The sequence below is a fragment of the Quercus robur genome, chromosome 4 (assembly GCF_932294415.1).
Source record: "Quercus robur chromosome 4, dhQueRobu3.1, whole genome shotgun sequence".
Classification (NCBI taxonomy): domain Eukaryota; kingdom Viridiplantae; phylum Streptophyta; class Magnoliopsida; order Fagales; family Fagaceae; genus Quercus; species Quercus robur.
The window spans coordinates 49,053,822-49,198,000 of record NC_065537.1 but is presented as its reverse complement, the minus strand read 5'-3'; the positions used below and the strand labels follow the sequence as shown (position 1 = coordinate 49,198,000).

Sequence of the window (144,179 nt, the reverse complement as noted above, 5' to 3'; positions counted from 1 at the left end):
CAAGAAATTGTTCTCGAACCTCAGTGCTCCAATGGTTTGATTGGCTTCATCAACCTTTGTGGATAGTCCTCTCGTTCCAGCCCCACGTCATTAAACTTCTTAGTAGAAAGCCTATACAACTTCTCATACTTTTCAAATACCTTGTATAAATTTGCATAGGCTGTATGGATGTCATCCTGTTTATCCATCTTCTCAAACTTAGATTCCACCAAGTCCTCTTCTTCGTCCACTGCTTCTACGATCCCCATAGTAGGATCCATGTGGCAATGAAAGCACTCAAGATTCCCCCATCATCACTGTCATCTAACTCAGTCTCAGGCTCGATATCACTTAAGGTAGCAGCAAGAACCTTACTTTTCCAAATCAACTTGAGATATGTTGGACATTCTTGTTTCATGTGTCCAAAACCTTGACATTCGAAGCACTTTGGTCCGGAGGGAATAGTATACTGACCGCCATCCTTGGCATCCTTCTTCCATCTGTCTTGAGCTTTGAATTGAGAAGAACTGGATTGCTTACTGTCCTTGTTAAAACCTTTTACAATGACATTCTTCATGAACTTTTTGAACTGCCTAGTGATGTAGGACTTCATCTTAGAATCTTCATCATCTGAAGACTCATCAGTCTCGTTACTTTTGGCCTTCAGTGCCATATTCTTACTTTTGGTTTCTTTCCCAAGTCCAGTCAAACCCAATTCATAGGTTTGCAAGTTGCCAATCAGCTCCGTCAACGGAATGATGTCAATGTCCTTTGATTCTTCAATTGCTGTTATCTTGGCATGAAATCTCTCAGGGAGAGATCTGAGCACCTTTCTCACAATCTTGGGTTCAGGAATATGATCACCAAGATTAAATGCTGAGTTCACTATGTCCTTCAGCTTGGCATAGAACTCATCGAACGTCTCATCCTCCTTCATCTTTATCTCCTCAAACCAAGTCGTGAGCCTTTGGAGCTTTGAATCCTTAATACCCTTAGTCCCTTCATAGGTTGTCTGGAGGATGGTCTATGCTTCCTTTGCAATTTCAGTTGAGAATATTTTCTTGAACTCCTCATTGTTCACTGCACTAAATAATACATTCAATGCTCTACTGTTGAAATTTTCCACTTTGATCTTGGCCTCATCCTAATTAGCCACGCTTCCTTTGGCTTCACCTAGCCAATTTCCACAGCTTGCTAGATCTTCTCATCTAAAGACTACAAGAAAGCTCTCATGCGTACTTTCTAGTATGCATAGTTAGTGCCATCAAATAAAGGAAGTATGATAAGAAACTGTCCTCTATCCATGATAAATAGGGGTCACAACAAAGATTAAACCTAATTAGAGTGTGTCCGCTCTGATACCACTTGTTAGGGCAAAATGAATTGACTCTTTGCAAATTAATTAATTACCCAAGTTAATTAATTAGATTCAATTACATGCAATAGCGTGATAGCACAAACAAATCACCAACTAAAGTAAATGCAGCGGAAATTAAATTTGATACGATGATTTGTTTACGAATGGGAAAAACCACCAAGGCAAAAACCTCACCGGGTGATTTTAAGGTCACCACTCCTAAGAATCCACTATTATCAATTACAAGCTATTACAAGTATAATGAATCTTACCAAACCCTTTGCCCTATCCCGAAATACCAACCTACAATTGAACCCTTACCCTAATACCCAATTTGACTTGTATTGTAGTGGCAATCTTTCTGTTCAATGCATGAATCCCAATACGTGACTAACCAATGATGCACAGATCCCAGTACGTGACTAACTCCTTTGCATGAATCCCAGTACGTGACTAACCAATGATGTACAAATCCCAGTACATGACTAACTCCAGCAACTTAAAGAAGGTTGTTGGCTGCAAAGTTCTTCACTTCATGCACAATGAAGATCAAGAAGCTCTTTGGTTACAAAACCCTTAGCGTAAAGACACAAGAGCTTCTTTCAGAGAGAACAAGACACTAGGTCACTTTCTACATATGTTCTCCATGTATGAAGGCCTTTAAAATAAGTCTTATATATGCCTAGGGTTGTGAGAAAGAAACCCAACACATACACATCAGTCTGGGCCGAAAATCAGATCTGAAAATTCTAATTCTGTAAGTCTCAACAGAAACAGCTTTTGTTGAGCTTCTACTATAAACCTCGATAGAAGTCTTTCTATCGAGATTGCTGTTGGGTTTTAATGAACAACTCTTCTTCACTTATTTCTTGGTCAAATCTTCATGGCTTTAACCTTTAACTTGAACAACATGTTTCTTGAAGTGGTAAACCCATCCTAGATCTACCCAATAACAAGTAAAGTGCATTTTGTCAAAAGATTTGCCAATTACATAAAATATGTCCCTAACACAAGTAATCCCCTTTCCCCTTTACTTTATTGCACTTATATATATATATATATATATAGACACCTAAACTCCAACTATCTCCCCATTAGGTAGGATTTTATTGGCCTAAGCACTTATTTGTTGAGGAGAAACTGATCCAATTCAGAGTTGTTGATGTTTATACCGATCAATCATAGAAGAAAAATTCAGATTCATTCCGATGAGCTTTACAACCCCTTTGGCATAAAGGAAGGGAAGCATAAAGCGAAGGCCCTAGTTGTGATGGTATGAGCTTTACTGATAACTTTTCTCATTAAGATTATTATGTTCTTATCTCATTAAGCAGATCAAATCCCGAATCCATTTATTTTTCTAGTATACAATCAAATTGTAATATCTTAATAATGGTAGAAATGGAGTCTAAAATAAAAAATATTTTCTATTTCCTCACTCTTAAATGGTTTTTAAACCTCTATTAAAGTATAATATGGGTATGTCTCATAAAAATGGTTGATGGCATAGAACTCCCTTTTCTTTATGATGAAGCACCCATTAGGCTTGAAAGAGATTAATATTTATTTAAGAGAGACATAAAATCTTTTCAATCAACCTTTACAATATTTCAGCACTTTACTTTTATGCCATTTAAATTAGGAATGGCATAGGTTGGGTTTGGGGCGAGTTTCTTTAAACCCGAACCCGACCCACCCCCCGAAACCTGAACCTACCCCGTTTACTAAAGGGTTTTTTTACCTCAAACCTGTGCCGTTGGGCCCCGCAAGCCCTGCCCCGTCAGGGCACTTCAGGGCCCAATCTTTAAAAATAAAAAATAAAAATTCAGCCTTGGATTATCCCTTATAGACAACTAATATCAATTTGAGAAGTTTCTACATTCTTAAGAATAGCTAATATTTTCTACATCCCTTCCACTTAATAATTTTTTCCCTAAAAAGAAATAAAAAAAGATTCTAAGTATGACACCTTCCAACAAGTAAACCTCGTATCCTTAGAAAATAACATGAAGAACAATTCTGGTCATGAATATGAGTGGTAAATTCTTTCATAAACAGCCTCCAACCAACATACATAGATGTTTCTTACAAAGATTAAAGAAAAGATTATGTTTCTTACAATGGCAGGATTCGAGTTCGGAGCGGGTATTCCTAATACCTGTACCCGACCCGAACTTGCTACGGGTTGGATTATAAAAACCCAAACCCAACCCTAATGTTTCACAGGTTGGGTAAAACCTAACCCACTAGGGTCGGGTCAGGTACCTGCAAGTCAAATTCATTTTGCCATCCCTAATTTAAGTTCTAGCTCTTTACTTTAATGTCATTTTAATTTCAGCCCTTTACTTTCCTTGCAATTTATTTTTTTGCACTTTATTATTGTTGTCCCTTTACTTTCTTCACCAATAATGTTGCCATAAAATAAATACGCTTGGGTAAAACAACTTCTTTACACAACTATTCTAAGGAAGTGCTTTTCAAAATCCTTTTCATCCCTCTCATAAATTTTGAAAATAAAAATAATAGCAGAGGTTTTTGTAATTGTTTATCAATAAAAACTTTTCTAAAAAAAATATGCTTCTTCAAAACATAAAAAGTAACATTGTAAATGTTTTCTTCATACAATTAATTATAAGCCTTTCTTAGAATAGTTTTAGTTAAAAGGATTCGTGTTCATGGATCATTCCCTTGAATCCTTGAACACCCTTTAAGCATACATTGTCCCTATCATTTTCTTTGGCACTAATGAATTTTATTTGTCATCTTTTTTACATGATAAAATTGAGGATAACAACAAGGTGCTACTCTTCCAACTCCTTTTTTTTTTTTTTTTTTTTTACAATAGCTAGTATTCACATGCTACCTATATACTATACATATTAAATATTTTGCTCAAATGTTTATCTTTGAATATCCTCTCACATGCAACCTATGTATATACCTCATGATGGTGGACTAAAAATCGGACTATCTCCAGTTCGTTCATAGAGTCGTCTAAGACCAGAAGGGTCGTCTAAGACCAGAAAGGTCGTCCAAGATCAGAAGGGTCGTCCAAGACCCGGAAGGTCGTTCGGGTCATCCAAGACTCGGAAGGTCATCCAAGACCAGAAAGGTCATCCAAGACCAGAGAGGTCGTCCATGACCAGAGAGGTCATCTAAGACCAAAAGGGTCGTCCAAGACCACAAGGGTCGTCCAAGACCAAAAAGGTCGTCCAAGACCAGAAGGGTCGTCCAAGACCCGGAAGGTCGTTCGGGTCATCCAAGACCCGGAAGATCATCCAAGACCAGAAGAGTCGTCCAAGACCATAAGGGTCGTCCATGACCAGAAAGGTCATCCAAGACCAGAGAGGTCGTCCATGACCAGAGAGGTCGTCTAAGACCAAAAGGGTCGTCCAAGACCACAGGGGTCGTCCAAGACTAGAAAGGTCGTCCATGACCAGAGAGGTCGTCCAAGACCAGAAGGGTCTTCCACGACCAGAAGGGTCGTCCAGGACCGGAAACGTCATCCAAGACCATAAGGGTTATCTAGCTCACGAAGTGACCTAGACGATCTCCCAACACTTAGGAAAAATTCCGAAGATGGATTTGTCTACACCAGCTTGTAATTCAGACCACGCATTACTATTTTATCTTCTTCATCGCTATGGCAGTTATAGAAGATAAGACTTCTTATTCTAATTGCTATAGCGGTTGTGGGAGTTAAGTCTGAATCTTCGGAATCTCCATGAATATTGGGGCGGTTACTAAACAAGTAACCGCTATAAGGCCTACTATATAAAGACTCATCCATGCAAAATAATAGGGAGTTTTTTTTCACTATTACATAAAAGTTGGGAATTCCTGAGTTTCCAAAACACAAAGACTAACTTAAGCATCGGAGGGTTCTTGGCCGGTTCACCCCAGTCACCTTTGATCTTGTGTTTCTTTCTTTTCAGGCCTTCCAAGCAACCATTAGCCCATTGAAGCCCGGAGCATTCAGCCTACTGATTTTCTGTGCATCTTCACCTCATATGTTTTATTTGTAAATATTCATTGGAGTTAATATTCAAATGCTGATTATATGGTAAATAATTACTCACGTGTGTGTATATATATATATATATATATATATTGCAAAACCTTTAAAAAAAACATCAAAATGCCAACTATCATATTTTTACACTAAAAAGATAAAGTTTGAATTAAATGAAAATGAGGTGCTATTTTCGAATAGGCACTGTGGGGTGCCTAACACCTTCCCCACACGTAATCAAACTTCCAAGTCCATAATCATTGGTTCAAGACCTTTTGATTTGCCTTAATTAATAAACCCTTAAAATTTGGTTTAGCTAATTAGGCAAACTTAAAATGAATTAGACCCCTAGGTGACCAATCACACCAAACACAAAACCAAAGATTGGTGGCTACTCCTAAAATAAAAATTAGAAAGAGGCACTCACATACACACACCCTACCTTAGAATCAAAAGCACACAAGAGTCACGTCGCCGAGGATCCAATGTGTTACCAAACACTCTCTCTCTCTCTCTCTCTACACACACACACTAATGTAAATTTATGGCTAGAGTCACATACCACTATATAAAAATTAAAATCCTAAATTAAATTAATTGTAAAACTATTTGTATTTCAGTGGTCAAGTCATCCATGAATTTTAATTCAATTAAGAAACTTAATATTACGCCTAAAAAATTAAGAGATTAAATTCTATAAGGATGTGGTGTAAAACTTATACTTTACTCTTCTAATCCCAACATGCCACATCATTTTATTTTGTATTTAAGAATAAGCACAATCACACTAGATCAATTTTAATACCCATAAATGAATCTAACCAAAATTAGGAGTTTATTGAGATGTTATTAGGTATAGTAGGATGTATTAAATTTTAAGTACAATACTGATGTGATAATCTCTCATTGGATGGTGTAAAACATAAGTTTTACACCCCATCAATACCAAATTCGGACTCACAAATTAAATATTAAAATTGTCATGAAGGTGTTATGAGATTTTATTTTGTTCACATGAGAATTCTAACTTTTAACTCAAATTAAAAACCTACAAAAAAAGAAAAAAAAATAGAAGCTATAATAGTTTCTAGGGTAGCCAATAATGGCAGTGAACAAAGTAAAAAAATCCACTCCAAGCACGGAGAAAGTGATCGCTAGGTTTGGTTCTACTTAGCCCTTCAATACAAAGTTCAGCCTTTGATCTCCAAGTACTCCATTAGGTACTCCCATTACATTCTTCAACTATTCAACATGCTGATTTTTATGCGAGTCATGGCCTGTTTGATAATGTTGTTCCAATAATATTGTTTAAATATTGTGAAAATACATATGAGTAAAAAAGTATTATAAAAGTATGTATTATATATGTTGTTTAAATAACGAAAATTGTTATTCAAACAATATTAGCAAACATGCGTTCAATATTTTAAAAATGACTTGTTTTAGGGTTTATTAAATTTACTAGAGAATTAGATATGAAGAAAATAAGTAGGGGCTTTTTTTATACTTGAATTTGCTGTGATCTATAATTAAATGAGACAAAATCTTGCACTTTGTTGATTAGTCATAATGATAATGACCATTACCGAAGACAAATAATTGTGGTGTCTTGCTCAAAAAAAAAAAAAATTGTGGTGTCCCTCTCACAGTCCCATCTTCGTGATAGTGACAGGATTAGATGAAGGCCACGCGTCAAGATCTTGTCTTTAACTGTTGGGATCTTGACTGAATTGCTTTTGTTCCTTTCGAACAGGACATTGAGTTAAATGCCGAGGGATCCACCCATAAACTAATCTTGTGCTTCTTTCATTGACACCATTTTTGTTGTAAAAATATATGTGGTACCTAACCTAATTGCAATATGTGGTACCAAACCCAATTGCAATATGCCCTGATCATAATCTATTTATATTGTGGATTTTGAATGTTCTACCATGGGAGGTCCAAGCAGGGGCGGAGCCAAGGGGGGGCGAGGGGGTCAAGTGCCCCCCCTGACTCCTCTTTAAAAAGTTTATGAGTACTGGGCATGTAGAAGTCAGTAGAACTCCATCTTAAATGCTTTGCTAGTTTGCCCGTTCTGATTTAAGAAAAAAAAAGCAGAAAACAGTCTCTAAAATAGCTTTGATGCCGAATAGAAAGGATAACAGTTTCACAGCATTGAGAGATTTACGGTACTATTTAACCAACTACTTCACTTTTGTTTAAAACATAAACTTTTATCATTTTCATTTAAAAAAAAAAAAAAAAACTTTATCATTTCCCAGATTTTAGCGTGTCACTATTCACGGAATTTTGATTGTTTATCCTCTTTTTTTTTTTAATTTTTTTTTTAATTTCATTGAATTTCAATTGGTGGTGGGGGTTTTATATTTTATGCAAAAAAAAAAAAAAATATATATATATATATATATATTAAAGCCTAACTAATTAATGTCCTTGTACCGTACTCAAATTCAAACTCTGGGTCTAGGTTTCTACTATAAAGTATAAACCCAATTTAAATACTTTGAAGAATTAATATAAAGCAAAAAGACAGAATTCTATATATATTTTTAAAGTAATCAAGACAATATACGTATATTGTATACAACTTTAAAGGTATTAACACTTTTACATTGATTATTTTTTCAATTTACTACAAGGAACTAAATTAGATATCTAAATTTATGTATTTAGATTAATATATCTTGCTTTGATTGTTACTAACTACTGTATAAATTAGTTATTTTTGTTTTGATATAAAATATATATTTGTAGTTAATTGAAATTATGGAGAATACATAGTATAATAATAAATCTTGCCCCCCTTGAATTGAAATTCTGACTCCGCCACTGGGTCCAAGATATCTTAATCAATAATGTGGTAGAACTTTTTTTCCTTTATCCAAAGTCCAAAATATATTTTTGTTGTAAAAATATGTCCCGTTAGCAGATTTTTTTTTAATATATTATTTAAAAAAAAATTATATTACTTTTATAAAAAATATAAAAAATTATCAAAAGAAAATTATTAATTTTTTAAAAAAATATTCCATAAATTAATGTCTTAAGTCATTTGTTAAATCATTATTTTATATATATATATATATATATAACAAAACTTAGATATAGTATCTTAGTATCTTAAGTGCTATTCTTTATATATTTTTTTTAAAATTCAACTATATGGGTTAACTAAAACAAACACTTCCATCTCATGGAAAAAAAATCCACCTAACAAAATCTTAAAAGAAAATTTTAAAAAACAGCACCTAAATATAATTCTTAATTCTTGCTTTCATATATATATATATATATATATATATACTCTGCTGATTGTTTCTCCTGCCACAATGGCCAAAATGCTATAAGGATGATGTTTACCCCTGCTTAAAAGTTCCGACTATTATTCTGCCTGCTCCCCCACAAGGGACTGTTGGTGCTTTCGGCACAAAATGCCAAACTGCTTTCGGTACAAAACGCCAAACCGTTAAAGACCGGCTCTTTTGATAAAACTCTGAATTTTGCTCCTGTTATCCTTCACGGACCTGTTATGAATAGTGAAAAAGTCACTGTTTATTGTTACTATTCACAGTATATATATAGAGGACTATTTTTTTAAAAAATTAATATATAGAGGACCTTGACTTCACGAGAAATGCATGCCTAGCGTCACATCATTTCCACATGACAGGTGGCAATGTGAATAAATGTGTCATACCATATCTGGACTAAGCTGATTATATATATATATAGAGGACACTTTTTTTTTTTTTTGATTAATTTATAGAGGACCTTGACTTCACGATGCATGCCTAGCGTCACTTCATTTCCACATGACAGGTGGCAATGTGAATAAATGTGTGTCATACCATATCTGGACTAAGCTGATTATATATATATATATATATATATATATATTTGGATTTTATTAATATGTGTCTTTAAGGTACATATTAATTTTTATTTTAAAATTTTTTTTTTTCGAAAATTGAAAAAGTAATAACAGTTTTTTCAATTTTTGAAAAATTTTTACTAAAAATAAAAAGTTTAATATGTGCCCTAAGGACACACATTAACCGAACCCTCTATATATATATATATATATATGATCAGACATTAACCGAACCCATAAAAAAAACAGTGTGGTTCTGCATTGGGTTTACAAAAAGGAAATAACATGTTTCACAGTTTCACTATAATAGTGGATTGGGCATAGGCCATCATTGATCGTCTTCCCCATACACACCAACACACCCGAAATATTAATAGAAAAAACATTGGCTTCCGTGTGATTCCACATTAGGTTTCCAAAAAGGAAAGAACGTGTTTCACATATAGTCATATAGACACGATGATAATTGTATCAAAATATTTTTCTTTTCTTTCGTCTCCATGAAAAATGGCGTCCATTTTCATTGCATTTGTTGACTCATGCTGAGACCCATAACACGCTTTCTCACTGACCATTCAGTCAAGCAAGCCATTTTGGACTAAAACATAGTCCGTTGTGTTTTGAGAAACGCCGTTCTCTAAATGATACATCGCACTAGGTGGAATGGGAATGAAGTTATTTTATTGGATGTCTTGATCGCGGACAAAATATGAATTGCCACTTGGCTATTAATTTGGCCCAAGTCGTCGTCAACTGAAATTTGTTAATTAATCGGTGATTATTATGAATATAAGAAAATTCTAATATAATGAGATCTATAAATAGTACTAAAAAATGTAATGAGACACATAAATAGTAGTAAAAATAAACTAAATAATAAAATAAACTAGCTTTATAATCTATTTCCAAAAGCAACCCTAGTATTAAATAAGCAAGTTGCTATAATTTTTGTATCTTCTCCTTTGGTTCAATAATATTTCGGGTGGTCATAAAAAGTGTCATAAAAATGTTGTGAACGTAACACTTCTAAAAAATTTCCCAAACAAATACAATTTAGCCCAAAAGCCCAAATCAAATGTTTAAGTGTGTGTTTGGCTCCAAATTAAAAAAATTAGTTTATTTTACTATTCAGCTTATTTTTGCTACTGTTCATAAGTCCCATTGCACTTTTTGGTACTATTCATAGGCCTCACTATACTATTTCAGCTAACTTTTATCTTTTTCTACAGTAATTTCAGCAAAAGGTTTTCAATTTCAGAAAAATAAGCAGATCCCAAACAAACCCTTAGTATCATTTTCGTTTTTTGTGGTTATTTTAAGAAAATGTTTTGGATCCATTTGACAAAGTAACGCTTTTAATATCTATGCAGAGCATAATAATTGAAAGAAGGAAAATGTTTTAAGAATTCCAATTTGTCCCTGTTGTTCAAATAATGCTAATAAGCTGTTGACAATGTATCAATAATTGTAGTACAAACTACAAAAAACTTGTAATCAGTATCACATCAAGTGACCAAAAAATTAATTTTATTTTTTATTTTTTTTTGAAGTGAATCTATGAGGTTTTTAATACTTTTATATCAAAATTTTTAATACAAATTGAAAAAATAATACTCCCTTCGTCCCACTTTTTTTGTCCTCTATTCCATTTTGAGATGTCCTAAAATATTGTCCTGTTTTTAAAAATAAAAATTATTAATTTACTAATGTTCCTATTATACCTCTATTAATTTACTAATTCAATTTTTTGATAAATTTTTTTAAGGGTAGTTTTGGAAACTTATACATTTTTAAAAGATAGACAAGACAATAAATGATGTTCCCCTAAAAAGTTTGACTTTTCAAACATAACAAAAAAAAAAGTGGGAAGGAGGAAGTAATAAAATTGGTTTTTCAAGAGGACAAACTTCGTCCATGCTTGAACCATGCATTAGAGTATCCACAGCAGTTGTGGCATAATTTATGTCATTTTGCCACACCAAATGCCTACTTTATTATTTTACCACATCATTTTACAATATCCCATTTATCAGATGTTTTATCATTCAATTCTATACATTAAAATAATATTTACTACACATTAAAATAATATTTGCAACTCATCAAACAAAATCAACAACCACCACACTGCTGCCAACAACCAACAGCCACCACCACACAACCACCACATCCTCCATAACCAAAAACACAACTCAAAGAAAACCCAAACAAATCTAGCCAAATTTCACAACAAACAACCATAACCCCAACCCAAACAACCCATCAAATCCCAGCCAAATCCTTCACGATCCAAAAAAATCCCAGCCAAACCCCAACCCAAACAAATCCAGCCAAACCCTAGCCAAATCCTCCGCGACCCATCAACTGCCTCAACCAATCACCGACCCAAAACCCCAACCCAACCAACCCATCAACAAACAAACTCAAGTAACCACCGGACCAAAACCCACAACACTGTCGCAACCAACCTCGACCCAAAACCTTGACCCACAACCCACAAAAGCTTCAACAACCAACACAACAGACCTATACCCACCCACTGCTGACCCATACATCGGAACCCATAGCCTAGCCTATCCGAACCCACCCACCTCCATCGGAACCGAACCTAGCTAATAAGCTCAAAGGAAAGATACCCACTAAAGAATGTGTCTTTAGCATCCAACTCGTTGTCAGGTTCGATCCCAGACTCGATCGTTGGCGTCGGCGTGGAAGAGCAGTGAGGGTTGGGGTTTGAGAGGAGAGGATTAGGGTGAGAGAGAGGAGAGGATTGGGGTTTGAGGGTGGGATTGATGGAGAGATGAGAGAGGAAGAGGAATAAAAAAATAATAAAAGCATATGCCACACCTGTCCGTACCGTAGCAAATTTGTGAGGATATTGTAGTATGTTGCATAATTCATGAGATTTGGAACATCTGATAAATATGGTTTTTGGTGTTTGATGTGCCAAATGTGCCAAATGCCAAATATGCCAAATATTTGGCATTTGACACATTTACCACATCTAGTGTGGATGCTTTTATGGATGGATGTGCTTTGTGTCTTATGCCAAAATAAAATCAAGTCAAGTGATAAAGTCCAATTCATTTCATTATCTATCCCAACAACCCCCTGCCTTTACCATTACCCATCAATTTTACATTGAAAATATTTATAATGCTACTATTTTTAATCTTGCTGACTTGCTTTCTCTATTTGCGAGAGAAGAGATGATGGATGTGCTTTGTGCCTTGTGCCAAAATAAAATCAAGTCAAGTGATAAATTCCAATTCATTTCATTATCTATCCCAACCACTCAATGACTTTACCATCACCCATCAATTTTACATTGAAAATATTTATAATGCTACTGTTTCTAGTCTTGCTGACTTGCTTGCTCTCCTATTTGCGAGGGAAGAGATTTCATCTAAGTGTGCGTTTGGCTTTAAATTTTAAAGCTAGCTTATTTTACTATTCAGTTTATTTTTACTACTATTTATAGGCTCCATTGCACTTTTTGGTACTATTCATAAGTCTCACTATACTATTTCAGCTAACTTTTCCTTTTATGTACCGTACTTTTAACAAAAAAATTTCAGTTTCAGCAAAATAAGCGGATCTTAAACAAACCCTAATTGTGATTTTTAAATTGTTCTCAAAAGACACCTTTTTAAATGGCTAGTCTATTAGTGTTTATTTTAATCTTTAGCTGAATTTGTTGGATTTATGTGATATATTTTGTACATACGCATATGCACTAAATTAAGTAATGCCTGAATATTTTACTGAATATGATTAATATAACAGTTGAATGCCTAAATTGAATATATTGAATGAACTTATAGTTTTCCCTTTATTATTTTGCACCATGAATAAATTTCTTATATAGAAATCACTTGTTTTGCATGATTAAAATATTCAAAGCAAAACTGTGTTGACTTTAATAATTTTCTTGCAAATCATAGACGATGAGTAAATGTCTCATTTTTTCATCCTAATGATCAGGTTAGAATAAGGAGAGCATATTTATAAAGAGGTTTTTGTCAACTTCTTGGCCATGATTTCCCTAAAAAAGAAATTAATGGAGCATTGTGTTGATTTAATACTAATTAGTTTAAAGAATACAAAAATTGGTTGGAATAGATAATAAAAAAAGATGATGTATTTTGTTTATATTGTTACTTATTAGGCAAGATGTTTGTAATTGGATGAGATATTAGTAGTTTAATGATTGTTTAGTTGTATACATTGAAAATGATGTAGTTGATAGAATTGATAACGAAACTATCATATATCAATTTGAAAATATGAAAACTCGTATAATAAAATTTTAAAGATTTATGTATTTGCGATTTTTTGTGATATCAATATATTCAAATTTTATTTTATTAAATTTTGTTAAATTTAAGTATTTTAATGACTACATTGAGAAAAATTCCTTAAGCCATCACTGGCTGCAACATCAAGATCATTATGGAAATAATTTAGGTACTCCTAGAGTATGAGGGCGTTTGCGTCTCAGCGTCTGCGTTTTCCCTTTTTTTTTTTTTTTTTTTTTTTTTTCACGCGTTTTTGAGCTTTTAGAGGGCTGCGGTTACTGTTCATGTACTGTTCAATGAACAATAACCGCAAATTTTGACTTTTTCCATTTGTTTCAGCCAATCATAGCACATCGTGTACTGTTCACGAACCCACAAATTTCACTTTTCAGCAACTTTTTCATTAAAAATGGGTCCCACGATACTATTCACACATTTAAAAATTATTTTGCTACAGTGTTTTTCAGTTTCAGTTTTCAGTTTTCAGCTGTATCCAAACGGACCCTATAGCAAAATAGTGCTTCCTCCTTTTACATTCACGGTATATTTCACCATGAATTTAACGAGTAAACCTCACTATAAATGTGAGATGATTTAGCACTATTTTTGATACTCTGGAGTACCTAAAAATTGCTCAGGTCTTATAAATAGACGGTGTGGCTTTGTAATCATTTCTTAAAAAGACACAGGAACCTTAAGAGTCTCACAGAGGGACTTACAGGTAGCTGTTTTCGAAAATAGAACCATCGAATCCTATATATAAGTAATTAATTTGTTTTTGGATCAAATTTGTCGTTCATGTCAAAGTGGTGAAATTGAATTCTTAATTTGATAATTTTGTTTCAAGTAAAATGCTATTTTTCACTACTGTTTTTGTACACCCGGGATGAAAACGATAGTGGCGGTGAGATCTCAGTATCTTACTACGAATATAAGGTTTGTAAATTTATTTGGAGAGAATGAAGAAACAAATTAGAATCCACCATTTTAATGGTTCCTATTAAAGAAGTTAAGACTACAAAAATTTGAATCACTTTTTTTTTATTAACCCCAATCAAACTACTGGAGTGGTGTTAATGTATCAGAGAGCTAATCAACGCCTTCTAGGAGAGCATACTCAGGGATAGATAAAGCTTCAGAATATCTACAAAGATTCCTTCTTTTTCTTTTTTCTTTTTTCTTTTTTAAGTTGTTTAGGATATTAGTTGGACTACTCTAACGATGCTATACAAACACACACACAAATGACCTATATATTGTGCTTCATACAAAACTCACAGGACTGGAGCCATCATGAAAGAACCCCAGATGCCAGATTATACCATATGGAAATTATACATAAATAGCTTATGGAAGTCAATCAAGCAGCTACATATCAAACGATAGAAAATATTAAAGTTCTAACTTTTATCAATGTTGTTCAACAATATATATATATATATATATATATATATATGCCCCTGACAGCGTGTGGATATATATCTAAACAGATTAAACACGGAAACAAGGTCTGCTGTCGCTGAAGTTCTTGACATAGACAATTATTTGGATTGGAGTGGTCAAGTTAAAACCTATTTGACGGCTCAAGATCTTTGGGACATTGTGGATCCTAACATCGGTAAATGCGGAAATTATTTTCTAGAAATCAATTTCCTTCAAACTAAACATAGCCATGGCGGAAATCGGTTTACATTTTCATTTTCTGCAAACCATTTTTTGCTTCACCCAAAACTCATGAACCTAATTAACCTATACTGTCCGCTGCCAGTTCCCAATCACTATTTTATTGATCTAAAATTTTCTTTTTTTATTATATATTGGCTTGGGAGATAAGAAAATGTAGGAAAGTAGTGAAAATTTTGTTTTCCATAACATTTTCAAAAACGTAACCAAACACTTGAAAATATTTTCTGGAATATTTTCAGAGACGCAATTAAACACTTAAATCTTTTTTTTTTTTAGAAAATATTTTTACCTAAAAATATTTTATGGTTGAAATTTTTTTTACGTCAAACTAAACACAACCTAAGTAACCTTTTGTTGCTAGCTCATAAAGAAAAGACAATGTATTCCTAAGTTATTCTAGAATCATAACTATTTTTACGCCCATTTTTACAATTATTTATATGATAAATTGTGACTAGTTGCCTATTAATTTCATATGAAAATAACATTTTTTTTTTTCACTACTCACACTAAACTACATATCATATAAATGTAAAAATGAGCGTAAAATTAGTTATGGTAATAGAATTTTTCAATATATCCCTTTTCTCTCACTTAAAAATACCATGAGTACTCCCTCACCATGAACTTGCTCATAAATGCGCCAGATCAAATTGATAATAACAATTTAACAGCATAAAATAGTAAGCCTATTCATTAATGACTTAATTAATAAAAAAAAATTAACTAACTAGTTAAACAACACAATCCACCAGATTTATCCCCCAAAAAAAAAAAAAAAAAAAAAATCTACCAGATAATAGATTATGCAAATGTGTATTGTGTACCATATTACGATGTAAAGATCGATCATAACATCACAACGGTACAGTAATGCTAGTATCGTGGGTTGGCTAAAATAGTACTGTGGAGTAACACGAAAGAGGGAACTATAATTAATTTGAGCACAAAGAAAAAATTGTTGGAAGTAATTCGTAGAGAAAAAACAGTGGATTTGATTGATGTGAAAATTAATGTGTAAGTTTATTTTTTACTGTGAAAGAAATTTTTTATTTTTTCTTAAGTCATAATTTTATACTATACTGTACACGCGGTTTCTATCATGGGAAACAGCCGTAGAAGCATCGATCACGTACTTTCATATGAGAAATAGCTGTAAAAGCGTCACCAACTTCTTTTTTTTTTTTTAATAAACACATCACCTACTTCCCACCGGGATATTACGATAGATTTTCTCCTTCCCACGTCACCTACTTCCCACCGGGGTATTACGATAGATTTTCTCCTTCCCACGTCTTAGAGTATTAGCATTGAAGAATACTAATGTCATATCTAAGGTCTTTTTGGCATTTCATAACTAGAAAATATTTGCATCAAAAAATGGTATACCTTATTATTGCAAAATTTTTTGCAATAGTGCTATAGTACAATTCTAAATTTAGAATTGTACTGTAACACTATGCTAAAAAAAATATATATATTTTATTCCATCCCTTAGTTGAAAAAAGTGATAATGTGAAAGAAATAATAAAGAAAGATTAAAAATAATAATATTTTAATGGAAAAGTAAAATAATAGAGTTTTTGGATGTATGGTGTATTGTAAAATGGTATGGTATAATTGATAAAGTAGCTTTTTGGGATTGTAAAATAGGATAGAGTAGTATTCTTCAATGCTGATGCTCTTAAAAGGAATTAAATAATCCCATGCAATAATTCAAAAAAAAAAAAAAAAACACGCATAGACAGACAAGTATGGAAGAAAAAAAATATCAACCATACAAGAACATATAAAATTTACCACTCATTTGTTTTGAAGTAGAATATTTTTAAAAAAATAATTTTTCATTTTTAATTATTTGTTTGTATGTAAAATATGGTCAAAATTGTAAAATACTTTTTCTTGACCATAAAATCATTTATAAAAAGTTGTAAAATCTTTTACCTTTAAAAACTTAGTAAACAATTACAAAAACACACAATAACTCCCTCTCCTCTCATTTGGTGGCTAGGGTGTTGGTTCGGTGGCTAGAGACACTATCCTAGTGGTAGTCATCGGAGCTATTGTTTTAGCTATCGATTTCTGAAGTTTGGTCATCGAATAAATCCTCCTCTATCTATTGCGGGTCGAGGACTCCTTCTCGTTCCCCTTCTTCTTCAAACTCCAATTTGTATTGTTCATAGAGAAATCTCTAATCAACGATAGAACAAGATCTAGTTTGCATCATATTTAAGGGATTCCTTGGTTCGAGGCCGAAGAAGCAATGTCATTCGATCGTTATCAAACTGAATGCAATCTTTGCATTAGCGGCTTCGATGGCTTAACCATCGGTTTTGATGGTTATTTAAAAAAACTTATATGTCACACGAAACACCTAAAAAAATTTTACATATAAATTATATTACATTTTGAATATATTTTACTTCAAAACATACGGAATGCATGAATCCAAAACTTAAGTTCACATTTAATAGAGAAAATACAAGAACACATCTCACGCACCAATCTCCTTTCTTCTTCTTCAATTAAAATTTTCCAATAGAACCCATAAATCTCTTTCTAAGAACCAACTTAAGAGCATTCAAATGGCGCTGTTGAACCACCTACAATGAGCATTTTTTTTCTTCTTCCTTTTTTAGGATTAACAAAATTTAAGGCATAGAGTGGGAGGCTCAACACGTGTTCTGCCACTTTGATTGCTTACGCCAAAGCAACGGGTTACCAATTTTCATTGTACATGTTAATGAATAAAAATTATGGGCACGTTTGAAGGGACGGAACTAGGGGATGCCTAAAAGGACCGTGGCCCCCCTAGCATTTCAAAAATCCCATTAACATTAGGCTTATTTTGGAATTTGACCTAAGAAAATTGAACTTGGCTCCCTTATCAACATCCTTGGCCTCATGAAACAAGGAAAGGTACTCAAATAACAACAAAAATTAAACAACCGGCACATGTAGGCTCAAACATTTTGTTAGGATCATGTGTTTTGGTATTGTCAACTATGTCAAATTATGTGTCTTCTATTGAGTTTTGATTTCTCTTGAAGTTGTAATGAAAGACTAAGTTGAAAACACAAAGTTTGCTAAAAAAAAACACATTTTCAACATGTACCTCAATAGCAGCTCGATACCTTTTGATAGAAGCTCAAAACTTACTGTCTCATCAAAAGAAGCTTGATAGTAGCTCAATCTATCGAGATTTTGTTCTCGGTAGTAGCTGGATTGATTAAGCTTCGCGGATCAGCAATGCGAAAAAGCCCATAACTTATTCATTTGAAACTCGAATTGAGATCCGTTTGAACCAGTATTTAAAGGACATCATAAGCCATCTTTTTTTTTTTTTTTGCTAAAAACAAATAGATGGTTTATGATGTCCTTTAAATACCGGTTCAAACGGATCTCAATTCGTTAGCCATCTATTAGAAGGTTTTTTTAGAAAGAGAAACACTCTGTTTATGTGGCTAGGGTTTTGTAACTAAGTTTCTCTATCTCACCAAACCAAAGAGTTTCAAAACAGATCTATAGATTCCATTGGTGAAGAAGCTGAAGTTGATAAGCCAAGAATGTATTGACTCCTTGTGATGAATTAACAAATTAATTAGCCAAGTTAATTAATTAATTCAATTAGCATGCAATAAGCGTGGTAGCACAAACAAATCACCAATAACTAGATGCAACGGAAATTAAATTGACACGGTGATTTGTTTACTAATGGGGAAAACTTATATGGCAAAAACCCCAACGGATGATTTTAAGGTCACCACTCTCGAAAATTCACAATTATCACAACAAGTAGTTACAAGTAAAGGAATCCCAGTACCTTATACTAATCTACAATTGAACCTTTACCCCAATACCCAATTGGACTTATTCTGTAGTGACAATCTCTCCTTTCAATGCATGGCTCCCAATACGTGACTAACCAATTCGATGCGCTGATCCCAGTACGCGACTTACTCACCAACTTGAGAAAGATGTTAGCTGCAAAGTTCTTCAGTTCATCACACGATGAAGATCACGAAACTCCTTGGTCACAAAACCCTACGGTGTACAAACACAGTAGCTTCTTTAAGAGAAAGATGAACTAGGGCAAATTCTGTCTCCAGTCACAATTTGCATGAACACAACTTTGCTTCACACTCGTGCAACCTTTGACGGCCCTTAAAATAATCCTTATATATGTTTAGGGTTGTGAGAAAAGAAAGTCCAAACATATACACACGGATTGGATGAAAATCAGAAATGAAAATCTGTTTTTCATAAACCTCGATAGATAGCATATCTGTCGAGCTAGCTATCGAGCATCGGGCTTCAGCAGTTTTTCAAACCTCAATAAATACTAGCTGTCGAGTTTTAAAATCAAGCACTTCTTCACTTGATTCTTGGATAGACTTGCATGGATTTAACACTTATTCTTGAAACGTTGTTCCTTGAAGCATTGAACACATCTTAGATCTACCCAATTACAAGTAAAGTACATTTTGTCAAAAGATTAGTCAATTCTAATTTGACATTTGTTCTTAACATTAAATCACATATGTCCTAACAAAAGTCATAGCAACCACCATAAACTTGCTACTATGAGGAAAACCTTCAAGAGGTTCTTAAAGTCAGTTGAAGGTTCCAATTGTGATTATGGGTGGAGCATTCATATATTGAAGAGTTCAGAGGTTCGGAAACGGTAGAAGGTTTTTATTGTAAGTTCATCTATTGGGATTGTAGAGTCTAAGGATATAGGTTTTGTACTAGATCTAAAACTTCTCTTTATTATAGTGGATAGTTTTTTGGGAAGGTTTCCCCTCAGGTTTTTTTACTATGAAACTAGTTTGTTTCATTAGTTTTCCTGCATTATCTTATCTTGTCTTATTTATTATTCCGTTGTGCATGATATTGACATGATATTGATATTTGTTTGTTTGAATAAGGATTATTCATAATAGATCTAATTAATAACTTGGGTTTAAAACTTGTTAATTCTATCAACTGGAGTCTAAATTTCCCAACACATTTACAAAAAATTTCAACAAAAAATCCCTAAATTAGAGCTTGTTTGGTTACTTAAGAGAGTAAATAAAGTAATTAGAGTAGATACTAAAATAATTAAAAGTTGGTTAGTTACTTGATACGTACATGTATTTGAAATTATGGGTCCCTTAGAGTAATTGTAGGAGTGTGGTTTTCTATGAAGGGGGCGTGTGTTTGTGTAGTTGGGGTCCATACGGGTAACACTAGAAGAGTTGAGATGATGAGAAATAATAGGACCCAACAACTAAGTGATGTGAGAAATAATAGGTGTCATTAGTAATTTAGTTTATTTACTAATGTTTTATTAACGTTAGGATTTGGTACTTGCTATTGTTGTTATTAACTTTTATTTATTGTAACGTTGTAATTTGTTTTCAGTTGTTAAAGTCCTACTCCTAATAGGTTGGGTAGTTGAGTCATTGTAGCTCACGTTGTAGGCAGTTCTTTGTTTTAAGATTGTAAAAGTTGTGGAGTCCTTATTTTTCGATTGTTAAGTTGTAGCAACTGGTATAAAACTAGTCAAGTTTTATTGAATAAAGATATCTAAGAAGTTTAATCAAATTGGATCTTATTGGTTTTTAGAGGTCAAGATTTCCTCAATCAAATCCAAAAAGTTCCCAGAGATCAAAATTTGCTCCGTCAACTCCAAACTTTATCCATTTGTCATCTTTTATTCTTATTATGTATCAAGTATTTCGTTAGAAACAACCAAAAAAATTTCTCCTTTTCTCTAAATATTTATATTTCCCTCCCAAAATTTGTGTACGTATCATTACTAGTTCCTAATGGTTGCTTAAGCATTCGATTTTCAGCATCTTTAATGATTACTGGCTTGTTGAATATTTGATAAATTTTATATGAGCATTTATCTTTAGTTTAGCATTTTATATTAAAGAGACAAAGAACATTGTTAGACATACATAATTAACTTAGCAATAATGATCAATCTTAACAACAGTCTTTAATCTTAGCAAAAATTGACTTTGGATTTTTTTTTCTTGCATTCTTTTTATACCTAGCAACTATAATTCATTTCAGCAACAATAAATCTTGTATTAAGGAATAAATCTTTCGTGTCTTTTTGTTTGTTCATAGTTTGTTAATATTAAATGAATGTTATTTTGGCTTTTCCTAAATTTTTCTTGTTACTACTTTAGCTCCTCTCAATTGAAATCCTGCCTTCGTCTCTGACGTTTGATACACTATGATAAACCCTATAATGTAACAATATTCAGCTATTTGGTTTTTCTTTTATTACAAGGAGTAACTATTACTTTGGAACAGTTATTCTTTTACAATGAAGAATAGCCATTTATTATCAAAATGTACTATAATAACTATTCATTTACCTACGCGATGCTATAAAAATTAAAGGTCCTTAATAGCTCTCGCAGAATTGTTGCTATCCTCTTGCCTGTTAGGCTCTCTCTCACAAGAGTTTTTTTTTTTTTTCGTAGCTTCATTATTCTCTCTTGTTAATAGTCACAATAGCTTGACAGACGAACTCTCTAAAATTTCCATGTCTTAGTTCATGACAAATGTGAATGTGCAAAATGACAGAGAGTTGAAAGAAGCTGGAACTTTCTTTTAACTGAACTGATCTTACAAAATTGAATGAATGAAACTGTACAAGTAAAATGGAGACTAAATACAAAAACAGAGTAAGCCTAAAATATCCCAAACTACACGGGATTAGTTACAGTACATATGCCAGCTCTAATTAACTCACGTGTGAACACATTTCTTCTCCTCTTTCTTCTTTTTCTTCGTTCCTTTTCTTCCTTTCTGATCTGATTCACAACTTTCTTCAACAGAATGTTTATGTTAAAATCTCTCCTTTACTTACTCATTAACAAGTACTCTAAGATAAAATGGAATTGTATTGATGAGAACTACTATATGTGTCCTAATTTTAAAAAGGCAAAAATGCAAAATTAATCCTTTAACTTTCACATTCTTTCATTTCAGTCCTCTAACTTTTAGTTTTGTCATTTCAGTCCTCTAACTTTCAATTTTTGTCAATGTAGGATTCCGTTACAACTCAGTTAATGGCTGTCGTTAAAACTCTGAAACGATGCCATTTTGCATTTTTTTTTAAATTCGAAATTAAAAGAAAATAAGAAAAATCTAAAAAAAAAAAAAAAACATTAATCTGCGTAATGTTTTCTTCTTCGGACGATACACCTCTTCGTCTTCTTTCCCGAAAATCTCTTCGATCAAAGCCAAGGTTATATCACTTCGGATAATTAATCTACATAATTAATTAAACAAACCCAAGCATGCCTGTCTATTTAAAAAGAAGAATAGAAGGTAAAGAAGTTCACATCACTGTATACTACTGAGTTTGAGAATGGAGGAAGAAAGCTTTGATTCTATCCACGGCTTCCATGATCGATACGAGTATGACTCTGACAGATCCTATGGCTATGACCCTGATGAATACTATGACCGTTACGGACACTATGTCCCGACCAATAATTCTGACAAAGAAGAAGAAGAACAACAACAAGAATCAAGCCATAATCATCGAACCAAACGCCGCAAACACGCACCAACCTTAGAAGATCGAATCAATACCTTGCCGGAGTCGATTCTCATCAGCATCCTCTCCCTCTTGACCACAAAACAAGCCATCAAAACCAACGTTTTATCCAAAAGATGGACCCATCTTTGGACCTCCGTTCCTTCTCTCGATTTCGATTCATACTGATTTAAAAACGCTGCTGATTTCACCACTGCTGTGAGCGATGCCCTGCTCCTACACAAGGCTCCCATGCACACAAATTTCTCCATTACCTTCGTTCAACTCGAGTACGAGCCATACCTACGGCCTCACGTTGATTGCCGAGTTCATTAGCAGTTTGGTTAGGGATTTGGGTGTTCCCTATTTCTTGTTCTTTTTTTTTTTTTTTCAAAATTTTTTTCTTTTAATTCCGAATTAAAAAAAAAAATACAAAACAGCGTCGTTTCAGGAGTTCTAACGGTAGCCACTAACTAAGTTGTAACAGAGTCCTGCATTAACAAAAATTGAAAGTTAGAGGATTGAAATGACAAAACAAAAAGTTAGAGGACTGAAATGAAAAAATGTGAAAGTTAGAGTGTCAGTTTTGTATTTTTGCCTTTTAAAAACCAATACGGTCAAGAACTATTTTAGGTTTTGAATTCCGATTTTTTCCAGTTTTTACTAGTTTTTGACTAGTTCTTACCGGTTTTATACTGATCTTTTACCGGACGGAATTGGTGCCCAATTCTTGGATGAACCAGCCGGTTCGGTCTTTAAGACTTTGAAATGTATAGTTAATTACAATTTGTACCTTTTTAGACCCCTTAAAACACAACCAGATTAACCTAGTTAATTAGCCAAGTGATTACTTAGTCAAATTATCAGATTTAGGTTAACACAAATATATCATATCATTGTAAAGTGTGGAAAATAAAGAACACAACGATATGATAACCCAGGAAAACCAAACCGGTAAAAAACCTGGGGTGGATTTAACCTAGCTATCCTCAAGGTAAAACAAATCCACTATGAAAGAATTGAAGTTTACACAATTGCGACTTTGACCACTAACATCTTATTGCTACCTCGAGTAGGAAACTTATTACCATGACCCCATGATAGCTCCGAGTTCACGGACTACTTCTTTCTTGGATTCACAGCAAGTATAAGCACTCCTGCTTGTGTATCTTTAAGCTTTTGAAACAGCAACTAAATTGATCATCAAGTTCTTGACATAAATCTAGTTCTTGATAACCCTAAGTGTATGTGAAGGCAAACACCTCTAAATCTCACAAGAGATTCAAACACATAGCATAAAGAGTAACTTTAGAGAGGTTTTGGGTACAAAACCCTAAATCTACAAAGGAGACACAAGATACACTCTAATCTCTTTAAAAAAACTTATAAAAACATGCTTAGGGTTTCCTTTATATATTGTGAGAAGTAGATCTGAAATCCTAATCCTTAATGGGCTTAAACTGTTGTTTAGGCCGACTTAAAATTCTGTAGATACAATTCTCGATCGATTGAGCCTGTTCTTCGATCGATTGAACTAAGTAGATTATGAAATCTTATTCCTGCAGCTTGTATGTTCTTGAATCACCTTGAGCATTGTCTAATAATACCTATAGACTCTAAGATTTATATCTAGACATGCTTATGTTCATGATTTGCCAATTGTTCTAAACATTTAGAACCTAACAATCTCCCCCTTTGGCAATTTGTGACAAAACTTACATACAAAATGAAATGCTCAAATACAAGAACAACCCAATACAATAAATTCCCAATTACACATTGTTGCCCAAATTACAATTCAAACTAACTACTAACTATTAGTTGCAAGAATAGACAGCAGTTTCAAATGAATTAACCTGTATATTCCTGAAACACTCAACAAACGCATAAACGCATGTGTGGAAAATACAAGTAAAATAAAATAAACAAACTAAAGCAAATAACAATATGCAAACTAACTCTCCCCCTAAGTTAGATACATAAAAAAAAAAATAAATAAAAAAAAAAATTTCTCCCCCTTTCATAAACAATTTCAACTCCCCCTAAGTAGCAACTAACATTTCATCTATTTCTCCTCCTTTTTGTCACGTATTGACAAAGATAACTCAAACAAAGAGTAAAACATACGCAATAAAAGTCAAGAGAAAATAGAGAATCAAGGGAAAAAAATGAATCCAGCTCTATAGAGAATAAAGACAACTCCCCTTATGAAGAGCAACAACTCCCCCTAAGAACAACATAGGTTTAAAAAAAAAATTTCTCCCCCTATAAAAATATTAAAAACAAAATATGTTTTGGGGAAAATTTAGGAGGTGGGGAAAAATAAAAAGACACAAACCAAACTTAAAAACTAAGTTGAGGATATACATGAAAAAAAAATATTTTCTCTTTCAATAAATGCAAACTTGACACTATGTGACCCATAAACAGTTACATGAGTAGAGAAAATATTTGCACATTGATTATCCATCATATCTCTTAAGAAAAATGTTTTCTGTAGTTCACAAATAAAAAATAGCATATACTAAAATGTACAAAAGACTCAAAAATTAAGCAATCAATTTTTAAATCAAGTTGAGTACCCAATTTAGCAAAGTATATGCATGTTCTGTGTGAAAACAATGAGAGATATGATTGTAAAACTGCAAAATGGATACAAAAACATAATGCAATGCATGTGAATCCTAAAAATAAAAGATGCAAAAGAAATTTGATCAAATACTTAAAAACTGAAAATTTTTCAGTTTCGATCTGTCGAGCATCAATCGAGCACCGATCGAGCCAGGCAGATTCAAACCAAAATTTTTATCGCAATTTTGATCGGTCGAGCAACAGGTTCGATCAATTGAAAATATGAAAAAAAAAATCAGTTTTTTGAAAAACAAAGCATTTTAATGCAGAAACTCTTCAAAACACATTATATTATGAATAAAATGCATGAGTATGAGATGAAAAGTTTTTCAAAAACAAGATCTTCCAAAAGCAAGATTTTGGATCAATTTGTCCTCAAAACTCAAACATTAAACACATTTTGCATTTAAAATCAAGGAACATGTAATTTTGGATGGTCAAAACAAATTCACACATAATAACATGTACGAAGTTTAGCAAAGAGTAATTTGTGTAGTGTGTGCAACTAGCAAAAACTTGAGATACGTGTGAGGTGATATATAAATAGAAATCAAGCACATTTTCTACAAAATTCATCATATAAATTTGAAAGAGACTATTACCTAAAGAGTTACATCATATAACTCCCACATCTCCTAGAAAACAAGCTTACAATCATATAAGTTTCTTGATTTGCCTCATAATGTACATACCAATTTTATTTGATCAGAAACTTATTGAAATAACTGGGATAATGTATACACCAATTTTAATTGATTGAATTAAGTATAGTCCAATAATGTACACACCACTTTTAGCATTTAAACCGAGGCTACATCTTATGTTCTTTTTGTACATGTGCTACACTTTCTTGAGTACAAAATCATATGATATGCACTAAGGTGTTCATGATTGGCTAGTAAACAGTGGGAGATGGTTATTTATGCCTTTCTCAATAAGTTCAAGTCCGACAATCAAAGACATGTGACTTCAAGATCAAGATCATGTGATCAAAAACTATAAACATCTTCCCACCCAACATGCACTATAAAGCTCAAACTAGTAAAGTGCAATAAATAAGCTCATCCAAGCTAAATAAGGTACATAAACATGTTATGTAAAGATAATATGGCCAATCCTTGATTATTAATCCAAGATGTGAAATACAAAACACAAAAATCTTTTTGGTTTTTAAAAAAATATTTATAACCAAAAACAAAAAGCACATATTATGCTAAATGAACAATGTAAATGCAATGCATGACAATGCTTAACTAAGCTATAGAGGGTACACAAACAAGAAATATCAATTTCTTAATTAACCCTCGAGTACATGTACAAATTAGTACATACTCATACAAAATCAGAAATAGCTTAGCACTTATATAACACATACTATTCAGGTTTTTCCACATTGTCAAGCATGTTCTAAATCAAGAGAGAGATATCATGATTCATGTAATCCTCAAAAAATAAAACTAGACACAAAATAAATTTTTTTTTGTCTTTTTGAAAATTTTCAATGTTTTTGGATTTTTGAACAATCAAAACAACTTGAGAAAATAAACAACCAAAAACTAAAAGAAAACATGTCCACAATTAATTGAAAGAATTAAATTAAGGACAAGTAAACAACACTCACCTTAGAGAATCTTTTCTCACCCATTTAGCATGAGTCTTCGACTTTGTAGGTGAAAATTCATGTGAAGAAAAGTGTATTTGAAGGATTACACCAATCTTTTGAGAAAGACTGAAATCCTGCAAATTCTTTTTACAAGCCAACAAGCTTAAATTTTTCAAAAGAATATGAAACAATTTGTATGGACTTATAACAGGGAGAAATATCATCACATATCCTAGATTGAAATACAGAATACTTAAATTTCAATTTATGACAATTAGGATGAATGTGACCGGAGACACCACAAAAGTGACAAACAGGAACAAATTTAGGAACATCAATATTCCTAACAACAAATCTAGTCTTAGATTTTAGTTTTTGCATCAACAAAGAACAATTTGGTCTAATATGACCAACAACACCACAAAGGTGACAGACAAGCACAAAAACAGATTTATTATGCTCTTTGACAGTAGGTTTAGACATAGGTTTAGAAACATCAGCGTCTACATCAGAACTTTTACCTTTGTCTAACCTAGCAAAATAAGCCTTTTTTTTATTATTAATATTCCTCTTGAAAGGAGAGATATAAACTTTCTTAGTTTTAGGCTTAAGAGAAACAGAAACACTTCTATTATCAACAGCAGGTTTGGTACCAATCAAATTTTCAATTTTAGCTTTAGATTCAACTAACTCTTGTTCCAAGCTTTTCATCTTCTCATCTTTGAAAGGAAATTTGATTTCTCAAAAATTCATTCTTTTTATTAGATTCATCTAATCTAACAACCAATTCCTCTTTTTCAAGATTAGCCAATTTTAACTCTTCCTTGAATTTCTTAGCAATTTTCATAGATTTCAATAATTCCTTATGAAGAGTTTCACAAGCATCAATAAGATCAACAAAAACATGAGCAGAAACATGATTAGAAAGATACTTCAAATTATCCATGACAACAAGGGTCAAGGATCAGCTTTTAGATCAAAAGATCTAAAAAAAAAGAGCTACTCGCTTTGATACCACTTGTATGTTTTTAGACCCCTTAAAATACAACCAGATTAACCTACTTAATTAGCCAAGTGATTACTTAGTCAAATTATCAAATCAAGGTTAACACAAATATATCATATCATTGTAAAGTGCGAAAAATAAAAAACACAACAATATGATAACCCAGGAAAACCAAACCGGTAAAAAACCTGGGGAGGATTTAACCTAGCTATCCTCAAGGTAAAACAAATCCATTATAAAAAAATTGAAGTTTACACAATAGAGACTTAGACCACTAACATCCTATTGCTACCTCGAGTAGCAAAACTTACTACCACGACCCCATGATAGCGTCGAGTCCACGGACTACTTTTTTTTTGGATTCACAATAAGTACAAGCACTCCTACTTGTGTATCTTTAAGCTCTTGAAATAGCAACTAAATTGATCATCAAGCTCTTGACATAAATCTAGTTCTTGATAACCCTAAGTGTATGTGAAGGCAAACACCTCTAGATCTCACAAGAAATTCACACCCACAGCATAAAGAGCAACTTTAGAGAGCTTTTGGGTACAAAACCCTAGATCTACAAAGGAGGCACAAGATGCACTCTAATCTCTCTAAAAATCTTATAAAAATGTGCTTAAGGTTTCCTTTATATACTCGGAGAAGTAGATCTGAAACCCTAATCCTTAATGGGCTTAAACTACTGTTTGGGACAACTTAAAATTCTGCAGATACGATTCTCGATCAGTCGAGCCTGTTCTTCGATCGATCAAACTAGGCATATTATGAAATCTTCTTCCTGCAACTTGTATGTTCTTGAATCTTGACTTGAATCACCTTGAGCATTGTCTAATAATACCTATAGACTCTAAGATCTATATCTAGACAAGTTTGTGTTCACGATTTGCCAATTGTTCTAAACATTTAGAACCTAACACAATTTGCTTTGTATTTATATTCCAAAACATCTTTCTCCAAAAAAAAAAAAAAAAAAAATTCCAAAACAGAGGTTAATTGAATCCAAAATATCTAAAACTAACTTCCAGAAATTTAATCAACTACTGGAAGTGTTACACGAGAATTAGATCAACAAACTAACAAATTTGGTTTAAGGGCACGTGAGTCTCTCATGGATCATTAAGTCCACCATTAGCATTTAAGTGAAACGACACTGTATCTTCACGTTGTGTAGCTTAACTTTGAATCTTTGCTACAAAATGATTCCTTGCTGGTATAGGCATTAATCTTGGGTTGAGTCTTAACACTCTCCCTCAAGAGTCAAGACCAATGGTGCAACTATGTCTTGAAATGAAGATTTCAGACCCATGATTGTGTCTGGAACTGGAGATTGTGGAAATACAATTGTAGGAGAGTAAATGTTTATCTTCTAGATTGTTATACTAAGATATAAAAACCAAAGTTTTCAATAAAGTCGTTTCCGCTTGTTAGAAGAATATTTTTATGAGTCAATAATGAAAGTCTATGGGCTCCAGTTTTGTGGCACTAACTTTTGCTAGAATCTTAATGCGACTTATGCTTAGTATATAAAAAGTAATGGGTTGATGTAAAAGTCATGATTCACAAATAACATTTACATATTTCTTTAAGTTGTTGCAAAAGTTGTAGTGAAAAAAAAAAAATCAACCAGTAATGAAGATATTATGTCAAGTAGGTATGTCTTTGCCATTATATGGTCCATTTGGTGAAGTGAAGTCCTATATAGCAAAGGTTATACCAAAAGTAGAGTCGACTTTCTTCATGTAATTTTTTTATAAATTCAAAGTGTCTTGTTTTAATGATAGAGGACAATTATTATGAAGCAGATGTTATAAATTCAAATTCTATCATTTTTTTTATAAAAAAAATAATAATTCTTCAAGTAATTTTTTACCGATACATAGCAAACAACTATGAAAGTTACGGTTTATATCCCTAAATGCCTTAACTACCTATTTTAAACAATTGGTTCACATATTAACCAGGTAGTTAATCAATCAAGGTTCAAATTAGGGGTGTTGCTACAGCCTATTCTGGGGTTCAAAAGAACCCTTGACTTCCAAAAAAAAAAAAGGTTATATATATATATATATATATTGTTAGTTTAATACTTTAATTTATTTTTAAAAATAATTTTTTGCACACTCTGACTTAAATCTTGCACATCCTTATTACAAATATTTTTTAAGTGTTTGTGAATTGTAAATTGTAAGTGTAATTCTTTTTTATAAATTTATATTATATGTGTATGAGCGTGTCTACTATTGATTGTATACATTATTTTTTGTTATAATATTATTTGTGTAAATTATGATGTGTGTGGATGTCTGCGTGTACAATATAAATATAATATAACTTTATATAATTAAATAATTAAAAAATAAAGAGGGTTTTTTTTTTTTTTTTTTTTACATGTGTGTGTATTGTTATCATATTATAATAACTATTTGTTATAAAGTTAGTAAAATTCAAGAAAAAAAATAGTAAAGTAAGTGACTATTCAACCATTTGATTGGTTAAGTAGACACGTAGTGTATAATTTTATATATGAATAAGTGTGATTGTGTGCGTCAATAATTCATACGGAGCCAATGAGTTGCGATTAGTCATTTAGTCTAAAATGTTTTTATAAAAACAAAGTCAAATAAATAATAACAACTGTATAAAGATAAAAATTCTAGACAAACTTAATAAAATAAAATGGTTATAAGCTCATAGTTACGCACATTGGCAATAGATATTCATAATGAACTATCATGTAACATTCAAAATTTGAAAACTTGTAGAATAAAATTGTAAAACTTCACGTATTTTTTTTTTTAATTGATAACTTGATATATTCAAGTTCTCTTTTTATTAAAATTTTTTAATTTAATAAAATTTTTTAATTTAATATATTCAAGTTCTCTTTTATATTAAATACTAAGTCTAGAAAGTATTGGCTACTGTCTTTGAGATTTGATAACTTCAAGGAAACATCTTTTTGGGTAGAGATGCTTTGCATTAGTGTTATTATTTGGTTCATCAAAGTACAAATCTCTTGAAACAATTTGTATAATTCAATAAGCTTTATATTTTGTGAAGGATATTAAGTAATTTCCATGGTTGATTATAGGTCCTATTTAAGAGTGTTTTCAGACTATTTGGAGGGTATTTCAGCTAGACTTTAAAAGTGATTCAAATACAGTAAGTAATTATGCATAATATGCACAAGTTTTGTTCAGTAGGTTCTTAGAAGTCAAAAGTTTTCAAAAGTTATGTTTTTAATCTTACGTTTTCTAAAGTTTATCAAAAGTATTTTTACACCATTGAAAGAGAAATTTCGACTTTTAAATAATGTTTTAAAGAGAAACTTCGAATTTTAAATAATGTTTTGAACATCTGAATCTCATTTAAAAGATGATTTCTAAACTAAAATATTTTCAAAAAGGAATTGAGTTTTAATGTAATTTTTCTAAAAAGGTTCTTGTTCTTTTAATATGTTTAAAACCAAGTGATTTCAAAATCATGTTCCTATTTTCCAAAATGGTGTTTAAAATGTTTTTAGTGAATTGAATTTTCAGACTTACTCAAGAATTGTAAAAATACATATATAAACTCCTCAGTTCTTATTCATTCCCTAAGAGAGTCAAGCATTTATGTTTTATTCGATATTGTGATCTTCAATATACCTCTGTATTTGGAATGATTGTTACTATATATAAGTAAATTATTCTACTTTTGTATAAACTTTGCTTTTGTGATATGTGACTCATTTAAATGTTTTAAAAATTGATCAAATATATGTGTGAACCCACTCACAGGGTTGTATGTTGAATAAGTGTTGAACCCTCACCAGCAGGGGTTAGATGTTGGTATCTGCTCATAGGATTGTATGTGAGAATATGTGATATGTGTATATGTAACACTATTCTCTGATCAATATTCTATATGTGTTTTTGAATGATTTTAAGATTTGATTACATATGTATTAAGTGGATCATTATATGTTTTGTAAAACTATATTTAATATCATTGAGTAAATTTGTGAAATCAAAATACTCATGCTTTGCTTGACTCTATTTTATTGTATATTGTGTATAATTGCTTACTAGATGTGTGGCTCACCCCATCAATTACAATTTTCAGATTAAAGTTTAGTTAGGAAACAAAACCTTTGGATCACTTCGTGAGGTGTAAAGTAGAGTGCTAGATTTTTTAGGCGACTTTAGTAAAGCTTGAAGCCTTATAGGATTTTTAGTTATTTTTATTATTTCACTTAAGATTTTATAGTATTTAGAGATTATTTCTAAATTGTTGATTTTAGATATTATAAGAGATTTATTTAGAGCATTTTTTATTTGGAGTTTTATTTAATTTTGAAATTAATTACGTTTATTGAGACATGCAAGATTAGAAAGTTAGTCATGTATCTAAATTCGTGTTCCATAGATTTGGGTCGTGACACTAGGAGGCTAGGGTTTTGGAGTATTATATTATGTTTGCACTTTTTGGAAGGTTGGATGAAATTTAAGGAGCATTGTACATCTAAAAAATTTGTTTAGGGCTTATTCTTTTTTTTTTTCATGGTAGTTTGGGCTCATTAGTATTAGCACAAGGTGAATTGGGCTCTTGGGCGCCAAACTACCAACTAACCCACACTTCAACAAAATGTATTTTAGCGACGAAAATTAGTGAGGAAATATTTTTTGTTGCTAAAAATACAGCTTTAGTGACGAAATATGAATTTCGTCACTAATAATGAAAAAAATTATTACTTTTAGCGACGAAAAATAAATTTCGTCGCTATTGTGATCTGAAAAATGGGCGCCAGTGGAGGAAACTTCGGCGCGAGTTTAATTAATCTATAGTGATGAAATATTTCGTCACTAAAAGTTGAAATTTTTAGTGACGAAATATTTCTTCACTATAGGTATTGCTGTGGATAGTATTAGTGACGAAAATCCTTTCGTCGCTATAAAGAAGAATTAGCGACAAAAAATATTCGTCACTAAAAATAATAACAGTTTTGCACTTATATGTTTTTAGTGATGAAATCACAATTCGTCACTAAAAGTATGATTTAGTGACGAAATATGAAATTCATCTCTAAAAATCTTAACAAAGCCCGGTCTTTAGTGACGAAACTGAAATTCGTCGCTAAAAACTTAAAAGCCTTATATTTCAATACCCAGCTAAACCACAAAACATTTCAACCCAAGAGCCATTTCGGTAATTAAAAAATAAAAAATAAATAAAAAAATAAAAAACCAAGAGCCATTTCGGTCAATAACCAAAAAAACCCAAACTGCATGTGAAGCCACCGTCACCGATTAAGCTTTCATTGTCGCTGATTAAGCTCAACCGTCGCCAATTAAGCTCAACCATCGCCGATTAAGAGCCAACCATCACCAATTAAGTTCAACAGTGACGCTTCAGCTTGTTGATTGCGACGCTTCAGCTTGTTGATTGCGACGCTTCAACTCGCTGTTCGCGACGATTCAGCTTGTTGATCGCGACGCTTCAACTCGCTGTTCGCGACGATTCAGCTCGCCGTTGGCGACGTATCAGGTCACCGATCGTTGGCGACGCTTCAGTTCGCTATGCTTCATCCTTCATCTGGCGATGCTTCATCCGGAAACGCTTCCGGCGACCCTTCGCCTTCCACCCAGCCGACGACCCTTTGCCTCCCACCCAACCAGCGACCCTTCGCCTCCCCTCCCATAAGCCTGGGTTTTTTTTTTTTTTTTTTTTTTTTTGTTTAATGATTCTAAATGCTTGGTGTTAATTTTTTTTTGTTTAATGATTCTAGTTCCTTTAGGTATTTTTTTGTTTGATACAGTAATGGGTATATGCATTTTTGTTTAGTTTGGGTATTTGATATTTACTGTGTAATGGTTGTGAAGAAAGTTTCTTATATATGTACTTATCAATTGCTATAATTCTTTTTGATTTCTATGGTTCTTATTGTTTGGATGATTCTAGTTTTGGATCCTCACTCTCTTGGTTTGGTTTCCACATTGATACTAGTGTTAGATATATGTGGTGTACAAGTTCCTATACATTAGGTGTAATGTATGAACTCAAAATGAGATTACCCATCTTCTAAATTTACTTGTGTTGATTATTGCTTAGGTAATGATACTCTGATTTCACAATGGGATTGTGTCCTCTGATTGTTATTTTACTTGATTTAATGGGGGATTGTTCTCTAGATTCTGTTTTAGATACATTGTGCTACTCTATTCATATTTCTTGTAAGACAAAAGATGAGATTTTTTTTTCCCTAATTGCTAGTTTTTTCTATCATCCATTTTGATGACAAAATGAGTGTTCAATCTGAGAAAGGAATATTAGGATGGCATTGTCTCTAAAACCAAGTTGATGAAGGTTGTTTTTTTTTGGAGGGTGGGGTCCTTTGTTATCAATTATCATAAGATAAAATTCAAATCTTTTGGGATTAGCATAGAATGAGGATATAGACTATAGAGATATATGAATGACATTATAGGTGAAGTGAATGGTTTTGTGGAATTAGAATTTAACACTAGTATTGATGATGATCATGATGGCACTGGTTAGTTTAAATAGAAGCACTTTAATGTTACTTTAAATACTGCCAATGCACTTTAAGGTAAAAGTTTAAGGATTTGGGTATATATGCACTTAACATAAAAGTTTAAAATTGATGCATAATAGGTGTAATTTGACCTTTCCATCTTGATTGAAAGGCACTGTGAGATTTGGTTACGGTCTGAAATTTATCTAGATAAATGAAAAGTTATAGATTAAGGTAAGATACATATACCCCCACATGGGTGTTCATTGTCATATATGGTTAAGAGTTTTTATTAAATTGATTCCATCTTGCTTGGGCGATATGCATGTTGAAATTTTTTTAATGTTTGAGCTGAACTGACTGCTTTCTTCTTCTTCTTTTTTTCATTTTACACGAAATGCCTTTCTAATAGGAACCTTTTGTAAGTCAAATTAACATAAATGAATTGTTTTTGGAGTTTATCTCTCTGTGCACTTTGTTGATATTATTAATATTGTTGGCTATATGGGTTTGGTGAATAGGAGACCCATCAATTGAATTTTCTTTGTATATAGTTTGTAAAGGCTTTTGATGAATGCCCATTGGTGACATAATATGAGGGCTTCTTTTTTTTAGTATTGGTGACAAGGTTTTTGGTTGAATGTGATGACAAGGTTAGTGATTGTTTGGGTTGCTCACTACAAAAAAGATTGCTATTAGCGATGGCCAGAGTTCGTCGAAACAACACAAAAAGCCGTCACAGATTAGTATTGTCGACGGTAAAAGGCCGTCGACTGCCGTCGGAAAAAGCCTTGTCGGTAATACTATATTATCGACGAGACTGTTGCTAACACTCATTTTCGACAGACCACTCCGTCGTAAGTACTTGATAATTGCCGTCGTAGATTCAACTTCATACGAGGAAGTTGGACGACCAAATACCTTTTGTGACGACCTTCAACCATCGTTAATGCATAGTTTCGACGACAAAATGTCGTCATAGTTATTTTATTTGTCATCGACAATACAACTTCATACGAGGAAGTCAAACGACCAAATACTTTCTACGACGAACTAAGGCCGTTGTTAATACCTTTTTTGACGAATAAAAGCTGTCGTAATTACTTGGTTTGTCGTCGACAATGTAACTTCATACGAGGAAGTCAAACGACCAAATACTTTCTACGATGAACTGAGGCCGTTGTTAATACATTTTTTGACGAATACAAGCCGTCGTAATTACTTGGTTTGTCGTCGACAATGTAACTTCATACGAGGAAGTCAAACGACCAAATACTTTCTACGACGAACTAAGGCCGTTGTTAATGCCCTTGTTTTGACGAATAAAAGCTGTCATAAGTACTTGGTTTGTCGTCGAAAATAACTTTTGCGATGAACTATAGTTGTCGTTAATGTAGTTTTTCAACGACTAAAAGCCATCGTAAAATAATTGGTTTTTTGTCAATAATACATTATCAATGTGACCATTTACCTTTTTCAATGAACTTTGACCATTATGGAAACCTATTCACCACGTCAGTGATACATTATTTGCAATAAAATAACTCTGTCAATAATAAAAGAGAGATCATTTCTAATATTTTAATTGCGAGGAAACATAAATCTCCCAAAAGTTTTTCTATTCAAATAACAAGCACAAATTCATAATTGTCCAAATCTAGAAAGTACATAATGCAATAGAAAAAAATATTAAAACATCTATAAAATAGAATAAAAATTTTTAATTAAAACGTCTAAATGAAAGCTATAATATCCTTCACCAAACTTGAAAACATAAATATTGGAAGATCAATCATCATCTGAGTCAGTATTCTCCTTCTGAGAGCCATCGGAGTCATCTTCTTCCTCAGAGTCATCTTCCTCCTCAGAGTCATCTTCTGTATTTTCGTCCACATTTTGATTTCCTTCTCCAGCATTGGTCTGTAATATTTTGATTAAACTAAATAAGTATAAAAAAAAATTATTACTATGCAAATTATATTTACAATACATAGTAAAGATATTGAAACGTATTAATTTAACAACATCAACAACAATCCCCACAATGAATAACAATGGTATTATCAACATCAAAGAATACAAGATCCTTACTAACAAGAACCTTGTAGTTCTCTTGTGAATGAGAACTTCAAAGAATAAATTTGCCACCAATAGTCACATTAATAACATTTTCATAACAAACACTACAAATCATGTACTTTGCATGGATAGGTAAAGATATACTAATTTAAATAACATTTTTTTAATCTAAATTTAGCGATCCAAATAATTGAAATCCATAATGAGCAACTTTACAACATATTTCAACAACCTCAAGAAAATAGCAAAAAATATTAATGTTGATTATACTGAAAAATATATAAATATACCTGTGTAGTAGGTTCTTGCATAGAATTAAAGCCCATCTTTTCCAAAGCAAACCTTATCATACTAGGCATTTCCTCTTTCAATTGATTGATTTCTCCTTGCAATTTCATTTTCTCAGCAGAATTTTTATCCTCTGATTCTTTAAAACGAAGCTCAAAATCCTCCTTTTCTTTTAAGCGATCCACTTGACATCGCTTACTACACTGGCTAGATGAACTTGGGCCATACACATCTCTAGGCTTGACACCAGCACCCATGCCAAGCACACGACCACGAGTAGGAGGTCCAGTCACTTCAAAGAATATTTGACTATCATTAACAATCTCACCTTGAGATGCAACCTCTGATTTCCTTGCATCCATTTTTTCCTAAAACAAGATTTATTCCGTTATTAGATATATACAAACTTTAAATTCAAAAAGACATTTAAAAATAATAATAGTTATAATAATAACTTACATATAATTTTTGTGCTTTTTCACTGGCAAAAGTAACACCATCCTTTTTCATATGCATCGACCTGAAACATTCGATTGGACTTGGTTCACATCCATTCTTCTCCTCCTATGACCATTTTAAAAGGAAAATCATAAGATAAATCAATTCAATATACGAACTAATGTTATAGAAATTTAACATGGCAATTTTATCATACCAATTCTTTTCTACGCTTAGCCATTGGTACAGAACCTGTAGTCGCAATGATAGCTTGATTTTCTTTGCGATTTCTTTTGTTTCTATCACTCTTTTCCTGGTTACATGAAAAAAAATACACTAAATGAGTTAATTATCAAACATGTGCTTCTAAGAAAGATTTTACCAAAAAAAGATTTTACTAAATGAGGCTTAGATTTGTTAAAGTCAAAGACCAAAGCTTAGCCAACAAATCATACTTATACACTTAGCTTGATCATAGTAAGTAAACTCTGTTTAAATACCTATAAAACCCTATACTTGTGATGTTTATAATTGGTTTTGTGGTGGGTTGTTGTGTTGGAGCAAGCGGGTGGCTTGCATGGTGTTATAAGGTGGTTTAAATTTATATTGGGAGTGTTTTTAATTTCTTGCAAATGTGAATGGACCTTATTGATTAGATATGATGAAGAGTACTTTAATTGATTTCAATACTTGTAAACACTCTATACTTGTGACGTTTGTGATTGGTTTTGTGGTGGGTTGTTGTGTTGGAGCAAGCGGGTGGCTTGCATGGTGTTATAAGGTGGTTTAAATTCATATTGGGAGTGTTTTTAATTTCTTGCAAATGTGAATGGACCTTATTGATTAGATATGATGAATAGTATTTTATTTGATTTCAATACTTATAAGCATTATAGTTGTGATGTTTGTGATTGGTTTTGTCGTGGGTTGTTGTGTTGGAGTAAGCGGGTGGCTTGCATAGTGTTATAAGGAGGTTTAAATTCATATTGGGAGTGTTTTTAATTTCTTGCAAATGTGAATGGACCTAGGGGTGGCAAAATCTGACACGACCCGTGAACCCGACACGACTAACCCGTTTATAAACATGTCATGGGTCAAGGCTAAATGGGTTCGGGTCATATTCGGGTCGACACGGCTGACCCGTTTAATAAATGGGTCGTGTTCGGGTTCACACATGTGAACCCGTCTGACCTGTTTGACCCGTTTAAATAATAAAGGCATTAAATTTTGTTATTATTGCTTAATTTTTTTGTTGTAATTATATGTTTATTGCTATATTTATGGCCGTAATTGTATTTTAATTTTAGATATATAAAAATTGATAATAGATTATTTAGGTCATATATGACCTATTAATCAAACAGGTTCTTAAATAGGTTATTTGTATTAACTTTTATATGACTTATTAATTAAACAGGTTAAACGTGTCGGGTTGGGTCAACCTGTTTAATAAACAGGTCGGGTTAGGGTTGAGAATTCTTGACACGTTTACTAAACAGGTCGGGTTCGGGTCAACTCATATAGCAGAGTACTTATGGCTCGACACGACACGAACCCGACCCGCGAACACAAATTGACACCCCTAAATGGACCTTATTGATTAGATGTGATGAATAGAATTTTATTTGATTTCAATACTTATAAGTATTATAGTTGTGATGTTTGTGATTGGTTTTGTGGTGGGTTATTGTGTTGAAGCAAGCAGGTGGCTTACATGGTGTTATAAGGTGGTTTAAATACATATTGGGAGTGTTTTTCAATTCTTGCAAATATAAATGAATATTGTTGATTAGATGTGATGAATAGTATTTTATTTGATTTAAATACTTGTAAAACTCTATACTTGTGATGTTGGAAATTGGTTTTGTGGTGGGTTGTTGTGTTGGAGCAAGTGGGTGGCTTGCATGGTGTTATAAAGTTGTCCAAAAGAATATTCTTAACTTTTTGAGGAGCAAGGATTATGATGATGCTCTTACCTACGGGGGTGGTTCAACTTCAAGTTAAAACACTTTTTGGTTAGTACTTTATTTTCGCAATTGACCTACACTACATGGTGTGATTACTTTTTTTGATGCATTATTTGAAACTAATTGTATTATATTACACTTGAAAATCTATATTTGCTTTCTACAACTTATACATTAGGAGTTGCGATTTTAATTTATTGGTGTGGCTACTCTTAATGCATTGTTAGAAATGTTTCTTATAACATAGTTAATGTTTTTACTTTACAATTTTAATGTAGTATTGTTTTTATATTTGTGCAGATTTCTTATTGATGGCTTTTAGGGGATTTACTTTTGACATTACTTGAAGACATATGAGGACATCTTCCGTTAGTTCTAATTATATTATGCTACCCTTTTTGTATTGTTATAAAACATCTTGAGTTATTGTATGTATTGCAAACAATTATTGTATGAAAGGAGTTTGAATTGGATACTTGTTTTATTTTTTACTTGTGGAATGTATAGAACTTTTTTTTATAAATGTGTTGTTGAAATAAATGTGTTATTCAAATGTGAGGTTTTAATAATGTAATGACAGGTTATAGGTTAATATCAAAGCCATGAAAAAAATAAAAATAGAAAATAAGTTTTAGTGACGAATTTTTTCGTCACAAATATAGCAACAACAAAATTGTTTTAGTGACGAAATATTTCGTTGCTAAATGTAGCAAAATTTTGTAAAAAATGGTTTTAGGGACGAAAATTTTCTTCATTACATGTGCCTGGATTTTCTTAAAAATAGTTTTAGTGATGAACTTTTTCGTCACTATATGTACCTGAACATAGTTTTAGTGACGAAATTATTCATCACTAAATATGATTTAATAAACTAAGGTGTTTTTAGTAACGAAATATTTTCGTCACTAAATAATGTTTTTAGCGAGGAAAACACTTAGTGACGAAACATTTTCGCCGCTAAAAGGTTTTTTTTTTTTTTTTTTTTTTAAATCAAATCGAACTTTTAGTGAAGAAATTTTCGTCGTCAAGACTTTTAGTGGCGGGGTTTCAGTGACGAAATGAGTTTCGTCACTAAAAGTCCAATTTCGTCACTAAAGGTCCTTAGTGACGAAAAACTAGACTTTTAGTGATGAATTTTTTCGTCACTGAAAATACATTTTGTTGTAGTGCCACTAATTTTAATCTTATCAAAAAAAAAAAAAAAAATTTAACCTCCCAAAAATTAACATTCAACGAAAATACTAAAAAAAAAAAAAAGAAGAAAGAATGAAAAAAACTAAAGAGAGAAAAAAAATTGTTGTGTTGATTAAGGATACTTTGAAAAGACATGCGTTGGGCTTGGTTATTGTATGGGTAAAAATTAAAACAAGATTTTTTGATTTGTGCTTAAACTAAACAATTAAGTACGTATATAAATATTATTTGGGGTTTTTAAAATATTATTGATAACTCCAAAACAGTACACCGGTATTAACCAGTACTATAATATTTTGTTTCTCTGACTAAATCGAAATGCCCTTCGGCACGGTATTGACTCCCATGGTATAGAGTGGAGCAAAAAGAATGAAACAGAATATTTGGACTTGAAATAGAATAGTTTGCTAGAAAATTTTAGTAGAAAATAATTTTGTCTCATGCTGAGTTAAATAGAGAAAGTTAAAAAATAATCTTCCTTTAACTAGTTTTTTATACTACCAAATATTTAGAAAAAAAAAAAAAAAAAAAAAAAAGCAAAAAGCTATTTTTTATTTTTTATCAAAACAAACAGAGGAAGAAAATACCTAGGCCTTACCATTTATTTTCTTTTCTCCCCATTTAACCAAACACACTCTAAAAAGTTTTCCTTTCTATTTTTTCTCTAAAGTTTTCCATCCATCCTATTTTACTTCTAAACAAACACACCATTAGAGTGTAGGGACTTAAAATGCTATTTCTTTTGCTCACTATTATTATATATAAAATAAATAAACAAATAAATAAACTTTTGCTCACCATTTGATGTAATAGACTAGTTAGGGTAGCACGTGCAAGGCACATGCTTGCCGTGGGAAAAAAGTACTATAGTAATTAAGGTCAATTCTAGATTTTATTTGTATTACAAAACAAAGATATGAATCATTTGATTTTTAAAGTATATAGAGATTTACATTAATCAAAAGAGACATTAATTTTAAGAATTTTGATAATTATGTCGAAAAAAGTTAATCTTATTCATTTAAGAATTTTGATCAACCACAAAATTAGGGTAGCTATTTAACATATAAATATTTATTTAACTATAATAGTTTTTTAGTACCAATTTGCTAAAGACAATATATCTATTCTCTAAAAACTTCTAAGAATGATAACGAATATCATCATCTTCCAATAATAAACAACTGAGTTTTGCTAAGAAATTATTAAAAAAAAAAAAAAAAAAAAAAAAAAAAAAAAAAGAAGAAGAAGATAACAAAAGGCTTGTGTCATTGAATATCATCATTCAAACTTTCTAAGAATTTTTATCATTTAAAACTCAGAATACATAAAGAAAATTTTTAGGATATTAAAATTTAGCAGGAGTAATTTAGACATTACACAATAAAATATTTTAAGAATCATAAGCTTTCATTAGGGTTTAACTGAGAGAATAACAATATGACATATTTGCTCTTTTCCAAAATATTAAGGGAAAAATTGCATGATTTTAAAGTTTAAGGAAGAATTGTAAACTATCCCAAACATAAAGGATAAAAAATGTTTTTTTCCTAAATTTTTGTGTGCAAAACTATGTGTTTTTACTTAAAATAGTATGTAAAGAAAAAAAATATACAAAAAGTCAACCCAAGAAAATTGTATGTGGAATAGTGAATTTTGGCTCAATAAAGTTGATTAAACCAACAAAAAATTTCTAAAAACACAATAGAATGACGCAACATTTTCATAATACCTTTATAATTTTGTTAGATTTTATTTTAACTTGTAAAGAATTGACAGCTCAGCAGTTTTGAAAATATTGTGACAACATCAAGATGTTTTAACATTTTTCACACAAAAAAATGTTATGTCCATGACATTTTCACAACAAATCATAAGTAGTAGGTTACTACAAGTTGTTATTGGTGGGCAAAAAAGTAGTTTCATTAGTAAGTTTAAATTAGAACCAATATCAATTTACCATATTTGATTTGTTATGAAAGTGTTGTGAAAATTATTTTGGAAAAACCAAAAATATTATAGCAAATATACTACAACTTTATGCATTCACACACACAAAAAAAGGTCAGAAAGTTAAACAAACCATAACTACTGTAGTGAAATAATTACTGTAAATTTTCCCATTCACCCTTTTTATATAATATATATATATATATATATATTGAAATATACATTGCACTTACAATGTAAATTTATATTATAAACACATAAAAATTGGTAAATGTTGTACATATTTGCAAAATTTGTACAAATTTTTTTTTTTTTTTTGCAAATGTATATAATATTTGCTACTTTTTGTGTGTATACAATGTAAGCTTACATTACAAGTAGAAAACATATAAAGATCCTTTAAAAGAAAGAAAGAAAAAAAAAATGCTCAAACCAAGTTGATGAACTTGAAGGAAAAAAAAAATAGAGGAAAAAGTCAAGTCACTAAACCAAAAATACTGTTCATAACACTATTCATGAGTTTATTCGCTCTTTTTATATATTGGGAAAAAGAGCACAAATCGATGACTGGGAAAAAAAAATGAACGGTACATATTGAACAAACCGAAAGAATTGTAGCTTTTACACATTCACCCAACAAGTGTCACAACATTTTCACAAAATATTTATTTTCAGTTGTAGTTAGTCACAGTTTCATATTTTATTATTTTATTTTAACTTATAATTGTGAAAATATTGTGAAATTTGTTGTGTCAGTATAAAAATATATATGCTAGTTCTTATAAATATTTAAAAGAAAAAAAAAGTACAAACGGAAGACTAAAAAAAAAAACGTTGTAGCTACTGTAGCTACAGTGCCACTTGAACAAACCAAAGTGGCATTGTAGCAACTGTTCAAAACTTGGGGGGAAAAAATGGCTCACTACACCAAAAGGGGCACTGTAGAGGCATTGCCTCTTCTTATATAGTTAGTAGAAAAAAGAGCACAAATCGATGATTGGAAAAAAAAAAAATATATATATATATATATATATATTAAACAAACTAAAAGTACAATAGTTTTTACACATTCACCTAATAAGTGTTACAACATTTTTACAAAACATTTATTTTCAGTTGTGGTTGGTCACAATTTCATATTTTATTATTTTATTTTGACTTATAAGAAATTGACATCTCAATAATTGTGAAATTTGTTGTGTTAGTATAACAATATATATAAAAGAAAAAAAAAAGGAACAAACGGAAGACTAAAAAAAAAATGTAGCTACAGTGCCGCTTGGTATTGTAGCTACTGTTCAAAACTTAAAAAAAAAAAAAAAAAAAAAAAAAAAAAAAAAAAAAAAAGACAAAGTGGCTCAACAAAATGGCACTGTAGATGAATAGTGAAAAATGTTGCATGAACAGTGCAAACACTATATGTGCATTCACGCTTTTATATATAAGACTAGTTAAGGCAACACGTGCTTGCCGTGGAAGAAAAGTATTGTAGTAATTAAGGTCAATTTTAAATTTTATTTGTATTACAAAACAAAGATATGAATCATTTGATTTTCAAGGTATACAGAGATTTACATTAATCAAAAGTGACATTAATTTTAAGATTTTTGATAATTATGTCGTAAAAAGTTAATCTCATTCGTTTAAGAATTTTGATCAACCGCAAAGTTAGGGTAGCTATTTAATATATAAATATTTATTTAACTATAATAGTTTTTTAGTACCTACTTGCTAAAGACAATATATCTATTCTCTAAAAACTTCTAAGAATGATAACGAATATCATCATCTTCCAACAATAAACAACTGAGTTTTGCTAAGAAATTTAAAAAAAAAATTAAAAAAAAAAAAAAAAACCAAAAGGCATGTGTCATCGAATTTTTCATTATATAAATTATAAGTTTTGAAAATTAAAACCTAGAAAATCAACATTCTTAAGATAACAAATAAAACACCTAATATCATCATTCTAACTTTCTAAAATTTTTTATCATTTAAAACTCAAAATACGTAAAGAAAATATTTAGAATGTTAAAATTTAGCAGGAGTAATTTAGACACTGCACAATAAAATATTTTAAGAATCATAAGCTTTTATTAGAGTTTAACTGAGAGAATAACAATATGTCATATTTGTTCTTTTCCAAAATATTAAGGGAAAAATTGCTTGATTTTAAAGTTTAAGGAAGAATTGTAAACTATCCCAAACATAAAGGATGAAAAATGTTTTTACTTAAAATAGTGTGTAAAGAAAAAAAATATACAAAAAGTCAACCCAAGAAAAGTGTATGTGGAATAGTGAATTTTGGCTCAACAAAGTTGATTAAACCAACAAAAAATTTCGAAAAACACAATAGAATGACACAACATTTTCATAATACCTTTATAATTTTGTTAGATTTTATTTTAACTTGTAAATAATTGACAGCTTAGCAGTTTTGAAAATATTGTGACAACATCAAGATGTCTTAACATTTTTCACACAAAAAAATGTTATGTTCATGACATTTTCATAACAAATTATAAGTAGTAGGTTACTATAAGTTGTTATTGGTGGGCAAAAAAGTAGTTTCATTGGTAAATTTAAATTAGAACCAATAACAATTTACCATATTTGATTTGTTATGAAAGTGTTGTGAAAATTATTGTGGACAAACCAAAAATAATATAGAAAATATACTACAACTTTATACATTCAAAAAAAAAAAAAAAAAAACGGCCAGCAAAACAGTGAAAGTTAAACAAACCAAAACTACTGTAGCGAAATTACTATAAGTTTTCCCATTCACTCTTTTTATATATATAAAATATATATAGAAATATACATTGCACTTACAATGTAAATTTATATTGTGAACACATAAAAATTGGTAAATGTTGTACACATTTGCAAAACTTGTACCATTTTTTTTTTTTTTTCAGATGTATACAATATTTGCTACTTTTTGTGTGTATACAATGTAAGCTTACATTACAAGTAAAAAGTAAACATGTAAAGATCCTTTAAAAGAAAAAAAACAAGCTCAAACCAAGTTGATGAACTTGAAGAAAAAAAAAAGGGGGAAAAGGCAAGTCACTAAACCAAAAATACTGTTTATAGCACTATTCATAAGCCTATTCACTCTTTTTATATATAGATAGAAAAAAAGAGCACAAATCAATGACTGAAAAAAAAAAACAAAAAAACAAAAAAACAAAAAACATTGAACAATATATATTGAACAAGCCAAAAGTACTGTAGCTTTTACACCTTCACCCAACAAGTGTCACAACATTTTCACAAAACATTTATTTTCAGTTATGGTTGGTCACATTTTCATATTGTATTATTTTATTTTGACTTATAAGAAATTGACGCTTCAATAATTGTGAAAATATTGTGAAATTTGTTGTGTCAATATAACAATATATATGTGGGTTCTTATAAATATTTAAAAGATAAAAAAAGTGCAAACGGGAAGATTGAAAAAAAAAAAATGGTGTGGCTACAGTGCCACTTGAACAAACCAAAGTAGCACTGTAGCAACTGTTCAAAACTTGGAGAAAAAAAATGGCTCACTACATCAAAAGGGGCACTGTGGAGGTATTGCCTCTTTTTATATAGTTAGTAGAAAAAAAAAAAAAAAAAACACAAATCGATGACTAAAAAAATATATATATATATATATATTAAATAAACCAAAATTACTATAGTTTTTATACATTCACCTAACAAGTGTCACAACATTTTCACAAAATATTTATTTTCAGTTTTGGTTGGTCACAGATTCATATTTTATTATTTTATTTTGATTTATAAGGAATTGATACCTTAATAATTGTGAAAATATTGTAAAATTTGTTGTGTCAGTATAACAATATATATAAAAGGAAAAAAAAAAAACAAACGGAAAACTGAAAAAAAAAATAATAAAAATAAATAAATAGCTACGGTACCACTTGGTAATGTAGCTACTGTTCAAAAAAAAAAAAAAAAAAAAAAAAGAAAAAGAAAAGAAGAAGAAGAGACAAAGTGGCTCACGAAACCAAAATGATATTGTAGAGGCATTGCCTCGTTTTATATTGTTAATAGAAATGAGCGATCTTTAAATAATAATAATAATAAAGATAACGAAGTGAAGTTATCGAAATTGAAGTCTTGAACCCATCTTCATTACGTGATGAAAAATTAAGTGATAGAAAGATACTTAATTTTGTCCGATTCATAAAAGATACAGGTCCCTCTTTTTTGGGTACCTATCACCTAACACATTAATTAATAAAATTATTATTTCTCCTTTTTTTTTCTTTTCCTTTTAAATTTTTTTTTTTTTTTTTTTATGCAGTCGTGACCCAGCCATTAAATAAGAGAGTCATTGTGTGTATTTTTGAAATGTGCTATTAAGATATTATTTGTGGTAAAATATTTTACAAAATTTTACAATTGAAAGAAAATATTTGTAAGTTTGACCAAATTTACGATAAAACAAATATAGTAAAATGCATAAAATAAAATACATACATAACATGTGTCGAGTTACAGACCAATAAATACTACATACACAACAAAACGAAAAAAGAGTATGGTCCCCAAACAAAGAAAGAGGTAATAATAAACGTGGGGCTGTATCATAAAGTATCTCTCTTTGTGATTGGCTTTTCCTTCTATCAGTCAATTCTGGCAATCGAGACTGTCCATAATGGCTGGATTTTTTTATTTTTTTATTTATTTATTTATTTTTTTTGGAGAGAGTTTCAACTTATGGCGTCCGCTCCTGATGATTGCTCTTTATCATCAGACCAAGACACCAATCAGTTTTTGGTGTTGGCGGGAATTGAACCCCAGATCTCTTATACAACCATCAGAGACTTTACCAGTTGAGTTAACTGGAACCCACAGATTTTTTTATTTTTCTTGGAGTGAGATAGAGTAGTTTTATAGAAAATTTTATTAGAAAATAATTCTGTCTCTTCTTTTAACTATTTTTTTTATACTACTAACTATTAAAGTATTGCTTAGATAGCTTATTTTTTATTAGTTTATTTTACTATTCAGTTTATTTTTACTATTTTTTATGATCTTACACTTTTTGATGTTATTCATGAGTTTCACTTTACTATTTTAATTAATTTTTACCTTTATTTATAATATTTTCAATAAAAAATTTTCAATTTCAGTAAAATAAGCGATTTCTAAATAGACTCTAAATGTGTGTGTTTGATTCCAAATTAAAAAATCAACTTATTTTACTATCCACTTTATTTTGTCACTATTTATGAACTTCATAATACTTTTTAGTACTATTTATGATTTTAAATTTTACTTTTGTTTATAATACTTTTAGTAAAAAATTTTTAATTTTTATAAAATAAATGGAATTAAACGTGTTCCTCACGAAAAAAAAAAAAAAAAAAAAAAACCCAAAAAACGAGTACACGGAAAAAAAGATAAAACTAAAAACAAAAGAGGAGTACACGTATCATAAAGTATCTCAGAGCCAGTTCTGGCAACCGAGACTGTCCATAATTGCTTGGACCGTAGGTACCTGCAAAAATCATTAAAAGTCTGTTTGACAAGTAAGTGTGAACACACTTTTAGTTATTTTAAATAATATTACATATAATTTTATATATTTTTTTTATTTTTGTGTATATTAAAAATATTTAAATAACACTGTCCAAATTCTTTTACCAAACATGCCTAACTTTGGTAGGTAGGAGGGGATATAAAGTTCTGGTGACTGTTCTGTACTGGTATTCGTCAATGTAGTAAATGCCTCTTTATAAGGGCCTGTTTATCGAAGTCTTGGTCATTGTAGTGAGTGTGCATTCATCTATGAGCGAGCTCAACAGAATTTCAAGCAAGCCGTTCTTACAATTAGGAACTACTTGTTCTAAGGCATAAGTGGTGTGGGAGTATCTAATCATCTCTTTCAAGTTACTCTGCATAGTGAAATTTACGGGCAGCTGCGTTTATTTGGAAGACAGCCAGTCTCGCTGCTTGTAAGTAATTGCATCTTTTTATTATCAAAATTTCCCTTGCATCAATGGCTGCAGTGTGGTTAAGTTTTTATTTTATTACGATCAATTTTATAAAGTAAAATGCGACTATTCACTAAAGTTTTATACACCCAGGATCAAATGACAGTCATTGTTAGGTTTTCAATGTTCTGATTCTTCTGAAGAAGAATGTGATGCATATATTATCTCATTAAAAGATTTGTTTGTTCATCGGTGAGTAACAATACAAGTATTCATTTGCCGATAATAATAATAATAATAATAATAAAAGTATTCACAAAAATAAAAAATGACACAATTCAGTATAAAGAGTGAGAAGAAAATAATTAAAAACAACTACTTTTATGGTTCATATTTTATAAATCTTAAATTTATGAAGATGGCGAATCTTCATTTTTAAGTTTTTAACTATGAAGCCTTCAATTTTCTCACACAAAAAAAGAAAAGAAAAAAAGAAAAGAAAAGAAACTATGAAGCTTTCAAATGCAAAACCGTTATAATAAATTGGGCTTATATTCTTAGTTAAAATAAAAAAGGGCTCAAATATTGGCCTTTCATGGCCCAGAGTATCAGCGTAAGAAATAAATCACAAGAATATATTTATAAAACAATATTTCTCAATCTAAAGAAGAAATTTATCTCAATTTGCAAAACTAGATCAATCTTAGATACCCAGGAAGTCGTGTCTATCCTTCTTAGATTTGTACCTTTCAAGCCTTCATTTGTTGAAACCGACTCCACAGGCCTTGTCCTCGGCATCCCACAAGAAAAACCCAGAAATCCGACCTCCTACATCTGCTTCACGCACTCTCACGTGCTTTCCACCGGTTACGGCGCGGACTCCATGCGCCTCCTAGATCTGCTTCTCTCTTTGTTGGTGTGTGTATTTGTATTTGTTTCTTTTTTTTTTTTTTTTTTTCTTTCTTTCCATATAAACACATAACGAAAATAAATAAATCTCATATCTCTCTCTCTCCCCGTGCTTTTTTGTTTTTGGTATAAAACCAGTAGATCTAGTTTCGTTTATTTCTGTTCTTTCCTATTTGGCTACTGAGAAAAATGAGGGAAAATTATGAACATTTTGAATGAAGTGAATATTGTATTATGTTTGTGTCTATGTCTTGATTTGGATTTGAGTTTTGATTTTGGATTTTTTTAGGTTTGTGTTCTTGTGTTTGGGATCTTGTGTTCTTGTGTCTACGTTTGAATCTGGGTTTGTGTTACTGTTTGTTTTTAATCAAGATGAACCCAGATTTAAATTCTAACATTTTTTTTGTTTTTATTTATGTTTTTTTTTTTATTTAGTTAAAATTGATGGATTAATTTTTTAAGTTAAATTAATGTGGATGATGACGTGAAAATTTTTATTATTATTTGAATGACCACGTAGTCACTCTGTGGATTAACAGTGCACTTCATCTACCAAATAGTTTATGTGCCTATTTGTTTCGGCTTTTCTAACCTAAAAAAAACACTTTTTGAAACCATAAATGTAATGTATGCCTATGGTGGAAGCTAAAAAGCAAACTAAAAAGCAACTTTTTCTGTAGCTCACGTGAAGAGAATGCAGGTTTTCTTAATGGAGCCTGAGAGCATCCACACCAGTTCATGTAAATTTATCAATCTATTTTACACTAAAAAAGTTACTTTTTCTATTTTACACATCTATCTTTACAAAATACCCACATCAGATCATCTATTATACAAGATATTTTATATAAATAATATTTTTATATTCTTTTTTTAATATTATTTAACCTACGCGTTCTTTTTCCAATCACTTATTTTCTTCCTTCTTTCTTTCTTTTTCATTGTATGTCGTTTCCTCTTTCTTTTCTTCCTCTTCTTTCTTCTTCTTTCTCTCACGGTCAAAACCCAGACGCACCAGAGAACTCCATCAACACCAGTCATCACAAGAACCACAACGCCTCTCCAATCCACCGATCTCCATCTCTATACCCATCAACAAGAACAACTTGTCCTGTTATATTCAACTAATTTTTGAATCAACTCTCCCTCTCGGTCTAATCCACACCATCTCGGTCACAAGCACCGATTCACAGCTCCGATCAGGCAAGCACCGATCTCCACAGCTCCGATCCACAAGCACCGATCAGGCAAGACCCATACCCATGAGCTCCGATCAAGCGAGACCCACGAGCTCCGATCAAGCAAGACCCACGAGCTCCGATCGTTCCAGTCAAGCACCGATCCACAGCTCCGATCAAGCAAGCACCGATCTCGACAGCTCCGATCCACAAGCACCGATCAGGCGAGACCCATACCCACGAGCTCTGATCAAGCGAGACCCACAAGCTCCGATCATTCCAGTCAAGCACTGATTGTTCCGATAAGCTCCGATCTCTCTATGTTTTTTTTTTTTTTTTTTTAGCAAGTGTATCTCTGTGTAGATTTGTCTGTGTAGATGTGTTTGGGTTAATTTTCTGTTAATTTTGGGTTGATTTTAGTTAATTTTCAGTAGATGTGTTTGGTTCATTTTCAGTTGATTCTGGCGCGCTGGTTGTTGTAATGGTTGGGGAAGAGTAGTAGTTTGATAGAGGAGAGAGAAAATAAAATAAAAAAATGGTTTACACGGTGAACAGTAACTGTGTATATATACACGGTTACTGTTCATTTACATAGCCGGGTGTAAATTATACACAACTTTACACCCACTGATGTGGGTGTTATTTTGCTCAAAATGTGTAAAACTTGCACCTTTTTCTATTTTAGAAGAGTTTACATGAGCTGATGGGAATGCTCTGAGCGCGGTGAGAAATCCTACCATTGGGTTATTAGTTTAGTTATCAAATTGCCCTTTACTTTTACTTAAAACTCTAAGTGATAGAGAGGAGTTTTCCGGTGAAATGACAAACACAGAAAATAATAGGTAAATATTTTCCATCTGAAATAAACTCCTTTAGAAGTGAGTGAGCCTTACCCTTTTTTTCTATGGAGTTTTCCTGTGATCCTTGCCAGAAAATGATGGTGGAGGTGGTGCTATGGCCGTGGAAGGAGATGAGAGAGTGATAGCTTATGAAAAAAAAAACAAAAAAAAAAAGAAGCAAATGAGTGGCCGGCCAAGAGAGTAAGGATTCTTGTGAGATGTGTGGTTGAGGGGAGTGGGGTAGGTGGGGTCACACGTGTGGCTCCTTAAAATATCTGTTTTTTTTTTTTTTTTTTTACTCTTGAAATGAGCTGGGACATTACAAAAGGTGTAGGGTTGGCTCTTGTGGCTGAGGAAAAACGAAAGGAAAAAAAGAAAAAAGAAAAAGAAAAGGGAAATGGGTTGGGTTGGGTGTGGGGCAAGGTGCCAATAAATATATTAAAATAATAGAATATATTTGAGTAATGCTAGTTTATAATATTGTGAAAATATTATAGATATAACACTTTTTAAAAAGAGAAATGTTAAAGTCAAATACTTTTTTACAAAATCTTTTATTAAGAGAGTAATTTATTATTAACATGAAGTAATTATATATATATATATATATATATACACGCACATTTTGTTCTTTTTAGTAATTTACCACTCAAATTACCACTCAAATTACCACTTTTATAAGCACTAGTCAAACACTTAACTTTTTCAAAAAACACTTTTTAACAGTTTTTACAAACACTTAGTTTTTTTAAAAAGTTCAATTTCATACCGCACTTTCTAAAAACTTCACTTTTTCAAAAAGCTTAGCTTCAAAAAGTTGAACCAAACTCACTCTATTTCCGCTAGTGAGATAACAGTATGAAGCAAAACAAATAACTCTTTCAATTTTAGGAACTACATGCAGGGAAATAAAAAAATGGGGACCATAAAGAAAATATGACCAAACTATAGGGACAAAAAATGTATTTACACCATAATTTTAAATAGGTTAGAAATAATTTTAAATAGTCAATAAATACATTTCATTAAGCTAGAAGTAATTTTAAATTAAAGAGTACTTAGCACAAAATTAGAAAATGTAAAATCTAATTGTAAATAGATCTCAATGACTTAAATTGAAATGTAGGATTAAATTCGAAGCTAGTAAAAGTATAAGATTTAATTTGAAACCACTTCTAAATTGTGTAGTTTTAAAATATAATTTGTGTTAATAAAAAAAGGATATAATTTGTCCCAAAAAGAAAGAAGAGAGTCATGGTATTGTTTACCTCGGTAGTTCAGCCATATATAAGTTTTCCTATTTTATCTTTTGGTCGGCCAGTAAATATTTCTGGACAGAATCAATCTAATCCTCTTGCAGCAGGAACTCAGCTCAGCCGTGCTGACGTATTACTACGAGCTTTTGTATATAATGCGTAGATGCTTTTTTTGAGTTGATACGTGATAGCTTTTTTAAAAAATAAAAAATAAATAAAGAACCAAAAAATAAAATGCTGACTTTATATTTCTTCTTCCTTTTTTTTGAATTTAATACAATCAGGAAATACAACTTAAAATATCTAAGGTAACTGATAGCTTTTTTCTCAAAACAAAAAACCTAACTGATAGCCAACTAAAAAGCATCGGAAAGAACTCCGGGAAGAAACACCATTGCGTAGAGAAACACGAATTTCCAAAAACTCGTACATTTTAACCGAGCGACATTTTTCTTCTTGCTTTACCCATAAGGCCATCTATCTAACTCTCAATACTTTGGATGTCCCATTTTCAAAGGAGTACCAAATGATTAATGTTAGTTAGTAGCATGCAAGTGTTGAGAGCCATTTGTGAGAATCCAGGTGGAAAGAAGGAAAGCCCAATAACAAGGGCAACAAAGAATTGGCAAAGTATACAACAAAATCATTAGGCCCAAGCGGCAGGAATAACGTATCATAAGCCCAAAAAATAAACAAATGGGCCTTGAAGAAGTAAGTGGGTTTAGAGAAGCCCGGAAAGAGAGAAGTATCATCCAATGGGCAGTGTATGATGTAGAAAAGTGAGAAAGGGACGCCGCAAGCCCAAAGTAATGCAAACTAAGAAAGTAAGGAGTTTATGGCAAGCCCACGAACCCCAAGGATGAAAATAAGATTATTGGGCTAGGGAAGTCTAATGAAATTAGTAAAAACCCATAGGAATGCAGAATTAGCGAAAAGGGTCGAGGAAGCCCAAAAAAAGCAAACGGGCCAAGGATGGCCAAGAAAAAAGACAAAAGGGACATAGGAGCCCATAAATAAAAGGAGACTAGTGGCCATACCAAGCCACTGGGAGAAGGAGTAAACGGCTGGCCTAAAAAAGGTCTAGTAGGATTAAATTATTACAGCAGGAATAACAGAAAGACATGGCAAGAAATGAGGGAAACCAAGGAGTGGGCCAAAGAAACGTAAGACCCATCATCAAATAAAGCCCAGCTCCTGAGAGGAGCGGGAAAATGAAAAGCAGCCCACATAAAAGGTCAAAAAACACGGACGGCGAGCCTCCAGACCACGGCAGACGAATGGGCAGCAGGCAGATTTTGGACACATATGGAATGAAGGCACACGCAAGGCCCATACACCACCAGCCTGTACCCAGCCAATACAGAGCATGGTGAGGTCAGGGGGTCAGAGATTCAGAGGGCATGGTTTGGTGGTGGGGAGAGGGGAAAAATCTATTTTGGAGGTTTCGGCTCAGGCTCTTTCGGGGAGGTGTCCTGCTAGGATGGCTTACTATCCAAAAGAGGCAAGCTGAGTTGGAACTATTAGGTGCATGCCATGAGGGATAGGGAGAGAGAAATAACCCAGATCGTAGCAAGAAAAGGTGCCACGGTAGATTAGCAAACAAAATATCTTCCTTGTCTGGTGATGGGAGGGTGACACATAGACGGAATAGTGATGGTCGGCTAGTACACCCAAACTAGACAAAGGGAGTTAAGGGCTAAAACAGTAAAATCTGGTTACGGCAAGCACTATAAAAGGAGGGCCTTACTGTGAACAGGAGGGGGGGGGGGGAACAACGAGAACTTCAACTAAGAGATAGAAAACTTAAAAGGAAATAGCAAAGAAACAAGGGGGAAGAGAAAGAAAGAAAACCACAAGAAAGAGAGAAAAAAGTGAGAATTAGAATGGTAGACATGCACCAGTAGATTGGTCCCTTCTCTCCCTCATGAAATCCGGCCCTCTGTGAAAACCTCGAGAGTATCTGTGCAGAAAAATCACTCAGGCCCGTTTCCCTCAGGGCGGTTAATCTCCACGGCAAGACTCTTTCTTGAGAGATTGACTGCGTTGAGAAGGAATGTTCTTCCCTTTGTGGCTCTGCTCCTGCGGATTGGATTTTGGTTGATTTCCCTAATATTCTAACTAACCAATGCATATTAATATTTGATATCCTCTGTTATGCTCTTTCTCTTCCGCAAAGAAAACGATTAATATTGCTATTGTAATTGATTTCAAGGGCTGTTCGGTCAATTCCCCATTAAGTGGCTAGATATTTTTTGTTTATTTTATTATTATTATGTCTGTCTGCCATGATTTGCCTGAAACAGTTTCGCTTGCCGTGAACACGTTCCTGGCAAACCTGGCCTAGTTTGCGCACAAGCCGGACCAACTTAAGATGAAACTGGATCGGTCCCAACTCTCTTATCTAGAAAACTTGGGCTTAGTGCAGCAGGAGGCAACCCAACACCACTAGCATAGCCCACCACCTTACAACAAGTAGCTTAGGGAAGTTGCTCAGCAACCAAAAAAAGAAAAAAAAAAAAAAAAGTAGCTTATGAAAGTGATGTGGTAGAAGCCTGAAGAAAACACACATAATACTCTCTTTATTGGATAGAAACTAAACTGTTAATTTCCAGTACTAAACCTCAAATCCACGAGAGGTTCCTTGAGTTTACAAGATAATAAACTGGAATTTGCCAGAAAAGGAAATTGACAAAACATTTTTATTTATTAATAATAATCTGATTTGCTTTTGGAGGCTACAAAACATATAAATACTGAGAAAGTAAAACCCTAGGACGATTGGGAAACGTCTAAAACTCTAATTCGCACTAATTACGAGATCAAGTGGCAAAATACTGAATTTTACCAAATATGGTAAAATTGAGTTAAATGCAAAATCATAAACTACTGATTTTAAGAGTCGTCCTAAAATAAGTGAGACTCTATTTTAACTTTTGAGAAAAAAGTTTTTAAGGAAACAAAAATGATTAAAAACAGCAAAATTACAGTTTTCAGGGGCTAAACAGAGGAATTCAACAAAATCATGGAGTACCTCGTGGCAAAGCAACGACTATTGCTTAAAAGACCTTTCCTTCAACCTGTCAAATTTCATGTGATTTCGACTCCATCGTCCGAATGATTTCTACTAGTGTTTTTTTGCCTTGCGCAATTTCAGTCGCATTTGAGAGTCAAAGAAGCCAATGGCAGTTTATTTTACATCAAGAAGTTGACAGAAACCGATGATGTAAATTGCAAATTACACCCCTAAAGTATGGGGCTGTTTAGATTTTGCACTATAAAATTTCAGAATTTGGATTTTACCCTATAAAATTTAAAAGTGTTTGGATTTTACACCTCAGAATTCTAAAACTTTAAGTGTTAAATTTAAACACCCTCAAACTTTAGGAGTGTAAAATCTAAACTCCCCTAAAATTCAAATAATAAAATCTAAATTCTGAAACATTAGGATATAAAATCCAAACAACCCCAAATTTCAGGGAGTAAAATCCAAATTCTGATACTCTAGGTGTAAAATCCAAACACTTCAAATTTTAAGGGTGTAATTTACAATTTACCCTTTTATTAATATTCTTGCTTTTTTATTTATTTTTTTTACCGGTCTATAAATCCTAATCCAAGCCCCACCTCAAACCCACCAAATGGTCTTACCTCTGGCTTAATAATTAGACTTCGGTTATTTCTTTAAAGCTGGGCAATCTTCAACCTCTTAAATCTGCCTAAAGAAAAAAGAAAAAAGAATAACGATTTATTGAGTTATTTACTGTAAATACATGTTTATGGTAAGTTTGGATGGTTTTTGTTTTGGGAGGGGGGGGGGGGGAGGGGGAATAGTGAGAGAGGACTAATTAGATAGAGGGGCTGCTAAACTGACAAATAGTTTGATGTGCAATTCTCTAATATAAATATTTTTATTTATTGTAGTTTTTATTCTTCCAATTATTTATTTATTTATTTTCTCTTTATTCCAGTAGGTTATATTCTATCCTTAAAGTTTATGTATTTAGTTATGCTTATGAGATATTTAATTTTCATTATTTTTTATATAACATGTGTTCACATTATTTTTGGAACCATTGGGACTAAATTTATGACATAACATCTTGAATTGATCCAACCCATAAAAGACTATAAATGTTTAAAAGAAACAGACAACAATTTTAGCTACCCCGATTCTAAACCTGTACCTGATTGGACTATATTCTAACCGGATTTGATTGCCAAAGTGTACTCCGATCCTAACACCATGTAGGTACATTGACAGATTAAAGATGGAAACAAGGACATCCTCAAGTGGAGCTGTAAGTGAAGTTCTTAAAGTAGACAATTATTTGGGTTGGAGTGTCCAAGTGAAAACCTACTTGATTGCTCAAGATCTTTGGGACATTGTTGAAGCAACCGACGAATGTCCTAATCAAGAAGATGATGAAGCTGCTTTCAAGGCTTGGAGCAGGAAGAATGCCATGGCTTTACACGTGATCCTAATTTCATGCCCGCAACGGATATGTCATGTGATTAGTTTGATTGATTCCGCCAAAATTGCTTGGGAAACTTTGAAAGCAATATGCAACATCCCCAAAAGTCGTTATGTTGGTATGTCTCTCTCTCTCTACTGCACGTGCTTACACATTTTATACCTCAAATTTATTTAAGGTTTAGAAGATATGATAATAAACATACCCCTACCCACACCCCCCCCCCCCCCAAAAAAAAAAAAAAAAAAACCTTAAAAGAAAGAAATGAAATGGAATACAAAATCATCATACTTTTCCTCCTCCCCTCTGTCTCGTCTGGTTGCCACCACCAATACAACTTTAATACACCAGCAGTATTAACAGAAGCAAAGCCAACGTTTGAACAGCGGGAATGGCCTTTTGTCAGAGGACATGTGATGGGTGCCAAATTCATGATTGAAGCATTCAGAAAAGACCCATTTTGATACTGCTGCAGAAACACCCCCATCCCCCATGGCAATTTTATTTAGATATAAATAAATTATAATCCGTGGTCTTGTAATAAGCTTTTATGCTATAATCATAAAGTTAGGCTCTTTTTTTCCTAAAAATAAAATTAGGCTCTTTTGTGGTCAAATTTCATACTATTTATCTAATAAGTTTTTGGTTAAATTACAAATTACGCCCTCTAATTTTGTCTCAAATTCAATTCAATTTAGTTTTTAAACTTCACTTTCTTTTAATTCAATTCTTTACTTTCAAGTTTATTTAATTCATGTCTTGAAACGTAATTTCCTTCGAGATGGAATTGAAGATCCATGATAGCAGCATGGTGTTATAGTGCCTCTATATATGCATTAAACACTGGGCTCAAGAAATCTAAGGGTTGCAAGATTGTTCCATCAACATAAAAAATCTTATTTTTGGCAGTCACTACCATGAGAAAAGATCTACTTTCAGGTGTTGTAATTGTGTCGTCCATAAAAAGTTGAGTGACAAGAATAGTGCTTGGATTATCCTCCATTGTGCTAATAGTAAGAGTTTCAAGCATATCCTCTGGTTGAAGCCTGGTTGGAGAACGTGTTTTAGCGAACGTTGAAGAAGCTACCACTGAATCAGTGGCAGTGCCAAAAACTTTTTCAAGGGTGACCAAGCTAGATACAAGTCAATTTAATAAAAATAAAAAATAAATATAGTACACATTAAATACACTATAATTTAATGAGCTATATATGACATAAGAGTAATTAGAGGGAATTAAAAATACATTAGTCAACTATTTAAGTGCATTACGTATTTTTAATAAGAATCTAGAAAGGCTAGTATTTAAATTTATGGTAAATTATGTATTTAGTCTCTATTCTTTATATTATATTTCAATTTGATTCCTAACCTTCCAGTGATTTGATAATTTAGTTTTTGCTGTTATCACTTGGATGAAAATTGCTGATGTGGCAAACGGCCAAAATAAAAAATTAGTTTATTGCCACATCAATGGCAACTAATTTTTTTATTTTGGTTATTAGTCATGTCAGCAATTTTCATCTAAGAGATAACAATATAGGCTAAATTGACACGATATTGAAAGATTAGGGTCAAATTTGTGATTGGAGATCAAGAATGTGATAATCTTCTCTGATTTCTCATTGAATGAATAACGCAATCTCTGCTGATATATACAAGAAGCAGAGAATACAAAACTGGAAAAATAAGAAAAACTGAAACTCTAACTAATTAATAGCTTATAATTAACATAACAGAAAGGTCCACCAACTCTAGGTACCAATGACAACATAACACGTGTACTATCACAATGGTGGGATAAATACATAACTAAGCTACCTATACGTTTCTCTATTTAGATGTCTAAGTTGTAGGTCGTATATAACAGAATCATTTGCTACAAATTTCTTCATCAGATTTGATCCAAGTTTCAATAAATTTCACTTTTTTACTTCATCCAAAAAAATGTAATTATGTTATGTTTTCCCCACTAGTTAAAATTTCCCCCCATCTGTCCAACTTTATTTTGTTCTCTAAAAAACTTAAATTTTGTATTTTACCCTTCACTTAGATTTGCATTCACATTTCTCTAATAGGAACTTTGGAGAAAAAAAAAATCCCCAAAGAATTTTAATGAATTTTTAATCATTCAGGGGAGGGCATGTGCAAATAATTTTTATTTTAAAGGAAGTGACTATCTTATTCCAAATTAAGGGAGGTCAGTGTCATAACAAAAAGTCTTAGAAAAAGTCATTGCTTCCCCTTTCAAAAAAATGTGCATACACGATGTCCACACTTTGTAAACAATTGTCTGGAATGTAGAGTGTGTACATTGGAAGTATGAGGAGAAATTGAAATGTGAAATCAGGTAAACAATGTAAAGCAAGAATGGTTGAAATGTAATATACCTAATGCCCCCACTACGGTATTTTGGATATCTAAAAGAGTTTAATAGAATCTTCACTTAGTCACAATTTTATATGTGAGAATGATATATTAAATTGTTGCTGGTGTTTTAGTTTCAGAGGAGAAGGAAGTAAGTTATGTGCGTTGGAGCAATCGGATGAAAGAAGTTTTAATGTATCATGATCTTTGGAACATTGTTGAAATAACAACCGAACCAACTACACCTAATTGGAGCAAGAAGAATGCTATGGCTTTATATTTGATCAGGGAATCCTGTGGGTCGGACAGATTTTCTTTGATAGAGAAGATTAGTGAGGCTGAAGTTGCTTGGGCTACCCTTGACCCAGACTCAGGTAGCTATCTCTCTCCTGAAAATACACATGCTCTAACATTCTAAAATAATAGCTTAAAGTTTGCAAATTGATGATATAATAATAGCTAAAATAATAACACTGGAGTGGTTGCCATTGTTTCTTCGATGTATTCAGTGTGGTTGTGGTGGTGGTGGTTTCGGTGAGTCTTTGCCCATTTGGTCATTGATAGGGTTGTAGAGAAATAAACTTTTTGAATAAAACTAAGAAAGAAACTCTCTCTTAATAAGATTCTTGTTATTGAAGAAAAGAAATGGATAGCATAAAAATAAAATACAAAGCTCCTCTAAAACTCTAAATACATAACAGAGCATGTACGCGAGCCCAAAAAAAGAGCGGGAAAAGAAAACAGAAATAACAAATCTAACTAACGCAACGGTTGCAAAAGAAACCAATACGATTATGACACGTGTGCTATCTATACGACATCGCTTTGTGAATTTTCGTTTGTTCTTGTTTAATGATACGGCATCGTTTCTTTGTCTCTTGTTTAACGTTGTTTAGTGTTGTGCTTTTAGCACACACTCACATGAAAGAGCCCCAGATTGTATCACATGTATAAACTCTATAAAATTCTTTATGAACTTGTTCATTTGTTTTTTTTTTTTTTTTAAAATTTTTTTTTTAATTTGTTCATTTGTATTCCAAACGCATGGGGTGGAATTTATATTTTACATGTATTAAGAAAATCATGAAATTTCTGATGGATTCTTTTTTGGTCAAAATTATCTGTTTTTATTTGTTGAGAAAGCCAAAGCTATGATTGTTAAGTTTTGATAACTATTTGTTGTGTGTGTAGCCAATAATAGTAAGTTTATGCAAAATAAAAATAGAAAACTAAAAGAAAAACAGCATAGGAAATACAAAGATTTACGTTACTAGTCTTTCGGCTTTAAACTTATGTCTCCATGGCCGTCATTGCTAAGAAAATAAAAAGATTAAAAAGTGTCACAAAAGTACTTTTACAAGACCCAAGTTTCATTCGCATCCAAATAGCTCTCTTTCTTTCCCTTACCATAAGTAACACACAACATGAATTCCTAATTCTCTAAAGTACTTAGTAAATTAAACCCTAGATCAACCTTAAGGCTACTTAAATTAGCAGTAATGGAACGTAGTATAAGTTGAATTATTATCGCTTCGTTTCATGTAGAGAAAACTTACTGGTTATATCTATATAGTACATGTATCAATCCCAATAATCTAGGGATAATCTAGGGTAACACATACAAATAGGTCCTAGTACGATAAATCTAAAGTAAGATAATTGATTTGGGTATTGAATTAGATTGGGTTTGATATGTCAGACACCCATCCTCAAACCTAATGCTGACCATTTTAGACCAAATTGGATATGTATAACCATGCTTGACGTGGAATTGAAATTGTGTAAAAGATGTTGATTGCAGTAGTGAGTGATGGTCGATGACAGAATATGGTCGCAGAATAGTTGCAATGGTCAGATAATGGCAGTGCCAATGCCAAATTGATGGATCAACAGATGAGAGTGTTGCTAATGGCTGGATAATAACAGTACTAGTAGCTTCAATGATGACATCAGTTGTGGACAACATTTCCAATGATTATTCAACAATTGATTTCGCGGGTTGCATATACCTCTAAAAGGCACATGAGGGAGTTGTTTCTAGATTTTGATAGTAGCGATATTGATGTTTTGTAGATGTACTACTAATCTTTTCGAGTATTTTGATTTGTGACTCAAAATTAATAGTGCCCAGAAGATTTGAAAATTATAATTTATAAGGGGAAAAAAACAAAAGTAGAGGCCAAAGAAGACTATAAATACTCTTAACACCATGTTAGAATTGGGGAGAGAGATTTAAGCCAAAGTTAGGCCAAAGTTAGTTTTCTTGTATCATTGCATAGTATTATTACTAGTACAATTATGATACTTTTGTTTTCATTTATATAGGTCGTGGGATAATGATCCTTGACTAAGATAATGAATTATGAACCCTGACTTAGGATTGGATATGATATCTAATATTTCTATTCTTTTTTCAAACAAACATCATATTATTTTAGGGAGGATTCTCTTAAGATGACCTTAAAATACTAGCAAGAGTTTCAAACTCAGGACTTCATGGATATCACAAGACTTTAAAGAATTATTAAACCAACTCATTAGGGTCAGAATATTCATATCTCACATCAACATTTTATAAAAGTATTGTAAAATAGCTTGTGGCTATAGTATTATTCTAAGACCTTTTTAGTAAAATTAAGACTATCCCCTAAAATCACTCTCTCTAATGCCATAGCCATTAAAGTGGATAAGTACACACTACTTTATAGGTTGCTAGAGATTCTATTAAATAAATTGAATTTAGTGTTGTGTTCTTGATTTACTCTGGGAAAATCTTCTAAAAAAGAAAAAAGATTTACTCAAGATTAATGAAAAAACAAAAGAGAATAAAAACGAAGTCATATTTTAGTCAATAGTGTTTTTTTTAAGTGACTTTCTTTATTGTCGTTTAATTAAAATGCTTTTTTTATTTTTTCCCATCTTTTGGCCATTAGTATATTAGTATTCATATACTAGAATCTTCTCTTTTTATTTTCCAGAAAATATTTTTTTCATCAGGAAAAATTTAAAAATATATATCAAAATAATTAAACATTACATTAGTTAGTTAGTAGAAAGCAAGTAGCTTAGGGAAGTCAATAAAGCAACAATCATTGATACATAACGAATCTTCCTTTTATCAATGTTGTATATATTTGCTCCTCACAACAAGTGGATGTATTCACAGATTTAAAAGTGATACATCTTGATGACGTGGACAAATATAACGAATGGAGTCGTGAAGTGAAAGCAGAATTATTGGACCGTAGACAGCTCTGGGACATTGTAGAAGGAACCGATGAACTTCCCAACCTAGAAAATGATGCTGCTGCTTTTAAGGCTTGGTCCAAAAAGAATGACCTGGCTCTAGAAGTGATCGGGCGTGAGTGCCGTAATGAGTTTGATAACGCAATTAACAAGATTAGTTCGGCCAAAATAGCTTGGGATACTTTGGCAGCAATATGCACACTCCCCAAAAGTAAGTTACATAGGTATCTCTACATCTCTCTCTAAAATGCACATGTTCAAACATTTTTAACGTAACACCTTAAATTAACTATAGCTAGTGATCAAAGGAATAACTAAATAGGCAAGATTTAATGTTACACATAAAACAGTATTGATATTTTCGTTCATGTATATTCTCATTAGGATTTAATAAGATAATAAGTTTTCTTCAAAATTTATGTATCGAATAATTTTGTTTGCAATTGCAGCTGGTTTTGAATTTCTTGCGGTTGACGGGAACAATTATCTGGATTGGAGTCTACAAATGAAAACCATATTGACAGATCGACAGCTCTGGGACATTGTGGAAGGAACCGATGACCCTCCCGAAGCAGAAAAGAATGACATGGCTCTAGGACTGATCCGGTATTCATGTTTTTGGCCCGGGTTAAGTGTCGAGCTTAAGACGATTACTTCCGCCAAAATTGTTTGGGATGCTTTGGCAGCAATATGCGCAGTCCCCAAAAGTAAGTTACATATAGGTATCTCTAGATCTCTCTCTAAAATGCACATGCTCAAACATTTTTAATTTAGCATAGTTATCCAGTATTAGTCCGGTAAATGTGTATCAAGAACGAAAGTGTTTAATGTTTTCCAGAAAAAAAAAACCGTTAAACACTTTAACTTTCATTCTTCCTGGTGCTGTTAGTTACACCTGGAAGTTAGTAGACATCAAGACCAACTAGAGGTCTAAACCAACCAAAACAACTGTTGTTATTAGTTACTACCAACTTATCAAACAATAAAACCTTTATCTAAAAAAAAATTTCAAACAATAAAACCTCAACCATATATACACACCAACCAATTACATTAACTCTCTCTCTCTCTCTCTCTCTCTCTCTCTCTCTCTCTCTCTCTCTCTCTCTCTCTCTCTCTCTCTCTCTCGTTTATTATAACATCAAATCTGACTTTGGGTTTGTAATAAAAATTACTTTCTACATTACCCACTTAACTTTGAATTCAATAGTACTTCCTTTAATGACTTAATTAATCCTATTTGCATTTTTTATATTCACTTAACTTATGAGTTATGTGGGTTCCAATTAGCTCAACTAGTAAAATCTCTTATGGTTGAATAAAAGATTTTGGGTTCAATCTCTGCCTATACCAAAAACTGATTAGTGTTTTGGTCTGATGATAAATAATTATTATCAGAAACGAATGTTATAGGTTGAAACTATTTAACACAACAAAAAAAAAAAAAAAAAAAAAAAAAAAAAAAAAAAACAACTTATGAGTTATAAGTTTGATTTATATATGGTAATATAGAATTGCACAAATATTTTTTTTATATATTTAATTTTTTACTTCCTTGTCCATATTTGATTAAGAATTAAAATACTAAATTATGTTAGAGTAGAATTTCTATCTTGTATAAAAAAAAAAAAAATGCTATAAGTTATGCAATGCTAAGAGTTTTGCAGCTCAACTAATAACTTTAGGTGCTTCTAATGAAGACATTCAGAGTTCAATTCCCTCTATCCCCAACTATTCATATAAGTCATGCAATATGTTCACATGTTAAAACCTATTCTAATTCTATTATTAAAAAACAAGATATATTTCTTTTAATGTATATGCATGCACGTATGCTATACTTATGTGTGTTTTTTAAGTTTATCGGATTTAGGACAAATGTTTGTACTTGAATATTACGCCCCAAATCCTAGTATTTTTTTTTTCTTTCCAAAAAATAATTTATTCATCAGGAAAAGTTAAAAAGTAGCAAATGATTATTAAACATTACATTACTTAGTAGTCTGCAAGTAACTTAGGGAAGTTAATAAAACAACTATCATTGATACATAACAAATCTTCCTTTTATCAATGTTGTACAGATATTGTCACAAATGAAAAGTCGATTGCAGCTGTTATTGAACGTCTTGAGTCGATTCCAGCTGTTATTAAGCGTCTTGATGACGTAGACAATCATGGGGATTGGAGTCTTCAAGTGAAAACCTATTTGACGGATCAACAGCTCTGGGACATTGTGGAAAGAACCAATGAACCTCCCGAAGTAGAAAATGATGAAGCTTTAGTAGTGATCGTGTTTTCATGCGGATACCGCTTACGTTTCGCGATTTGGGGGATTACTTCAGCCAAAGTTACTTGGGATACTTTGCAAGAAATATGCAAAATCCCCAAAAGTGATTACATAGGTATTTCTAGATCTCTCTCTAAAAAATGCACATGCTCATAGTCAAATATTTTTAAGGTTGGATATGTAGTCTGTCTCTCTCTCTCTCTCTCTCTCTCTCTCTCTCTCTCTCTCTCTCTCTCTCTCTCTCTCTCTCTCTCTCTATATATATATATATATATATATATATCAAGAAAGAAAGAAAACTCAAACGCGCATTGCTGCTGTTAAAACTTGGTAGCTAGCTCACCTTGGCCAACCAGATCTAAACCAAACAAAACAACTATACTTATTACAAACCAAACAATAAAACCTCAACTATATTTATACACACCCTCCAAATTACACTAACTATATTTTCTAGAATACCTACTTTTTTATTTTCTAGGGTACCTTCTTAATTTTGAATAAGTAGTACTAGTTATAATGACTTAATTAATTTTATTAGCATTTTTTTTATAGAAAAAGTTAAGGGATCTCTTTGAAGTATTAGTTTAGAAACTTTTTTTTAGAAATTTTTTATGGAAAAAAAAGTTATTAATTTTAGAGAAAATATCCACAATAATTTTACAAAATTTTCACAACGAATTTTACATGGCAAATTGTTACTAACAATTACTGGTGGGTAAAAAAACAATTTCAATAGTGGATTCATATTAGAATTAGTAATAAATTACCGCTTAAGAATTGTTGTAAAAGTATTGTAAAAATGTTGTAATCATAGCACTTCTCTTAATTTTTTTTGACAGTTTTTTTATATTTTCTATAAAAATGATATTAAAATTTTACTAAAATGGTTCATGAACAAATTTTCTAAAAGCATCCGTTAACCGGGCTTTTTTTTTTTTTTTAATTAATTCACTTATCCAGTTTGGTGAATGGACATATAGAATTGTATATATATTTTATCTTCAGTTAAATTTTTAATTGCTTGTCCATATTTGATTGTGAACTAAAATATTAAATTAATTATAGTTAATGATCAAAGGAATAACTGAATTGGTCAGATTTAATGTTACAATAAAATAGTATTGATATATTTTACATTTATATGCTCATTAGGATTTAATAAGATAATAAGTTCTCTCCAACATTATGTATCAAACAAAATTGTTTGCAATATATTTATAAGTTATGTAATACAAAGTTTTGCAGTTTAACTAGTATTTTTTAGTGTTTTTAATGAAAATATTCAGGATTCAATTCTCTTCATCCCAACTAATAATATAAGTAATCCAATATGTTTACAAGTTATGGCCTATTCTAATATTAAAAATTGAGAGTTATTTTTTCTAATATTTGCACATGCGCTTATGCATGTTTGTATATTTATGTGGGTGTTTTAAGGGTTTATTTTTTATTTTTTATTTTATTTTTAAGTATCTTGCAAAAGATAGATAGCAGAAGTTTCGTATATGTACATAATATATCTAATTGCTTCTACCAAATAAAGAATATACAGATATAATTGCTGTTCTTTTACTTTTAGTTTCTGAGGAATATGATTATGAGGCTTGGAGCGTCCGGATGGAAGCTTATTTGAGGCAAAAAGATCTTTGGGACATTGATGAAGCAGCCACCGAACCCGAAGATGCTGAAATCGCCTTTAATGATAGGAGCAAGAAGAATGCCATAGCTTTATATTTGATCTGGGAATCGTCGGATGCATTTTTCAGCTTTAAGAAAAGTACAAGAACTGCCCAAATTGCTTGGGATACCTTGGCAGAATTTGGCAAATCAGGAGGTAGCTATCTCTCTTTTAATTTCTTATTGTACAGAATAGTAGCTATCTCTCTTCCGTCTCTAGAAAATGAACGTGATCAAACATTCTAAAATAAGCTTAATCCGCAGGACAACGACAAAACTTATATATAGACTGCAAATTTATGAAGACAAAGATATAACTCACAAAATTTAAAATTTTAATTTATTAATAAAATCATTTTTATCTGATTTTGGCAAAATTATGTGTGCATTGTTTTAAACTATAAAAACTTAAATTTAAACAATTAATTAATGACATAACTATTGATTTTTGATCACCAAGAAATCTTGCAATGATAGAGAATATAAGAAGATAATATAATCTAACAACAATTCATCTAAATTCGCATTCAATTGAAAAATAATAAGTGATGTAACATTTCTTAAAGTTATACTAGGTGTAATTCTATAATCAATGACATAACTTTTTTTTTTTTATAGGAACATAACTATTGATCTTTGATGGATAAAAATCATTTGTACCATTTTTTGTGTATCATTCTATGTTCCACCAATCATAATTTGCTACATGTATAATTTTTTTCCATTTTCAACTCCAGTTATTTTATAAGAAAAATAAAATCAATACATGGCAAGTTGTGATTGGTAGAATATAAAATGATACACAAAAAAAGGTACACGAGATTTGTATTCATCTTTAATCACCATGAAATAAAATGTAAAGGATGTGTGAATAAAATGGAAAGATGATAATTATAGTTGAGTTATTCTAGTTAGATTTTCATTTTTAATGAATATGATAGAATTTGAATCTATGTTGTCCATTCTTAATGATCACTCTTTATCATCAAATTAAGACATTAATTATTTTTTTTAGTGTTGGCATAATTTGAGTCCATGTCTTTTATTATAGTTTGCGAGAAAACATAATACCATTAATAATCCCTACTAGTTTGGAACCACGATATTGGGGTGACTCTAGAGATAATATCAAGAAGCCTTTCTCAGTCTCTTCTAAATAATTCTTTTTATTTTAAATTTTGAGCAAGCATCATATATAGTGTCCATAATAGGACACCCTATAAAAAAAAAAATAAATAAATAAAAAAAAAAAAAAATCTTTTTAAGTAGAGTTGAAAGCATGAGGTAGTTACAACAAATATTCAAATTCCAACTATACAATTAAATATAGCAATATTACTGCAATCTTATTATAATTCTCACAAAATGATAGCTGTGTCACTTTCTTTTTTTCTAAGCTGCCACTTTCTTTGTTGTTAATAAGAGGAGAAAATTATGCTTTATCCCTAAACTATACGCTAATATTATCCAAGAGACTGATTCATTTCCATTTTTGACACCTCCACCCTTCACCTCCCTGTCGCGCACGTATCTAACACAATATCTGATTCAATTCATATTAGTCCATTAATCACCACAATTAAAAAGAATAAAATAGTCTCTCTTTTTCAATGTGGGATTAAATAATTTCACTCACTCTTCATCTTCCATATTCACTTCCACATCATTTTACATTTATGTTGTAATATTTATTCATTTTAATTGGTTAATATTAAAATGCCCCAACAGAAGGATATAGTTTAGAGGAGTAAGGTATAATTGCCCCTAATAAAGAATGAAGAAAGTGATGCCCCAGCCTTTAAATAGTCTATTTCGCTCTCTACCCATGAGGTGACACTTCAAAAATCTTCTAAACTGATTGTGTGATGGATTGAACCTGTGACTTCTAAGTTTACGTTATACCTTAGACTAATAAACCCGCCACCCACCACCTAAGAACCCAATTGGGGTTGATCCTTTCTATGACCTTGATTGAAACTATATTTTCATATCAAGAGTCTTGTAACTCAATTGGTATCTCCTAATATTTCTAATAAAGATATCCAAAATTCACCGCCCATTCTTCCAACCCAAACTATAAAAATCCTTAAAAATATATATAAATAAAAAATAAAATAAAATAATATCTTCACTTACTTTGCACTATACGTGTTTTGGGTGGAGTTTAGTGTATAACCCTTGTGCAAATAAGATTATTCTTTTAGCGTATCTTTTTCTGTTTTTTATAATTTGGTAGTTTAAATTGTGGATATCTTTGTTGAAAATACCAAAAGGTATAAGTTGAAATCTAGATAAAAAATTTTGTAATTACTATTAGATACTCTAAATCTTTTAATTTTTAAAGTATTGAAAAACTTGGCAGGGAAAAAGAACAGTGAACTCCGTAAGTATGTATCATTTACGCAGAATCTCCGTAAGGGTAATTGGCCACCTGCTAGGCAGTTCATTTCCTCCTGTCCGGAGGCAAAGAGTGCAATAATCGCAAATACAGGAAGTACGGCTTTACACATTGCTATCCTTGCTGGACATCTGCATATTGTGAAGGAGTTGGTGAACGTGTTGCCGACAGACAAATTAAAAATAAAAGATAAAGATGGTAATACGGTTCTTGGTTATTGTGCTCTTGTTGGAAACACCGAGATGGCGAAATGCATATTTCAAAAGTGTCCGAGCTTACTTGGCATTGGGAATGGACCAAGTGGACTCATTCCAGTCGTGATGGCTCTTACGCATGACTCCAATACAAATGCTGTAGCTCAATGTCTCTTTACTGCAACTGATCCGACATATCTAAGTCCAGGAAAAAGCGTCAATGGTGCTACGTTTTTTACTCGATGCATTTATTCCAAAGCTTTTGGTAAGATTTTTTTTTTTTTTTTCCTTGATTGAGAAGATGGTAAGAAATTTAATTAGATTTGACCATACACTTGTTATAATTATTATTTAGGTAAAATACAGTTAACACCCTTTAAGTTTGGATCAATACCAACCAAGTCTAAAATTTTTCAAAACTAACCAACATTACTTCTAATCACGGTGAGAAAGGAGAGAAAAAATAATGGTTTAGAATCCAAGTTGAGTTTAGGCACTTTGTTTTATTCTATTATTATTTTGGCAATCACTAGTTATTTCTATTCTTTGAAATATTATTTATGACTTCCTTTCAATTAGTTCCTTCTGTTTGTGGCTCAATAGATATGGCTTGCAATGTGCTGGAAAAATTCCCAAATTCGGTGACTGCTTTAGATATTGAGAACGAGTCCCCTGTGCTAGCATTAGCTAGCATGTCTTTTGCATGTACAAGTGGAAATCAGCTCATATTTTGGAAACGATGGATTTATAACCGTGAGTCTCACTCTCTTTTCTCTACCATCATTAAATTATGGACAAAATTTGAGGACAAATTATGAGTAGCTAATTGTTACAACTCCCACTAAAAATATTAACATGACTATATATTTTGAAAATCTAACGGTATGTTTTTTTATGACTTTAACATGCATATCAAATTTCTTGTCAATCAAATGTTATTTACTATTTGATCTATAAACTTATTTTTTATATTTAATTTTAGGTTACAAAAACTTGAAATTTAAACATTTGACTGATGACATAGTTATTGATCTTTGATATTTTGGAAATTTTGCAATCATGAAGGATATAAGAAGAAAATGTAATCCAACGGTGAATTTATTAAAGTTCACATTTATCGACAATATATTATAAAAGTTAGATCCCTACAACTGGTAAATTCATAAAATGATGATACATGTCTCTTTGACAATGCATAAATCACTGACACGTATCATATTTTGTAACTTCCTCTATCTATTATGTATGATAAGGTTGTTCATAACATCATATGGCAAACAACTATTGATACATGTCAATTTTTTTTTTCTATGTATTACCAATAAATATATAAATAAACATTAAATGCGCATTATAAATTCAACCGTCTATAAAAAAATATACACTATAACGTCCTTTAAATATCCCATCAATTTTTTTCCTTTTCTTTTTCTCATGGTCTTTTTTTTTTTTTTTTTTCCTTTAAGTAATCGAAAGGGCATATTTTGGGGAAAAAAAGAAGATTAAAGTAATGTTTGATTTGAAGTCAAAAAACCATGTAGGTGAAGAAGCTAAACAGTTAATAATGAACAGCTAAGTACAATACCGTTGCATTTGTCAATGCATAAATCATATATATATATATATATATATATAAGTTGAATCCCCAAAAATGATGCATACACAAAATGGTAACACATGTCCCTTTGTCGTGGCACAAACAAAAAAATTTCTTGATCATTGCTTCTATGTCGTGGCACAAACCCAATGGCAATTTGAAACATCCCATGGCATAAGTGGAGATGGCTTGAACTACTAATTTGATTAAAACCTCTGTACCTGCTCAAGATAGTAATTTACCTTTCCACCCTTGCAATTTTCTTCACACCATTTCTTTTATGTAACTAAAACTTGCTTTTTTTTCTCCCTACCCACCAAGGTTGGAAGCCCCAAATATTTCTTGTAAAATTTTATTTCTTGAACCCCCAATGCTCTTTTCATCTCCTGCTGAGTTTCTTATTGAGTGGACTTGCTGAAAAAGAGGGTCGTCTTCTCTCTATTTTTTTTCTTATTTGATGAAACTTCATAATTGGATAGAATTTTAAGAAAATTACCACACTCTTGGAAGTTTTCCCTGTAAAAAAGGAGGCTATCATCTACAAAAAAAAAACACACATACACACAAATGGGTTAGCTTTGGGCCTCTCTTGCAAAGAGAGAAGCCATTAATCTCCTTAGCTCTTGTTGCTTGCATAATCAACCCATGTAGTCCTTCAGTACATAATAAAAAGAGGAAGGGAGATAGAGGTTCCCCTTTCCTAATCCCCCTAGAAGGGTGAATCATCCCCCTTGGCTCTCTATTGACAAGTATTGAATTTGAAATTATGCATACACATTCCATGATTAGATCAATCCACCTTGAATAAAACCTCATTCTCCTCATTAGCTTTTCCAAGAAACACTACTCCACATGGTCATATGCTTTGCTCATATCGAGCTTAAGTGCCCTAAAATCATGTTTCCCTGAATTATGTTTCTTCATACTATGTAAAGTCTCAAAAGCCACTAAAATATTGTCAAAAATAAGGCGATTCTTAGCAAAGGCATATGGATGCCCCATAATCAGCTCTGGCAAGAATTATTTTAACCTGTTTGCTAGAACTTTTGAAAAAACCTTATACATTACATTGCATAGGCTAATTGGGTGATATTCAGAAACTAAAACAGGGCTTTTAACTTTAGGGATAAGGTTGATAAAAGTATGGTTTATGGGATGAGGTAATTTACCTAAATTCAACTAAGAGAGAATAGCTTGTGTTACCTCCTGGTTCATAATTCCCTAGAAATGCTGAAAAAACAATGGTAGCATTTCGTCCAGCCCCGAAGAGTCATTTGTTTAAGAGCCTTATGAACTTCCCACACCATAAACTCACCTATTAAATGGGAATTTACTTCAGTCGAGACCATCTGTGGAACATACACCAAAGTCTTTAGTAGAAGGACTGGACTAGATGTGGTGAAAAGCTCCCCATAAAAATCAATCAGAGTTTGCCCAATCCCATTTAGTTGGTCTTGCCATTGGCCCCATTTGTCTTTAATCCCCAAGACAGTGTTTTTTCGGTGTTAGTGAGTTGCTTTGCTGTGAAAATATTTGGAATTGCTATCACCTTTGCTTAACCACAAAACCCTTGATTGCTTACTCCACATTCTAATTTCTCTGTCCAAAAGCACATTAATTTTAGCCTTGAGTTCTCCGACTCGTGTATTGATTCCAATCCTTCTTGCTTTGGTCTCAGCCCTTTCCAAAATCTTTTTCCTCTCCTTCAGGTCACGTTTAACATTTCCAAAACAATTCTTATTCCACCACTCTAAATCCTTGTTGCACTAGTGTTTTTTTTTTTTTTTTTTTTTTTTAACATCATTATCTACCAGTATTTCCCCAGTAGAAGTCCATGCTGCCTCCACTGTTTCTGCACACCTTGCATCGGACAGCCACATCTCTTCCAAGTGAAACACTTTTTTCCTTGGTGAAACTTCCAGTCCAGTTGGATTAATGAGGAGTGGAGCGTTGATTGAAGAAACACAATGCAAATGAGTAACCCGAGAGCTTGGAAATTGAAGAAACCAATTGCTTGTCGCCATGCCTATGTTTAACCTCTCCCAAATGGAATGTCCATCTTCAAAGTGCTTACTCCAAGTGAATTTAGGACCAACGAATCCTAGGTCCATAAAACCACATTCGTCAATAATGTCTTTGAGGCTTTGCTTCTGATTATAGCTTCTTAAAGCACCCCCCATTTTTTCTTCTTACTTTGTTATCTCATTAAAGTCCCCAGCACAAAGCCAAGGTGTATTTGATTTGGAATTTAGACTTCTCAATTTGTTCCAACCCTCGTGTCTCTTATGAGTTTCTGGTTCGCCATAGAAACTTGTAAAACGTCACTCTATATCCAAATTCTTATCAATTGTGGTATTTATGAAATACCTCTGCGAATCCTCTACTGGAAATTTACTATGTCTTTCCAGAAAAGCACCAAGTCCCCACCCCTACTTCCTCTTGGCACCTCCCACTTATGATCAAAATTTATGTTATGAAGAATACGGTCTAGCCTTGCTTCATCTATCCATGTTTTGGCTATAAACACAACAGAGGGATCTTTTGCCCAGATCAAATCCCCAAGCTCTTTTCCTTTACGTTGGTTCTCAAGCTCACGATAGTTCCTGACTAAGAGACTCATTGTGCTTGGCAAGGTTGGTGACCAACCTTTACCAATATATTTATAACAGTACCATCTTCCTGAGAAACCTGATGCTTCTTATTTGATAATCCAAGAAAACTCTCACTGGAATCGTGTGTTCTTTTGCCCAGACCTGATGAGCACACATTGGTGACAACACCCTCAGAAGGATTACTTGTTACCGTGTCCATGTCCTGCTTGGAGTTTTGAAAGTCGAGGTAAAGGTATTTGGAATATCCTTTAGAGAAGACTTGGCTTCAGGGAGTCCTGGTGTCACAAGACTATTATCAGAATAAGGCTTACGGGACTTTGCAACCTCATCTTTTTTTGGGATTCAGATCCTCTAGATTTCCTAAGGTACTCTACCAAATAAGTTTTCTTAAATCTTAACTATTCTTTAATGATTTAATGATCTGAATTTTGTCATATCATCATTCTACTAACAATAACCTTAATTGTTTGGTTTGCAACATTATTTTATTATTTTAAGAGTATTGTTAGTGGAATACTGACATAGCAAAATTTAGACTTTTAAATCATAAAAGAGTGATTAGAATTTAAGGAAATCTATTGGTAGCGTATCATAAAAAATCTAGAAGATCTGAATCCCTTTTTTATGGTGGTCAAGTGGGAATCCAATCCACTCATAGAATTTTGGTTATCCAATTCCTGAAGATCTTGATCAATCTCCACTATTTCCTCAACAATTAATTCCCCCTGATTTTCTGCTACTGAGTAATTTGAAGGAATAAAATCTAGAGTTGACTCGGCAAGGGAGGCATTTACTTCCTAAAATAAATCCCTTCCGTTATCATCAGTTTCTTTTTTTTTTTTTTTCAAAAAATTACCATCGTTAATGCCTTCCCCGAAATCCTCAGTTTCCATATCCGAACTATCCACTGCCGTAGAAGCCACCTTATCAACTCTGATCGCCGAAGCATCAACCTCCTTCGAATAATTAACCTGCAAGTGCACTAGATCTCTCTCATAATATCCAGGTACGAATATTACACTCTTGCCTGTTGACTGATAGGGCAGAGCACGAAGGTTTGGACCGAATTGTTGTTGCGCCTCTGTAAAAGTACCTTTACTTTGGATCCACAAATCACAGTTCTTATTATTGTGATCAAGGCAACCATACCAGTAACAAATATTTGGTAAGCGCTCATACTTGAAGCTAATCCAAGCCTTCTCTCCATTCTCCAAAGTGATTACTCTTTCTTGACATAATGGTAGAGAAATATCAACTATCACTCTAACCCCAATGAAATGTCCTCCATCATCATCCACTGCCCCTATGGATCGACTAACTTCCCCGACTGTTTCACATATGCTCTCAACAACCTTTCTTGTCATGTATCTTATTGGTATATCATGGACCTGCACCCAAAAGGTAGCCTGTGTGAACGCAAGCTCGCTTATAGGATTATCACTCTCATATCTCTCCAAAACCACCAAATGTTTGTCAAAGCTCCAAAGTTGGTTAGAGATAATTTTGTCCTCATCATTTGAATTGTCGAGAACAAAATGAGCTAAATGGTCTCCAAGATGACGAATCTTAAATCCATTTGATGACCTCCAAATCTGTCTAAAAGTTCTCACTACCGCCTCTCTGTTTAGAAAACGAGAGGTAAGGAATTTTGCTGCTACCTTGAACTCTCTAGACCTCTGTACCTTTTGTAATGAGAATCCTGAACTTACCGTCTCAGAAGGATTAAGATTGCCCTTAAATTATTCTGCTATTTAGTTTGCACACACCTTGGAAGGATTTAATTTATAACAATAATTGTAGCACTAAACAATATTGCGCGGAGAACAACATTAGGATTTTATGTCATTCAAGAATAAAAAAATATGCTAATATTCAAAACTAAATTAACAAATTCAAATTCAAACTAACATATATTCACTATTAACAAATAATAATAATAATAATACAATACAAAAAAAAAAATGTTTCTAATACATTTATATTAATTTATTCATTTTAAAATATGGAATTTGAGTTTTTTTTTTTTAATTCTAAAAATGATATATAATTTATTTCGCATTAAATTTTGCAGAAATTTTACTTTATTTATATAATAATAAAGAGTCTGCTTAGAAAACCACCTTCCAATTTTTTTTTTTTAGAATACTAAGTATCTTTAACACATACACACGGGAAGAGGTGAGAAGATTAAAAAAAAAAAAAAAACTTACAGTGGTGTATATCCAAAATAGCCTAACTCTTGAATACACAGCACATGCTTTAAACCTCTTTTAACAATATCTATGATTGAAAGGTCATATACTATATAGTTGAATTTTCCATAATCTACTAATTATATAAATGTTATACATTATCTAATTATATGTCTAATATTATATCATCAGAAGCAGACGCTATAGGTTGAAACTCTCTAAAAATATATATATATATTTATATATATATATATATATATATTGTTGACAAATAAAAATTAAAATATAATAGCCAAGCCTAAACAAAAGTTTGTAACTACTGAACCTCAAGCCCTCAATTGCTCAACTTTATGTTTTACAACTAGTTTCAAACATGCACAATGCATAGGAAAGTTTGACAATACATATTTGTTTCCTAAGTAATAACATCATATTCTATATATATATATATATATATATTAGATTATAAGTATATAAAAATATGAAGTTAATTTTACTTGATCAATCCAGTGAAAGTGGTTACTCTAGACTCTTATATAAACACCAAGATACCATAGTTTCAAGGTACATGAAAATATAATTCTCAAACTCTTAACTTCTTTGAGTTCATTAAGATCACTATGAGTTTTTGACTTAACCGTCGGAAGGTCTTTGGCCGGCACCATACCGATACGCTCTGAAGGTATCTTTACTCTTCAGGTTTTCTGACAACTGTGAGTTTAGAAGATTGACTTACTAACGATTTCTTACATCATCAATTGACACCATCTGTAGGAAGCAATGAGTGATTTTTCGTCATCTAACTCCTAAGACAAAACATCATGTAGTCCAAACTTGATTGATGGCATCAATCAACCTTGAATCCAGAAATCCTCCTATTGCCATAAAAGACAACTACAAACACTCTCTACCTTAGTTGAATGACTTGCCTAATAAAACTAAACCCTTCAACAACAAACCAAACCCTTGAGTAATAAGTTAACCTATTGCGGGAGCATGCGAGAGGTACGGGGATCGATACCCTGCATCTCCATTGTTTTTCTTGATTTTTCTCGTTATTTATCCAAAAAAAAAAGTTAACCTATTGCGGGAGCTACGACCTGAAGCAAGCAACCATCATGAACATGACAATCATCACCCTTCAATAGGTTACCGTCATGAAGGAGAAGATGTGGTCGAAAGCAATGCTCCTAGTAGGCAAACTAGAAGCAAAGATGAGTAACCTTACGAGCCAGAAGTTGGTAACGCATGATGGGAAGCAAAGATGAGGGCAATGAAGAACAAGATGGATCTTATGATGAATGCAATGAAGGGATGAATGACTACACTTAACAACCTAGTCCATCACAATGATTCTCCTTTCACCTTGCAAGTCATATCTTGCCCTTTGCTGCCTAAGTTTCTAAAGCCATGGAAATTTATGACAGTACAAATGACCCAATTGATCATCTTGAGTCTTTCAAGACCTTTATGCATCTCCAAGGTATACCAAATGAGATAATACAGTGAGCCTTCCCCACCACTCATAAGGGACTAGCTCGATTGTGGTTTAGTAAGGTTAAACCAAGCTTCATATCAATCGTCAAGGAGTTGAGCAATGACTTTGTCACCTATTTCATTGGAGGACAAAGACACAAACGCTCAACACATGTTAATGCAGATTAAGCAACAAGAAGATGAGAGCCTAAAGTTGTATGTAGCCCGATTTAATATGGAAGCCCTCTTGATAGATGAGGCGGGCGAGATGGTCCTTGTAACGGGCTTCTCTAGCGGGCTCGAAGAAGGAGAATTCATTAGAGTTTGAAGTTCTTGATCTCTTGCATTCCTTTGTTGATAGAGTGGATTCTTGCCTTTTAAAGTTGTACCACTCTTATCTAGGAGATACTTTTCAGGATTTAGCTGTGTACCATCAATAAAAATCAAGCAAGGACTATGATCAAAGAATGGAAGTTATTATTTGATACTTCCAAAGCACATAGTTAGAGCTATCAAGCTTGATATAAATAAGATTTGAAATGTGGGATAGAAATAAATTTGGTGTTTGTAATTGTGGGATTGAAGTTATTTGCAGCTAATTAGCAAGGTTGGTTGAATACAATTTGAGACCTTAGAAGAAAACTTTAGTTAATTTAATTAATGTTATAATGCATAACATTAACTAAATTAATGGTTAATAAATTTTATTGAAGTGGGTTCCAATTAGCTCAACTGGTAAAATCTCTGATGGTTGTATAAGAGATCTGGGGATCAATCCCTGCCTACACCAAAAATTGATTGGTGTTTTGGTCTGATGATAATGAGTTATCATCAAGAGTGGACACCATAGGTTGAAACTCTAGAAAAAATAATAATAATAATAATTATTGAAGTGATATTTAAATATACAAAGGCCTCAAATTGTATATCTAAATATCACTTCAATAAAATTTATTAACCATTAATTTACTTAATCTTATGCATTATAGTTTTTTTTTTCATTTAAACGCATTATTCTTACTTTTTTATATAACTTATTCACTTGAACGACGTTAGGGATATAACAAATTTTGTCACATAGGCATTACAGACTAAAGCGTCACCAATAATAATAAAAAATTGTTTCAACCATTCATTTATTATGTTGTTTAAGTGGTACCAAACTACCAGCCTATTAGCCACATCATTTTATAAGTATTTTTTAGTAGAATTTGTAGCAGTTTTAGCATTTTTCATTTACTTAATGATGATTTGTTGGATTTCTATTAATCTTTTTTTTTTTTTTTTGGTGAGAAAATGCTAAAACTACTACAACCTTTATTACAAAAATATTACAAATTGATGTGGAAAAAAATGTAATTAGTAGCACTTCAACAAAATAATAAATGAATGTATAAATTAGTCTTATAATTGGTAGTACAATAATTTGTGAGACCCATGCAATAAAATTTTTAGTATTTGCAACATTAATCAAAATTTTTTTTTTTTTTTTTTGACATTCTTAAAAGGAAAAAAAAAATTCAAAAATTGTTAGGGTTATATTTATGAATTGGCATATCATATGACAATACACACTTTACTTGTAATTATGTAGTTCTAAGTGGTTTTAAGAACAATATGAAGTACTTTGAAGAAGTATAACAAGTGATATTATTGAAGATATGAAGATTACTCAAGAAATAGTATAGGAAAAGCTAAAACTACTACAACCTTTATTACAAAAATATTACAAATTGACGTGGAAAAAAATGTAATTGGTAGCACTTCAACAAAATAATAAATGAATATATAAATTAGTTCTTATAATTGGTAGTACAATAATTTGTGAGACCCATGCAATAAAATTTTTAGTATTTTCAACATTAATCAAAAAAAATTTTTTTTGACATTCTTAAAAGGAAAAAAAAAAAAAAAATTCAAAAATTGTTAGGGTTATATTTTATGAATTGGCATATCATATGACAAAACGCACTTTGCTTGTAATTATGTAGTTCTAAGTGGTTTTAAGAACAATATGAAGTACTTTGAAGAAGTATAACAAGTGATATTATTGAAGATATGAAGATTACTCAAGAAACAATACAGGAAAAGTTGAAACAGGTTGTCTCGATACCTAGCTCGACACCTAGCTCGACACCTCCAATCTATCAAGCTTAAATGAATTGCGATACATACCTCAACACCTCTCAATCTATCGATGTATGCAAATTCTAAATTTGCAGATCTGTTTTTTTGGCTCGTGATGACAAGGCTTTTCTAGGGTTTTATGTTCTACGTCTCCAGAGGATATAAAAGCAATTTTTTTTTCTATTGAGATACATGCTTTTGTGAAGCTGTTGTGACATCTTGTGCATCTTTGGGTTATGTTTCAAGCTTCTTTCAGATCTCTAAGCTTGAATTAAAGAACTTTGCATCAAACAACAACAATCAAGTTGTTAGTTAGTTATAGATTGAGATTCATGCAAATGAGAAGTTTCTACAAGATCAAGTCTAATTGGAGATTAGCGTAAGGGTTTAACTGTAAATTGGTATTTTGGGATAGGCTGGATAGTGGTAAAATTCCTTATACTTATAACCACTTATTCTTAATTAGTGGATTCTTCAAGAGTGATGACCTGAAATTTACCTGGTGAGGTTTTTGCTTGCAAAGGTTTCCCATTCATCAACAAATCATTGTGTTAATTTATTTTCCATTGTACTCTAGTTTAGATTGGTGATTTGTTTATGCCTTCACGATATTGCATGTAATTTGGATAATTAATCAACTTAGATAATTGAATTAATTAACCAGAGTTAATTTATTTTTAACCCAACAAAATTGAACAACTCACATTTTTCTAAAATAAAAAAGTACTTATTCACCCTGGCATTTGGGGGCAACCTATTTGCCTAAGTTGCCCAAGTCTAAGGTCAGCTAGTGAATAGTTGAAGAAATGGAAACAATTTCTAGTTCTTTCAAGGCAATGGAGATTTGATTATCTACTCTGCATGGATTTTACAGTTCTATGTATACTGTTAAGTACGTCGATAGCTTCCTCTAGGATTTAACAAACTTCTAACTACTCGAATAAATACATTACAAATCTGCATTAGCATAACTAATCTTGGTAGATAACCTACTAACAGCAACCCTAACTAACTGTTCTCTATTCTTTTTAAGTAAGCGTATTTGATTTTGTTTTTTCTTTTTTCACTTTGCAGCTCGAGGATTTGTTTGGAATCTCCTTAAATTCCTGCGTATGATAAATTTAATCAATTAATTTCATATCTTACTCATTGATCATTGTGGTCAACTTTTTTTTTCTTCATTTTTTTTTCTCTCTCTCATTTAGTTGACTAAACATTGTTTTGATTATTGACTTAGAAATCGATCAAAAATATCAGTTGAAGTCTCTTCACCACAAATACAAAGAACTTTTACGTCGCATGTGCGAAGTGTTAGCAGGTTTGAATTTTCAACAACTAGAAAAAGGTAAGGTTATTGAAGCCATCATCATAGCTGTCAAGCAAGGGAGAGTTGAGTTTGTTACTGAAATACTAGAGGCATTTCCTGAACTTGCATGGTCTGTTGAAGAATCCACGAAACGAAACATATTTATGCTTGCCGTTCTTTATCGTCAGGATGAAGTATTTCGCTTTCTATGCAAATCTCCTGCAAAGAACTCAATATTGGCTAGAGTAGATTCTGATTCAAATAGCATATTACATATTGCAGCGATGCTAGAGCCTTCCGCTAGGCCTAATAAAGCTCCAGGCGCAGCTTTGCTTATGCAAAGAGAAGTACAATGGTTTAAGGTAATATCATCTCTCACTTTATATATATATATATATATATATAATTAATTTCAATGATGAGTTGTTTTCAATTCTTTCTTGGTTTTATGATTAATATCTGTCACTTTATATACATCTGACACTCTTGGAAAACTCTTTTCTAAACTGTTTAACTAAAGAGCCATTTAAAGGTGGGAAAGTGTGAGTGAATGTGACTAATTAAAGATCCACGTAATTGTCAGATTGTGAGAGAGATCTACTGTGAGAAGTGTGACTTCAATATCCTACAAATACGATAAAGAAAATGAACGGAAATGAGATTCTTAAAAAGGAAAAAAAAATCATAAAAGGAAAAATACGAAATGGAAGAGAGTAAAAGGTTGGGTGATTACATATTCTAATTCGTATAAAAAAAAAGTCATTAAATTGTTAAATTAAAATAATTTAATTTAATGTACAGAATATAATAAGTGGTATGTTTTATAATTGAACTATCTATAACTACAAATATGATGATATATAGTATAGGGAGTTAATAATAATTATGATGATTGTATTTATATCTTAAAATATAGTCTTTTATGAGGTTTGTTATAATAAATGCAGGAGGTGGAGAGAGTTGTCCATCCTTCCACATTAGAACGTAGAAACAAAAATGATCAAACACCTAGACAATTGTTTATTGAGAGCCATAAAGAATTGATGAAAGAAGGAGAAAATTGGATGAAGGGAGTAGCAAATTCTTGTACAGTGGTAGGAGCTCTAATTGTTACCATTATGTTTGCAGCAGCAATTACCGTACCAGGTGGCAATAAACAAGAATTAGGCTTGCCAATGTTCTTAAATGTGAAGGTGTTTATGCTCTTTATAATATCTGATGCGCTGTCTCTACTTTTTGCCTCAATTTCATTGTTGACGTTTCTCTGCGTCACATCATCATCAAGTTATAAAGATGAAGATTTCCATCAATCTTTACCCAAAAAGATGATGATAGGCATTTCCACCCTTATCATCTCCATAGCAACCATGATGATAACCTTTTGTGCTTCCCTTTCTATTATTCTAAAAGGAAAATCATCAGTGATCATTCCTGTCATTTGCCTTGCTAGTGTTCCAGTCGCACTATTTGCATGGATGCAATTGCGCCTTCTCATTGACATGATCAAGTTAACTTATGGATCAAGGATCGTAGACAGGAAAGAAAAGAACTTTCCTCTGGTATAGGGTGATGCCAAAAATGATTATTTTTACTTTGCTTTGAAGGATAACTGAAGAACTTTCCTCTTGTGATGCATATTGTGTGTATTTTCCTTTTTAGACCTTTTTATCATAAATCAAATAAATCAGAACTCCATTATGTATTTTCTCTCTTTATATTATCTATATTCGTTTTCTAATTTATTTATTTATTTTGACCAAGAATAGTATATTTCCTAATCCAGTAAGTCTCTTGAATCATGATTTTCGAGTTGAATATAGATCTTTACCCTTGAAGCAAAAGAAGACCAATTAAAATACAAAAGTATCAGTAATTCGATATCCATCCATGGCTTATAAGAAACTAATAGATAATATAAAGGACAAACCGACAAACTATTCGATACTATATTAATTCATGTCTGAATTAGTTGTGGTGACATTCAGCAATTTGCCTTAATATAATAATCCAAGAAAGTAAAATTTTTAAGTCAAAAATATATGTTCAGTCCCTAATATTTAGTCTAGATTCCCATTTAAAATATATACCAAGTTAGTCCCTCCATTCCCATTTCTTTATATGGATTGCTTGTGACTAATGGTCATGGGGGCCCAATATGGCCCTTTTTTTTTTTTTTTTTTTTTTTTTTTTTTTTTTTTAATGCAAAAATACACATGTAGTCTCTAAATTTTGATTCATATTCTATTTTAATCCATGAATTTTTTTTTGAGAAAGTAATCCATGAAATTTAAATAGTTTTTTTTTTCTTATAATCCTCATAATATATATATATATATATATATATATATATAACTAAGACATAACTGTTTTTTATGACAAAAAAAATGTAAGACATACCTAATTAATCTTTTCGTTCCCTTCCCATTCTTGCTTGTTTATGTGACTAATGGAGTGGCAATAACCTCTTTTTTAATTAGTTTTGAGTTTTGACCACAAACGGTTGGGTGAAATGTGGCCAAAAAATTTTCATGTATTATACTTGGATACCACAATTTTTTTAGCCTTCACAATGAATTTTTCCTGTTTAACAACACATAAAATGACCCTATATCCCAAACATATTTGTCAAATTTGCAAACGTCTATCCTAAAACTTGGTCCAAAATACAATTCTCCAATCAATACCAACAAAAATAATATGCAGAAAAAAACCTCTTAAAAAGGAAAAACATGAACACGATGATAATCATAAGCCACAATAATCTTCGATTTGCAACAAAACATAAACATAAAACAATTAATAATAAAAATAAAACAATTAATAATTGGTTGAGAACACAAACAAATAGAGAAAATTTTGATGTCCTACAAAAATCACTCTTTCTCTCTCTTAGATTTGAGAAAGAGATTGCAGGATCAAATTTCGTAAGCAAGCAAAATAATGGAAAAGAAACAAAAGGACTGACTTGAGCACTAAAATATTTTAGGAATAAAAATCACATAAGCAAAGCATAAAACTAAAATATTTTGAAAATAAAATTATTTTTTTTACAATTTTTTTTTATTAGAAAAAAATTCCACTCTTGAAATATGGTACATGTTTTATTTTTATTCCTAATACACACACACACATACACACACACACACACACACACATATATATATATATATATATATATTCCTATTATGCATGAAGGGCTTCCATGGGGATCCACTTTCTCCATACTTATTCCTATTATGCGCAAAGGGCTTCCATGGATTATTGAGAAAAGCAAAGGAGAATGGAGACATAAGGGGTGTTTCTATTTGTCGAAGTGCACCAAAACTAACACACCTTCTTTTTGCAGATGACAACCTTATTTTTTGCAAGGCAAAAATAAATGAGTGTAAGAAGCTCTTGGAGATCCTAGCCACTTATGAACGAGCATCTGGACAACAAATAAATAGAGACAAAACAACTCTATTTTTCAGCAAATCTACCTCCCAATAGATGCAAGCTTCAATACAAGAGGCTCTTGGAGTACCCATGGTCAAACAATATGAGAAGTACTTGGGATTACCAAGTTTCATAGGCCGAAAAAAGAAGGGAAGTTTTGACAATATCAAGCAAAGAGTGTGGAAGAAGCTTCAAGGATGGGAAGGCAAGATCCAATCACAAGCTAGGAGAGAAATTTTGATTAAAGCGGTGGCTCAAGCACTCCTTACATATACTATGTCATGTTTTAAATTACCGGTTGGTCTTTGCCATGACATTGAAGATCTCATTCAAAGATTCTTTTGGGGGCAACGGGGAGATAGTCGAAAGGTGCATTGGGTAAGGTGGGAAGAGCTATGTAAGCCAAAGGAGCAAGAAGGGATGGGCTTCAAGGATTTATCACGCTTCAATGATGCATTGCTCGCCAAACAAACTTGGCAACTCCTCCATGATAAATCTAGGCAGAGATATTATTAAGTGTGGAGCAATATGGAGAATTGGGGATGGGAAGTCTGTCAATATTTGGGGAGATAGGTGGCTGCCCCAATGGCACTCACCAATGATTTTATCTCCACAAATAGGAGGGTTTGTTGAAGCTAAGGTTCATAGCTTAATTGATGAAGTCAGAAGATGTTAGAGGATAGATTTGATAGACGAAACACTGATGGAATTTGAGGTAGCATTGGTGAAAAGCATAACCCTCTGCATTACAGCACAGCTCGATGAGCTAATCTGGTCTCACAGTGCTACTGGTGCTTACACAGTCAAGACTGGCTATCGTTTTCTGCAAACAGAGAACCAGAATCAACAACCTGGACAGTTTGACACTCTGTTGCTCAAACCACTATGGCAAGGGATATGGAGTCTCAAGGTACCAAGCAAAGTGAGAAATCTGATATGGCAAGTTGCAAAAAATTCTCTCCCCACAAAGCAAAACTTAGTGAGAAGAAAGATTATCAATGACGACTACTATGATCATTGCCAATCGCAGCACAAAGATGTCCTCCATGCCCTCTATCTTTATCAACGACGACTACTCTGATTTGGCTCTCGATACTAGCATGGAATTAGCACAATCTATGGCAAACAACTAATTTTTTCAATCTCATAAGATGCATTCTGGCAAAGAACAAGGACTTGGAGTTGTTTGCTATGGTGGTGTGGGCTCTATGGAAGAGACAAAATGAATTGCGGGTGGGTAAGAGCTATGAAACTCTCACACAACTCATGTAGCAAGCTCGCAGCAAATTGAGGGAATTTTCACTGCATAATACTTCCATGGTGGAACCCGTGGGAAAACCTCCAACTTAGTGGCAGCCACCAGAGCAGCAGCAATACAAAATAAATTTCGATGGGGCACTCTTCAAGGTAGAGAATTATGCTGGAATAGGGGTGATAATTCGAGACAACGAGGGGCAAGTGATGATGTCTATGTCACAAGGCGTGCAATGGAGTTGGCTTTGGAAATTGGTCTCAATAAGGGAGTTTTAAAGGGTGACTCACAGATCCTTATGAATGTTCTAACCACAAACTCTCACAGTCTCTCCCAATTTGGTCATATTGTAAATGATATACAGTACTTAGCCTCTTATTTCTCCATTATTTCTTATTCTCATGTAAGGAGGCATCGTAATACTGTAGCTCACTCGCTTGCGAGACGAGCAATTTCCTTTTCTTCATTACAAGTCTGGATGGAAGATGTACCACCAGAGATTGCAGACATACTTCAGGCTGATTTTCATAGCCGCAGTTAATAAAGTTTGTGATGTTGATTCTCAAAAAAAAAAAAAAAAATCATTTTCATACTTGAAAAATGCCACTTTCGTCAATGTCTCTAAAGAAATACATATTAAAAGACTACTTCAATTATAAAATAATAAAGATATAAAAGAAATTAAAATACTACTCTAATTTATTTTTTATTTTTATTTTTTTAAGAATCAAAGTGACTAAAATTAGTTTTTTTTTTTTTTTTAATGGAAGTGACTAAAATTAGTTAAAACTTAAAAAGGTGTCTAAAATTAAAACTTTTCCAATCATTTGTAATTAAAACGTGAAATTACTTCCTATAAATAATTAATAAATAAATAAAAAGGTGAAAAGACTTGAGAGCCGACGTATTTTGATCAAGTTGTGCAATTTCTACAATTAAAGGCTCTGTCTCTTCATGTGAAGAAGACCGGACTTGAATTGCACCTATTGCTTTGTTCTCTCTTTGTTTCCAAAATTTCATTCTCATTATCAAAGCGCAAAGCACCAGAGAGAAAATAAAGCTTGGATTTCAGGTTTGTAACCGAAATTTTCTATTCAGAATCTTCTATTCCGACCTGTGAAGCTTACCTGTTATGGCTTCTTGAACAGTATCACTATCATCATAGAAACAAATTCTGAGAATTGGGTTTTTCATTTCTGTACTTTTTGAACCAGATTTCAGGGTTTGATTGCAAATTTACTTTTTATTTTTTTTATTTTATATATATAAAATCTTGAATTGTAAATGGCTTATCATAAATATATGATGCAATGAAATTTGAGTACTGGGCTATTTTATTTTATTTTATTTTTGGTTGATTTCAAGTTGAATGGTTTATTTCATTTTACTTTCAAGTTTGGTTATATTTTGAAGCATCAGAAATCTTAATAGAAAATCTGAGGCGTTACTGAGTATTGGGTTTTTGGTTACAAGTTCTAAGGGTGTGGATAAGTTTCTTATCTGAGAATTCAAGTTTAAGAATTGTGATAGAGTAGTTTGAGTGTGTATAATATCATTACCAAAAAGAAATCATTGAAGTGTCGAACTTAGTATTGGATTTTGGGTTCTAGGGGGAAGGAGTGGTGGTTTGAAACTAGTTTGAGTGTTATTTTTTGTGGCTTTGATTTCTATGCATTTATTGTAAGTAAAAGATGTATAGCAATTTTAAGGAGCACGCAATAGAGTATGTGAAGCAGGCAGTTCAGGAGGATGATGCCGAAAACTATAGCAAAGCATTTCCACTCTATATGAATGCATTAGAGTACTTTAGGACCCATTTGAAGTATGAGAAGAATACGAAGATTAAGGAAGTGATTACTCAGAAATGTATGGAATATTTAAAGAGGGCAGAGGAGATAAGGACCATTCTCGATAATGGGGGAAGTGGGCCTGCACCCAGTGGTGATGCAACAATTGCTAGCCAACCAAAGACAAAGTCGAAGGGAGGAATGGGGAAAGATGCAGAGGATCCGGAGCAAGCAAAGCTTAGGGCTGGCCTTGATTCTGTGATAATCAGGGAGAAACCAAACATGAAGTGGAGTGACGTGGCTGGGCTTGAGAGTGCCAAACAGGCATTGCAAGAGACTGTAATACTGCCTGTGAAGTTTCCCCAATTTTTTACTGGTTAGTTCCTCAATCATTATTTTTAAGTTTTGGGTTATTTTCTTTTAGTTTTCTTGCTGAATCTTGGCATGCTTTCAATGTGAATAAGCTTGATTTGGTTTATGGTGACACTTGATAACTTATGAATATCCAAAAATATGCCACTGGTACCATAAATTCAAGTTTATCAGTTGCGGAGATTGTATGCTCCAATTGTATTACTCAGAATTTCTAACTTTCAAGCTCTGCTTTTGCAATGGAAACTGTACAAATAAATCCCACCAGAAACAACTGAAAATATGTATGGAGAAGACATGTTTTAGACTTGTACAATAAACAGCTCATGTCAAACAACAAAGCAAAATTCTTATAGTTAATTGGGTTTATGTTCTGTCAGTTGAATTCAAAAAGGCTCAAATATTGGCCTTTGATGGCCCAGTGTATCAGCCTAATTCTGAACATGAAAGAATCAGTTGAGTTTAGAGAAGGTAGAAAGGATATTTTAAGAGTTATTGTTGCCATTGCTTCACTGATCTTTTAGATTTTGGATGGTGTATCTTCCAATTGATCTTCCAATTGTAAAGATACATATCAAGTAATAATATCAACTACAATAAGTTTTAAGACCCATTTGAAAACCTTTTTTCATATCAAGTATCTTTCTAAAGTTTGAGGGGTTTACATTGCTTCAATATGTGAGGCACACTACTTAGCCATGAGCTCAGATTCAGACCATCCCTTGCACCTGGCTGTGAATTAAAAAATGATTATAGCTGTCTGCTTGACAGTAGAATTTATGGCAATGAAGGATAAACATTCTACTTGGTATTAATAAAAAGCAAAATGCTATTTGGCACATTTACTATTTGTCATACGTGCCAATGTATGGATGCTGAAGACTTTCTAAACATAATTTGCATCAAGAACTTGATTTTCCATTCCTAATAAACAGTGGGATTTGAACTGTCTACATTAAGAAGAGTCAAAGAGACATTATCATTTAATGCTTAAATCTGGAAGATTCATGAACTAGCAATCTACTTCTAGGCCATTTTCTGCAGTATTTCCTTCTTGAGCAACTAATATAAATATCATGTCACATATGGTACATCTTGATGATAAAAGAATCATTTGATTTCTTTTTCAGGGAAGAGAAAACCGTGGAGGGCTTTTCTATTATATGGTCCACCTGGAACTGGGAAGTCCTATTTGGCAAAGGCAGTGGCAACAGAAGCAGATTCAACTTTCTTTAGGTAAAAATTTGACCAATACATAGCAAGTGACTAGACTAAAATAGCAGATAAACAACTATAGATGGCAAGTTATTGAACTACAATAGCAGATTTTAGAACTAAGGCTATACTTGTTGCCAATGACACTTAATTGTGAGTTGTATATTTGAAATCTATGTGATCATCGATCTTAGTTCTTCTTCTCCTTCTTTGAGTTTTGCCACATAACTTTTTATATATATATATATATATATCTAAGAACCATTTGACCTCTTATGCTTATTTTTTGATAATATTTTACAATATCAGTTTCATGGTTTAAATTGTGCAATGCACTGAGATGTAAGCGATGAATGTTTGGAAGTAGAACAACTGAAAAGGTACCTGGTTTTATGGCCCTTGACAGGCAAATATTCATGATGACTTTACAAGAGAGTAGCAAGATCCGCACTAGTTAATTGGAAGCCTTTAGATTTCCAAGAAAATGATATCCTTCCATTATGTTAGATTACATTTGGATACACGAATATATTCCTTTAAATGGTGTAGTCATTAGTTTATTTTACAATAATAAATGAGTTCACCTTAATTACTATGAAATAGTTTAGGAAAACTCCAATATGCTCATTCAAATGCTATGAATGACAGAATATCTTTTTTTGTTTACCAAACTATAAGTCTAGATTTTAAATTTTGATGGTATTGAGAGGATGCTGGATATATAGGTTTCTTATTGATGAAAGATTACCATAATACACTACTAGTCTACTACACTTGCTCACTACAATCCAGGATAATCTAAAATGTGGTACACCTTTGTTCTATATGCAAATTTTCACAATCCAAAAGTTTCCTCCTTTTTTTCTCCCTTTTCTTTTTGAAAGAGGATAGTTTAAGTAATACGAAAATCTTATATGCATTATAGAGTTTCTAGAGAGAACCATGCTAAAAATTATAAGGGTTTAACTTGAGGACAGCCTTGTCATATTTTAACTTCTAATGAAACATGTGTGTTGAGTATAAGTGTCATCATTCCATGTTCTGGGGTAGGTCATGTAATGTGTTCCCATACATCTTCTGTGTTCTAGTATGATCAATTTTCTAGGTAACTTAGTCTAAATGTTTAGATTATATGAGAGATTGCTATATTACTTAGAAATATGACCATGCAAGTATTGTAATATTGTTGCTTCCTAGGAGGATATAAACCTTTTATCCCTAGCAGCTGATCAACCATTTTATTGTTGAATTTCTACACTAGTTCCCATTTTTCCATTTGGACTTCTATGAGGGGTGGAAAAAAAAAAAAAAAAAAAAAACAACAACAACAACAACAACAATGAAGGAAATGCATCAAGCTCGGAGATTTCATTTCTCTTGCAAAGAAATTTGACAAGAAATGTTATTTATGAATAAAATAAAATGCAAGAAGCCTACAAACTTGGTTAGGTTTCATTTGTGCATGGTCAACATGTCATTCTTATTCTCATCCATTTTCTGTTGATATGTTTCCTTTGTGCACTAATGCCCATATCTTAGTGATGATCCTTGTTTTCCATGCTTTCATTAGTGAATTATAGTTAAAAGGGGCTTGGTTAGGCTTATTTGTAAAGCAGGAAATTTGAACTTCTGTTCCAAATGAGCGTATTAGAATGGAAGATTTTGAAGAAATTTGTTAGTGGACCATGATGCGATCTCCACTAAAACTTGCAAGATGCACACAAACCACGCAAGAATGTGTAATTTATACCTTGGAGAGTGAATGTAAGCATATGAGGATGCTCTCTTTCATATTTTGTTCCTTTTTCTCAGTCTTTTAATGACTTGGTAGAAAGGCAGCAAAGAAGTTTGCAATCAATGCCAATTACCTCATTGTACTGTCAGCCGTGACTTCTCCTGTTTGTCAAATAGTATCATAAGAACATTGTTAAAAGGCAACAAGTCGGGATACTGATGTCCACTAAGTGAGGTGACAGAAAAAAAAATTATGAAATGTGGATTTAATGGATCAAAAATTCTTGCTTATACCTAACTTAAGATATTTGAGTTTCAGTGTGGTTGTGGTTCTTAATAAATTTTTATTATATAGTTTTTTTCGTCTACGTCTTATATGGCTGGGTTGACTACTTCGCTTGATTTTTATTGTAATTGTCACGTCATTTAAGTGAATTTGAATTTCCAAATGCATGTATGATTTACACTTCCAGTTGATATTAATGAAATGTTGCCAACACATGATGAGTGCTAGATATTGTCAATACACAGTGTTTCGTCATCAGACCTTGTTTCAAAATGGATGGGTGAAAGCGAAAAGCTAGTCTCAAATCTTTTCCAAATGGCTCGTGATAATGCTCCTTCCATTATTTTCATTGACGAAATTGGTTCCTTATGTGGCCAGCGAGGCGAAGGCAATGAGAGTGAAGCATCTCGACGTATCAAAACAGAACTTCTTGTACAGATGCAGGTATTTTGTGTTCACTGGAAGTGGATAAGAGCTTTGTTCCAAGCTTATCTTATACTAATACAACTGTCATCCTTATACTTTAGGAGGTGATATGCAATATTTAAAAGTTTCCCTATCATCAATTGTTTTTTGTCCTGCATTTTCTTTCTCTCTTTTACTTTCCATAAGTGGTCCAGTTATTGTTTCAGACTTTCAGTTGCTAAGCTATCTGTCTGTTACTTTAGGGAAAGATTGTAGAAGTCATATAAAGTTTCCCTATCTGTCTGCATTTTTCTTCTACTTATAGATTGGTGCATGGGCCTTATTGGGATGTAGTTAATTTTGTTACAAAGGCAGGCTGTACCTGTGTCAGTTGACTATCAAGCATTCTCCTAGTTATTGCCGAGTTTTTTAGGCCATGGCCCATATGAAAAGCAGGTTCCATTTCACATTTTCCTCATGCTCACTCAAATTCTGGCCATAGGATCTCTTCCCTGTTTTCACACTAATCCATCTTATGGTAGTGAAATATGCAAACTGTTGCAATGGCTAGTGATCAAACTCCTACCACCAGATAATTCTCCAATTTGAACTCTCGATAGGTGAGTCTAGAGTGTATAGTCTGACCTGGATTGAAGACATAGATCCCTTCCTACTCTATGTTCTTGCATTCTTGGTGCATCATCTTAAGCCCACATCTCTTTCGTCTTATTCCCTACTACCATTATCTTTAACCTGCATTAGTTCTTAACTACATTAAACAGTGATTGTTGCCTTTGGTTTTCTACTGTTAATCTTCAAATGGAAATTTTCTTTAACACATTTCAGGGTGTAGGCAGCGATGATCAGAAAGTTCTAGTTCTTGCCGCCACGAATACTCCATATGCTTTGGATCAGGTAAGAAAACTCTGATCCATCGGACCTAAGTTATAGCTAAAAAGAGTTTTATGACCTTCATTGCTTTGGGGTTGAGACTAAGGAAAATTAAATACAGGCCATCCGTAGGCGTTTCGATTAGCGAATTTACATCCCTCTCCCAGATTTGAAGGCAAGGCAGCACATGTTTAAGGTACTGTGGTTTTGGTAGAGCCATAGTAATTGATTCTTTTGGAGCTTATGATTTGTTTAATATCCTCAACAGGTTTTGTATTTAATCTGGTCCATCTTGGAGACACTCCTCATAACTTAACTAAAAGTGGTTTTGAGCATTTAGCTCACAAAACAGAAGGATTTTCTAGTTCAGACAGCTGTTTGTGTAAGTGTCCAGTTTACATTAGTTTCTGGCATCCCTTTTGAGTGATTATATGGCTGAAAGCTGTTAGCTACCTCCTGTCTTTTGATAGGTTAAAGACGTTCGATTTGAACCTGTTTGTCAAACCCGTGATGCGAAATTCTTCAAAAAGAACTCTAGTGAAATGTGGGTCCCTTGCGAACCTACTGAACGAGGAGCTGTTCAGGTTACCTTGCAGGAACTTGATGCACAAGGCCTAGCTTCAAAGGTAAGTATTGGGTAGGAAACTGTTTTATTTATTATTATTATTAATGGACACTGCATAAAGCTCTAGACCAGAAATCATTGCCAAAATTATCACTATAATCATGTTTAGTGCTAGGTATCAATAACTTACCTAATAGAATTATTAAAGACTTATTCTATGCTTTAACTTACGTAGTTAGTCAATTTCGGAAAAGTAGGATTGAAGAAAAAAGTGGAAAAGAGAAGGGGGGATGGGGGTGGGGGAGAGATTTAAAAAGTGCATGCCTCTATCTTATGAGCCTCATTCAATTTCATTAATGCACATTCAATGATGATTTTCTCTTCCATCAAAATTACACAATTCTTTGGAGGAAGGTCAATTTGTGGTATTTCTTTTCTAGCCTCATTCATCCTCTTCTTTTAATTTATATAATGACTTGAAAGTAACTGGCTCTGGGAATGTATGACGAGCAGATTTTGATAAAGCACTTGCAAGACAGAAGCCAACTGTAAGTAAAGCTGATCTTGAGGTGCATGAGAGATTCACGTAGGAGTTTGGGGAAGAAGGCTGATTGCTTGTGTTTGAACACAAGGACTGATTAACCATTTGTACAGGTAAAACCACTAGTACTATAGGTAAATGAAATGCGTATATATAGTCATCAATATAGCTTGTAATAGAAAGTTCAGCATCTTGTTAAGAGAACACCGTGCCATATTGCTTCAACCTTAATTGATGTACAGTGTTACTGGTGATAGTTTCCATAATCAATAATGATTGATAATCTTACCATTTTTTTCCCATCTGGTTGTGATCTACTACCAGTTTGCCACTAGATGTTCATTCGAAACAATATCCTAGCTGCTGCTGGTACCAAATTTGTAATTAACCAACGATGAACATCTAAATAGACATAGAAAACAAGTTGCTAAATGATATCGTTAATGAAAATTAGCAAATGATGACAGCTAAATAAATTTACAGTATTATGAAAGAACTACTGTGATACTATCTTATTGATTATGCCCCAGGGCACTGCCATTAAAAGCAAGGTAACCTAAGGATAAAACTCTTATGTTTGGAATGGAGGGTGAGAAGGAAGGTGTTCTGGAGTCATGGAGTTCACCTCTGCGAACCTTTGTAAAATAAAGTACAAATGGTAGTAGCTAAAGGCTCCCCTGGACATGATCCAGGTGAGCTTATCTGGGACAAAAATGGTAATTGGATAAAGTGTTTTTCCTTCTCTACTTAGAACTTACTTTCAGTATTCAGGCTGAACTCTGGGCTATTGGCTATAGACTACAACTTTTGTGGCGAATGGATTATTGCAACATTCTATTACATAATGATAAATTATATACATTTAAAAATATTTTTCCAGTCAATATAAATATTTTTCTTTCCAGCAAAAGATCAAATGCTTAAAATTAAAATTAGTAATGTAGGGACACGATTTGTTTAACGGCCCAAAAGTGACGTTGGGCTGTTATGCAAAGGGCCCCCAACAATATGATTTGTAGAGAGTGGGCTTGAAAGGCATGACCTTGGGCACAGGGGAAAGGTTTCATTGTGGCGTCTATGGAAATTCTTATATGGGCGGGCCTGGCTTGACTAGCTAAGCCCTCCATTGGTACGGGTTGTGGGACTCCAGTCCTCGGACACTGTCCTAAGACCCTTATATCTTTTCCTTTTTCCATTTTTTACCAGGGGAGAGACCCCCCCCTTTTTCTTCTGGGGGGTTCTTCCTTTTTATCCTCGTGTTTCTTTTCTTCCTTCAAGTTCACGTGTAAGTCTCACATTTTCTTTGGGGTGCAGACCTGTCCTGTCAACCCATACCCCGTATGGTTTGGGGTCGCTGGGAAAGTTAAAGGGTATGGTCTAGAGTATGGACTTATCAGATACAGGGCTTGGTATTATGATGTTGGTAACTTTTTCCCTTACCCTGCCCCTGAACTCAGTTTCCCCCTTTCTTCAGGCATTTCGTGAGGTGCCGAGCAGGAGGTCGTCCTCGGCAATGGCTCTCCTCGGCTTGGGCCCTAGCCCCTGGGCCCCCATGTAGAATGGGCCTGAGTCGCGAATTCACTAGCCCCACAATAGCCCCTCAAAATCCTGCTGCCCGACTTTTAGTTGGGGATGAGGATTTTGATAATACTGGGCCCACATCACGACTCACTCAGATTATGTACTTTTTGATGTTTGGGCTTTTCCATTTGCATAGGAGATGCACCGGATTAAGAGGCATTCCTTTAGTCTTTAGTCACGCGGTGCCTTTTGACGTTCCAATGTTCGAGATGCGCCTTCACGAGAATCCTTTAATCTTATGGTTGCAGGTGGCGTTGGGAATTGAGCCGAAACCATTTTGTCTGTAGCGTTCCTTGGAACTCTGCGTGACTTAAATGTCACCTCCTTGTCTTTTAAATAAATTGGATAGGAGGTTGCTCCACTCACACATAAATCCTTCAGTTTCCTCCCAAACCATAATCCTTCAGCCATAATCACAGCTTCCATATCCGGTGTTATCCACCCTTAGTATAATATGTTTGAAGCGTGGATTGGGGTGAAGGAACTCCATCCGCCACAAAGGCGCCGGGTCCTTCCGAGGCTCAAGGTAGCATGGTCTGGGCAAGGGAGGCACAGATTTAAGAAAATATTCCGTCTTGACAAAGGGGGAAATGGTGTTTCTCCTTTTTTTAGTCAAAATCCGAAACAGGTACTAGTCGCACCAGATTCTTGGTGCATCAGAAGTAAAGTTTTCCGCCATCAGTGTCGTCTGCTTTATCGCAGACGTGGTTACGTGAAGGCCCATCAACTTCCGGCTCCCTGCACCTTTTCTTCAACGGTACTGGCCTCAAGTTGGGTTCTCTGCACCTCTTCTTCATCTCCGTTAGCCCGAAGTCGGGCTCTCTACGCCTTTTCTTCAACGGTGCAGGCCCCATGTTGGGTTCTTTGGCTGCCTGAGTTATAGGCATGTAAGAGTGCTGAGGAATGGTTTTCCTTGAACAACGTCTTGGAATAGCAGCCAACCTCTCCTCTGTATTACTTCCTCGGCTTTTTCTTTACTCTCTTGTACCTTTCTTTTCGCTTATGTAGTTAGCTTTAATATAAGTTTATTCCAGCTTTTCATTGTACGTTGTACTATTTATTTGTCTTAATAAAAGTGGAATTTATTTACTTGCTTTGAATATTTTTCTCTTTTTTTTTTTTTTTTTGCAACAACTACTTTGTGAATGGGTGTGCTCTATGTGCGCTTTTCTTCGATGATACTTAGAGCAGGAAACCTTGAAACATAATCCGACTAATTCTAATTTACCGACATTACCAGGCATAATAACGATAATTCACAGTAAATTAAATCCAGGAAACTAACCGAGATAACAGCTGAATGTCCGTAATACGTGCGAAGAGACCGTCCGAGAATGATAAACTCTAAATAATTCATCCGAGAGGATGGCCGAGCAGTGAGGGACTTCGATTGTGTTTTTGGTAACATGTTGCTCTATATTGCATCAATCCCTTTGGTGCTGAGAATCCGAGAGCAGACTTGGGAATCCATGCAGTTTAGGGATTAACCCAATTGTTAATAGGGAGCTATCCTCGGACAGATTTTAAGGTCCATGTAACGTAGTTTTTCTTTTAAGTAGTTGGTTTCCCTAGAGGCTTGAGTCTGAGGACCATGCAAGGCCTTGGTTCTGTCCAAAACTCGTATTTTTTTTTTTGTAAGTAGTCGGTTTCCCCAGAGGCTTGAGTCCGAGGACCATACAAGGCCTTGGTTCTGTCCAAAACTCGTATTTTTTCTTTTAAGTAGTTGGTTTCCCCAAAGGCTTGAGTCCGAGGACCATGCAAGGCCTTGGTTCTGTCCAAAACTCGTATTTTTTCTTGTAAGTAGTTGGTTTCCCCAGAGGCTTGAGTCCGAGGACCATGCAAGGCCTTGGTTCTGTTCAAAACTCGTATTTTTTCTTGTAAGTAGTTATTGATTTAATTTCCAAAGGTTAGCCCCTTGACCCAGGTGAGGAGGGGTTAGCTTGATGTTGGAAGCCTCTAGAACTGCCTGTGCCCTTGGCACTGCCAGGCATAGCTCCTAGTGGGAGCTTATGTTGGAACAACAACAACATGTCGCTGGTAAAGAAGGCACCCTCATAGACCCTTGCTTGACAAAGGCTCAACTCCACCGCCGCCTGAGCCAACGCGCAAGCCTTTCCCACAGACAGCGCCAATTGTAGGGACACGATTTGTTTAACAGCCCAAGAGTGGCGTTGGGCTGTTATGCAAAGGGCCCCCAACAATATGATTTGTAGAGAGTGGGCTTGAAAGGCATGACCTTGGGCACAAGGGAAAGGTTTCATCGTGGCGTCTATGGAAATTCTTATATGGGCGGGCCTGGCTTGACTAGCTAAGCCCTCCATTGGTACGGGTTGTGGGACTCCAGTCCTCGGACGCTGTCCTAAGACCCTTATATCTTTTCCTTTTTCCATTTTTTACCAGGGGAGAGACCCCCCCTTTTTCTTCTGGGGGGTTCTTCCTTTTTATCCTCGTGTTTCTTTTCTTCCTTCAAGTTCACGTGTAAGTCTCACATTTTCTTTGGGGTGCAGACCTGTCCTGTCAACCCATACCCCGTATGGTTTGGGGTCGCTGGGAAAGTTAAAGGGTATGGTCTAGAGTATGAACTTGTCAGATATAGGGCTTGGTATTATGATGTTGGTAGCTTTTTTCCTTACCCTGCCCCTGAATTCAGTTTCCCCCTTTCTTCAGGCATTTCGTGAGGTGCCGAGCAGGAGGTCGTCCTCGGCAATGGCTCTCCTCGACTTGGGCCCTAGCCCCTGGGCCCCCATGTAGAATGGGCCTGGGCCGCGAATTCACTAGCCCCACAAGTAAGATTTTTTTTTTTTTTTTTTTTTTTCACAACTATTAACATGACATGTGATTCGTGTATAATAAAAGTAATGTCAATAATGAATCCATGTGAGAAAAAAAAAATGTCAAATAACACATTGTAACCTTAACAACATCTGGAAGATATTATCACAGATAGCACCCCTAGCATAGTCTTGAAAGGTAAAGTTGAAAATATAAAATATAAATAAATAAACCGTAAAGCTTAACATAATGATACTAATGAATAGTCCCAAAGGCAACTTCAATCTGAAATCTAGGTCCTGCACTTCATTGCACACCTCAAACAAAAATCTACTTTGTTTTCAAGTTGAGCTTACTTGACTACAGAAGAAATTGCTTGTTGCTTTATGTAATTAGTATTTGATATTTAGCGTGATGCATACACGATATAATTTTATTCTGAAACGTTTTGTAGAAATTTTCTTATAATCCACATATAGTACTCAATTGTGGAGTTAATTATATAACGGACAACAATAAGAACAAGAAAAAAAATTTAAGAAACAGAGATAAAAAAAAAAAAATATATATATATATATATATTTAATTGGTATATTATGAATGAAAACGTACTCCTTGAGTGAACCAATTAATCCTTCCATTGGTTAGTGTTACACCAATTAAATAATTATCGGAGTGTAATCTTAATATAATAATAAAACAAAAAAGCAATTAAAAGCACTAGTCGAAAATGGAACAATTAGTTAGATGGTAGAACCATTATTGGAAGAATCAACGGGATCAATTATAACAAGTGACATAATTATGTTCCGTAAATGCAACTCTCATTATTTAATGATTTCAACTAAGTTCATAACTGTTTTATTTTTTCAAGAAATTTTTTTAAGGGTAATTAACTAATTATACTCCCTTCCCTTGAGGTTTGAAGAAAATAACAATCCCTCCTTTCTATTTATATTAGTAAATATACTAAATTTCTATGAAATTTTCTTTATCAAAGTTTAACCATTATTAGTAAAAACATAAAGAAATTTGTTGATAATAATGCAAAGTTTATCAAACACCAAAATACTTGCAACAGCAAATCTCTCCACAGCCCAATGACAAACTAAAAAATAAGAAAAAAGTCATACTAATTTTAAAATACTCTTCAATTAAAAATTTAAATTAGTGGATTTTAATTTGAGATAGATGATAATTTTGGAAACTTACCTTTAAGCAAATGATATGTTAATACGCAACATTGTTAACATTAATTTAATAGAGTTTGATTAAATGGATGTCAAAAAGGGAATTTCATTTCTCCCTTAAGGTTTAAGGGGAAGTGTCATTTCCCAACACCTCAAAGGAGGGGAGTGTAATTACCTCTATTTTTTATTATACATATATTGAGTTACAAAATATTTCATTTGCACCTTGATTTGTTTTTAAAGTATTTTGGTTTCAAATCTACAATATATGGGGTTTGTTTTGGGATCCACTTATTTTGCTGAAATTGAAAACTTTTGCTGAAAGTACTGTAGATAAAAGTAAAAGTTAAATGAAATAGTACGGTGGAATCTATGAATTGTACCAAAAAATGCAATGAAGTTCATGAATAGTAGCAAAAATAAATTGAATAGTAAAATAAGTTGGCTTTTTAAGCTGAAGCCAAATGCACACTTGATAAGAAAGTGGTATAAACAAAAAGAAGAAAAAATCAAGCTTTACTATCACACATTTTTTATTTACCACCCCCCCCCCCCCTCCACACACAAATTCTTGACTTTGTCACTTATGTGGATATCAATAAAATGTGGACATTGTGCATGAAATTATGGACATTGTGGTTGTGTTTGGCATTAGCTGAAAAATGTAGTTTTTTTTTACTAATTAGCTTATTTTTGTTACTATTCATGGGTCCCAATGCACTTTTTGGTATTATTCATGGGTCTTACTGTACTATTTTAGCTAGCTTTTAACTTTATCTACAGTACTTTTAGCAAAAAAAATTCAGTTTCAACTAAATAAGCTGTTTCCAAACGAACGCTATGTGTATGGAGTGTATATTAATAAGTATGATGGAAGAAGAGTTGTACTTTTACCATTGCTTTTTTATTTTTTTTAAAGAAAGACAAAGCCATGAAAAATGAGCTATTCTAAATGAACCTTATGTTATATGTCACTTTGTTTCCTATCAAAATTCTAGATGAGGATGACAAATTAATTTCATGGCAATAAAAATCAAGAGGTATTATTCGCCATGTGCCTTTTCTCTAGCCAATGGCTAACCTATGATTGGCACTCCCTAGCTTAGGTTATCAATCACTGAATTCCACCCAGCAGTGGCTAAGAAATGCTCCAATTGCTTTGTGTGACAGAATTTCCAACTAGGGTGCCCAGTTTATTCATTAGCAAGCCCCATTTGCTTTTCCTTTTCAGTTTTCAAATCGTTTTGGTAACAAGTATGCTTTGAATTCACCATTTATGTCAAAACCAATAGGTGTCCTAATGATCCAAATGAATGGCATTCCACTCTCTTCGAAAGCAATAGCAGGTTCCATGATCATTTGGGAAGCACCAATTGTGTTTTAGAACCGAAACCGCTTAATGCTAGTTCAGCCATTCTATGCTTTGTTCTACCGATGACCAAGCTTTTTTTCCAAAATTTTTGGTTGATAATACGTGTATCATAGATTTAGTGGGAGATGAAATCATGGCTTAAGGAAGTACAAGACCAATAGCCCAAATTGCTAGCTTTATATATTTTCTAAAAACTTCCAATCCTAGAGGTTCAAGTTCTTCTATTGTATTACAAAACCACCCATAAGAACTAAAAGAAAGTGATAAGTGATAACTATGACTGAACAAACCTTAGTGGGATTAATTTAGCCAAGATTAATGGGCTAAAAGGATAACTACAAAATTAACCCTAACTGTTTTTAATATGTCCATATGCTTGATTGTAATTCCATTTCTAAATTAAATCATAGATGTTTAGTGGAAAATATTAAAATGATAATATAATCAATAAATTAATTTGTAAAAATCCTAATGAAGTCTGATAGAATTAATTAATTAATTATTTTTTTTTTTTATATCTTTTGTAAGATTTGTGTTTGTAAAAATAAAAATATGTTTATGAGTACAACAATATTTTTTATTTATTTATTTATGTTTATGTTTATACTCTAGGAATTCAATCCATGTTGGTGAGCATCTGCTTACTCTGTTCCATATGAACATGTACCCTTTATTATGAGTAATGGGTCATAATTCAAAGAACTAGGAGTCAATGCCTTGTGCCACATTGTAATGTGTGTTATTTATCTCTTTTAGTTTTTACAATGTGTTGATTTCTTATTGTTAGATTGTCATTGTATCATAGGTTTCACATTACTAGGGTCTAATGCTAGTTGTGACCCATTTCATTATCTTGCTTTTTTGACCTACGTTGGGTCATCTATGGTTGGGGAAGGTAATAAAGGACACATTTAATGCTTGTGATTTGGTTATTTTTAATAGGGTAACATAATAATTTTTCCTTTTAAAAGTTTAGACTTTGGAAGAACATTGTGTGTTTTATGTATTTGGGATTTGCATTCTTCTAACCTTTTTTTTTTTTTTTTTTTTATGGTTGAATTTTAGTTCAAATCATTTTGAAAAACATTCATATCAAGCCATCAACTAAGGAAGGCCTTTGGTGCGAGAGTACTAATGCATTATATTATTTAGGCAGTAGGAATTTCATACATTCTCTTACAAGTCTTACAACAGTTTCTATTCTAATTTGTTATGGTAAATTATAACCCTATAATTTTGGGGCAGTCCAAATAAAATTCTATAATGTCAAAAGTACCAAGTTAAACCTTAAAGTTTTAAAGGAAAAAAAATACCATTTTGGTCCCTATATTTTGAGGTCATAGTCAATTGATCCTAATAACATTTTTAGATTGTTTTTAATTATATAAAAAAGGAGTAGTAGTTGAAGTTGAAACCAAAATAAAGGAAAACATAAATAAAATCAACTCAAATGTGGACTTTACTTAGCTCCTAATGGCTCTAGAGGTAGGTTCGGAAGTATCTTGTATGTATATGCGTGTGTCTGTATATATTAAATAAATTAATTTGTAAAAAGCCTAATAAATTCACGTATAGATAGAATTAGTTTTTTTTTTTAATTTTTTTTAATTTTTTAAGGTATATAGTTGGAGAAAGAAAAATATGTTTATGAGGACAATAATATTTTTTTTGCTTATGTTTATGTTATTGTTACATTTATTAAATGCTATCTTTAGGAAAAAGTTTAATTTTAAATTTTTTTATATAAAATTAGAAAGAAGTTCTAGATGTTATATACCTACAATGCTTTTATATTTTTAGGTAAATTAAAAAGTTGGTCTCTTTCCTTCACACCATATTTCAAATTAGTGCCTAATCTTTCAATTGAGTTAATTTGGTCTCTAACCTTTGCAATGCCATGTCAATTTAGTCCCGGACGTTATCCTTTGGATGGAAAAAACTAATGTGTCAAATGGAACAATAAAAAAAATAAAAATTGTACCACCACATTAGATTTTAAAAAAAAAAAAAAACTAAATTAAAACTAAGACACGTGAAATCTAACCACCAACCAAGTTCATCTCCATCTCCTCTCCCTCATCCTCAAGATCTCTTTTCCAGTGGCACCAAGTCTCTCTCCCCTATCCTTACTAACTTCATGTTTGGCTCCCTAGAAATTCAATGAAATTATTGCAATTGATTTTTGTTTTTCTTGAAGAATGATTTGGCTATGGAAGTTAAGATTGCTTTTGAATTTTTCGTTCAAACTCCTCCAAGTGGATATGTATAAACACGTATCAAAAACTCTTCTTTCTCTCTTTTTAAAATTTGTTATGTATTTCTATTTATTTTCACAAGCTCTTTAGACGAGACATTTAGGGCCTGTTTGGTTTAGAGGAGTTTTGAGTGATATGATCCAAAACTCATAACTGAGTTATCAAAACACATGGGACCCACACAAATTTTTTTGTTTGGCTTGATTTTCATATTGTGTTTCCATCACTCAAAACTCAAAAATTTTGAGTTAGAGTGATGGAAACACAAAACAAGAATCTGGTGTTTTCAAAAACTGAGATACATAACTCTGTGGCACCATTGTAAATTTTCGAACTCTGTGGAGCCCACAGCTTTTGTGTTGTCATGTCAGCTCAAAGCTATTACCATTGCAAATTGAAAGTGAAGACCATTTCTCTTTCTCACTTCCCTCAAAATATTTCAGCCAAAAATTTCCCCCCTTTCTCATTTCCCTCTCTCCATTTTCTTTTTCTCTTCTCTTCAGATTGGCTGATGGTGGTGGTATGGGTTGCAGATGGGTTTTTGAGTGGGGGTTGGTGTGGAGGAGGCTTGAAGGCGACGGTAGCTGTGGGAGGTGGATCATTGTTGGGTGGGTTTTAATTCCTAGGTCATTTCAATCATTGATGGCCCTGAGTCATGGATCGTGGAGGTTGATATTGGCTGGGTTGGGTTTGAATCGATGTTGGTTGGGTCTGAACCAATGGTGGGTCTTGCTTTGGTGTGGGTTTTTCTTTGGTGTTGGTTTTGCTTCGATTGGTTGTTGGCTAGGCTTGAATCAATGATGGGTTTTGCTTCGATTGGGTGTTGGCTAGGTTTTGCTTCGGTGTCGGCAATGGTGGTTCGATGGTGGCTAGTGTTGGTTCAGTGGTGGGTTTGTGGTTCAGTGGTGGCTGGTGTTTCAGTGGTGGGAGTGGGTGGTTCCACGATGTCTTAGTGGGAGAAGTAAAGCAGAAGAAGTGTTTTGGTTAATGACATGCGGGTAGCAACAATAGTCAACACTCAGTAGTGTCAGTGATGGGGTCCACGGTTTTGGGGAAATTTTGTAGAGATACGTAACTAAGAACTGAGTCCAAACATGTGTTTTGTAATTTTTAAGTGATGGTGAGGTTTGAGTAGGGAGTTATGAGTTTTGAGTTTGAGTTATGGGTTTTGAAAATTAAGTTATGAAAACTTAGCTATCTCTAAACTAAATGGGCCCTTAGAATCATAACTTCAACCCAAATACCATTCCATTTCGTACAAGTTATGTGCTTTGGTAAAGATGGTCTGTAATGAATATGGCAAAAGAGATTCGACCATTGCTAATAATGCTAAGATGTCCAATTCGATCCCAATTTACGTCCTTTGTTTGAGAGGGATCGGCATAAACAACAAAAATAAAGAACATAAAATTAAACACCAGCCCAAAATTGTCTTCAAAACCACACTACCAAAACAAAAGAAAATACCTCTCTTCTCCAATGTATTCTTAGCTTAGCAAGCAATGGAATACTAGATCAAATAAAAAATAAAAAGCCCAGACTAAACCAAAGAAACAAAAAAATCATCAAAACCTAGAAACCCAATGATTAATGGATGTTTGAGCTTGGTCGTTTGCCGTTGGATGGGTGGGCCGCCTCACCGTCAGATGGGTGTGTAGCTATTGCCGTTGGCTGGATATCTCAAGTTCTTCAATCATTTTCCTACCCTCCCCCTCTTTGCTTTTGTCTCACAGTTAGGACTAGGAATTCAAATCCCAATTCTCAGTCTTAGGTGCATTTTTGTGATTTAGTTGGCTGAATTTTTTATTTTTAATTAAAGAATAAGTGGCAGTCTAGTTGGAAAAAAAATTAATACTTTAAATATGTATGTTAGTCATGTAAGTTTTTTCCATCTATCATTTAATGGTTGGGACCATAATGACACAATCCTAAAAGTTTAGGGACTAAACTAATACATTTAAAACATTAAGGATTAAATTGAAATATGGTGTAAAGGATAGAGACTAACTTTGTAATTTACCTTAGATTTGTTGAAGAGATTAAATTTTGTAAGGATGTGGTATAAACCTCATGTTTTACCCCTCTAATCCTAACATGCCACATCATCTTATTACATATTTAAGAATAATCACAATCACACCCAATCAATTCTAATACCCATATCTTTCTCAAAAAAAAAAAAAAAAAAAAATCTAATACCCATATATAAATCCAACCAAATTTGGAGTTTATTGAGATGTTATTAGGTGTGGTAGGATTTATTGAATTTTAAGAAAAATGCTAAAGTGACAATCTCTTATTGGATGATGTAAAACATAGGTTTTACACCCTACCCTTATTAAATTTGGACTCTTTTTTTTTTAATTATATAAGGAAATAATAGTAGTTGTTGAATTTAAAACCAAAACATGGGAAAACATAAGAGATTAAATTCTGTAAGGATGTGATGTAAAACTCATGTTTTACCCCTCCAACCTCAATATATCATATTATCATATCACATATTTAAGAATAAGAACAACCACACTCAATCAATTCTAAAGGAAAAGCGCTAGAGCGCTAGCCACATCTACGCTACACCTCAAAAGGACTAGTTACAATTGATGCTCCTTGTAGTTGTTAATAAAGCCCAGATCTATTCAGTAAATACCTGATGTGGGACTCATCACACACCCACACACATCACACAATCAACCAAATTGGGGCATCACAATCTCCCCCACTTAAATCCCTAAAGTAAAAATAAATAAATAAATCTCCAAAAATTTGTCCAAATTTTTGTATTATTTGGAGAGTAAATAATAACTTTTACCTTTTAGCTACATTTTTTTTTTTTTTTTTTAGATTCACTTTCCAACAGATTCTCTATCTTTTTTTTATCACATTAAAATATTATTTCTTCATTCATTATTTAACCTTCTTTTATTCTTTTTTTTTAATATTTCTTTATTCTTCCTTATTCAATGTTTTCAAAATTTTCAACAATAATATTTTTCAATGGTTTTTTTTTTTTTTTTTTTTAATGATCATAGTTTTTATTTATCAAATCTATGTAATTTGGAATGAATTTATTCATTAAATTTTTAATAAAAAATCATTAATAGTTGCTTAGTTCTTTTTTTTTTTTTAAAGATTATTATTATTGTGGGCCAGAAAATTCATGGCCCAGGCCCGCTCTATATCAAGGCCCAGGGCTTGATCTGAGGAGACCTATTGTCAAGGATGAGTTTAATGCATGGATAAGATAAGTGAAAAGACTGCCAATACTGTAGTAGAGAACTCTGTGCCTGACAGGCCCCTATTCTTGACCATGCTATTCAACATTTACGTCTACTCCCAACCACTTGAGGTATGGGCTGATAGGACAAGTCCTCTTCCCCGAAGGTAAAGCTTACACGTGGACCCTAAAGAGAGGAAGGAATACGAGTATAAAAGGAAACGAAAGCCAGGAGAAAAAGGAGGAGAAGGATGGGAAGAACTTGATGCTCCTCGGACTAAGTCCGAGAAGTCCCACCCTTCAGGCTACGACGCTGTAGTGCTTAGATGTTCAGGCCGAACCCCTTTTCTACATGAGCCCCACTAAAATTAGGACCGGATCATTGCCCCGCGATCAAAGGCAAGCCTTTTAAGCCCATTCTCTACAAATCATATTGTGAGGGATCTTTTATGTACGAGCCCAACGTCATTCTTGGGCCGTTAAATAATCGTGTCCCTACAATTGGCGCCGTCTGTGGGGAGGCTTGCGCGTTGGCGCAGGTGGCGTTTGAGTCAACTCTCTAACAAGCAGAGATTCGCGGGTTTTCCTCCATCTCCGGCGACATGCAGTTGTTGTTCCGACATAAACTTCTGCTAGGGGCAACGCCCCGCAATGCCAACGGCGCGGGCAGCTCTAGGGGCTTCCGGCCTCAAGCCAACCCTCCCCGCCATGGTCAAGGGGCTGACCTTCGAAAAACAAATAAATACAAAAAAAAAGTACACAAAGAAAAATCACAAGTTTCGGACAGAACCAAGGCCTTGCATGGTCCTCGGACTCAAGCCTATAGGGAAACCAAGTACTCAAAAGAAAAACCACAAGTTTTGGACAGAACCAAGGCCTTGCATGGTCCTCGGACTCAAGCCTATGGGGAAACCAAGTACTCAAAAGAAAAACCACAAGTTTTGGACAGAACCAAGGCCTTGTATGGTCCTCGGACTCAAGCCTATGGGGAAACCAAGTACTATGGGGAAACCAACTACTTAAAAGAAAAACTACATTACATGGACCTTAGAATCTATCCGAGGAGAACTATCCATTAACAATTGGGTTAATTCTTAAACTGCATGGATTCTCAAGTCTGCTCTCGGATCCTTAGTACCAAAGGGATTGATGCAATATAGAGCAATATGTAACCAAAAACACAATCGGAGTCCCTTACTGCTCGGTTACCCCCTCGGATGAATTATTTAGAGTTTATCGTTCTCGGACGGTCTCCTTGCACTTATTACAGAATATTCAGCTGTTATCTCGGTTAGTTTCCTAAGTTTAATTTACTGCGAATTATCGTTATTATGCCTGGTAATGTCGGTAAATTAGAATTAGTTGGATTATGTTTTAAGGTTTCCTGCTCTAAGTATCATTGAAGAAAAACACACATGGAGCACACCCATTCACAAAGTAGTGTTGCAAAAAAGAAAAATATTCAAAACAAGTAAATAAATTTCCCTTTTTATTAAAACAAAGAAATAGTACAGCGTACAATGAAAAGCTGGAATCAGCTTATATTAAAGCTAACTACATAATCGAAAAGAAAGATACAAGAGAATAAGATAAAGCCGAGAAGGTAGTACAGAGGAGAGGTTGGCTGCTGCTTCAAGACTTTGTTCAAGAAAAACCATTCCTCAACACTTTTACATGCCCATAACTCAGGCAGCAAAAGAACCCAACGTGGGGCCTGCACCATTGAAGAAAAGGTGTAGAGAGCCCAGCTTCAGGCTAGCGCAGCTGAAGAAAAGGTGCAGGGAACCCAACTTGAGGCCCACACCATTGAAGAAAAGGTGCCGGGAACCGGAAGTTGAGGAGCCTACACCAAAATTGGCCTGCGACAAGGCAAACGGCGCTAATGGCGGAAAATTTTTCTTCTGACACACCAAAAATCTGGCGTGACCAGAACTTGCTTCGGATTTTGACTAAAAGAGGGGAGGGTACCGTTCCCACCATGTCCAAGTGGGAAGACACCTTAAATCTGTGCCTCCCCTGCCCAGGCCACATCACTTTACGTCTTGGAAGGGTCCGGTGCCTCTGTGGCGGGTGAAATTCCTCCACCTCCACCCAAGCCTCAAACATATGGCGCAAAGGGAAGATGACACCGGAGGAGGGAACTGGTTATGGACAAAGGGTTATGATTCTGAAGAGAGCAGAAGGGTTTATATGCCAGGAGAGCAACCACCTGTCCTACTTATATACAGGGTAAGGAGGTGTCATTTAATTTAATTTGAGCAGATTCCCAAGACACGCTGCAGACAAGACAGCTCTGGCTCAATTTCCCACACCATCCACAACCGTAGGATCTCAAGATCCTCGGAAAGGTGCGCTTCGATTGTTGAAACTTCAGAGTACTCACGCGAACGAAGGGATGACTCTTGACTTGGCACGTCTCCCATGTGAATGTAAAAACACAAGTATGAGTGGAGTGCAGAATTTGAACGAGCCGTGATGTGGGCCCAAAGTTACCAAAACCCTCCTCCCCAACTAAAATTCGGGCAGCAGGATTTTGAGGGGCTATTGTGGGCCAGAAAATTCATGGCCCAGGCCCGCTCTATATCAAGGCCCAGGGCCTCATCTGAAGAGACCTATTGTCAAGGATGAGTTTAATGCATGGATAAGATAAGTGAAAAGACTGTCAATACTGTAGTAGAGAACTCTGTGCCTGACAGGCCCCTATTCTTGACCATGCTATTCAACCTTTACGTCTACTCCCAACCACTTGAGGTATGGGCTGATAGGACAAGTCCTCTTCCCCGAAGGTAAAGCTTACACGTGGACCCTAAAGAGAGGAAGGAATATGAGTATAAAAGGAAACGAAAGCCAGGAGAAAAAGGAGGAGAAGGATGGGAAGAACTTGATGCTCCTCAGACTAAGTCCGAGGAGTCCCACCCTTCAGGCTACGACGCTGTAGGGCTTAGATGTTCAGGCCGAACCCCTTTTCTACATGAGCCCCACTAAAATCAGGACTGGATCATTGCCCCGCGATCAAAGACAAGCCTTTTAAGCCCATTCTCTACAAATCATATTGTGAGGGATCTTTTATGTACGAGCCCAACGTCATTCTTGGGCCGTTAAATAATCGTGTCCCTACAATTATTATTTACTAACTTATATGAGTTATATCTACTCCTCTCTCTCTCTCTCTCTCTTTTTTTTTTTTTTTTTTAAAACTATCTAATTTTAAGGACCACATTTTGATTGTCACACTCACACGTTTGTCCCATAAAAAGCAATAAAGGCCACACATTTCATTTGATCAAAAGACAAAACCAGACCATTCATCCTCTACCATTCATAATTCTTTTTTGAATTGCATAAGAACATTAGTTGTTAAATTTAAAAACCAAAACAAGGAAAATGACATTTAAATTAACTCAAATGGACTTTTCTCAGCCTCTAAAGCTGGCGGCAGAGGTTGGCCAGCAACAAAGTGAAATATTAGAACTAAACCCAAGAACTAAATATAAAATACTAAAATTAAACAAACTTTAAAACATACCGCCTAAAAGGGAAAAAAGAGCGAACCTATGATGTGCATGGTATTGTTATTATTATTTTTTGATAACATGTGCGTAGTATTATTAATGCATTTAAAGAATTCCAAAATTCTCTTTAAGTAAAGAGAAATGTTATGTCCATAATATTTTCATAACAAATTTTAAGTGTCAGGTTGTTATTGGTGGTTATTGTTAGAGTAAAAAAGTAATCTCAGTGGTAGGTTCAAATTTGAACCAATAACAACTAACCATCTATAATTTGTTATGAAAATGTGGTGAAAATGTTGTGAACGTAACAATTTTCTTAAGTTAATCTTATATATTTTTGTATTAAAGGACCCTGGAGTTGATCTCAACCCTCCACAAAAGAACAAAATTTCTCTCCAACCTAGTATAGAGAAAAACCCTTCAAATTTATCATATATCTTTTTATTGAGTGTAAATTTTGAAAATATAACTATTAGATTGAATGTTTTTATTATATCTTTTATGATTGCAAAATTTCTATAACAAACTTTAAAATTTGAAAATTAAAGATTAATTGCTATGTTATAAACAAATGTTAAAATTTCAAATTTTTGTGATCTAAAATTATGTATAACAAATAAGTTTATTGATTGAATAATAATTAACATCTAATTTAAACAAAATTTGATATGCATGTTAATAACATAAGGGACATGAAATTAAATGGTTAAATTTTCAAAATTTACCCAAAAAAGAAAAAGAAAAATATATGAGAAGTTTGAAGAGTTTCTTCAAACTAATTTGGAAAGAAACTTTGTTTCCCATAGAATATTTAAACATGCATGATTAGGAATATATATATATATATATATATAAAGTCAAATAAATTCAAATATTGATAGAATTATTTTTTGGGTAATTACACTCCTCTCCATTCAAATTTGAAGAAATTAACACCCCCTTTTAATTATATTAGTAATAAAATATTTTAAATTTCCTTAAGAAACTTTACAAAAGTTTAATCATGGTTAGTAAAAATATAATTGGTAAATTTAAAATAAAAATGCAATATTTAGTAAGTACCAAAACACCTACAACGACAAATCTCTCCATAACACGTTGAAAAAAAAAAAAAACAAAAACAAAACAAAAGTCATACTAAAAATTTTAAAATGTACTTTAATTTAAATTCTAAAACAAAGAATTTTAATTTTTAAATGGAGGATAATTTTGGAAACATGGCATTAAGCAAATAGTGAGTTAGTACATAACATTTTTAATATTAATTTAACAAAAATTGATCAAATGGATGTAAAAGAGGGAAGTGTTTTTTTCCCTTCAAATTTGGGGTAGAGTGTCATCTCCTTAAACTCAAGGAAAGGGAGTAAAATTACCCCTATTTTTAATTATGTATTTTTTTAAATATTTTTTCCCTTCAATTTTGGGGTGGAATGTCATCTCCCCAAACCTCAATGTCGCATGACTAAAAAAATATTTGCTTCAATGCTTTAGCATAATACAAGACTAGTGTATTCCTCATCTCCGAGTAAAAGGCATTTCATTTCCCCCTTCTAAAAGCATGCAACATAATAGAATTTCAGACTACAAGTTTCTGCCTATATATATATTTATATATATGAGAGAGTCTCCATAATATATTAATGACTAAAAAACTCAATGTGAACGACTACTACTTTACTTGAAGATCTGGAGCTGATAGAGGCTCTTGCCTCTTGCAGGTACTCATCGAACAAAATTTAGGTGGCAGTATGAGAATAGTCCAACGCCTTGAGAGCAGTAGCCTGAATATCTTGCTTGATCTTGAAGACAGTGGATCAGTAATCGTTCTCTTGTCAAAATTCCTATCTGGGGCGACCCCTGCTGTATCTTGGTGGATTAGTCTTGGCAACATCAACAACTATCATCCAGCCATTAATAATCTGCAAGAACCAGGAACAAAATAGAGAGATGACCCTTTCTCTTACTCAGAGTGTTATATTTGTTTTATCTACAATTATGAACCAAAGCTTAAGGAAAACAAACCCGTGCTTGAACATTAAGCACAAGAAAAATACAAGGAAGATTCGTAATGGAAGAAAACTTACCTTGCCATTCATCTCTTTGAGTGCTGCACTAGCAGCCTCCTCTGTTGTGTACTCTATAAATGCATAACCTTTGGACCTTTCGGAAATTTTGTCCATTATAATTTTAACTGTTGAGGAAGCAGTGCATCAGCAACGGTATACCCTTGCTAATGAAACATGTCATTTATGAGCATGGAAATGCAAACATCCCTTCAACAAGCTCACCAAAGCCTTCAAATGCAGCACGTAAGGTTTTCTCAGATGTGTAAAATGACAGCCCTGTTTTTAAATCAAGATTGTAAATCACTGTCATTTGTGAATAAAAAAAGAGGGAGAAATAAAGTTGCTGGACTGGAGAACTTTTGGATTTCAGAATGGAAACTACAAGGAATACATTATGATCTCATAAGAGGAAACCATGGCATGGTCCAGGGAATCTCCAAAGACTAAATAGAACCACATGTTAATCAGGTAAAACTCAAAAAAGCATAATTAGAAAACCATTATAGTAGAACAAGCATGCATATTTCATAAATAAGAATCTTGAATTATTTCATAAAAGTGGTCTTCGAAAATATGAAATTTACAAGCAAAGAATTCAAACTCAGAGTCTTGCAACATACCTGTAACGAATAGTTTCTTTGTTTTTATAGGGGTTGTTTGACTTGCTTCTGAAGGATCTGGCAGATCTGTGGAACTCTGTAGATTATTACCTGAAAATACAGCTTGTTTACTCTACAATGGAAAGAATTGTTGCAATGGTAAACTAAAGATATAATCTGAATGACATTGAAATGATTCATTGGGAATTGGCCTCTTATTAAGAACAAATCAAGATTAATAATATCAATAGTTTATTCTAACCCCATATAACAACAATAGTAATCCAGTTATTAAATCATCATTTGCATATTTTCCACTGAGAAAACATTTAAGAGTAAGCCTTATCCAAAAAAATAAAAAATTGAAGTGTAAAACTTATTAAAAAAAAAAACTTGTAGAGTAATGACATATTCCACTTAACATTAGAAGATTTTCTCTCCATAATAATAAAACATGCTTAAGCTAACTAACAGAAGCATGATGAAAACATAAATAAACAAGTACTCTAGCACTTGGTAAACATGGCATCAGTCAGTCGCTCTATTGAGGAAGGTTTCAGAATTTACTCTAATAGTTAACAGATAATGTCTATTCTGCAAGCCGTCAAGTTCTATGGAGATTCTGGCATTTTACCCTTAATTTTTAAAAAAATTGGCAATATGCCTCTGTTTGCAAACTATATAGGGGCGTGCCCCTGTTTCGATACTCGATAATCCTAAAATCGAGTTCAATTAAATACTCAATTTATAGAAAATCGAGTTATGCCCGATCAAACTTAAAAAAAAAAAAAAAAAAAAAAAAAAAAAAAAAAAAAAAAAAAAAAAAATTGCACGGAACTCAAGTTTCAGGAAATCGAGTTCAATGCAAAAATTTTTACAAGTATGATCATCCTATATTTAGGGAGCCCTATAGTGGCGTTTTTAAGCTCTATAGTGACATTTTAAAGCCCTATAGCAACGTTTTCCTGCAAAATTTTTTGTAAGGGTCATCGCCCCGTTCAGGAGCCCTATAGTGACGTTTTAAATCCCTATAGCAGCGTTTTTTCTGCAAAAAATTTTTTATGAGTCCCCATAACAGGTTCAAGGAGCCCTATAGTGACGTTTTAAAGCCCTATAGTGGCGTTTTGGAACTCGACTTCCGTAAAATTGAGTTCCATGCATTTTTTTTTTTTTTTTTTTTTTTTTTTTTTTAAAGTTTGATCGGGCATAACTCGATTTTCTACGAATCGAGTATTTCATTGAAACTCGATTTTAAGGTAATCGAGTATCGAAACAGGGGCATATCCCCATATAGTTTCGAAATAGGGGCATATTGCTAAATTTTTTAAAAATTAAGGGCAAAAGGCTAGAATCTCCCAAGTTCTATCAAATACTCGACCAATCCTCTAACCAGCTATTTACACTAGGTGATAACATGTCATTAAAATCCTAAACTGAAAAAGTTAATGGTTTCTATAGGACTAGGTCCTTAACAAAAGATATAACCTAATGTGCTTGGTATGTTCACCTCACTGGTGAATGTATCAGAGCAGGTGAAAACACTGTGATATGAGCCAGGCAGCAAGCAATGTCACAAGGTTGGCTGCAATTTTTGCATGTTTAGTACCGAAATAGATTAGATAGATTAAATTTTTTTTGCCATGTTTTGCTGTGGTTTTATCAAATAATAATGAAGAGTAGTTCCTTGGACTTGGGAGATAAAGTAGAAAATAGATTGGTTATCATTCCTATTAGTCTTTTCAATGAGGTAGGAGAGGTGTTGGCTATTTATGTAGGTTTTGTATTCGATATAAGAATCTCAGAATAATTCTCACTCAAATGTCTCCCCACCCCCTCCCTCTTATTTTAGGAGGCTGGCCAGCCTCAAAGTAGATTGTTTCCCCTACTGTTCTTATGGCACTTAATAGAACCGGAGTCCATCACACTGTATGAGGTTTTTTTAAGAAGTTCCAAAATGTTCAAAATTTGTAAAAATAAAAAAAAAATAAATAAATAATGTTTGACAAGTAATACTATAAAATTTCTTAATCATGTAATGAAAAATATTATATTAAATGGGACTGCTTAGAGTATAATATCACCTAGATACCTACCCTCAAGCATTGTCCACCGATAAAGATTAGTACATTATCACAAAGCACAAAATACAGGCTTTCAATAAATTATATATTTTTGCTTTTGTTGGGGTGGCTGATGTCAGTCACTCCCTCATACAGACCTTAACTAGCACCAAATATGCCTCGCATTAACCATTGAAGATCTCTGTCTCACACAACAAATCATCTTGACAGTCTCACTTACATCATCTGATCATCATTAACCAAGTTGGACTAGCCAGTAACCATCTTGGCTAAGGCATGTTTCAGAGCAATTGGATTAAGAATTGAAAATAAAACTATTGTTAATTATTATGCTATCTAAAGAGAGCATTAGAATTACGGTTAAGTGATTAAATTCACCATTTCATAACAGCTTAAGCTTTTTGGAGAATCGGTAATTTAACATAGTATTAGAGTAAGAGATCCTAAATTCGATCCTTGTCTTCAGTCTCTCTCAGATTTAAAATTTTAAATTCCCACGTGTTGAGCCCTCACTTATTAAGGGGAAGTTTAGGCCGACGCGTAAGGGGGAGCATTAGAATTATGGTTAAGTGATTAAATTCACCATTTCCTAATAGCTTAAACTTTTAGGAGAATCGGTAATTTAACAAAGAGGTTGGGCCTTAGTGCAATAGCAAGTGCCTTCCACCCAAAGTGACAAGTTGCAAACTTGAGTCTAGGAATCAAGCTCTCCAAAATAAAATTGGGTGTAAGGCACTAAGGTTGCCTACCAATCACCTCTCCTAAACCCCACAAAAGTAGGAGTTTTGTGCACTAGGTACAACAATTTTATTATGTTCTTGTAATATCTTCACCAATTCCAGCATTGCATACCTCCTCCTCATTTGCTTGAGTAACCAACAACAGAGTTTCTTAAGACTTCATGGTCGTACCCAGTGCACAAAGCTCCCACTATTGCGGATTCTAGGAGAGGTCATGGTAGGTAGGCAGCCTTACCCCCTTTTCCTTAAAACTTCATGCATGTTGTAAAATATATGCCAAAACCACCTTTTATACATGAACTTCAATTTAAAGATGAGCCTTAATCAATACACAAGAACCAGACCTGAAGCCATTTTCTGACATAAACTAGTTGTTATCAAAGTTAATAGCGAGTATTAGAGAAATGCACCACCATACATGTCACTATAACGTTAAACATCACTTTTTGGGGTCTATGGAATATAATTTCTTTTCCCATGGCTTTCCAAAATAGATGTCCAAGAACAAGGAGTAAGCAATTTACTTTCCTCAGTAGCATTTGAATCTTCTGACCCATTTAAAGTTATAACCTGCACCTTAACTCCATCCAGTTGGATGAATTCCATTTAAGAATATAATAAGTTGGACCCTACCTTTTTCAGTCTCACCCCTCACATAGATACATTGGGAATCTCTCTTTCTCAATGCATCTGATTCTTTTCTCCTCGCTCAAGACTTCTAGCAACTTTGCATGACAGTTTTTGTGACAAGATTGGCTATACTTACCTCTTTCTTACCCCAGCATTAGATACCTTCCTAATCTGCTCATTTTGTTAAACCTTCTGCAAGCCATATGGTTAAAGTTTCATGGGTATACTTCTCATGGCTATAGCTAATACTTCATATATTGTACAATTCTACTAACAACTGCATGTCTCAGTGTAACTGACATAATACTTCCCTTTGAATGACCAATTCCATCAGCAACTTTCTCATTGAGCTTGACAATAAAATATGATCAGGAATTACTTCCTTGAGATTTCCCTTGTGCTAAAGCTCACTTAGCAACCTTCACAGACAGTATCAAACTCTGTCCACTTTTATAAGTCATTAATTGACATTGTGTGCTTTCTGTTGCAAAGCCATGCTCCGCCACAAACTCTAGAATCACAACTGCTATACACTACAAAGTGTTCCCAAGCCCAATGCATGATTCTAACCAAGGAAAAGACTCATCTCTGCCACAAAGAACTGCAGCCACTATAAAGCCCATTTTGCTACTCAACAAAAAGTCTTCCACTTTCAAGGAAAAGACACATGGCTGCTACCGGACTATACAACTTTCCTTTAGCTGCCTCAAAGACTGGCCATCTACAATGACATAGAATTTACCCCTCCACTAAAATCCAGCTCAAATTAATAAAACATCTAAAGATAATTGCTTTATTTACATAACTAAATTACTTGAGAGGTCATCTCATACAGTGAAATCACATAAACATTTTGGTTGATTAAGGATTAGAATCTCTAAAACATGTATTTGTTATGACACTGACACAAATATACTAGCATAAGTTACATGGTGCTGCAGCTATACACTTTCTTGACACAGAGGCCTTTCAAATAGAAATTATTAAAAAGAAAAGAAAGAAACAGTCAAAGTTAATAATTTGCAATATATCTCCGAGATCAAGATATCACTGGATACAATGCTTGAAGAGAAGTGAAGTTGCAAGGTAGAAAAGATGTGGAGCATGTTATATCTGATCAAACATTAAAAAAACACACAAAGATATTATTTGAAAAACGTACAAACCTCCATAATCCTTATTCTCTGACTCAAAATTCTTATCTAGCTGAACAGATAATACACCTGGTACACCTACACCATATGGAAGCATTTGTCTTCAAGCTGCAAAATACATATCACAATCATGCTTTATTAGAGAAACATAGAGAAGAAGAAGAAAAAGAAGAAAGATGAAGGTGGTTGTTTTTCTTTGGAGAAATGGAGAATTTGAGGTTTATGGTTGGAGTTTGGAGATGGGTTTTGAGAGGTTTGAGTGGAAATATTTGTGTTGTAGAGATTATGGTTGAGGAAGAGAGAGCTTGTTCCATGGCTGCTTTTTTAAGGTTTCATGGCAAACTATAAGCTCTCTCAACTATGCCAATCTGCTATCAGTTTATCTCATCTGTTTGTGTTGTGTTTCTGATACTTTTTGGGCGCTTAGAAATTAGATTAGTGTCCGTGAAAGACTGAAAGGGCAACCGGGTGACGGGCGGGTTGGTGTTTGGGTCGATTTAATTTCGGGTTAATACTTTTTTTTTTTTTTTTTGGGTTTTCGATTTTCTAAATTTGGAAAAATTTTAAACGTGAATCAGAATCAAACTAATTTTAACTTAGATTTGAGCATATTAAACCATAATAGTTGAATGTTAAATTTGAAAACCATAGCCATTCCATGACATCATAACTCAAATTTCAACTTACATCTTCTTCTTTTTTTTTCTTCTTCCTCTATTTTTTTTTTTTTTGGGTTAATAATTTTGATTGTTGGGAGAAAGATGCTTTAAACTTTTGATGTCTTAGTGGGGCAAAATTTGCCAAACATGGTCGCTAATTTTAAAAAATTAATATTCGTTACACATTACAACACATTGCAAATAAACATGTTACCCATTCATTCGCATTATACATAACAACACATTACAAAGAAAGACCCATTGTATATTTAAAATACCAACCCATTACAAAGCACAAATAACAAATACAAAAAACAATAATAATAATAATAATAATAACACTACATTACTCATCAACAACATAAAAGTGGTATATGTATATATATGTCTACCAAATGAAAAAGTGAGTATATATATTCACCAGGTCTAACCAAAAAATAATAATAATAATAATAAAAGGTTTGAATATTTACCTACAAATTGAAGAAGAAGAAAAGCTTTTTAATTTGTAGAATGATCAATGTGTGTGAAAGGGAGAGTTTAGGCGTGGGAGAGAGCTGTGAGAAGTGAGAGTTGAGTGAGTTGGGAGGTGAAAAGTGTATATATATATATATATATATCTAAGATGGTTGAGGTTGGTGTAAAATTTATTGGAACTTGAGTTTAATAGACTCGAGTTCCATTTAAAAAAAATTTTATCGTGCTCGCATAACTGAGATAAGTCGGGTAGGTGGTGAAAGTTACTAGCCTGGAAGTCGAGTTTACTATACTCGACTTTCAATAGTCTATGTGGCTTTTTCCTCTTTTTTTCAATCCATGTCAGAACTAATTTTTGGTAGGAAGTCAAGTATAGTAAACTCGATTTTGTTAGGAAGTCAATTTTGTTGTACTCGACTTCTAAATGGAGTCCAACTAACTAATTAACTTTGAACGCATGCCATCTGCCTAATATGTTTCCAGAATTATATTGTTTGGCAAATTTTGCCTCTTAGTAGAAAACACTTGAAGGTGTCAATTGAAATACAACTACAAGATTCTTGGAATACATAAGTGATAAGTCTTGATCTTGGGAGTATTTAAGATCATACAAACATTTTTCTTGCAACAATTTAAACTTTAAACTATATATTTTTCCCTTATGATTTGGAGTTAGTTTTGAATCAAATCATACATATTAAAAAGTTTTAATTTAAAGTATGGATTTTCTAAATCTTTTCATATCAATCTCTAACAAGTTACTACTAATTAAAAGTAACAAATTAACATAAATTGTAATTAAAACTTACTTGACATCAAAATCCTTTGATAATTTCATGTGAATTGCATATTGTATTTTCATACTAAAAATTCTTTAGAACGACATAAAAATTCTAATAGACAATACAATTTAATAGAAGTGCTATTGTTTTGTGAATTAGTTTGTACTAACATTCCACTTGATATTTACATGATAGTCTTTGAATGGACAAATTTGTATAAATTTTAAATTTTGAGGTTTTTAATTGAAACTTTTTAAAATCTAGGATTTAATTTATATACATCTATATCTATGAATGTGTTTTTAGGGATGCCAAATATGACATCACCGCCTATAAAAGCTATTACAGAACACTTGGGAAATACAACAATGAACTATATCACTTGAAGGTGAAGCTTCAATGCCATCCTCTATAGCTCAATGGTGCATAAAGTTTAAGAGAACTTTCTACGGGATAAACACATTGGAAGCTTGTTTGCTCTAATACAATTACAACATTGCTCTATGCAAGGGACCCCAAATATTTATATAAGCTTAGGACAAACAATCAACTCTCACTTAGCAATGGTGATTCAATGTCATCCTCTGAATTATTGCTTGAAGGTGCCCCAGGTTCAAGCAAGCAAGCAAAACATAAAGAAATCATCTGAGGAGATTAAGATTCAGAGTTAGTTGAGAGAGAGAGAGAGAGAAGGGGAAGGGTATGTGCTTACCATGCATATAGATGCGCATATAATACTGAAACCTTTGCAGTTGAAAGGAGCACTGCTAGATAAGAACCATGCTGAAACAACAATTTAAATTGTTAGCAATACATACGAATTGATTCTTGATAATGATTCCACACCAGCCACAAATCCTTGTGTTTTTCCCTGCACAAACAATTGAGCATGCATGTCAATGGAGTGACCATAGTTCAAGTGCTTTGTAATTTATTTAGCTCAAGAAGTAACTCAGCACAGAACAAGTTATTTTGATACAGGAGAACCCCATATCTATTATTTCTTTTTCATTTTGCGTACTCTTGAAATTCTCTATCAGTCAAGTGAATGCAGCAGTTTCATTCAATAACCATAGATAAAAAATCGAAAGAGAAAAATAATTGGACCAATTTGCCAAGAAAGCTGCCACTTTAAACTCAAAACTCACTACTATGTCATGCTGATCTGATTCATACTGAACACATGTTGATGAATCTACCTGATTTCTCCCAACTGAGTTCAAAGTTCAATCTAACAAAGTAGAAAACATCCAGGTCTAGATGAGTAGTGTGATATATGAGATGATAGCATTAACTTTCCTCAAACAACGTTATCTAATTAAGCAGCCTCACTCTACGTATGACAATATCGAGAATACAGAAACTAGGTCTTTCTTTATATTGGAAGTAAGATTAGAAGTTTTTTTTTTTTTTTTTTGGTGGTGGAAATCATAATTTTCCAGAAAGAATATCAAGAACTATGGAATGCAATACTGTAGGTAATGGGATCATAGGCATTTTCCAAACCTGATCGTTTGAGCTCGATGCTCTTGAAATAATGGCATAAGTCTGCATGTAATTTGACAGGAAAAATTGAAAGATCATTTGAATTAAAAGGTGAACTAAATAACCACATTGAATATTATTTTATGAAAGAATTGATGATTCCAATACTTACAGCAGGTCTTACAAGGACAACTACCACTTTAAATGTGGCACCCATGAATGGTACTTGCATTGTGGTAATGTTACATTGTTACTGACAGAGAAATGTATCCACAGTTGAAAATAATAAAAAAGATTTAGGAAAATTTTAGTTTTTACTTTCACAAAGTCTTGATTAACACATGATTGATTTTATAACTCCAAAAGGAGGAATAGAAACTATAAAATTCAAAATAGCCTAAAGAAAAATCAAATAAAGAAAAGATTCTGCTCAAGTGTTTGTGTGTCAGAAATTTTTCCTTTAGAAATTAGAATAGAGTTAAATAAAACATTCATCAAGTGTGTACATACCCATGGTGCCCATGCAAGGCCATTGAATAATGCCTGCACAGCAAAAAGAACCATTAGTTTTTCTTCTCTTTTGTAATTTGTGCTGGGGGTATTAAAGGTAAAAACTATTAGCGACTTACATAAGCTATTGATGCAAGCATTCCTATGCACAATATCACCTTCTCTCCAACCAATGGATTTATTAGTGGAAGCACCAACATCTGGAAGCAAACCACAAAACCGAACATATTACAGGAAGAGCATTTCTTGAGGATTTTAAATTTTTCATAAAGGAAAACAACATGCTTAACATGAACATCATACGGAATATTTTGGACAAAAGAGAATTCATGTATGCCAGTAGTATGACAGTGCTCTTATTTTCAAAGACTTTGAAAGGATTATAAGCTATTTGGAATCGAGTATTAAGAGGCACAGTACTCTCAATTCCAGAACTCATAAAATAAACTTCTTAATTATAAAAATTTTCAAATATGAAAAATATTGTGCTCATTAAGAGGGAAAACAATAAAACAGAATAACAACCCTAAGAATTGTTTCATTTTTATAACCACGATGCCTTAGCATTGTTTTCTATCCAGAAGACAAATTAACAACCATTACAACACCAACTGGAAGAATTCTTATTTTGATAACTTCAAAGCAACCAAGCAGAGGATTTAGAGAAAAACTCTGGCATATGCCAAGCAGATAACAAAATAACATGCTAGCAGATATTAATATGCTACCTTGACTGATGGCTAAAGAATAATTCACATCTTTAGTATAAGGGAATATCAATCTCTTAAGTAAATAAAAGGAAACTTTTGCTCTATAATACACTTCACCTGTGAAATAATTGAACCGAATCCCATAAGCATCAGAATTTCTGAGAACTCATTTTTGTCAAAACCAAAAGCTGCCTTCAGATAGTACTGCACAGGTAGTAGCATAACCATCATGTCATTGAATCAAAAAGAAAACATTGTTTCACGAACTATCATTACTCAACGTCATGGATTGGTTAAATTACAATTATCTTATGAGCAGATAAATCTAGCACTATCTTATCCTAAACTATTGATTAATAAGAAAGCCATTGGCTTTGTAGTCCCTAACAAGTCTGAAGCTTCAAAACTTTTCTTTTTCTGCACAGGTTTCAGCGCAAAAGTTCTCAAATTACTTTGGTGGGTTCAAGACATATGCTTGTGACAACTGTTAAGCAACCAAGTCATGACTCCTCTAATTCAAACTCCCCTGAATAAAGCTCTCCAGTGTCTCCTGCTTCATGTCTTAAGTCTACCAATTTCTCTTTCTCCTAGTCCTTCCACATTCTATTTCTATAAGTTCTATGAAATATTTCCTTTAAAACTGGACATCTTTAGTTTTATATTATAATCAAAATTATTTTTGTCTATTTTTGGAGTAAGCACATTGCAAACAAATCCTACTCCTACAAGGTACATTTACAGGGCATTTCCCCTTTCTCCCTTTTCTTTGATTTCTCCTCCGCTTTTCAACCCAAATCACACAATGTGCCAATTACTGATTTATAATGACAATCGGATTTTGGCCAAATTTAGATTGGTGGCAACAATAAGCCTCACAGAACCTTTCTGTTGCATACAAGGTTTTTTTTCAAAATAATTGCTTTAAAGATTCTGACTGAAACTACTCTGGAATGGCTGAATGAATATGTTGTCTGTCAAAAAGTAAAAAAAAAAAAATTATATATATATATATATATTTTTGAAATATCTGATGTTTTATGATGGTACCAAGAGGAAATTGCAGCATGCAACCATCTATTTGCTTGTTAAAATGACAAACTAATAAGAAACATACCATTAAGACAAAGTTGATGCCAAACTTTCCCAACTCAAAGAAGAAAGAAACCAGAGATATGCCCCTTAATGTTGGACTGTAAAAGAAAAACGAAGCGCTTGTAGCCAGACAGAGAAAATTTATAATGTTTTGCAACTAAAAAGGTTTGGTTGCAAAGACTGCCTAAGAGATTTTAGATATGGTATTTACGTAATGCAAGATGAGAATATTTTAAGCTGTCTCGATTATAGACAAAATTACCTACTCATAACTATTGTAGCAGCATCTTTCATTGATTTGTATCGTTTCTGGATAATTTTAATTGGCGTAGTCAAGCAAGCTGAATCTTGGTCCCTCTTTGGAGCCAGCTTAACCGTCTCAACCAGAAAGAGTTGCATATAAACTGGACAAAAGATCAAGAGAGCTATTGAAACCTAAAACAAAAGGCTGAAATGGTAAAATGAATTGACAAGAGGAAAAATTGACAGAATTAAGGCCATCTGGCTAATGCTGAATCTAAAGCAGCAACATACAAGAAAAACGTACTTTTTTTGGAGAAAAAGTGCCAGAAGATTTCCCAAGACATGCGAAGCAGCACAAAGGCCTGTTATCCAACTAAAAGCTGCTGCCCTCTTATTCTCTTCAACAACATCCGCCTGCAAAAGATGGGAAAATGAGACCCCCCAATATTCCCTATTCATGATTATCAATCACTAAGGAATAACTCTTACCATATAAGCAATAGCAATGCAAAAAATACTCCCTTGACTTAGAATAAAAGATATTATACAAAGCACATAGTAAGCATATACAAATCCTGTAGACTGATTCCAGGCAAGTATAGCTGAAAAAAGAACACAGAAAAATCAAATTTGTAAATTCACTTGATGATCTTGACAATATCATTAATGTACTGCTAATAGCATCGTACAGAGAAAGCATTAATGTCATTCACAATTTTGAAAGGTAATCATGTACAGTTGTAATTGAAATTTCCCTTTTTTTTTTCTTTCAACGTGTATGGTCGAACTATAATTACATTTTACTCTTCTTTGTCTCTCATCTTTCATACATCATGTAGGGTGCTTATCTTACTCTAGATCAGTTTCAGATGAATGATGTAGTCAGTAGCCATTCATTCAATCAAAATCAGCAGGAATTCAAAGTTTTTCATGTGTTTGTCAGATATATAATCCACCAAAAACAAAAAAGATCACCTTACCCTTCAATAATAAAAAAGTTCTTGGCCAGACTATCTGTCAGATTTGTTTAGCTTGAAGCCAAATTCATGCCTTAGAAATGGTTTCTGGGTTTGAATGCTAAATCATCAATCTTTTGACATGCACATGATCTATGGTTTCCCATCCACTATCTTCAAAAGCATTTGTCACTTCAATAGTACTGAATCATATTAAATTTTAAAAAGAATTATAATTGAAAAAAAAAAAAAAACATAATAGTGAAACAACACGGACAAACACATAATATTAATGCAACACATATTAGAGGTTTTGTCACGCCCCAAACCCGATACTTGGATTTGTGACCATGACCGGCATGCTAATATCAAACCTAAACTTGATATTAACAAGAACCAACCTAACTTTTTCCAAAACTTTTACAAAAGCTTCCCTCTTACAAATCTAAAAATCATATTGCTAATTTAGGATCTATACATATAAAACTAAAACCAGCTCCTTCCAAAACTCAACTAAGGCTCTCTCTGCTCCAAAATAAAACCTGCTAACTGAAAGAGTGGAAGGGGTGAGCTACACAGCTCAGTAAAGGTAAGATATATGAGAATTTAATAAGGATGCATGTAAATCATTTCATTTCATTCTATGAATATTTGAATAGGAGAACAACTTTTCATGCATAGTATTTTATACTATTCACAATAATAACTTACACGCTCTTCATAGAAAATAATTGTTCTCATTTTTCTTATCAGGTTAATATTACCAAAACATTTCGGATTAAACTTCTTTCATTTCCTACAAAGTCACCATGTATATATTCTCATTACAAAATAATTATTTTAACTTAAATCAGATAATCAGCAATTTTGTATTAAACTAGAAACATCTTGACTAATAAGAAAACTTTTCTTTATAAACTTCTTCTCATAAAATACTATAACTTTCATGGTCATAAAACTTAACGTTTCATAAAAACAGATATCTGATAACTTTTAAACATAAACCTGTACTTTCATCAGAAACTTTATCTTTATAGAACACTAAAACATTTTCATTAGATTCTTTATCTTTAAAGCACAATAGAACTTCAGAAACTTTTATCTTTAATGAACAGCTTTCTTTTCATCAGAAACTTCTTATTTTCATAAGAGCTTTTAACTTTTCACAATGCATTTAACAAAATCATTCTCTCATAATTAATAACATAATATGGGAAATACTTCAGGAAGTTATGCAGGGGCACCCCATATTGCTGAATAGAGCACCTACTCTGCATAGATTAGGCATACAGGCATTCCACCCCTTTTTAGTGGAAGGGCGCGCTATTTGTTTACATCCATTAGTTTGTAAGGGATTCAATGCAGATTTTGATGGGGATCAAATGGCGGTTCATGTACCTTTATCTTTGGAGGCTCAAGTGGAGGCTCATTTACTTATGTTTTCTCATATGAATCTATTGTCTCTATCTATTGGGAATCCAATTTCCCTAGCTGTTCATAAATAACTTATTGATCAGCTCATATCTAATAAGTTTGTACTTATTTGAGAGGCTTTTAGCACCACAATGCTAGGCATCCAGCATTCCCCACAATGCCAGGTATTCCTGAGATTACATCATAATACATATCTTCCAACCATGGGGGTAGGTTGGCTTCCCCCACAAGTTGGCCGTAACCAACAAGGGGCGGGTACAGTGGAGCTAGTCCCACTTATAATGGCCAATTAGATAACGTTTTCCATGGAAAGCTAGTAATTAACCCCTACTAGCGGAGTTCAAATCACCAGAGGAGATAACTCGAAAACATTTCATACTTTACATCATACTGAAATTTCTTATTTTGCATAACATTTCATAATAATAGTATTTCTATTCTTTTCTTTAAACATCATGTTCGTGGAAATTAGTAATAGCATCAATATGCTTAAATCATATACATAAAGTTTCGAAAACTCACGAACACATCTTTGTCAGAGTAATAATTATATGTCATATCTCTAATCAAAAATATTTTAATGCGTAATATACTTTAAAATGACCTCATGACTTACCAAATACCGATATAACTTATCCCTTACCTGAAAACAGAGGAACCAAGAGCCTAAAGTCAAAGGAGCTTAGACTTAGATACTGGTAACACCTAAACCAAATATCAAAACTTATTACTATCAATTACTCATTATCATAAACTTACATATTCATCTCAAAACCTATCTCTTAAAATCAAGGAAGTCCTAATCCCACCTCAAAGAGGTTCCCACAAACACAAAATACATTCATCAAACAACAGGTACAAAATCCTAGAGAAACCAACATTCTTATATTAATCTCATATCTCTAGAAGAGCTAACTTTATTTCAAAAGGTGTTTTGAGATTAGGGCAATAATGCATGCATAAACATAAACTTTTTTAACCATGGTCATATTACAATATACACTCATAAGGCAACATATAGCATGTCGAACAAAGCAGCTTCATAAATACAATCGTCACATGGTTTAGAACCCTTCTTTGAGTACTAAACCTCAAAACAAGTTACACAAAATTAATCTATGATCAAGACATACCAAAAGATAAGCATATTAAATTATAACTCAAAAAATTTACCCTAACTTTGGAATTAAATCCTCAAAGTCAGGTGTAGCATATGTTGTTCACTGCTCATTTCAGCAGCATGTGCCTCATTTGTAAAATACAAATGGGCTGTCCATACACATCAAAATGTCATGAAATTTCACAAAACCACTCCCTTGTATGTCCAGTATATACCATAAAATTTTCGGAGTCAAAATATAAAATCATGATTTATTAAAAGTCATACAAGACTACGTACTCAAATTTGTCTTGACAGAATTTCATGCAACTTGGAAATTAAACCATTATTTTTATATTGATCCAAATGCTGTGAGACCACTTCCATTTCAACCATATGTGTCTTAGATTCCATCGGAAATATCCCTAGCTTCCAAATTCACTATATAATTTACCATGCATGAACACAGAATCTGTCACAGTGACAACTTTGTAACGTTTTATCATAAATTCACAAACAATTATCAAACGATGGTATTTTCATATGAGGATTTTTATACACTCATTAGACATGTTATAAAACACTTATACACACTACAAGAATAATGGGCTATAGCGGCGGGCCAGAAGCGTCGCTAAAGCCCAAAAAAGCGTCGTTAAAGGTACATTCGACCTATAGTGATGGGTGCTGTTGTGGCGGGCTGCCCCGTCGGTGTTGCAATGCCGCAATAGGTCGATTGTGGCGGTCGCAAAAAGCGCCATTATATATGTACCTTTTAGCGGCAAGTGAAGGTTTATTGCAACGGGCATAAAACCGTCACCATACATGTTTAGAATTCGTGGCATTGACTTTTAGCGGCGGGTCATGCACGCCGCTGTTGGTGTCAACCTTTAGCAGTGGGTAGACTGCGCCGCTATAGGCCATTCATCAAAATGAACTAATTGCACTTTTAGTGGCAGGTAGAAATGCCGCTATATGTTTCAACCTTCAACGGCGGGTGATAAGCGCCGCCATAGGAATTCATTTAAAACATAAAATGTGCACCTTTAGCGATGCTCTTTGACTACCGCTATAGGTTTTTTTTTTTTAAACCACTGTTTGCTAATAAATAAATGATTCACAGGCCTGTTACAAAAAACTTGTAATAGTTTTAGCTCTACTAACACAATGCCATAAATGTAACTAATTAACAACACCACAAATGTCTTGAAACTAATGTAATATTAACATAGAAATATATTATCAAATACATAACATTGTCTATAACCACAATCAAAGTTTCAAGCTAATACCACAATCAAAGTTCCAAAGTATTTAAACAAATACTTCAACACTTCCAAAAAATGCGCTTGTTCAAATGTAGTTCTTTGTACACAAAAAGTCATCGAACACCAACATAAAACTTATAAGCAGCTTGGTGGATGGGATGCAGTTGATGATTTTTGGAGAGCTGGAGATTGTTGGACCCAATGAACGTCCTACATACAAATCAAGATTACTTAATAAGTGCATATAAATGGATCGAATAGAATGACAAGAAAAGCTTAGAGATTTAGGATTTTTCATCTTGGTCATTTAGTAAGTGCATACAAACCAAGATTACTCAATAATGTAAGAATAGTTATTTATGTGAATCAGAGCAAATCTTCCATAGTAAAGTCACAGCCTTAAAATGTAAATGATCCATTTTAATAAAGTAAATACAATGATGTTATCATTTAAAGGTAACAAACATCATTGCATTACCATACTCAATAAAAGTTCACTAACATAAGAAATGGTATTATCTAGTAATATATGAAAATTTTTTTAATCTGTAATTTGCTGCAATTTCAAAATAAGGCCGGTGGTAAGCAGTAGGTGATTTTTATAGACGGGTTCCTTCTTCATTTTGAGTTTATGCTCTATTCACCTTAAAAAACAAGAAATATGCAATAAGGTTCAAGTTAAAACCACTATATCAAAAGGTGAAGGCCAAAGCTTAAAGCTGGAAAGGTAAAACATGTGACATATGAACCCAAGACTAAGAGAGCGCATGAGACTCTGTGTAGGCAAAAATTATATACGACTAATTTAATTCACACAACTATGGGCATACATATCAGCTCAATTGGATAAAATGTTTAGCATTAGATACTTCATTAAAACATAGTTGGAAACCATAAATGATTCTTTACCTTGATCGAATTTGCGAGCACACCAACTATCCATACCATTAAATACAAAGCTGAAACCAAACTCAAGTAATATTTCCCACTTCCACATAACTTAAAGACAACTATACTCAAAACCAAAAGAAACTTCCCACAACATTGGTTCTCACCTGAAAAAATATAGAATAGAAAAAAGCCATTTGTTGGAGTAGCACAAAGCAAAGGTTGTGATGTTCATAGTGACCCTTAGATATGCTGCACTCAATTAAGCATAAAATCATTCAACCAATACATAGATATCATAAAAAGAAGGCCAAAATACATTGTTGGTCCCCCAAACTTCAGCTCATGGGCAATTTGAGCCCTTGAGGTTTAAAGAGATTGCTTTAGTCCCTAACAAAATTAAAGTGGTCACTTTTAGACCCTAAAAGACTTAAAATGATCGATTTTAGTCCCTGACAGACTTAAAGTGATCATATCTAGTCCCTAATGAGTTATGAGGTGTCAATTTTTAGTTTGGCCACGTCATCTAAGGAACTAAAGTGACCTATTTAAACATAGAGGATGCTCATGAGCTAAACCTTAGGGACCAATCTTTGAGAAAAATAATTGTATTAGAACATAATGAATTCAACTGATTCACACTTTTGTTGCAGCAATCAAACGGAGGAAAAATGATAGAGAAAAGGGATAAAAGAATAAACCACAAGTAAGGAAAAAACATTGTCTCAAATCAATTGAACTCTATAAAGCCACTCAAATATATTCAGTATCCAAAGACTCCTAATTTAAACCCAAATGATGCATAAGTTCATCATACAAACCCCAATAACTCCTTCGTGTATAGCCAAAATGACAGACAATTAACAAAATGGTTTATTAATCAAAACACAACATAAATATAGTTATTTAATATACCAAGGCCAAAAACAAATGGCCTAAACCAAATAAGGCATCAAGCTTAAATAGCTACAAGTCAAAAGAGGTACTCTATTCATAAGCTCGTGTGTGTGTATATATATATATGCTACAAAGGCAAAAAAAATAGTAAAAGGGTTCTGGGAAGTACCTTGAGATGTCGCCATTTCAACATCTTCCATGCTAACTAGACCCTTCTCTATAGCATCCTTCTGCCCCCAATTTTTTACCAAAAAAAAAAAAAAAAAAAAAGAAACAAAATCTTAAAAAACCAATAACAGAAAATAAGTCCAACAACCATTCACTTCACCACATCCAAACCCTAATTTCACAAAATCATAAATAAAAAAAATTAAATATAGAATTTACATGTTACAACAAAAAATCCAAACCCATATTTTACAAAAATCAAAACTGAAAATTAAATAACCTAAATGTTAAATATCCAAATCCAAACCCAAATTTCACAATAATCAAAACAAAAAATCAAATAAATAACTTACCAAGCTAAAATCAAAATGGGTATGGGTATGGGTATGGGTATGGTGAGGAAAAAAGAATGGGTATGGGGGTGGCAGAGGGCGGCGGAGAGATCAAGGAGGAAAGGAGTCGACGGGTTGTGGTGCTCTGCATCGGCACTGGGTTGGGCTGGGATCGGCGGCACTGGGTGCCAGAAGCTGGCTGTGTGTGTTTGTGTGTGTGTGTGAGAGAGAGAGAGAGGCCATGTGAAATTATGTGAAACCTTCCAAGGTATTAAATTTACTTCTCACTCAACAAGTGATATCACAATTGATAATTAATCATGACAAGTGAATTCCAATATGCAAATATTCAATTCTGACAAACCCAATATCACAATAGAATATTTAAACTTGAGCACTAGAAATAAAATAAAAAATTCCTGTAATTTTTTATTGTAATATACATATGTGACTATCTGAATTAAATTAGTAAATGGTTGTGTGCTTTTATTGAAATCAAGAACAGATACTCTTGAGCCTGAAAAGCCCACAACAACGAAAAATGTTAGGGTCTCACTATCACAATCATCCAATTTCATATTTTTTTAATAGATATAGAGATTGTAAGACCTGGTTTCAGAACTCTAAACATCTCCTGCATGGATCTTTCTTTATCAACCACATTTCGTAGCCCATAACCCATTGTAATGGCATCAAAGTAACCATCAGAAAATGGTAACTCAAGTGCATCGCCTTCAACCCACCTACGAGGAAACACATGATATTAGTGCCTCTGCAGCATTGGCTATTAACACTACTGTTAGTGCAATTTAAATTCATTTATAGACAATATTTTCAGAATCAAAGCAGAAAATTCTACTACTAGAAATGGCTTCAAGAAACCTTTTCCACTCTTAATTTGTTAACCGCTAGATTTACCAATGCTCACTCTATATTGTTGTAGCAGGCATTGAGGGCCAAGCCTTGCCGACACGAAGCAATTGACAATTGCTCCTTTGAGAAATCAAGACCAGTCACCTGAAAATCATGACCCCAAAAACGAAATAATCAAAATTAATTACAACTTGTTACTGCACAAACTAAGTTTACAACAATGCTAGTGTTGGAACAATGGAAGAACATACCTTGCCATTGGACCCAACTTTCTCGAACAAAAGAAATGCTAAATCCCCACTTCCACAACACAAGTCCAACGCACAGTCTCCCATTTTCGCTCTAACACCCAAAATTCCAACATTAAACAAACAAACAAACAAAATTTTCAAAAAAAAAAAAAAAAAAAAGACTAATAAGAATAATATTTTAAAAAAATAAATACCAGTCCATGAGACAATCATTCTTTTCCATATACGATGCTGACCCAAACTCAGCAAGTCATTCAACTGCATTTTTTGTTAGAAAGACATAAAAGAGAGCTCCAAAAATAAAAAATAAAAATAAAAAAAGAAGAAGAAGAATTGAAGGAAAAGGAGCAGATGAGAGTGGACAGTTACATTATCGTAGACAAGAGCTATACGACCAAAGAGTTCTTGGCGTTCGAGAAAATGAGATAGAGTTCTATGTAGTGGGAAATGAAATATTTGTGAAGTGGGAAATGAAAGATTTAAGTGAGGAATGAAAAATTTTAAGCGGGAAATGAAAGTTTCTTCTTCTTCTTTTGGTTTTCTCTACTACCTGACTACCTCTTATTCTTTATTTGTGAGTCCTCAGCTGTCCTCCACTTGTTTCTAGACTATAGAGTCTTTAGGCTTTAGATATTTTCTTTGGGCCAAAATAGCCAAATGGCCATAAAATCGTAAGTATATAGTTAGTAGACCCAGTTTACAAACATTATAACTTACTAGCATCTCGAGTCTCAAATACTCGATTTTGGGACTATAAATCGAGTCTTTGAGGCTCGATTTGTATGCTTGGATCAATTCTGATGTGGCATTTTTTCCACGTAGGTGTCCACCTGGAAATCGAGTCTCTAAGACTCGATTTCTGACCCAAATTTTTTTAAAAAAATTCTAAATCTGTACATGCCGAAATACCCAAAACAAATTTTAAAAACTTCACCGCTACGTAGATCAGATCAGATCAAAGGGAGAGAAAGAGAAACTCACCGCTACTCAGATCAAATCAGAGGGAGAGAAAGAGAGAACCTCACCGCTAAACCTCACTAGCGTGGCCTGGGGCTCGCGCGAGCCTCAGGCCGCACGCGAGCCCCTGGCCGCGCGCGACGCTGGCCGGCACGAGCCCCAGGCCGCCTGGGTCTCGCACGAGCCTGGGTCGCTGGTCAGTTTTTGGTCATGCCGCACGCGCCTGGGTCTCCGATCTCGATCTTCTCTCTCTTTCTGTTTCTGGTTTTCTTTTCTTTTTTTCTTTTTTTTCTCTGGGTTTTTCCTCTGATGCTCTGGTGTTTGGTCTAAGTTGGTCCTATTTATAGGGGTTAGAAATCGAGTCTTAGAGACTCGATTTCCATTTGAATGCCAAGTGGCAACTCTGCCACATCAGAGCTGATCCAAGCATACAAACCGAGCCTCAAAGACTCGATTTTGAAGGCCAAAATCGAGTCTTTAAGACTCGAGATGCTAGTAAGTTATAATGTTTGAAAACAAAGCCTACTAACTATATACTTACAATTTTAGGGCCAGTTGGCCATTTTGGCCTTTTCTTTGTTTTGTGGTGTTTGTGAGCCCCACATAAGACTCATTCCTTCCAGGCTCTTTTGTTTTGTCCATTTGAATTTCATTAACATTTTTTTTCTTTGATTTGTTTTTGTGAATCTCACGTGACACATAATAAAAAGGAAACTTTCAACCTTTTAATTCCACAATCACTAAAGTTAGAAAAAGAATAGGATTATAAAAAATTTTACAACTTTTTGTCACAATTCTAATGTGATAGAATGTGATTGGTAAAAAAAAAATTATGAGTCCATATTTGAGTAGGGATGGCAAAATTTTAAAATTATCAAAATACTTCCAAAACCCATAAAATGACCAAAATACCCCAAAACCCAAAAAATAACCAAAATATCCCTGAAACCTAAAAAATGACCAAAATACCACTAAAACCTAAAAATGACCAAAATACCCCCGAAAACTAAAAAAGACAAAAACACTCCTGAAACCTAAAAATTAGCAAAATATCTCTGAAATCTAGAAAAAGGGCCAAAATAACCCCAAAGCCTTAAAATTGACCAAAATAACCCCGAAACCTAAGAAATGACCTCAAAACCTAAAAAATGACCAAAATACTTCTGAAACCTAAAAATTACCAAAATACTCCTAAAATCCAAAAAATGACAAAAATACTCCCAAAACACAAAAAAAAAATGACCAAAATACCCCCAAAACCTAAAAAAATGACCAAAATACCACTGAAACCTAAAAATTACCAAAATACCCCTAAAATCCAAAAAATTACCAAAATACCCCCAAAAACTAAAAAACACAAAAATACCCCCCGAAACCTAAAAATTACCGAAATACCTCTGAAATCTAAAAAATGGCCAAAATAACCCCAAAGCCTTAAAATTGACCAAAATAACCCCGAAACCTAAGAAATGACCCAAAAACCCTCAAAACCTAAAAAAATGACCAAAATACCCCTGAAACTTAAAAATTACCAAAATACCCCTAAAATCCAAAAAATGACCAAAATACTCCCAAAACCAAAAAAATGACCAAAATACCCCCGAAACCTAAAAAATGACCAAAATACCACTGAAACCTAAAAATTACCAAAATACCCCTAAAATCCAAAAAATGACCAAAATACCATCCAAAAACTAAAAAAGACAAAAATACTCCCGAAACCTAAAAATTACCAAAATTCCTCTAAAATCTAAAAAATGGCCAAAATAACCCTGAAGCCTTAAAATTGACCAAAATCACCCCGAAACCTAAGAAATGACAAAAATACCCTCAAAACCTAGAAAATGACCAAAATACCCCTGAAACCTAAAAATTACCAAAATACCCCTAAAATCCAAAAAATGACCAAAATACCCTCGAAACCTAAAAATTACCAAAATACCTCTGAAATCTAAAAAATGGCCAAAATAACCCGGAGCCTTAAAATTGACCAAAATAACCCCAAAACCTAAGAAATAACCAAAATACCCCCAAAACCTAAAAAATGACCAATATACTCCTGAAACCACTAAAATGGTCACAAACAACTTGAAACCTCTAAAATTACCAAATATACCCTAAAACCTCTAAAACGACCAAAATACTTCTAAACTTATAATATGTCCAAAATGCCCCACAAAATATCTAAAATGACCAACATACCACTAATCCCCAAAATTTCATGTTCTATACGTTCTTAATATGCATGCCAATCAGATGTAATTTACCATTCAATCTTTAAACTCATCTTTTATGCATTATTTTAAACTACAAAAACTTGAATTTAAACAATTGATTGACAACAAGACTATTAATCTTTGATGACCTTGAAATTTTGTAAGCATGAAAAATATATGAAGATAATGTAATCTAACGGTAGATTTGTCAAAATTCACATCAAATTAAGAAATATAGGGTTGGGTTCAAGTTACACCAGATGTAACTCTAAAAAATGTTACACCAACCAATAACTTATTATTGAATACATATTTTGAAAATCCAACCGTTGGATTACATTTTCTATATGTTCTTAACGTGCATGCCAATTTTCATGCCGAATAAGATATAATTTATCATTCGATCTTTAAACTCATCTTTTATGTGTTATTTTAAACTAATAAAACTTGAATTTAAACAATTGATTGATGACAAGGCTATTAATCTTTGATCACCTTGAAATTTTGTAAGCATGAAAAATATATGAAGATAATGTAATCTAACGGTAGATTTGTCAAAATTCACATCGAATTAAGAAATATAGGGTTGGGTTCAAGTTACACCAGATGTAACTCTAAAATATGTTACACCAACCAATAACTTATTATTGAATACATATTTTGAAAATCCAACCGTTGGATTACATTTTCTATATGTTCTTAACGTGCATGCCAATTTTCATGCCGAATCAGATATAATTTATCATTCGATCTTTAAACTCATCTTTTATGTGTTATTTTAAACTACAAAAACTTGAATTTAAACAATTGATTGATGACAAGGCTATTAATCTTTGATCACCTTGAAATTTTGTAAGCATGAAAAATATATGAAGATAATGTAATCTAACGATAGATTTGTCAAAATTCACATCGAATTAAGAAATATAGGGTTTGGTTCAATTTACACGTAATGTAACTCTAAAGAATGTTACACCAACCAATAACTTATTGTTGAATTCATATTTTGAAAATCCAACCGTTGGATTACATTTTCTATATGTTCTTAACATGCATGCCAATTTTCATGACAATCAGATGTAATTTACCATTTGATCTTTTAACTCATCTTTTATGCATTATTTTAAACTACAAAAACTTGAATTTAAATAATTGATTGATGACATGGCTATTAATCTTTGATGACCTTGAAATTTTGTAAGTATGAAAAATATATGAAGATAATGTAATCTAACGGTAGATTTGTCAAAATTCACATTGAATTAAGAAATATAGGATTGGGTTCAAGTTACACGTGATGTAACTCTAAAAAATGTTACGCCAACCAATAACTTATTGTTAAATTCATATTTTGAAAATCCAACCTTTGGATTACATTTCCTATATATTCTTAACATGCATGCCAATTTTCATGCCAATCAAGTGTAATTTACAATTTGATCTTTAAACTCTATGCGTTATTTTAAACTACAAAAACTTGAATTTAAACAATTGATTGATGACAAGGCTATTAATCTTTGATCACCTTGAAATTTTGTAAGCATGAAAAATATATGAAGATAATGTAATCTAACGGTAGATTTGTCAAAATTCACATCGAATTAAGAAATATAGGGTTGGGTTCAAGTTAGACGTAATGTAACTCTAAAGAATGTTACACCAACCAATAATATATTGTTGAATTCATATTTTGAAAATCCAACCGTTGGATTACATTTTCTATATGTTCTTAACATGCATGCGAATTTTAATGCCAATCGGATGTAACTTAAACTCATCTTTATGTTTTAGTTTAAACTACAAAAACTTGAATTTAAACAATTGATTGATGACATGGTTATTAATATTTGATCACCTTGAAATTTTGTAAGCATGAAAAATATATGAAGGTAATGTAATATAACGATAGATTTGTCAAAATTCACATCGAATTAAGAAATATAGGGTTGGGTTCAAGTTACACTTGGTGTAACTCTAAAAAATGTTACACCAACCAATAACTTATTGTTGAATTCATATTTTGAAAATCCAACCGTCGGATCACATTTTCTATATGTTCTTAACATGCATGCCAATTTTCATGCCAATCGGTTGTAATTTACCATGTGATCTTTAAACTCATCTTTTATGCGTTATTTTCAACTACAAAAACTGGAATTTAAACAATTGATTGATGACAAGGCTATTAATCTTTAATCACCTTAAAATTTTGTAAGCATGAAAAATATATGAACATAATGTAATCTAACAGTAGATTTGTGATAGGGTTGGGTTCAAGTTACATGTGATGTAACTCTAAAGAATGTTACACCAACCAATAACTTATTGTTAAATTCATATTTTGAAAATCTAACCATTGGATTACATTTTCTATATGTTCTTAACGTGCATGTCAATTTTCATGCCAATCAAGTGTAATTTACCATTGATCTTTAAACTCATCTTTTATGCGTTATTTTAAACTACAAAAACTTGAATTTAAACAATTGATTGATGACATGACTATTAATCTTTGATGACCTTGAAATTTTGTAAACGTGAAAAATATATGAAGATAATGTAATCTAACGGTAGATTTGTTAAAATTCACATCAAATTAAGAAATATAGGGTGGGGTTCAAGTTACACGTGATTTAACTCTAAAAAATGTTACACCAACCAATAACTTATTGTTGAATTCATATATTGAAAATCCAACTGTTGGATTACATTTTCTATATGTTCTTAACGTGCATGCCAATTTTCATGCCAATCAAGTGTAATTTACCATTTGATCTTTAAACTCATCTTTTATGTGTTATTTTAAACTACAAAAACTTGAATTTAAACAATTGATTGATGACAAGGCTATTAATCTTTGATCACCTTGAAATTTTGTAAGCATGAAAATTATATGAAGATAATGTAATCTAACGGTAGATTTGTCAAAATTCACATCGAATTAAGAAATATAGGGTTGGGTTCAAGTTACACGTGATGTAACTCTAAAGAATGTTACACCAACTAATAACTTATTGTTGAATTCATATTTTGAAAATCCAACCGTTGGATTACATTGTCTATTTGTTCTGAACGTGCATGACAATTTTCATGACAATCGGATGTAATTTACTATTTGATCTTTAAACTCATCTTTTATGCGTTATTTTAAACTACAAAAATTTGAATTTAAACAATTGATTGATGACATAGTTATTAATCTTTGATTACCTTGGAATTTAGTAAGCATGAAAAATATATGAAGATAATGCAATTTAACAGTAGATTTATAAAATTCACATGGAATTAAGAAATATAGAGTTGGGTTCAAGTTATATGTGATGTAACTCTAAAAATATTGCACTAACGAATAACTTATTGTTGAATTCATATTTTGAAAATCCAACCGTTGGATTACATTTTCTATATGTTCTTAACATACATGACAATTTTCATTCTAATCGAATGTAATTTACCAATTGATCTTAGAACTCATCTTTTATGTGTTTTTTTAAGCTATAAAAACTTAAATTTAAACAATTGATTGATGACATGGCTATTAATCTTTGATAACCTTGAAATTTTGTAAGCATGAAAAATATTTGAAGATAATGTAATCTAACGGTAGATTTGTCAAAATTCACATCGAATTAAGAAATATTGGATTAGATTCAAGTTACACTTGATGTAACTCTAAAGAATGTTACACCAACTAATAACTTATTATTGAATTCGTATTTTGAAAATCCAGCCGTTGGATTACATTTTCTATATGTTCTTAACATGCATGCCAATCGGATGTAATTTAAACTGATCTTTATGCGTTATTTTAAACTATAAAAACTTGAATTTAAACAATTGATTGATGACATGGTTATTAATCTTTGATCACCTTAAAATTTTGTAAGCATGACAAATATATGAAGATAATATAATCTAACGGTAGATTTGTCAAAATTCACATCGAATTAAGAAATATAGGGTTGGGTTTAAGTTACACTTGTTGTAACTCTAAAAAATGTTACACCATCCAATAACTTATTGTTGAATTCATATTTTGAAAATCCAACCGTCGAATCACATTTTCTATATGTTTTTAACATGCATGCCAATTTTCATGCCAATCGGTTGTAATTTACCATTCGATCTTTAAACTCATTTTTTACGTGTTATTTTAAACTACAAAAACTTGAATTTAAACAATTGATTGATGACATGGCTATTAATCTTTGATGACCTTGAAATTTTGTAAGCATGAAAAATATATGAAGATAATGTAATCTAACGGTAGATTTGTCAAAATTCACATCGAATTAAGAAATATTAGATTAGATTCAAGTTACACTTGATGTAACTCTAAAAAATGTTACACCAACCAATAACTTATTGTTGAATTCATATTTTAAAAATCCAACCGTTAGATCACATTTTTCTATATGTTCTTCACATGCATGCCAATTTTCATGCCAATCGGATGTAATTTACCATTTGATCTTTAAGTAGGAAGGCGAAAAAAAAAAAAAAAAATTTGGGGCTGGGAAATTTAAAGGTCTGTTGCAGCGGTCCAACCCGCTGCAAAGAGTATCCCTATTGCGGCGGGGTTTTTGGAGCGTCGCTATAGCACTATTACTGTCGCTAAAACAGGTTTATTGCGGCGGTTTTATGTCCCACCGCTGTAGGACGCTGCAAAAAACCCTACCTATAGCGGCAGTCACAAAAAACACCACAATAGATCTCATGTTTAGCAGCGGGCCAAAAACTCGCCGCAATAGGCGACATATAGCGGCAATTTTCGCACCCGCCACAATTACTCGTTTTTCTTGTAGTGTACATAGTCGTTTAACCATTTAGAGCAAAAATACACACAACAAAAATCCCAGCAGCAAGAGCATAAAAAATACTCATCCTAGCTTTTTCTTATTTCCTTAATCATATAAAATCATTAATTAGGAAAAACCTTAATCTACCTTCAACAAATCACCAACACAATTTCAAAACTTCTTAAAACACTATATATATATATATATATATAGACTTACAAGTTTCCTTATTTCACAAACCACAAATACCAATACTAAAGATTCCATGGGGACCCAAAATTATGAGAGGTAGAGAGCTTGAGATAATTTTCTTTCTTTTGGTTTAGGACCCGTGGGAATGAAAGGGAGAGAAGAGTTGAGAGAATTTTCTTTCTTTTGGTGTGTGAACCCTTGGACTCAAGAGAGCTTCTAGCTCTTTCCATAAGAGAAAAGAGAGCAAAATGAGGTGATAATTTCAGATTTGTGTGTGGACCCGTGGAAAAATGAGAGCATGAGAGTTTCATGGAAATTCTAGTTACATTGAAAAGTCAAAGAAGAGATAAGATGAAGACTTATCTTTCTTTTGATATATGGATCCGTGGATTTGAGGGAGGGAGCTCTTAACTATTCTAGTTGCTTTTAATAGAGTAGAAAGAAGAAAAGATGATAAGCCTTATCTTTCTTTTAATTTGTGGACTCGTGGCTTGACAAAGTGGACCTAAGAGAGCTTCCCAGCTCTTTCCTTAAGAGAAAAAGGAGAGCAAAGAGAGATATGAAATTCAGATTTGTTGTTTACCCATAGGAACTAGAGAGGGAGATGGCTTCTTGGATGTTCTATTTGTTTGAGAAAGTCAAAGAAGAGGTGAGGTGGAGCTTGTTCATTGCATGGCCAAGTCTTGGTCTATGGGGTTTGTCATCATGCATGAAACTTTGGCATTACTTGTGTTGATTTCCCATTGGTTGCATGTGTGGGTGGAATTTCTACTACACTATCTCATGCATCATGCTTAATTAAAACACCACCAACTATGCATCTAGTAACTTAAACCACTAAATATAATTTTGTACATGCTTAGTGTGTGTATATATATAATACAAATAGCCATTCAAGTATTTATAATCTTTACAATTCTTATTCAATGGAATTATAAAATAATATGTTTATTAAGTACTCTTCTATTAATTTAAGAAGGTAAGTGACTCAAAATAATAATTAACCACTTAAACACATAATTTAATAATAAGGTTGGGTCGGGGTGCTATTGGTTTCATATCCATATATAATTCTCATAGTTCAGAAGGAAATATATAACAGCATTGTACATGCAACTTCACAGAATCATGAAAATTGTTCAAACGAAACATACCAAATGGGAAAATAGAAGTGGATATAGTAAGAAGGAGCAGTGGTTTACGCCCATGTTCATCTGCAAGCTGACCTAAAAATGGAAGCACCACCATCTTGAAAATTCCAACCACCTACATGCATTTAAAATATATATGTCAAAACTTAATTTAAAGACAATTTCCCCAGTTGTCTTTCCCAGTCTTCTTCTGCATCTCATGTTAACAAGAAATTGCTTTCTGAATCGCTCAATGCAATCATATGATTAAAATCAAATTGAGGAGCATAAAGTAAAACAATTATCTTTTGAACAATGTTAGATACACAATATTTTTCACAATAAATTTTAGAATTTTTGAGTCATCAAGTTGTTATTTATTTATTTATTTATTTATTTATTTTAATTTGAAACCACTACTAATACTACTTTATTATCTATACTTGGAAAAATGACTCTTAAAGTTATGGTATAACAGCATGCATCCTATAAAGCTAAGTTGAGCCGAGAACAGTTTAAAGGACCATAAGTTGATCATCTCAAGTGTCTTGATAAGTTTGCCGCTTGTCTATATATCAAAAGCCAAATTATAAAGACACATACTAATGTGAGACTGAGAGGGAATGAGGAAAGCTAGAAGGTGAGCTCTAGCAAGTCTAGAGTTTATTTCTCCCCTAATGTCTCTGTTAATCTCAGATCCTCTCTCTGTGATGTCCTTGGCTTCCTCTACCCCCCCCCCCCCCCCCCCCCAAGTAAATATCTTGGCTTCCCTCTGAAACATGTGGGTTCCTCTTCTCAGGACTATAGCTCTATTATTGAGAGAGTTCATGCTAAGTTGGCTAGCTGGAAAGCAAACTTGTTATCTTTTGCTAGCAGAGTTGTTCTTTCTATTAGCTATTTTAGCCAAGCTGAGATGGATACTTTTCCATGAAAAAGAGTCCCTTGAACCTTGCTCTGATACATGGTCCGCAATAAAATAAAAAAGGGCAATACTATCTTTTCTAAATGCACCAAATGGCAAATTGGGAGTAACTCTTTCAGCTGAAATTATGGTATGACAAGTTGTGTCCTCTTGGTATTGTGAAAAACCTCATTGAAGGTCCTCTGACATTGATGAGGAAAAACTATAATTAAAGATGTAATCTCTAATGGGGTTTTGGAACCTCCACTGCATCTCTCCTTTATTATCTTTTCCTAGAACTTATCAACTCATCAAGGCCATTCCCATCAGGTCTGTCTCTACTACTAATGATTCCATCATTTGGGAATCTTCACCTTCTGGGGACTTTGATCCTAAAAATGCTGGATTTTTTTTTTTTTAAATAACTATAAAACCCAAACTTTATTATTAGTTAAGCAACGTTTGAAACTAATTGGTTTCTAACAATTTGAGTCCAAAGGACTCGATTTTGGGGAGCTGAGATGTCCACGTAGGCTTGGAAATCAAGTTCATTGGACTCGGTTTCTGTACATGGAAATCGAGTCTAATGGACTCAGTTTTCGTTCATGGAAATCGAGCCCAAAGTACTCGGTTTTTGTTCATGGAACTCGAGTCTACTGGACTCGATTTACTAGTCTCATCCCACTGCAGCACTTCACATTCCTCCTTTGGCCTGTGAATGGTTGAGACTACCCAAAGAGTTGTTCGAGGTGATCCAAGGGAAAGAGTTTCCTGGGCATGGGATTCATGTTTGGTGAAGAGAGTCTCCCATTGGTGAGAGTGATAGTTGGTGTTGTGGAGTTTTGGTCTGATGAGGAGGCCATGCTTGTGATTCGGTATGCTCTATTTTGTGGAGAGTAAAACAGAGCATGTTAGTGTTGTGGACTCTCTTCCTTAGTGATTTCATGCATGTTGTCCAAACTAGTAGTATTGTATTCTATAATCTAAGGCTAAACTAAAGCTCTACTCTCGTCTCTATTGATATTGCCATGGATTTGATGCTATGCTCATGGAAATGCACATGGAGGAGGATCAAAGAGTTACCATGTTCTGTTCCTAGCAACCAAAGGTCCATTCTATCACGAAAACGCAGAAGAACTATGAACGATTTTCATGACTGAGGTATTGGTGGAAATCTTACTTCGACTGCCTTTAACATTTGTGTTTCAATGCAAGTCCGTATCGAAGTGTTGGTTGTCTTTAATCTCTACTTCTTATTTTGCTTAACCGCTTTATTAGCCACCACTCTTCTTGTTTTCTTAATCTCTACTCACATGCTCTGTTTTGTGGAGAGTAAAATAGAGCATGTATGTTCATGTGAGTGTTCTCTTCCTTGGTGATTTCATGTCCGTGTACTGAACGAAGAAAACCGAGTACTTTGGGCTCGATTTCCATGAACGAAAACCGAGTCCATTAGACTCGATTTCCATGTACAGAAACCAAGTCCAATGAACTCGATTTCCAGGCCTACATGTACATCTCAGCTCCCCAAAATCGAGTCCTCTGGACTCGAATGGTTAGAAACCAAATTAGTTTCAAACGTTGCCTAACTAATAATATAGTTTGGGTTTTATAGTTATTTAAAAAAAAAAAAAAAAAAAAAAACCCTAAAAATGCTTATCACTTGCCTCTAGTATTATTGCTAAATTCCTGGAGTCGCCATTGGAAACATCAGCTTCATTCCCTCCATGCCACCACTACTACTATTGCTGCTACTACTACTGTCTTGACGTTTTGCTAGTAATTTGTTGAACAACATGGTCTAGTTGAAAATTTATTATGTGGAAGAAGTTATTTTGATGTGGGACTTGAATTGAGAGAGTGAAGCTGAGATTTGACTGGTTGATTTGGTGGCAATAATGTTAGGAAGTATTTATAAGATTAAAAAACGGGAGATCTTGTGGTGATCCGAGGCTCTGCAGGAGACTGCGCTTGCTGGCGTAGGTTCTGCTTGTGGCATTGCCTTGTTTGCTTATGGCATTGCCTTATTTTTTATAAACTTTAGAGCATTTGCAATAGTGGAGGTATAAAGCTATAATGCTAAATTTTAGCTCCACAAACATTAAAATGATGCTCTAGCAGTGGAGCTAAATCTATTTTTTTTAGCTCCATTGCTATAGTGCACATATATAGATAGATGTGCACTGTTCATGAGAGCTAAAAAAAAAAAAAAAAAATTTATTTTGCCGGTGGATTAAAATATTAACAAAGCCTCTCCCTCTCTCTCTTTCTCTCAGACCGTGCCTCTCCTCTCTCTCATCTCATCTCTCTCAAACTGTGCCTCTCCCAGTTGATTAAAATATTGCCGATTTCGTGGGTTTCATCGTTTACTGCCGCCGGCCCGACCATCGTCAACGTTGCCGCTGCCTTTCTCGTCGTGGGTTTCATCGTCTACTCTCCTCTACTCCCACTCCATCCCCCTCAATCCAAACAAGCCATTTATGGTCAAGGGTTCACTTGAATAGTTGAACCCTTTGACTTGGAATTTTTTGTTATACATATATATATATATTTACTTATTTGTTTAATTTACCCTTAAACGTATGTTTGCACACATTAGCTTAAATCTTGCATACTATAATCACATATCAGCCCAGCCAAAGCCAAACAACAACACAGATCAGCCTATCTCAAAATTAACCAAACAATAACATATACCAAAAGCCTCTCTCTCTAGTCTCTGACCTTATTCTCATGATTTTCATCTCATCTTTCTTCTCTATCTGACTATCTTGGCATCTCTAACTCTAAGAGTAAAAAGTGAGTGTTTGTGAGTTATGAGTGTCTCTCTTTATTATAAATTTATATTATACGTGTGTGAGTATGTGTCTGATACTAATTGTGTGTGTTATTTTTATTTATTTTTTGTTATAATGTTATTTGTGTGAATTGTGATGTGTGTGTGTATAATATAAATATAATATAAATTTATATAATTTAGTTATTAGGAAATACATCCGGTTTGTTATATGTGTGTGTATTGTTATCATATTATAATAACTTTTTTGTTATAAAGTTAGTGATTCAAGGAAAATAAAATAGTAAAATTAGTGATTGTTCAAGCATTTGATTGGTTAATTAAACACTTAGTGTGTTTCTCAACAAACAAACAAAAAGACACTTAGTGTATTAATTATTTATGTATGGATGAGTATGGCTACATGCACCAATTTAATACAGTGCAGTGGGTTGAGTTTTGTTATTTAGTTTAAAATATTTTTATATGAAAAAATGACAAATAGATTAAAAAAATCATAAAAATAAAAATATTATACAAACTTAACAAAATAAAATGGTCACTTATCCACATTAACAATAATTAATGACAACTGATAATAAACTACTTTGTAATAATTTCAAAATAAGTAGACTTGTAAAAGAAAATTATAAAACTTCAAGTATTTGAGTTTTTTTTTTTTTTTTTTTTGAACTCAATAAATCGATATATTCAAGTTATCTTTTTATTAAATTTCTTAATAACTACATTGAAAAAAAAAAATTAGAGCCGCCATTGATATTTTCAAAGATCATCTCTCTTGAAGTTGATTAGTAAAGGTTGGCTCTCAAATGTAACAGAATGGAGCACAATATACCCTTTTTGAATGTTCAAAGGTAACTTCTTAGAAATTATATTCTATCTTT

At 33.0% G+C, this 144,179-nt stretch overlaps 4 protein-coding genes, 1 long non-coding RNA gene and 1 pseudogene across 14 annotated transcripts; 2 read left to right on the top strand and 4 right to left on the bottom strand.

The window, feature by feature from the left end:
• Positions 1 to 36,062: 36,062 nt before the first annotated feature.
• LOC126724473 (uncharacterized) lies at positions 36,063 to 37,630 on the bottom strand. Its single transcript, XM_050428996.1, has 4 exons — positions 37,538 to 37,630; positions 37,342 to 37,446; positions 36,885 to 37,250; positions 36,063 to 36,435 (listed from the first exon to the last, which is right to left on the bottom strand). Exons 1-4 carry the CDS (start codon positions 37,559 to 37,561, stop codon positions 36,304 to 36,306), a joined length of 627 nt encoding a protein of 208 aa, XP_050284953.1. The 5' UTR covers positions 37,562 to 37,630; the 3' UTR covers positions 36,063 to 36,303.
• A 10,524-nt stretch (positions 37,631 to 48,154) lies between these two features.
• LOC126722672 (uncharacterized) lies at positions 48,155 to 82,326 on the top strand. 5 transcript variants are annotated; one of them, XM_050425826.1, is made up of 11 exons: positions 48,160 to 48,412; positions 56,823 to 57,163; positions 59,547 to 59,786; positions 62,579 to 62,869; positions 63,108 to 63,365; positions 64,740 to 65,060; positions 66,528 to 66,782; positions 68,988 to 69,482; positions 69,821 to 69,970; positions 80,459 to 80,889; positions 81,475 to 82,326. In XM_050425826.1, the coding sequence occupies exons 2-11, from the start codon at positions 56,842 to 56,844 to the stop codon at positions 82,090 to 82,092; spliced, it is 3,381 nt and encodes a 1,126-aa protein (XP_050281783.1). In that variant the 5' UTR covers positions 48,160 to 48,412; positions 56,823 to 56,841; the 3' UTR covers positions 82,093 to 82,326. The 5 variants fall into 5 exon arrangements, with proteins under 5 accessions (XP_050281786.1, XP_050281783.1, XP_050281784.1 ...); XM_050425827.1 differs by having other exon boundaries at positions 48,161 to 48,412; positions 56,835 to 57,163; positions 80,810 to 80,889; XM_050425825.1 differs by having other exon boundaries at positions 48,161 to 48,412; positions 56,835 to 57,163.
• A 3,989-nt stretch (positions 82,327 to 86,315) lies between these two features.
• LOC126722673 (protein SUPPRESSOR OF K(+) TRANSPORT GROWTH DEFECT 1-like) lies at positions 86,316 to 93,283 on the top strand (annotated as a pseudogene).
• Positions 93,284 to 110,449: 17,166 nt separating this feature from the next.
• On the bottom strand, positions 110,450 to 116,549 carry LOC126722671 (uncharacterized). Its single transcript, XR_007654028.1, has 4 exons — positions 116,192 to 116,549; positions 111,596 to 111,685; positions 110,994 to 111,251; positions 110,450 to 110,828 (listed from the first exon to the last, which is right to left on the bottom strand). It is a non-coding gene; the product is annotated as an uncharacterized LOC126722671 (long non-coding RNA).
• Positions 116,550 to 119,916: 3,367 nt separating this feature from the next.
• Positions 119,917 to 122,547, bottom strand: LOC126722094 (uncharacterized). The gene is made up of 7 exons (XM_050425245.1): positions 122,512 to 122,547; positions 122,157 to 122,329; positions 121,917 to 121,992; positions 120,920 to 121,006; positions 120,212 to 120,292; positions 120,093 to 120,125; positions 119,917 to 119,979 (listed from the first exon to the last, which is right to left on the bottom strand). The coding sequence occupies exons 1-7, from the start codon at positions 122,545 to 122,547 to the stop codon at positions 119,917 to 119,919; spliced, it is 549 nt and encodes a 182-aa protein (XP_050281202.1).
• Positions 122,548 to 126,828: 4,281 nt separating this feature from the next.
• Positions 126,829 to 130,837, bottom strand: LOC126722670 (2-phytyl-1,4-beta-naphthoquinone methyltransferase, chloroplastic-like). 6 transcript variants are annotated; one of them, XM_050425821.1, is made up of 8 exons: positions 130,673 to 130,837; positions 130,498 to 130,561; positions 130,304 to 130,394; positions 130,108 to 130,196; positions 129,789 to 129,922; positions 127,950 to 128,034; positions 127,804 to 127,853; positions 126,829 to 127,104 (listed from the first exon to the last, which is right to left on the bottom strand). In XM_050425821.1, the coding sequence occupies exons 3-8, from the start codon at positions 130,385 to 130,387 to the stop codon at positions 126,980 to 126,982; spliced, it is 567 nt and encodes a 188-aa protein (XP_050281778.1). In that variant the 5' UTR covers positions 130,388 to 130,394; positions 130,498 to 130,561; positions 130,673 to 130,837; the 3' UTR covers positions 126,829 to 126,979. The 6 variants fall into 6 exon arrangements, 3 of the variants coding, with proteins under 3 accessions (XP_050281778.1, XP_050281781.1, XP_050281780.1); XM_050425824.1 differs by lacking the exon at positions 127,804 to 127,853; XR_007654027.1 differs by lacking the exons at positions 127,804 to 127,853; positions 130,498 to 130,561; positions 130,673 to 130,837 and adding an exon at positions 128,849 to 128,909 and having other exon boundaries at positions 130,098 to 130,196; positions 130,304 to 130,352.
• Positions 130,838 to 144,179: the final 13,342 nt, after the last annotated feature.

Bases quoted from the DNA above. Each gene is read 5' to 3' on its own strand.
- LOC126722672 (XM_050425826.1), top strand. From the start codon at position 56,842: ATGGAAACAAGGACATCCTCAAGTGGAGCTGTAAGTGAAGTTCTTAAA. The intron at 59,787-62,578 runs GTAGCTATCTCT...ATGTATTCACAG, and splicing joins TACCCTTGACCCAGACTCAG to ATTTAAAAGTGATACATCTT. The intron at 63,366-64,739 runs GTAAGTTACATA...AATGTTGTACAG, and splicing joins AATATGCGCAGTCCCCAAAA to ATATTGTCACAAATGAAAAG.
- LOC126724473 (XM_050428996.1), bottom strand. From the start codon at position 37,561: ATGGCTAAGCGTAGAAAAGAATTG. The intron at 37,251-37,341 runs GTAAGTTATTAT...ATCTTGTTTTAG, and splicing joins AAAAAGCACAAAAATTATAT to GAAAAAATGGATGCAAGGAA. The intron at 36,436-36,884 runs GTATATTTATAT...AAAATATTACAG, and splicing joins TGCAAGAACCTACTACACAG to ACCAATGCTGGAGAAGGAAA.
- LOC126722094 (XM_050425245.1), bottom strand. From the start codon at position 122,547: ATGTTGTTGAAGAGAATAAGAGGGCAGCAGCTTTTA. The intron at 121,993-122,156 runs GTAATTTTGTCT...TTTCTTTTACAG, and splicing joins GCTACAATAGTTATGAGTAG to TCCAACATTAAGGGGCATAT. The intron at 120,293-120,919 runs GTGAAGTGTATT...GTTTGCTTCCAG, and splicing joins TCGGTTCAATTATTTCACAG to ATGTTGGTGCTTCCACTAAT.
- LOC126722670 (XM_050425821.1), bottom strand. From the start codon at position 130,387: ATGGGAGACTGTGCGTTGGACTTGTGTTGTGGAAGTGGGGATTTAGCA. The intron at 130,197-130,303 runs GTATGTTCTTCC...CATGATTTTCAG, and splicing joins AAGTTGGGTCCAATGGCAAG to GTGACTGGTCTTGATTTCTC. The intron at 129,923-130,107 runs GTGAGCATTGGT...GTTTCCTCGTAG, and splicing joins GCCTGCTACAACAATATAGA to GTGGGTTGAAGGCGATGCAC.